The sequence below is a fragment of the Jaculus jaculus genome, chromosome 14 (genome assembly GCF_020740685.1).
Source record: "Jaculus jaculus isolate mJacJac1 chromosome 14, mJacJac1.mat.Y.cur, whole genome shotgun sequence".
NCBI classification, from domain to species: domain Eukaryota; kingdom Metazoa; phylum Chordata; class Mammalia; order Rodentia; family Dipodidae; genus Jaculus; species Jaculus jaculus.
The window spans coordinates 62,656,652-62,785,353 of NC_059115.1; the positions used below are offsets into that span (position 1 = coordinate 62,656,652).

Genomic DNA, 128,702 nt, shown 5'->3' on the forward strand with positions numbered 1-128,702 from the left:
GCTGCCTGCGACCGCCTCGCCGGCGACCGCAGACCGGCTGTGAGAATGGACATTTCTATGATTAAAAGATTACTGAGGAGCTAACAACTGCTCTTATCTTGAATTGTTTCCCTCTGAGATATTGTTTCTGTTTGGTTTGAAAAGAGTGCAGATTTTTTTTTAAATTTTTTATTTATTTATTTGAGAGTGAGTGCAGATTTTTTTTAAGAATAAAAAAAAAAAAACCGGATTCTCAACATTCATTGCATAAAGGAATGGACCAGATTGCCCTCGTGTCCGCTGCCTCTTCGAGTGTTGGACGCGATGCACCAGGCAGGCACCGAGAACTGCAGCGTGACTCGGCAGGTAGGCGAGACAGCCGGAGAAGGGCACGGAGGCCCCCCTGGTTTGTAGTCGTCCTGAAAGGGCTCGTGCAGAGGAGAATGCAACCGAACAGCGTGTGTGAAAGCACTCTGTGCTCCATACAACAGTGAACGACTGTCGTTGCTGCATGCTGTCTGTTGCAAGGAATTCCCAAAGACAGGAAGGGTTTTTTTAAAAAAATATATTTTATTTATTTATTTTTTGACAGAGAGAGTGAAAGAATGGGCGCACCAGGGCCTCCAGCCACTGTAAACGAACTCCAGATGCGTGCGCCCCCTTGTGCATCTGGCTAACGTGGGTCCTGGGGTATTGAACCTGAGTCCTTCGACTTTGCAGGCAAACGCCTTAACCGCTAAGCCATCCCTCCAGCCTGACAGTAAGGTTTTTCTTTTCTTTTCTTTTCTTTTTCTTTTTTTTTTTAAGTAGGAGGATCTCTTTTATTTTTAATTATTTTTATTTATTTGAGAGCAACAGAGAGAGAGAGGGAGAGAATGGGCACTCCAGGGCCTCCAGCCATTGCAAATGAACTCCAGATGCATGTGCCCCCTTGTGCTTCTGGCTTATGTGGATCCTGGGGAATTGAGCCTCGAACCTGAATCCTCAGGCTTCACAGGCAAGCACTTAACCTCTAAGCCATCTCTCCAGCTCCCCCGCCCCCCCCACACACACAGTAAGGTTTTAATAACATAGCTGTAGAGGCTAACCATCCAGCCTTTGGAGAACACCAGCTTCGATTTCATGGTTCACAATCACTGGGGCTTTGGGCAGTGTGGTGGTTTGAATAGATGGCCCCCAATATATTCAGTTCTTTTTTTTTTTTTGGAGGTAGGGTCTCACTCTTATATTCAGTTCTTTATTGTTTGTAGTTTTCATCTGCTGGCTACCTGGCTGGAGGTAATGTCACTAGGTGATCTGAAGGTGTGGTGGTGGGTTTCAGATTTCAATCTAAAGATATGCAAAGTGTGCCTAGCTGGAGTTCCTGAAGTGTGCTGTGTGGCTTTTTGCTTTTGGCCTTTAGGCTTGTACTTCTCTCTCTTTCTCTCTCTCTCTCTCTGCTTGGGCCTGTGAAGGCAGGCCAGCTTCTGCCATTATGGAACTTCCCCTGGATCTGTAAGCCTCAATAAATCCCTTCTTCCATAACTGTACCTGGTCTGGAAGTTTATCTCAGCAAACCTGAAGCTGTCTGCTATAGGCAGGTTCTTTAATCCCAAGCTGCATGTGTGTCAACTATAAAATAGAAGTAACATTTAGTTTGCATGTTTATAAAAATAAATAAGACTACTGAACCTACATAGTTCCTTTAGTATCATTGCTTTTTATTTTTTAGTTTTTTGGTTTTTCAATTTCTCGAGGTAGGGTCTTACTCTGGCTCAGGCTGACCTGGAATTCACTATGTAGTCTCGGGGTGGCCTTGAACTCATGGCGATCCTCCTACCTCTGCCTCCGGAGTTCTGGGATTAAAGGCATGTGCCACCATGCCTGGTTTTATAATTTTTTTTAATTTTATTTTTTTATTATTATTATTTTTTTTACTATCATGAATCCAGTAACTGTGGAGAGGGCATAGAACGTATTGGATCCATATATCCTTGCTCTTTGCTTTTCCTTTCTCTTGTAGAATATCAAGTAGCTGCCTGTTATAATTACCTTTGCTTTGCTGAGACAAAACATCCAAACAAAAGCCGCTTAAGGGAGGAAACAGTTTATTTTGAATTACAGTCTCAAAGGGAAGCTTCTCGATGGCAGGAAAAGATGGTCGAGCAGAGGCTGACCGGTTCCTCCCATCATAGCACATGGAAAACAGTAGCAGGAGCGTAAGCTGAACTCTGACAAGGGAGAACTGGCTTTACCACTCCAAAGCCCACCCATAGGAACACACCTCCTCCAGTAAGACACCCCCTCCCAAATTGCCACTAGCTGGGGACCAAGCATTCAAAACACATGAGTTCATGGAGGATATCAGATCCAAACTACCACACTGCCCATATTAGCAAAGTTAGCATAACTTCAAACCTGAAATTTGGGCTGAAGAGATAGCTTAGTGGTTAAGCTATTTGCCAGCAAAGCCAAAGGACCCAGATTTAATTCCCCAGTACCCACATAAAGCCAGGTGCACAAGGTGGCACATGTGTCTGGAATTTATCTGCAGTGGCTAGAAGCCCTGCTGTGCCCATTCTCTCTTTCAAATAACTCAATAAATGTTTTTTAAAACCTTAAATTTCCAGGGCTGGAGAGATGTCTTAGCAGTTAAGGTGTTTACCTGCAATGCCAAAGGACCCTGGTTCAATTCTCCAAGCCAGGTGCACAAGGGGGCACACGCACCTGGAGTTAGTTCCTTTGCAGTGGCTGGAGGCCCTGGCGTGCCCATTCTTTCTCTCTACCTCTTTCTCTCTCATAAATAAATAAATAATATGTATATATTTTTAAAAAACCTTAAATTTCCAGCTAATTATCCTTAATTAGGATTGCATTCATATGTCATTTGGGCTTTATTTGCACACATAAATCAACTGGCTGGTTGTTGTTTGGTTAAGTCATTAATATTCTTCCTGCTACTAATGATTAGATGGATTCTAGTAATTCATCAGAAATCATATAATAAATATAGACATAAAACAGGGTTGGGTAAATAGTACCAAAATAAACAGAGAGTGAGAGAGAGAGAAAAGAGAGATTCCTGTCATTCTTTTATTTTATTTTATTTTTTAAATTTTTATTAACATTTTCCATGATTATAAAAAAATCCCATGATTCCTGTCATTCTTAAAGGTATTCTTTCCCCACTCCTCAGATAAGGTCTTGCTATATCATCCCGGTTGACCTTGAACTGGCCACCCTCCCACTTCTACCCTCTGAGTACTGGGATCACAGACATGAGCCACCAAGCCCATAATGAAAGCACAAAGTACTGCATGTGTCTGGAGTTTGTTTGCAGTGGCTAGAGGTCCTGGCATGCCCACACTCACTCTCTCGAATAAATAAAACTTTAGCCAGGCATGGTGGCACACACCTTTAATCCCAGCACTTGGGAGGCAGAGGTAGGAGGATCACCTTGAGTCCGAGGCCACCCTGACACTACATTGTGAGTTACAGGTCAGCTTGGACCAGAATGAGACCCTACCTCAAAAAACAAAAATAAATAAATAAATAGAATTTTTAAAGAAGAACTTGGAGATTTAAAAAAATTGTGGGGGTCAAAATATAATTAGTCTAAATCATATTATCCTATAAATAGTCTCATTTTGTTGAAGTAATTGTATAAAAGTCAAAAATGCCAACAGAAATAAAATCTATGAGGGCTGGAGAAATGGCTTAGTGGTTAAGCACTTGCCTGTGAAGCCTAAGGACCCCGGTTCGAGGCTTGATTCCCCAGGACCCACATTAGCCAGATGCACAAGGGAGCGCACACATCTGGAGTTCGTTTGCAATGGATGGAGGCCCTGTAGCGCCCAATCTCTTTCTCTCTCTCTGCCTCTTTCTCTGTCTGTTGCTCTCAAATAAATAAATAAAAATGAACAAAAAAATTTAAACAATAAAAAGAAATAAAATCTATGAGGGCCGGGTATGGTGGCACATGCCTTTAATCCCAGCACTTGAGAGGCAGAGGTAGGAGGATTGCCATGAGTTTGAGAATACATAGTGAATTCCAGGTCAGCCTGGGCTAGAGTGAGACCCTACCTTGAAAAAACAAACAAAAAAAAGAAAGAAAGAAAGAAAGAAAGAAAGAAAGAAAGAAAGAAAGAAAGAAAGAAAGAAAGGACGGAGGGAGGGAGGGAGGGAGGGAGGGAGGGAGGGAAGGAAGGAAGGAAGGAAGGAAGGAAGGAAGGAAGGAAGGAAGGAAGGAAGGAAGGAAGGAAGGAGGGAAATCTATGAGTATTTCTACACATATAGTATTAATACTCTGTAAGTGAGCTGACACCTGTGGTCTTCTCAAGCTAACACAAGCGATGTGTGATAACACGCATCAATGTGTCCCATCTGAAAATTAGGACAATCCCAAATCTGTGTGTACATGCAAAGCTTTGTAGTCAAGAACACGAACCGAGCCAGGTGTGGTGGCACATGCCTTTAATCCCAGAAGAGATAGGAAGATAGCTGTGAGTCCAAGGCCAGCTTGAGTGTCAGGTCACCTTGGGCTAGCATGAGACTCTACCTGGAAATAAAAAGTACAAACTGGGTGGCTCTGAAGCTGGCAGGTGGCGATGCATGGGACGTGGAAAGGGTTACAGAGGGAAACCGGTAAACGTTAGAGAGGTTGGTGGGGAGGCGGGGAGCTAACCACCACCAGAAGGGGATCACTGGAAAGAGCCTTGACAGAAACCTCTGTGCAAAGTGGGATGCTGGGGAAAGCCTGGGCCAGCTAGATGCTAGCATCTGGGAACTTTAGAGCAGGTAAGCAGGCTTCATAGCTAGAATTCTAAAGAGCCATGCCATGGCTTGATGGTTACGGCATTTGCCTGCAAAGCCTAAGGACCCAGGTTCGATTCCCCCAGTACCCACGTAAGTCAGATGCACAAGGGGGAGCATGCATCTGAAGTTTGTTTGCAGTGGCTAGAGGCCTTGGTGCACCCATTCTCTCTCTCCAATAAATAAATAAAATGTTTATAAAAAAGAACCAAGACCAACAGCCACTCCTAGAAGGGCAAGGGCTCTGTCTCTCAAGGAGCTGAGCTCAGCTTCCTTCCCAGCCCAATTCAGAAACTATGGGTAAGTTCTTATGGTGCCCTAAGCATCAGAGAAGTAATGACTTTGCTGGCTAGTGAAATGCCAAGAGAGTGAGAGGCAGGCTGGACAAGCCCCAGAATAAAAGATGGGGAATAGAGGTACCTTTACTCTTTCCTGCCTTCACTAGTCCCGTGACTGATTGCATGTCTCTTGTGGAACTCTGGGTGTGTGAACCTCTTTATGATTCCTTGTTAACTTCAAGAAAGTGTACTAAGACACTTGTTTCCCCTGATCCTTCAAGTGGGTGTCCCAAGGCAAGCTACTTCATGTAACAATTGAAGTCTAAAGATCATAGGAAAAGCTAGCATGTCTTTATAAGTAAGGCTCCTCTTGCTGCTTTTTTTTTCAAAGACATGATCTATGTAGCCCAGGCTGGCCTCTAATTCATAGTAATCTTCCTGCCTCAGCCTCCTAAGTCCTAGGATGACAGGCTTGAGCCACTACACTCAATGTCCTTTTGCCTTTTAAAGTTTTGCCTTTCTACGGGATAAGGAAATTCTTTCATTCCCAAGAGTTCGGGGGATTTGAACTTTTCAAGAAGACAGCTGGGAAACGAGCAATCAAGGGTGTGGAGGAAACTGAGTTGGACTCCGGCCTGACCCCTCTCTGTGGCAGGACGAATGCTGGGCTGGCACATGGGGAGGTAAACCCCAATGCTCAGGGGTGGGTAGCGGGGCATCTGGCTGGCTCATGTCCTCTTGATAGTTCTGCTGCACGCGGCTCTACTCCGCACCCCTTCTTCAGCACTCCTGTGGTCTGGTCCCTGATCAATGGAACTTGTTGGTCCTCCATAACTTGTTTCTTGAGCTAAAGAACTACTTTGTGGGGCTGGGAGATGGTTCCGTGGTTAAAGGCACTTGCTTGCAAAGCTTGCCAGCCTGGGTTTGATTCCCCAGTACTCATGTGAAACCAGATGCATAACGTGATGCATGCAGCTGAAGTTCATTTGTAGTGAGGGGCAAGAGGTCCAGGCAATGTATGTCTTCCTAAATACAGTGAAAGGGACACCCTTTGAGACCCCTGACCAAGGAAAGGCTTGGCTTTAAAAAAAAAAAAAGTTATTTATTTGAGAAAGGGGCTGGGGGAGAGAGAGAGAGAATGGGCACACCAGGCCCTCCAGCCACTGCAAACGAACTCCAGACACATGTGCCACCTTGTGCATCTGGCTTACGTGGGTCCTGAGGAATTGAACCTGGGTCCTTTGGCTTTGCAGGCAAACACCTTAACCGCTAAGCCATCTTTCCAGCCCAATGCTCAGCTTTTGACACATTGGGAACAGATGGACTATAGGCTCCAGTTTACCAAGAGTTCCAGTTTACTTCCCACAAGGTCCTAGCATCTCTCCTATTGTCCTTTACCTCCTACCCAGCTTCTATACCAAGTACTGAGCTGTTCATCTCCTCAGCAACACTGCCTCACTGCTCAGGGTACTGCTACCTAAGTTACTCCAATTCCTTGGCATTCGTCTCTTTGGCATCAACAGATACTGAGGGGATGGACTGAGGAGACCTCCACAGGTACTGAGAGCAGGCTCTGGGACAAACAGCTATGACATTTCCCCTTTGCAACACTATCTTCTGTATCTTGGAAGCCTGAGAATTATACCATCTTTCCCCAAATCCAAAAATAGAAGAAAATGAACTCCTGGGCCAGCCCTTGTAGAGTCCAGTAAATGTCTTTTCTTTCCAACTCTGATGTCTTATTTTAAAATATATGTATTTTTTTTTAATTTATTTGCAAAGAGAGAGAGAATATGAGTGTATTAAGGCCTCTTACTACTGGAAACAAACTGCAGATGCATGCACCTTGTCTTTTTAATTTTTTTTTGTTTTTATTTTTATTTTTATTTATTTATTTGAGAGTGACAGAGAGAAAGAGGCAGAGAGAGAGATTGGGCGTGCCAGGGCCTCCAGCCACTGCAAATGAACTCCAGACTCATGCACCCCCTTGTGCATCTGGCTAATGTGGGTCCAGGGGAATCGAGCCTTGAACCGGGGTCCTGAGGCTTCACAGGCAAGCACTTAACCGCTAAGCCATCTCTCCAGCCCGCATGCACCCTTTTGTGTATCTGGCTGGTAATGGGGAATCAGACCCAGGCTGTCAGGTTTTGCAAGCACGTGCCTTACCTGCTGAGCCATCTCCCTGTCACGAGATTTAATCTTCATCAAACTATTTCAATAGCAGGGTAATTTTATCCTTCAAAGAAGTGCCTGTAGCCCAGAGGAAGGAAATGGATGTGGCCCTGCAAACTGTGAGGGATAGAAGTCTTTCTACTCCAGACATGCAAGAGAAAAGGGGACCCAAGGGTGGGTCTGCTCAAGACAGCGATGGCAGGCCTTAAGGCAGTGCAGCTGTGGAAAAGACAATCTTTTTTTTTTTTAAATTTATTTATTTATTTAATTGAGAGCGACAGACACAGAGAGAAAGACAGATAGAGGGAGAGAGAGAGAATGGGCGCGCCAGGGCTTCCAGCCTCTGCAAACGAACTCCAGACGCGTGCGCCCCCTTGTGCATCTGGCTAACGTGGGACCTGGGGAACCGAACCTCGAACCGGGGTCCTTAGGCTTCACAGGCAAGCGCTTAACCGCTAAGCCATCTCTCCAGCCCAGGAAAAGACAATCTTGTATACAGAGGAGAGGAACTGGGAACAGGAGAAATAGTAAATTTCAAATTACTAAGGAACAAAATGGAGGCATGGCCTACAAGGACTGAACTCATCCATGTTTGAGCTAAGATCGTGCTTTCTGTAGTGAAGGAATGCACTTACAGACACATAGACACACGTTTTTGCCTATGTTTGTAAGTCCTAGGGTCAGGATTGTTGGGGAACAAATTATTTTATGCCTCAAATCCACCATACAGCTGAGTGATGTATGCTGATCGAACGTTCTAGAGTCGCTCAGTGCAGAGCCAGTGAGTAGGCATGGGCGCCCCTTGGGCCTCATGAAAGGTTGAGCTGCTGAGCAGAATGAAAACTATTCTCCTCATGCCAAGACTGGGAAAATCAAGGGCTTTGTTCTGATTCTTTTAAAAATTGCAAACCAGAGAAAGGAGTTATGTAAGCTAAAATTAAAGTACCTTCGCTGTTCTTTTCACGAAGTTTGGGAATGTGAGTTACAGAGCTAACCAGCTTAGCCAGGTGTCAAGAACTGTTAGACTAAGTGATAGGACTCTTGTGTTTTCTCCAAGCTTTGAGTGCCTGACAATTTCAAAAGCCTGTTCGTCATAATATTAACTCACAGGAGCTCATGAACTTTTTGTCTGTCTTGGTCCAACTCATGTCCAGTGTCCAGAACTATCCTGTCCCATTAAGAGCTTGTTGAACTGCCTAGCTGGCATGCACAAACGCCTTTAAACACACAGACAATAGATTCCAACTGGTCGCTATGTAGGCAAATGTCGCTGCTGGCCATATTCTTGTTACCCTTCGGGGTGTAAAGCAGAGTGTGTCTACTGTGGTGACAGTTCTTACAGTGGTGTGCCAGAGGGACAGAGCAGTGAGAGAAGAGGACTGGGGTGGGGACAAGGCAGGGGAATGCCAGAGAATCGTGAGCCCCAAACAGTAAAGGTCTGTAACACTGGCTCTTCTCTTTCATTGTACTCATCTCCATCTTCATTTTATTTATTTATTTATTTGTTCGTTTGTTTATTTGAGAGAAGGAAAGAGACCGAGGGGGCAGAGAGAGAAGGGGTGCGCCAGAGCCTCCAGCCACTGCAAATGAACTCCAGACACATGTGCCACCATGTGCATCTGGCTTACGTGGGTCCTGGGGAATCAAACATGAGTCCTTTGGCTAAGCCGTCTCTCCAGCCCTCCATCTTCATTTTTATACAGTGCCACCAACAAACTTTGTACACATGCATCACCTTTATTTTCCACAAAAATCTTATGTCTTCTAAAAGGATGTTATTTCCTAGCCAGGGCTCACTAGAACATTGGTGGCTCTCATGGATTAGGACCAAGTATAGCATTAGATTACTCTGGAATTCTTAATTATTGTCATCACAAGGAAAAGGAAGTAACATTGAAATGTCCTCTATGAAGTCATCTTGTTAACAAAGCATTCTCCAACTTTAAATAGCATCCATAGTTCTCATTTGCTTGATAGTTACTAACATGAGAAGCACTTCACACAAGAACTTTACAGCAATTCTTTTTTTTTTTTTTTTTTTTAAGGTAGGGTCTCATTCAAGCTCAGGCTGACCTGGAATTCACTATGTAATCTCAGGATGGCCTTGAACTCATGGCGATCCTCGTACCTCTTTCCCAAGTGCTGGGATTAAAGGTGTGCACCACCACGGCCGGCCATAGCAATTCTTAACACCAGAACTTTACACCAATTCTCACAGTCCCATTAAAAACTGAGGAGCCACACTCCAAGCACGGGACTTCATACCTGGTACTGAAAACCCAATCAAAAGTCTATGATGGGGCAGACATAAGCCCTAAGGCCGAAACTAATACTGTTGTTTGGCTAACTGGATATATTATGCCCACCAAACTGGCCTCCAAATACTTATGTTTAGGCCCACATATTAATGCTACTCTCACTTTTGGTTACAGAAGCTTCTTTTTTCAGACGACGGTGACCCCCGGGGAGACCTAACATTTATCACAGTGCTGAGAAGCAGTGGAGTGCTCAGCACTAACTGAGACATCTCTTATCAATCATCCAAGGCTCAGGGACCATTGCAGAGAAGGTGGCAGAAGGAATGTAAGAACCAAAGGAGGGAGAGGAGTGCTTCAGAATACTGTCTTCCGGACACAAAGTGGCCGTGGCACTTGATGTTTTCACAGTGGCTGCTGCTACCTACGCAAGATCTGCATAACGGGAGGGGGAGAAGGATGATATCACAATATAAGAAAGACTGGCTGAAAAAGACGGGATTCCGTGGAGGGGGCAAAGGGAGGGAATTATGATCACGGCATGTTGTGTGTATGTATGAAGATCGTCAATAACAAGTTCAAGAAAAGTAAGGAGCCAGGGCTGGGGATATAGCTATGGGGATCATATATGTGCATTCAAACCACCACAAAAGGCATGACTGCAATGCCCAAGCTCAGTGGTCTTTAAGTTGTTTGGACCACCACCTTAGTCAGGACAACAGGTACTGAAGTCTACCTACCCAAGCAGCTCCCATCTTCTACAGAAGAGAGGAACCTGGTGATAAGAAACAGGAGGAAGCTGGGTGTGGTGGCGCATGCCTTTAATCCCAGCACTCGGGAGGCAGAGGTAGGAAGATCACCGTGAGTTTGAGGCCACCCTGAGACTCCATAGTTCATTCCAGGTCAGCCTGGACCAGAGTGAGACCCTACCTCAAAAAAACAAACAAACAAAAGAAACAGGAGAAGACCAAAGTAAAAACGGTAACACTGCAGCAATTACACATTCACAAAACATACTTACCCAAGACAAAATGATCTACGCAAGTAAGATACTGTTAAGGTTATAATTTCAAGAACAGATAGCTGCTCAAAGCATGACCCGTTCAGGTGAGCAGTGACGGTGCAGATAAAATGGTTCGATGAGTCTGAGAATTATGGAAATTCTAACCTTTCCGCATGTCAGGAACTATGGGAATTTTACAGCATCCAGTGGCTGCCACACGCCTCATCTGACACTCTTCGGTGAAACCCTGGCAACTGGCAAGTTCTAGATCATGACTGTTTAATTTAGAAACCAGTAAGTCTTTACTTCAGTAAGATATAGCAATTGCTTTGCTTGAAGGATACTCAAATAGCACATTGCTTGGCAAGTCGTACTTTGGGAAGTGGATTAGAGCCATCTGTGGATTGCCATCTGCCTTCCTGGGCATATATCACAGGAAGCCTCCTTTCTAAACTTTTAGTGAAAACAGTAACGTTAACCTGAACCTCATTCACATGTTTTCTGGAACCTCAAAGCTCGTTCCACAATTTCGATCAATTTCCGGGGCTGTGCTGCGGGTGGTCCACCCGAGAGTCAAGACCTCTCGCTCTGGCTCACTCATGTGAGGGTGCTTTGTGCCATACCACAGCAATGCAGAGGCAAAATGGCCCTTCTCTGTGAAAGACAGACTCAAGGAAGGGTGAGACAATAACGCAGACACTTCCCAATAAAGGAGTATTTCCTGTTTTGAAAATAACCTTCCTTCATCTCCCCCTAGCCCTGTTCTCTCCTCCTCTTCTCTTCCTTGGCCTTGGAATTTCTAGTCTCTGTTCCAGATAGGCTCCACCTCTTTCCCTCCTTGATTCTGGCTGTTGGTGTGCTGGGCTCTTCTCACACCTGTTTAAAGGAACAGTCCAACCATTTTCTCTCAGAGGAAGAGCTTTAGTCCCTCTGTTAAGACATGGCACCTGTGAATGATCTTGGGGCCCAACCCTCAAATCACTGCCAGTGTGATGAAGGGTTTTTTAAAATATATATATATATTTTTTATTTACTTATTTGAGAAAGAGGGAGAGAGAGAGAGAGAGAGAGAGAGAGAGAGAGAGAGAGGGAGGGAGGGAGGGAGGGAGGGAGGGAGGGAGGGAGGGAGGGAGGGAGGGAGGGAGGGGGGGAGGGAGGGGGGAGGGAGCGGGGGAGGGAGGGGGGGAGGGAGGGAGAGAGAGAGAGAGAATGGACGTGCCAGGGCCTCCAGCCACTGCAGACGAACTCCAGATGCATGCGCCCCCTGTGCATCTGGCTTATGTGGATCATGGAGACTAGAACTGGGATCCTTTGGCTTTGGCAGGTAAATGCCTTAACCGCTAAGCCATCTCTCCAGCCCCCAATGAAGGATTTTGACTTCAATTCTGTAAGGGCACAGCAGATGGTCTAGGCAACCCATCAGGTATGCAGGAAGAGCCACTTCCCAAGAAGGGCAGGATTTGTCCCTGAAAGAAGGTAGAAGGGGTGTGGCACCATATAAATGGTGAATGTTTACTAAATATTTGCTGGGGAGAACGAACTAGAAGAACAAGCAAATTATCATAAAGAGGGTGATGGATAATGACCTCTGAGGTATGGTGGTGAGACCAGATCAAAACCTGAATTAGAGAGAAATAGCCCCCTTTTCTTTTTTTAATTTTATTTATTTGAGGGAGGGGAAAAGGCAGACAGAGAGAAAGAGAATGAGCACGCCAGGGCCTCCAGACACTGCAAACAAACTCCAGATGCATGTTCCCCCCTTGAGCATCTGGCTTAAATAAATCCTGGAGAATAGAACTGAGGTCTTTTGGCTTTGCACACAAATGCCATGACTGTTAAGCCATCTCTCCAGCCCAGAAATAATCCCTTTCTGAGGAAGAAGGGCCTCTCTTTAACTGATACAGCATGGAAGGGTATGAAGAAGGCATGGTGCAAAGCTGGGTGGGTGGCTAGGGTGGGCAGGACAGGGCTTACTCATGCAGTGCTCGGGATTTGCTTGGTCAAGTTAGGAACAGTGACCGGGTGGGGCCAGGGTTATGAGAAGACTCAGCATTGTGGATGGAGAATTTCCCATCTATAAGGTTATCTTTTCTACCGTTTCACCCACTACTGGGTAATAGCAAATGAGAAATGATCCTGAGACATGGTTTATGAATACTGCAAAATAGAAAGATGTGCAGACAAAGAAATAAATGTAGTTGGTTAGGGACAGAGAAGATGGACCAGGAGGGACGTGTGCATTCCATATTATGGGACACTTGACTCTTTCCTCCCCTTTCTTGGAGGGCATGGCAGAAAGCCTCATTTAGCAGTGAACACTCAGTCACTTCTCAGCAATTTGAGTAGTCACGGTCTTCTGCAAAAAGCAGCATTTCTGACCAGAGGTCAGAGCACTAATTTATGGACATAAACACATATTTAGAGGGCAATTTGATGGGCACCATTTAGCCAATCAACAGCAGTAGCTTCCCTCCTAGGACCTATGATATCTCCAGCTACAGGATTTTGGCTAGGATTTCTGTACCAGGCATGAATTCCCTCCTGTGGAGTGGGTCTCAACTCCAATCCGACAGCAATGGTCACACCCATAAAAGGCACGTCACTATTATACCAGTGGGTACATGTTGCCCCTGGCTGGCATAGCATGAGGATCCACCAGCGGGTAAGATTGTTCATGACTTTTCTTCACCAACAGCCTGTGTAGCACCTTCAAACACTATGAAAGCTAGCCAGCAAGAAGGAAATTTCCAACGCAACTCCAGCTTGATTTCTCTGTGTCATGCAAACTGATGCACGTGGTGTTTTCAGCAATTGAGACTTACTATTTAGTTTTGGTGGGTGACCAAGAACAAGTGGCAATGACATGTCTTTATGTTTGTTTGGTTTTTCTTGGAGGGGGGGCATGCGTGAGTCTCAGGGCTTCCTTGATCAACTCTTCACTGGGACTATCTTTTCCCTTTATTGCTTGCAAGTATTGATAAGTTTTGTATCTATATTCATGAGGGACATTAGGACAGTAATTTTCTTTTTTATTTTTCACTTGTTTAATTTTTTTCAAAGTAGGGTCTCACTGTAGCCCAGACTGACCTGGAATTCACTATGTAGTCTCAGGGTGACCTTGAACTCACAGAGATCCTCCTACCTCTGCCTCCTGAGTGCTGGGATTAAAGACATGTGCCATCACGCCCGGCTAGTTTTGCTATTTTTTTGTTGGTCTTATCATTTCAAAGAACCAACTCTGTTTCATTGATGCTTTGCATTATTTTTTTTTCATCTCTATTGCATTAACTTCTGCCCTAATTCTTTCTTTCCATCTACTGATTTTTTGGTTTGGTATGACATTCTTTTACAAAGACTATCATGTATTTAGTTATTTGAGAGTTCTCTATTTAAAAAAAAATATTTTATTTATGATAGAAAGAGGCAGGTAGAGAGAAAAATGGGCACACCAGGGCCTCTAGCCACTACAAATGAATTCCAGACATAGTCACCACTTTGTGCATGTGGCTTTACATGGGTTCTGGGGTATCAAACCTGGGTCCTTAGGCTTTGTAGGCAAGTACTTTAGCCACTAAGCCATCTCTCCAGCCCTTCTCTATTTTTTTTTTTTTAAATCTAGGCATTTAAAGCTGTAAGTTTCCCTCTTACATTTTAAAATGTTGTATTTTCATTATCATTTCACTCCAGAAATTTTAAATTTTTCTTCTTTGTTTCTCCACGGGCCCAATAGTTAATTCAATAGCGTATTGTTTAATTTCCATGAATACATGTGTGTAGGTTCTATCGTCTTTCCTTGGTTTCATACCATTGTGATCAAATAGAATACAAGGCATGATTTCAATTTCCCTATGTAAGATTTTCTTTGTGCCCTAATATAGTTTATTTTACACAATTTTCTGCGGGCATCTGAGTAGTCGGCAGTGCATGGATGTAATGTTTTGTAGATGTCTGTGAGGGAGTCCATTTGATCTAAGATATCATTTAATCCAGATGCTTCTTTACTATTTACTTTTGACAGATGACCTGTTGGCGAGACTGGGCATGAAGTTAACTACTACTGTTGTGCTTGGGTTACTCGGTGACTTTGTACCAGTTGTTCTTTACTGAAGCTGTGTGCAGCCATGTTCAGTGGATAGATGTTTAGAATTGTAATGCCCTCTGGTTGGAGTTTCCTGATTAGTATCAAGTGACCTTTTTAAACTCTTTGACTAATGTTGGTTAGAAGTCTATCTTGTCATATATGCAAATAGCAAATGCTTGTACTAGTCCTACTTACTGGGACCACTTTTTACCTTTGTTCTAAGGTCATGTTTTGCTTTTATGATGAGGTGGGTTCGTCAGAGGCTACGACCAGAAGAACTCAATGAACTCCAAACACATGTGCCACTTCGTGCATCTGGCTTTATGCGGATACTGGGGCAATGAACCTAGGCCAGTATGCTTTGCAAGCAAGTGCTTTTAATTAGTGAGCTATTTCTGCAGCCCAAGAATCCTGTCTTTTAATCCATTCTGGCTAGCCATGTCTTTTTGATTAGGGAATTGAGACCATTCATATTCAGAATTATTATTGAAAGGTGTGTATTAATTCCTGTCATTCTCATTGATTTTGTACTACTTGGTGTTTTCCTATTCCTCTCTGGCATGAACTCTTAGTCAAGCATGGTCTATTCTCTCCTGTGGCCTCATGTATGTGCTTTTCCTTCTGTTCAGTCCAGAGGATACTATAAAGTTGGTTTTATGGTCATGAATTCCTTCACTCCTGTTGTAGCTAACTTCACAAATGCAGCTTGTAGCCAGGAGTGGTGGCACACACCTTTAATTGCAGCACTCAAGAGGCAGAGGTAGGAAGACTGGAGAAAGCTCAAGGCCACTCTGAGACTATGTAGTGAATTCCAGAAGCTCCAAGAAAAATGTGACATCACCTCCTGGCCAACACTAGGTAGACAACAGCAGCAGGAGAGTGTGCCAAACACTGAGAAGGGAAAGCTGGCTGTAACCACCATAAACATGCCCCCAATAATACACTCCTCCAACAAAGCTCCAATTCCCAAATTGCTATCAGCTAGGGACCTAGCATTTATAACACATGAGTTTATGGGGGATATGTGATTCAAACCACCTCATTATTATTATTTTTTAGGATCTTTTTTTATTTGTAAAGAGAGAGAGGAGTGTGCCAGAGCCTCCTGCCACTGCAAACAAACTCCAGATGTATATGCCACTCTGTGCTTTACATGGTGTAAAATACAACAACTTCCAAGGCACTGAGATGAACATCCAGACCAGGAACAGTTATGGAGGAAGGAATATTTATTGAAGCTTACAGATCCAGGTGAAATTCCATAATGGCAGAAGAAACTGGCTTGCTTTCACACATACCAACAGAGAAAAAAACGCCACAAGTCTGTATGTTTTTTAACTTTTTTTTTTTTTGAAGAAAGACCGAGAGAATGGGTACAGCAGGTCTATAGCCACTGCAAATGAACTCCAAACACATGCACCACCTTGTTCATCTGGCTTATGTAGGCACTAGGAAAATGAACCAGGGTCCTTAGGATTCATAGGCAAGGGCTTTGACCACTAAGCCATCTCTCTCTCCAGCCCCACCTCATTGTTTTTATCACAGGAAGTTCTTTTTCAATTATGAGAGATGCCTTTGCTGAATACAGTAGTCTGAGTTGGCAGTTGTCTTTTCAGAACTTGAACTACATCATTCCAAACTCATCTTTTAAGAAGTTTGTGTTGAGAAATGTGTTAATATTCTAGTGAGCCTGCCTTTATGAGTAACTTGGTGCTTCTTGCTGCTTTCAATATATTTTCTTTGGGGCTGGAGAAATGGCTTAGTGGTTAAGCGCTTGCCTGTGTAGCTTAAGGATCCCGGTTCGAGGCTTCATTCCCCAGGACCCATGTGAACCAGATGCACAAGGAGGCGCACACGTCTGGAGTTCCTTTGCAGTGGCTGGAGGCCCTGGCACACCCATTCTCTCTCTCTACCTCTTTCTGTCTGTCTGTTGCTTTCAAATAATAAACAAAAAAATTTTTCTTTGGTTTATATATTTATATTTAGCAGTTATAATATGATGATGGAAGATTTTTTGTTTTTAATACTAAAAATGAGTAAAGTTAACCTTAACATACAATTAAAAAATAGAAGTCCAGTGGTGCGATGCCTTCCAGCAAGTTGTTGGTCAGGGAGGCCTGATGACCCCAAGCATTACAAGCTATTGCCAATGCTCTAGGTTGACCACCAGAACTACATGGTAGGACCCTGTTGCTGAAGATTGCACATGCTTGGGCTTCAGGTCACTGAGAAATCAAGCTGGAGCTGAGCTGGAAGCCTCCCCCTTGCTGACTAGCTGTCAGGATGCCAGAAAGAGCTATGCAGCCTATTTGGAGGAATGTCATTAGTACAATGGTTATGTCTGCTCTGACTGGACTTAGGGCCTGCTTCATAGAATTCCCATCTGTTATTGAAAGCTTAATCAAGAAGCCTAAGAACCCAGGTTTGATTCCCCAATGCCCACATAAGCCAGATGTATGTATGCATATGGAGTTCATTTACAGTGGCTGGATGTCCTGTTGAGTTCATTCTCTATCTGCACCCTCTTTCTCAAATAAATAAAATGTTAAAAAAAAAAATAAAGCCTATGGCTAGGGTAGGGGTTCTTAAGCCCCAGGATAGAAACTAGTATTTTTTGCCTGGCTAAATGTACATATTATGCCCACCACACTGTCTTCTACTGATGTTTGTCTATATATTGCCACATTTACATTTGCATAAATAAGCTCCTCTTTTCAGACAATGAACACTGGGAAGACTCAAAACTCATCAAAGTGCTGAGAAGTGAGTGGAATGTTCAGCACTGAGATATCTTTGTCACACGTTCCAAGGCTCAGGGACCATTGCAGAAAAGGTGGTGGAAAGAATGTAAGAGCCAAAGAAAGGGTTAGAGTGCTTTAGAACAATCTTCCAGACACACATTGGCCATGGCACTCATGACTTCACAGCAGCTGACACTACCTACACAAGACCTGCTTGAGGGGAAAACGATGACACCAAAATAGAAGAGAGGCTAGTTATAAAGAAGGGATTCAGTCCACAGGCTCTGCAAGCAGGCACCTTTAACTACTGAGCCATCACCCAGCCCCAGTTTTTTAATTTTTTTAATGGAGGCTAAAAGACAGGAACCAGGTACCTGCTAGCAAATTTGGAGTGACTGGCAAATCTTGTACTGCTTGATGCTGGAAGCTAGTGAAATATGTAAAGCTCTTCAATCACATAAACAAAACGTAACATACACAGGTGTGCACCCATACAAACAGAGTGTATTCTAAAACTGTGATAAACACAGGTTTATATTCACTTCCCCAACAGCTAAGGTTAAACTTTAGACTCATTGGTACCAACATTGTTTAAATGCACAAATTAGTTAGGGTCATCTTAAATACCAGAAACTGATTTTTATTTTTATTTATTTTTTTTTCAGGATAAATTAAGGATTTAATATTATCAACATCTAAAAAAATAAACAAGCTATTTGGAACATACTGCTATAATTAAAATAACCATTTTAAGAAACAATTTTAACAATAAAAGTAGACCTTACTTAAAACAAAAGAAAAAAATTATACAGTAAATCAATGCAAAATTCTGCATGGGAGAAAAATGCTTTTGTGAATTTTAACACTCACATATAATCCTGCTACAGAAAGAGACCACCACTGGAACTGACTTGAATCGGGCTTTCAAGGTTGGGATTAAGTTGGGGGAAAGGAGCTTCTGGTGAGGGATAAAATGGGATGGGAATCAAAAGTTGAAACAAATTTTCAAACAGTAGGGGCAATGGGACCTTTTCTGGATCAGATCAGCTACATATTAGAACAGCAATTAAAAAAATTTTTTTGAAAGTTTTATGCACCAAAACATATGTATAACATCCTTATGGTGAGTTGAAACTCAAAAGTCTACAAAGATCAAGTTTGAAAAATACATATAAATGAGAATTTGGAGGTAGGACATTTTAATCTTGTGGAGTACATTTCTGAATGTACCTATGCATTGTGTTCAGGATCACTAGTAGACTGTAGGGACTTTAGAAATACTAGTCACTTTCCAGTAAGAGTAAGTGCTTCTTATTTATAATGGATAGCTTTCGTCAAAATATTTAACCAGATAAAGGCATCAGATTTTCAATTTTAAATACTCCTGAGAAAACAGTAAGCACAAAAGCAACTTTTATCACAAATTCTTTCTCAGATGTTGTTCAGACTATTCTAAATGAAACAATAGGCAATACTTCAGGCTTAAAGGGCGAACTGAGGGATTGTTTCTTACTTGTGCCCCGTGGGAATAAAACAAAATGATCTGCAAGGAAAATGTGACTGCAAAGTTAATGGAGCATAACACCTGCTAGATGAAGGATCAAGTGTGATTATGAAGTACCCACTGTGACACCAGGAGTGCAATTTAGTTTGGAGAAAACAGTTTATAGTGTTTTTTAGTCAGGAAAAAATAGTATTTTTTCCTCACAAACAAAACAGTGGATAAGAAGTCCGGCGCCACCAAGCCACCTTCATTCTGTCCCATACTGCTGAGAATGACTCGAAGGCAGGGTGCACATCCAGGACGGTGAACTGGTAGTCTGTGTTGACCTCGCCGCCATCGCAGTAATCAATCACATACCTAACTTCTGTGCCACAGCGGTTGATGATCCAGTCGCGCCTGTCAAAAGGCAACTTCATACCCCATCCACGAACGAATCCTTGCCCTTGGTGAATACTCTTTTGCTTTCCCTCCAAATCAGACCAGTGAGGGACCACAAGGACACTCACGAGCATGAAGCGCTTCCCACTTCAAAATCTCTTTCCAAGCCTGCTCATTGTTCTGATGAATTCTAATGATATTGTACATATCTTTCTGACTAATATCATCATCCTTCCACTTCCACCCTTTTCACAGCATAGCATCCCCAAAGATCTGTTCGGAAGGGTAAACCCACTTCTCAGAGTCTGCTCTAGGAATGGAAGACTCCTCTCTGACAGAAGACAATGCACATGGCTGACCTGTAAACAGTCTGATTAGGTGGTGGCATCTTGGCTTTTCTTTCATGCATGGGACATCCTGGAGGCCGTGACGCTGGCTGGTGGTCTGAAGCATTTGAGGTCTGAACTGAACCAGCAGGAGTGGATGCCGAGGAACCCATGGTTGGAATCAAACTGATGACCCCCAACTTTTAAGTTTGCAGCTGATTCTTCCTTCGCTTGCTTTCAAACGGCTGGGCCCGCCTCAGACCGCCAACGGGAACCCCTGCAGCAGCCCCTGCCACCGCCGCCCTTCCCTCAATGGGTCACCGCTGCCGCGGGCCACGGTCACCACCGGCGTTCTCACACCCACTTACTTCCTTTCACGTCCTCACAGCAGCTGTGGCTACCTACACAAGGCCTGTATAGTAAGAGGGGAAAAAATGACATCAAAACAGAACAGAGACTAGCTGGGAAGAAGGGATTCAGTATTGGGGTCACATGATGAAGGACAAAGAAGGGCAGTGGAAGGGGATTATGACCATGGCACACTGTGTTTATTTGTGTGTATGTGTGTGTAGTAAATAAAGTTTAAAAAAACAAAAAAAGAAGAAAACTCTCACAATGAACTAGAAACTATCCACCCATTTATTGAAGGAATAATTCTGTTACAACATAATGAGTATTATTAAAGATAAAGCAACACCTTATGCCAACATATTTTTTTGTTTATTTCTAGTCCTGTGAATCTTCCACTTAGAAAACAGAAGTCACCTTTTCTTTAACTTGTGGCTCCTTTCCCCTTAACCTAAGCTTCATTTAAGAAAGGCTTACAGAATTACAAAATTAACTTTTCATTTACACTTCGCATTTGAGTTATTTATAGAGTCCAAAACTGTGAATGAAAATAAAATTACACATTTTTTTACATACCTACTTTGCAAAGCAAAATATATTTTATGCACCATTAAAAACTTATCTTGTTTGAAAAATTTTCTATGTAAATATTACAACATATTTATTTCTCCTCCCATTTTCTATTTTTGGACATACCTTAAGAAAGCAAAAATTAAAAAAATTGTCAACATTATATTCATATTTCTAATGTCAAGATAATTGTTATTACCAAGTGTTCAATTTCTGCAATGACTAATTTTACAAACTCAAAACTGCTACTGTTAGGCATTGCACTTAGAAACTGCTTATTTTGGATGGTGGCAACGTGAAGGACAAAACGAATGGGAGTGTTAGCATGAAAATACGCATCACAACATAGGAAAATAGCCCCGTTTCTTTTCTGACTCCAGATGCAGATTTATGTTATTTTTAAATTGGAAGAAGACTCAAAAGAACATGCAGAAAATTAGAAGATAAAGAATCTAAACAACTATGGTATACTGCAAACCATGACAATAACAAGGCAATTAATGCATACATTCATTTGCTAGAAATGAAGTAGTCACAAACGAATGGCATTTTTTCTTTCTTTTAACAGTGGAATTAGTGTTTTTTTCTGCCAAGTTCCATAACATCTAAAGAACAGTGTTAACGTGTCATTTCAGATGTATCAGCATCTTCAGTTTTCAAAGAGACTTTAACAAATAATTTTTAGAAAACATATTAACCTGCTATAACAAGCCATTCCCATGCTAAATGGAGTTTTATTCTTAACAGTTGAAGGCCAAGATCCTAACTTCAGAAAACATGGACTACAGCACAGGCTAGATATCATCAATGTCTTCATCGTCATCTCCAATATCATCAAACTGGATTTCATCATCATCTCCGGGACCAAATGCATCCGTTTCATTGATCTTGGCATGCTCTGGAAGTTCTCCATATGCCTTCAGACTTCTAGCTTCATCTGCATTATACTTTAAAATTACATCAGCTTTGTTATCTTGATAGTCTCGTAGACCAATCAATATAATGTCTGAAGTGTTTATCCAAACTTTCTTCCTTAGTTTTCCTCTGATATGGCACAACCGCCTCACACCATCAAAGCACATGGCTTCTAAGCGTCCATTCCCCAGCATCTTGACTACCTGCGCATACTCCTGCCCATCCTCTTTAAACACGAGCTCTCTTTTCTCAGATTCGTTTTCATTTTTACCCCTACGCCTGTTTTTGCCTCCTTTACCTTTATTCTTTGGCATGGTGGCAACAGCAAACAGTGGGTTTAGAGCAGGAGGCTACTTTCTGATGGCAGCTGTGATTCTCTTCCAAGAGCTACCGCTTGAATGCGCAGGCTAACGTTATCTGCTGACGGGAGATCTGACGCGCTGTCCAGCTCCCGGAGCTTCCGGGTAGACCGCGAGTACACACGATCCACAGCAGGAAACCGTGCTCTAGCAGCTGTGGGTTCTGTTAGGGGTAAAAACAATTATTTTTTTAAGCAAAAGTTTCTTGTAAATATTAGGTCATTGAGGAGAAGAGAATAAGCTGGGCCTTCTCTAGGCTACTTTATACTACATGGAATTCAACTTTCAGCCTTTGTCCAGCCTCGGATTACGCCATTTCATGAAACAACAGTGTTGACTCTGTTTTGCCTGTAAGTACCAAAAAGAATAACTCTGTATCTTATTTACACGAGTAAACAGCCATGTGCCAGCACCAGGAGTCACAAACTGAAGTAATTTGGGCCTGTAAGAAATGACACCTGAATATACTAGCATACTAGAAACCTAAATCAAATGAGCTGATCACCTATGCAGATGCAACCTCCTCACCTATTCATTAAAAAGGTGCATCCCAAGACCAAACTGTAGTGACATGTTACTAGCTAGCCATGTCCACTTGTCACAAGCCACCTGCAGGAAAACTGCTCTGTCCCTGGGCTCCTACTCAAGTTCAGTTTGTCCTGCCCATGACAGCCCACTTCAATGTGACCGCTGAAATGGGCTGCCATCAAGACCTGTATTTGACATCACTGTTCCTGAATAGCTGGTTGGTGGTTTGTAACCCTTCTTCAGACCTTTCCTTGTTCCTGCATCCGCTGTGTGTCGTCAGACTTAAGGACAGCCTCTCTGAACTCTGCAGCTTCTTTAATCCCCCCCCCTTTTTTTAAAAAAAAAAGTACGTTAAAAAATTTATTTGTAAGTGGGGAGGGAGTTGGGGGAAGGAAGAGAAAAAGAGAGGGAATGGGTGTGCCAGAGCATCCTGCCACTATAAAGGTATGCGCTTTACATGGGTACTTGGGTACTGAACCTGAACCAGCAGGCTTTACAAGCTAGTGCCTTTAACCACTGAGCCACCTGGCTAGCCCTTTAACCCCTTCTTAACCATCCTATCTCTCACACACACATTATGTGATGTGCAACATGGAATCTTATAGTTAATGTTACTGATTGATATGGCAATAAAAGAACTTGTACTGTCAAGAGCCAGCTATCAAGCAAATCAGGATTGCTCAGCAAATTACATCCAATGAAATTGATGTCGTTTATAAATTTATTGTTAATACTTTTTTTTGTTTTTTGGTCTTTTGACATAGTGTCTCACTCTCGCCCAGGCTGACCTGGAACTCACTATGTAGTCTCAGGGTGGCCTCAAACTCATGGCGATCCTCCTACCTCTGCCTCCTGAGTGCTGGGATTAAAGGCGTCCGCCACCACGCCCGGCATTTGTTAATAAATTTTGACATTATAGAAAGACATAATAAATGTATCTATCTTTATTTCTGACATACATGTCCATGACTGATATTCCTGAGAGAGTATAGATAAAAGTTTTTCAGTTCTTTAAAAAGTACTTTTATTTATTTATTTATTTCCAAGTGTGTGTGTTGGGGGGGGGGGCATACCAGGGTCTCTTGCTGCTACTAACGAATGCTAGATGCCTGCACTTCTTTTTGTGTCTGGCTTTACATGGGTGCTAGGAAATCAAACGTGGGCCAGTATGCTTTGCAAATTGGTAAGCCATCTCCCTGGTCTTAATTTTTTAGTTCTTAAGGTGACTTTAGATGTAGTTTTTCATTTTCTGAGACAGGATCTCACTCTTTAGCTGAAACTTGCCTGGAACCTGTGACTTTCTTAATACTAGCATTGTAGGTATCAAACACACCATATGTGGGGTTTGAGAGATGGGTTAGTGGTTAAGGCACTTGCCTACAAAGCCAAAGGATACCGGTTCGACTCCCCAGGACCCATGTAAGCTAGATGCACAAGGCAGCACATGTGTCTGGAGGCCCTGGCGTACTCATTCTCTCTTATATCTGCCCCCTCTTTCTCTCAAATAAATAAATTCTATTTTTTTAAAAAGCCATGTGATTAGATGTAGTCTTATTTGAAATTGCAACACTATTTCAGTATCTATAAATCCACTTTGCTATCAGCATTGAGAATAAATGAACAAAGCAGCAAACCAAAGTCCTATCAGTTGTTTGCTGAAAAATGATTTTAGCATCTCTTAAGAAGGAAATACAACTTGCTTTGTCCAGTCCAAGAGGGGAATCAATAACCAGTCATCAAAACCACAGCAACAGCACTTGCTGCCTGAAGGCGGCAGGATTATTCTTTTCTTTTTTTTCTTTAGGTAAGGCTTCACATTAGCCCAGGCTGACCTAGAATTCACTATGTAGTCTCAAACTGGCCTTGCACTCACAGCAATCCTCCTACCTCTGCCTCCCGAGTGCTGGGATTAAAGCTATGCCCACCACAACTGGCTAGCACTATTCTTTTCATTGCCTCCTTCAGGAAAATGTACATTTCAGGGAGGGAGGGAGGAAGAGAGAGAGAGAGAGAGAATGGGCCCACTAGGGCCTCCATCCACTGAAAAAGAACTCCAGACAAGTGCACCCCCTTGTGTATCTGGCTAACACAGGTCTTAACTGCTTAGCTATCCCTCCAGCCCAAAAATGTACATTTCATTATATAGGACTCTGGAGGGAAAAATTAACTCAACCCAGTTATTTACATCTCTAAAGCTATGTCCTATTAACTACTGATAAGAATTAACTAGATTTGATGCCAAAATTCACTCTACTAAAACTGGAAGTGAAAACTGTTCACAATAAAACTTTAGGCTTTCTTAGCAGCATGCGAAGTCTGCCAAAAGCCTCACAGAATCCATTCAGCATCCATTGTGTAGGAATGCTGGGCTATTCTCTGGAGGCCACATTCATGAGTTGAGGGCACACATAATGGCTGTAAGCCAATGGGTCCGTCTGGGAACAGATCACAGGGTGAAATGGAATTAGCTCAGCATTTGTTCTGCTGGCTCTTGGCATTGCTGAGATTTTATGTCTTTTATTCATAGATTCTGTGCAGGAAGTTGGGATAACATTCAGAAGAACTGAATTCTAAGTATTTGAAAAAAAAAGCAGTTTCTAAGAACCCTAGTTTTTGTGTGTGTGCGCGCGCATCCTGATTATGCTCCTAAGTGTAAATGTCATCTTGGCAGCCTATAAGAGTGAGCAATTGTTCTAAAAAGCTCTATTTGCATTATAGACACTGAATGTACATGGGCTCTGTAAGATAATTTTATTCACCTCACATTTAAATTTAAATCACTAGCCACTGGGCAGCCCAATGTTCCAGGTAGAAATGCAAATACTATATAAAACTTTATATATGTGAAATAACAAGCATAGATCTTAAAAGGAAGAACCCCATGTGTACCGTCTTAGGGAAACCTATTCAGAGATCTTGTGAGCAGCTAAAGAAAAGTTACTTAAAAAGCAGTTGCTACAGATCCTCTGATGGGTTAACTGTCAGGACAATTTGAGTTGCAAGTACAGAAATCCAGAACAAATTTAGTTTATGCAAAAGAGTTCCTTGATTATGGGTCCAACCACTCTGTTAGATTCAGGGCCTCAACAATATTAAATTATAACAGCCTCTCTTACACGGTTCCACCTTCTCCATCTATGGTCATGCTTTCTTTCATGTTGACTTAGTTCTAGGAAACCTATTCCTCTTATGCTAGAAAGCTGGCCATCAGCAACTCCAGGCTTAAGCCAACCAAGCTAGAATTCTCAAGGAATGAGTGCCTTCTCAGTAGTTCAAAACAGGTCGTGTGAATGACACTGATGGTCTGCCTAGGCATATGCCCATCCTGTACCTCTCCTCTGTAAGGTTGTTTTATACCTGCTCTGTATCATAGGTCCAGCACAGAACAAAGGAGTTGGGTCAGGACAATCTCAGGAAGCATAACCCACATTTAATCAGCATATGCTAGAAGTGGTTCCCCCAAAGGCTAAGTGGCGTGTCATTAGCAAACCCACAGGGAAAGGATTACTGGTCAGATAAACGTAACAGGTTGTAAGAACTGGATTCAAGTTTAAGTCACTTTTAGTGACAAGATGTTAATGCAAGAGTTTGTGTATAGGGCTGGAGAGATGGCTTAGCGGTTAAACGCTTGCCTGTGAAGCCCGGTTCGAGGCTCGGTTCCCCAGGTCCCACGTTAGCCAGATGCACAAGGGGGCGCACGCGTCTGGAGTTCGTTTGCAGAGGCTGGAAGCCCTGGTGCGCCCATTCTCTCTCTCCCTCTATCTGTCTTTCTCTCTGTGTCTGTCGCTCTCAAATAAATAAATAAATAAATAAAGAGTTTGTGTATAAATAAGAAGACAAGCTAAAGAGTCTTCATGGAGAAATCAGCAAAGTTCTTAGTTATTCCTGTAGTCTAATGGTTACTATGGGACAAAACAGTCACTTCAGACACTGCCATGTCACAGCCAAGAGAGGACTCTGGCAGGCTTCCCTCTGTGGAACTTGGCCACTGTGGTGCTTGTTTCTGTAGCTACTAACTCATCTCTTGTTTTTTGCTCTTTCTACTGTCCAAAAGCTTCTGTTACTGATTGCTGCCTATGAATTTCTCCTGTGCTATTTATTTCATATTATATTAATTTCTGTTTTCAGTAATTTCTATTTTTCTCTTAGAATTCCTCTATGGTTCTTTTTCAAAACCATTTTTTTTAGTTTAATAACCTCATTATTTCCCCATCTTTCTTTTCTAATGTGTGCAATTTAAAGGTGTAAGTTATGCTCTCAGTACCACATTGCTGTGCACACACACTACTTTCTATGTCATTCAGTTCTAAGTATAATTCTCATTGGAATGTTTTTCTTTATCCCATGATTTAATTGCTATGAAGGTTTACTTTACACAAAACATCTGTGGTGGTTTGAATGAAATGTTCCCTATAGCTTCCTGTGTTTTGAATTCTTGGTCCCCAGCTGGTGGCAATTTGAGATGTGGAGCCTTTGCTAGAGGAGGTCTGTCCCTATGGGCCAGACCATGAGGTTTATGAGGCCAACTCCAAGCCCAGTACCGAGACTACTTCCACTTAGATGTGAGCTACCTTTCTGCACTACCATGTATGATGAAACTTCCCCTCAAGACTATAAGCTGAAGCCCTTTCCTCCGACCAGCATTTTTTATCCCAGCAGAGAGAAGGTAACGAGTACAAAATATTTTTTTTAAAAAGGTACAGTGGAGTGGGCTGTTGCTGCAACAGGCCTGCCTATGTGCTTTTTGGTCTTTGGAACTGCTTTAAAAGAGGAGTATGTAAAGATTCTGAACTCTGAATCAAGAGACTTTGCAATGCAACAAACAGTTTATTTGTGTGTGCACGCGCACGTATACACTAGGGCCTTTACCACTGTAAATAAATCCAGACACATGCATCACTTTGTTCATTCTGCTTTATGTGGGTTCTAAGGAATTGAACCTGGGATGACAGGCTTTGCAAGCAAGTGCCTTTAACTGCTGAGCCATGTCCCCAGCCTGATTTTTTTTTTAAAGTTACCAAAGATAGTACTTAAGTAGCCTAATGGCTCAGGTTTGATTCTCAGTACCCACATAAAGCCAGATGCACAAAGTGGTGCATATGTGTAGAGTAGGCCTTGAGACTCCCAGTCTCTCTCACGCTCTTTCACATAAATAAATAAACAAATAAAAAAATATAAAGAGAGGCTGGAGAGATGGCTAAGTGGCTAAGTCACTTGTCTACAAAGCCTAAGGACTCAGGTTTGACTCCCCAAAACCCATGTAAGCCAAATGCACAAGTGCATGTGCACAAGGTGGCACATGCATCTGGAGTTTGACAGCAGGGGCTTGGAGCGCCAATTTTCTTTCTCATGAAATATATACATATATATATAAAACTTAAATATTTTAATAGCTTGATATTCATTAAAAGAATACAGCTGATCTTTGCATGCTGACCTTACATCCAGTAATTCAACTAAGAGTAGAAATTGTTATTATTGTGTTTTTTTTGCTTTTTTGTTCTGTTTGTTTTGTTTTTCGCAGAAGGGTCTCGCTATAGCCTTAAACTCATGGCAATCCTCCTACCCAGGCCTCCTGAGTGTTCAGATTAAAGGCATGTGCCACCACACCAGGCAAAGTTTTATTATTCACATGGAGGGCGAATAGTTGGAATTTTATAAATGTGTATTTACAAACTGCTATTAATTTTGATGCCTAATATTTTATCAACTTGAAATCACATGAAACCATATAAAAACTTTTTTCCAGCCAGGCATGGTGGTGCACGCCTTTAATCCCAACACTCGGGAAGCAGAGATAGGAGGATTGCTGTGAGTTCAAGGCCACCCCAAGACTACTGAGTGAAGTCCAGGTCAGCCTGAGCTAGAGTAAGACCCTACTTCAAAAAACCAAACCAAACCAAACAAAAAAAAAAAAAAAATTTTTCCTTTCTGTCTTTATTAAGTTATCTCTCACAGAAGATAGAACATATTTTACATGATTTTTTATTTAGTTGTAAGAATTCCTGGAAGGGAAAGGTAGCTCAGCAGTTAGTACTTGATTTCAAAGCCTGATGGCCTCGATTCCATTCCCTAGCATCCACAAAAAGCCAGATGCAAAGTGGTGCACGCATCTGGAATTCATTTACATTGACAGGAGGCCCTGGTACGCCCACTCTCTGCCCTCCCTGTCTGCCTGCCTCTTTGTCGTTCTCTCTCAAATAAATAAATATTTTAAAAAGAATCCTTTATATGGTCTACATAGAATTCCATTGTCAGATATATGATTTCAAGTAATTATATCACTAAGTCTTTTCATCTTTCTCAATGGTGTCCTTTGAAGCCCAGAGGTTTTCACTTGTGAAAATCTATTATATTTCCTTTGGTTGCTTCTGCTGTTGAGTTTTCTATCTAAGAACCTCTTAGTACTAGGAGGCATGAGGAACTGTCTATGTTTCCCTATGGGTTTTGCTGCCTTAGGTTAACATAGGGAGGATGGAATTCAACTTCATCATTTACATCTGACTTCCCACTGGTCTGAGCAGTATTTATTGAAAAGACTTTTGTTTCTTCCACTGAATTGTCTTGGCACTCTTGTCGGCACTTCTGTTTTCTGGCACAATTCGCTGTAGTTGTTAAGAATTTTATTTCTGGCCTCTCAATTCTGCTCTCTGCTGATTTATATATATGTCTATCCTTATGCCAGCATCACATGCTGCCTTAATTTATGCAATAAACTTTGAAATTATGAGGTACGGGTCAGTCAACTTTGTTCTGTTTTTTCTTTGCCTGTTTGAGATCCTTCACACATGATTTTGATATCCTTATATTTTATCTGTCAATTTCTACATGACAACAACTAAAATTTTGGTAGGAACTTCATTTGATCTATAGGTAACTTGATTTAAAATTTCTTTTCTTTTTTGGTTTTTCCAGGGAGGTCTCTAGCCCAGGCTGATCTGAAATTCACTATGTAGACTCAGTATGGCCTTGAACTCATGATGATCTTCCGACCTCTGCCTCCCAAGTACGCTGCGAATAAAGGCATGCAGGGCTTTGATTTAAACTTTTAAATGTTTGTAACATGATAGGTTGATCTCTAGGCTCTACAAACAAGATGTTATTTACATTATTTTTGTGGTTCAGAATTAAGCAAATATTATTAACAAAAATTTTATTAAGCTGCTATACTATTTTGTTGTTGTTGTGACCAAATACCTGACAAAAAGTAATTTAAGGACGGGTTTATTTTAGCATATAGCTTGACGTTCTAAGGGATCACAGTGGGGAAGGCATGGCAGCAGGAGCTTAAGGCAGCTGCTCACCTTCAGTCCACAGTGAGAAAACCATACGAGCCTGTGGAGCTGGCAGGTTGGAGCTACATAACCCTTTGGAGCCCAGGAGAGCCCGTTCTGAGTACCAGATGCCAGACACAGAGATGCAAGATTGGGACTGTAACCTTGAACCAAAGTAAGTTACTTATTGTCAGATATTTGGCCACAGCTATGAGGAAGTAACCAATATATATGTTTTTGTCAAAGTAACAAGAAAAGTAATACAGGTACTGTTTTGCTACAGACCAGAGCAGGTTTATTTAGTGCTGTGATAAAAACAGTGAGAAGCTGGGCATGGTGGCACACACCTTTAATCCCAGCACTGAAGGGGCAGTGGTAGGAGGATCGCTGTGAGTTTGAGGCCACCCTGAGTCTACACAGTGAATTCCAGGCCAGCCTGGGCTAAGGTGAAACCCTACCTTGAAAACCCAAAAACAAAAACAGGATTTCCCAAACTAAGTTCTGTAGCTATGAAACAAACTGACTGTGCACAACATCCATCTAAGCCATACTGTGTCACTCCTGGGGCTCAGTGGCAAGAAAATGTAACAAAAACAATGACACTCATGCTGTCTTTTGTGGAATAAGTGATAAAGTCCTAAATCCTTGAACAAATTAACATCACAATTTTCTATAGAAAAGTAAACAGGTCTATTTAAGTTAGATAGCATGTCTATAACCTCAACACTTGAGAGGTTAAGGAAAGAGTTTATGGGCAGCCTAGGCCCAATAAGCCTGAGTTACATGGCAAGATCCTGCTGAGAGAGGGGAGAGGGAACAGAGCAAAGGAAGGAGAGGGACGGAGAGAGATTAAAAAGCCAGCACAGCTAAATGAGCAGCCACTGGATAAGCAATATGAACAACTGAGAGAGAAAAACCATGAAAACTCACAATAAGCTTCAAGAAAACCCACTTACTGGGTCGTTTATACTCTTCAACTGCTTTGAGAAACACCCAAATGGTTGCCTACAATCTGCTGACTACTCACTGCTACTGACAGTGGTTCTTTCTAAAAGTATGCCCCAAGACCACAGCACCAGCATCCCTAATAACACAGAAATGAAAGTTCCCAGGCTTTAACCCAGACCTGCAGGCTTAGTGCAAACAATGTTCCCATGGTTCACAGCCTCCAAAGGATTCTGACACGCCCTGAAGTCCAAAGAAGCTCTGATCACAAACGCAGTGCAACCTCATGCCTACCAGCTGGACTGTGTCCTTACCAAGAGGTTGCTGTTTGCTCTCACACCTGCTCATGCCAGTTGCCTTTGCCTCTCTACTTACAGAGTTTAATTATTATGCATACCAGCAACACATGGGGCCAATAGGAAGAGAAGAGAGTTGCTATTTCTACAAGAAAAATACTGAATCAGTGAAAAGCAATTTTTTTAAAAGACAGGCATTGAATAGACAGTTTTTGTATTCTGTTTACATAAGTGGCATCGAGAGATCATAGAAAATGGATGTGGTTTAAGCCAAAAGTACAGATTAAAGCATCCTATAGTCAAAGAAAAGGCTTTGTAGTCTATACAAAAAACTTGGCCACTCTACCACATTGGCCATTAAAGATGATGGCAGAGAAAAAAAAAAAAAAACTTGGCAAATAATTACATATCTATAAGTTTAAAAATTGTTTTAAGGTATATGTGTATTTATTCTTGTACTTTCCTGTAGTGGCTTGATTCAGGTGCTCCCCCATAAACTTAGGCATTCTAAATGCTAGATTCCCAGCTGATGCAGATATGGGGACTAATGCCTCCTGGAGGAGTGTATTGTTGGGGTGGGCTTATGGGTGTTATAGCCAGTTTCCCCATGGCAGCGTTTGGCACACTCTCCAGTTGCTATTGTCCACCTTATGTTGGCCAGGGGGTGATATCCACCCTTTCCTCATGCCATCATTTTCTCCTGCCATCATGGAGCATCCCCTCAAGTCTGTAAGCCAAAATAAACCCTTTTTTCCCAGAAGCTGCTCTTGGTTGGGTGATTTCTGCCAGCAATGCGAACCTGACTGCAATATTTTCCATTTTACTTTTTTTTTTTTGGTCTTTATTGGCTGACTTCTGAACTGCCCTGTGTGGGTAAGAGAGCTTCCTCACTTCAACAGTAAGCCAGCACTGAGAACACCACAAACTGCAGGAAGCCACAGGCTGCCACTCACTGCTCCCCACACAGGAGACCCATTGATCCAAACCTCTGCCTAACCTAGCCAGCTGAGACAAGCCAACAGGGCACCCAGGAGGTGGAGCCTGAACATTCCGACAAGGAGAAAAATAAATTAAGACGGTATGATCAGGACTTTTAAGACATTTGGGACACTATGAAGAAATCAAACCTAAAAATTTGGTGCACAGAAGAATTTAAAGGCACAGTAGGTATTTTCAACAAAATCATGAAAAAAAAGTTCCCAAAGTAAGGGAAAGAGATGCAGGACAATAAAGAATCAGAACATCAAGTAGACAGGACCAGAAAATAAACAGCCTCCCTTTGAAGGAGGATGGGGAAAGCTAGTCTTTTTTAGGTGGTTTCAGTTAGGGGTTGAGGCTCAAGGAGAATCATGAGGTGCCAGTTTGTCCTGGCCCTAGAAACTCTTGGCAAAAGTGTCTGTTGAGAGTGATCCATAGCTCCTCATGCTGCTCACAGCTGATTGCACTACCTGGGTGGGCTGACTCTCAGGTTGGGCCTCCAACTTTGTCAGCCAATCAGGTCTTCTCTTTACATACCCGAGCTTTCAGCTCCAGCCTTTCTTCCCTCAGGCCAGGCCCCTGAGGGTGTGCGGTTCTCCCTCTGTTCTTACCCTGGGCAGCTACAACACACAGGAGTCTGGCCTCTACTCCCACCCAGCCTGGGTGGGTGGAGTTGGGGACAACATAGCATTGTTTCTTGATCTACACTTTTCTGCTCCCCTCTGCTTTATAGTTTTGGTGTAACTTTTCACTTTAATTACATGTATGACTTTTCTATCATCTCTGAACCTACCATGTTGTGTACTTTCTCTAAACTTGGGTATCCATGGGTATAACTCTCATTACGTATTTCCTCTCTGAATCTCTTGGTCTCTGCTTTGAAATGTGCCCTCTCAATATTTTTCCTGAGCCTGTTTGTCCTCTTAACTGCCATGTGGGTTCCTCCCAGGTTTCCCTACAGAAGCTCCTAGATTCTGCTTTTCACATGCCTAATTTCTCTTCAAAAGCATCAGTCTCTCTCATGTCCACATGCTTGTAGCTTTACCCTATTTCTCTTTAAAAGCCTCAGTTTCTCAAGTCCACACGCTAATAGCTCTATTCCAGTTTCTCCCCCAAAGACCCTCAATTTCCTTGGTGTTGATAGTTTTCCTCCTCAGGAAAGCACATGGCAGGTACCACGTGTGTCTGCTGGCTGAGCTTCTCTACATATACATCTCAGTTCTGCTTTCCATGTGCTAACAACTGTTCCCATCCTTTTCTAAAGACCTCAATTTCTCTTAAATGAACCCTGTACACTATACAGTATTTCCATGATAGCACGTTTACTAAACCCCACAATTTGTGATTCCTTAATCAAATTAATAATTTACAATTTATCCTTTTTGAGTCCATCTTTATTAATTCTTTATTATAGCTATGACAGAACCCAAAACTTGGGGTTCATAAATTCTGGAGGACCCCTCCTGAACCCCAAACTCTGTGATAGTTTGGCAATTTGGGAAGTGGAGCTTTGCTAGGGGTGGACCATGGTGATTTATTAACCCTAGCTAGCCTGTGTTTAGCACACTTTCCTGCTGTTGCTGCCCCCATGATGTGGGCCAGGAGGTGATGTCCAGCCTGTGCTACACCATCTTTCCACTCTCATCTTGGTGCTTCCCCTTGAGTCTGTAAGCCAAAATAAACCCTTTCTTCCCACCCACTGCTTTTGGTCAGATGCTCTGCGCCAGCAATGTGAACATAACTGCAACAACTACAACTACAGACCAACAAAAGCATAGTGCAAGAAGCAAGAGAGGCACCGAGTCACTGAGAAAGTCTGTCCCATGAGAACAACAAAGTGCTCAACACCAACTTTAAAAGACAAGAGAACTTTAAATGATGTATTTTAATTTCTGGAAGACAACAACTAATTATTCTATCCAGTAAAGAGATCTGTCATAATTGAAGGAGAAAGAAGAAGTTTCCATGATAAAAACTGGCTAAAACCAGGCATGGTGGTGCACACCTTCAATCCCTGCACTTGGAAGGCAGCAGTAGAAGGGTCACTATGGGTGCTCCTCCTGATAACAGCACTCCAGGTGTCAAGCCAGGTCCCTGGGGGAACAGATCAGACCTAACTATAGTAGTACTAGATAATAAAGCAAAAGGCAGGCACATTCCCATCTTAAAAAACTATTTCCTCAAAGTACAGTATAGAACTCTAAACCTCTATTGTGACTACTAGTCACTTAAAAAAAATGCCAAATATAACAACTGTTAAATTGACCACCTCTGTATGTTTTTTATTAAATTAAGAAAATGAACAGGAAAAATTAGGATCCTGAAAATTACAAGAGCAACATAAGGCACGTTTTGTACTAGAGAATCCAGACCCTATCTTGTCCCACCCCCAAATCTCTAAAATCCAAGGAACTGCAAGAACTTATTAATTCACACCATAAAAATCTGGAGAATGCTAATACAAGCGGATTTCTGAAGGTTCCTGGAGGTGCATTCATTGACCTGGGCTCAGGCAATCAAATGTGTGAGCCTGTCACAAATGCCTGGCATGCTGAGGGACTGGAAGTAGGAGGGTCACTATGGGTGCTAAAAGGTAGCAATTCACTTTCTTGAGGTTGAGGAGGGAATGCGACATTACAAGATGTCTATGCCAAGTGGACTGTTATAAGCATTCTTCCTACCCACCTGTCCTGCATTGCAGCCCAGAAGACTCATTCACCCTACCATAGTTACATTAATGGGAAACACATTGGAACTATTTAAGCTTGCTTTAATCACGTCCTTAATAAGGTGGGAAATGCTGACTAAAAATGGATTCCTGGGGCTGGGGATGTAGCTCAATGCTACAGGGCATGGTTATCATGCAGAAGGTCCTGGGGTTGATTGATTAGCACTACCACTAGAAAAAGGGACAGGGAGAAAGAGAGGCAGGGAAGGAGGGAATTGGCTCTCTTTGGGAATAGGAAGAGGGTCCCCCAAAACACTGACCAACAAATAAGACTCTGATAATTATAATAGGCAGCAGAATGGGTTGGGTAATTAGTACTACAAAAAGGAATTTGAGAGCCGTGTGTGGAGGTACATACCTTTAATCCCAGCACCCAGGAGGCAGAGGTAGGAGGCTCACTGTGAGTTTGAGGCTAGCCTGAGAATACATAGTAAATTCCAGTTTAGCCTGGGATAAAGTGTGACCCTATTTTTGGGGGGGGGGGGAGAAAGGAAGGAAGGAAAAAGAAAAAAAGGAATTTGACTGTGCACTTAATGGAGCTGTGGAGAGTAAGTAGCCTTTACAAAGGACACTCAAACTAGGCATCGTCTGCTCCATTCAGTAAGACCATGGCTATTACCCTCCCCCTACATTAAGCTAAGAGACACTGTCTTCTCATTGTTCCCATACCAGTTACATAAATTGGACAGACAAGACACTACATGTTGCAAGCTCTCAGTCAGCTCAAGAGCTAGTCCTTTCCAGTTGCTTCCTACCTGCATCACATACCTAGAACTATTCCTCAACACTTGCCACTCATTTTCCCCAAGTAATACATCACTGAAAATAAAAAGATAATCACCTTTCATTCAAGGTACTCTACAGCAAATATTATTGTCTGAAGGTACTATACAATAAAAAATGAGTTTGGGTGCCTTGCATTTACATAATTATTCATATTCTGTATCATTCTACCCATCCCATCAATGAATATTAATTGAGCATTTATTATGTGCCAAATATAGGTGGCAAGAAGTTGTCTGCCCTGTAAGGTGGTAGAAAATGAAGAGTAAGAGTAAAAAATAACTGACTTGGTATTTCAAACACTTAACACAGTGCCTAGAAAACTCAGATGTTCATTTGTATAGTGACACTTTAATGTTCTCCAAGAACAACTGCTTCTACACCAACTTACTTTGTACCAACAGTATTTTTCTGCCTCAAGTGCCGTCTCACACTGTTCACTCTCCCTATACCCCAGTCACTCTTGGCCAGTATCTTTTTACCTCCTCTGTACTGACTCATCATCTCTCCCTACTCCAGCCAGTCAATTATCACAAGACACACTAGTCATCAGTCAACCATTACTAGACAAACTACTTTATTTCTGGTCATGGCCATCTTTGAATTGGTCTCCTCATTTCTGTATCTGTGTCATGAGTCAAATCTGTACCTACAAAACATTCATTTTACAATAGACTTTCAAATAGGTCTTTTTTCAAATGACTGTGTGTATGTGTATGGCCTCACACATGGAGGTTAGAGGACAACCCCACGATTGTCTGCCTCCTTGTCTGAGAGACGGTCTCTCCCTTGGTAGTGGACGCTCCTGGGAAGGCAATACTAGCTTGGGGATTCCTTCTCCTCCCACTGCTGTAGGTGCATGGGGATTGCAGATGCATGTGCAACTGTGCATCTGACTTTATTGGGTCTTAGAGATCCAGAGTGGTTAGTAGATGTGCAGAGCAAGTACCCCAATCGACACAGATCCCAAATCGACCTTTTGATGGTTAAAAATTTTCAATGTTTCTACATTGCCCTAGGAAAAAACCTAGGTCCTTTAATGTGACTTTCCGGAAGCAGTTGTTGATGTGGTTTTGTTATACATTCCCTAAAAATCCCTTCTCATTCTACATCTGATTTTTATGTCTTTAGCAAACTTAGCTCAAGTAGTTTAACTGTGCTACTGAAAACAGAATATAGCATTTGTGGCTGAACAGAATTAGAAAGAAAGTGAGCCAGTTGTGAAGAGCCATGCCTTTAATCCCAGCACTTGGGAGACAGAGATAGAAGGATGGTTGTGACCTCAAGGCCACCCTGGAACTAGAGAAGAAGTTCCTGGCCAGCTTGGGCTAGAGTGATACCTATCTCAGAGGAAAAAACAAAACAAAACAAAAAACACCAACCAAACAAACAAAAAAATTACAACAAAAAAAATTTATTGAAAAGTGAATAGCACCACCTGGTGGCTATAATGGTGTTGGAGTGATGAGGGAAAACAATCTTAAATCCAAGTGCCCAAACTTCTATTACTCTCAACATTTTGGAAAATGAAATTGTTTTTTCTGAATGGTAGTGTTTAGTACTGTCTTACACTTTCATTTTGTAACACAAAAAATGGTTTTCTGAATGATGGTGTATTTATTTCTGTCTTAAAGTTCCATTTCACAACACAAAAATTTTCAAACTTGGATTTAAAATACTGGCTCAATACCATGTTCATAACCTGGAATCTTCTGTGTGTGTTGGATACGTGTTTGTGAAGGAGAAAACTAACTCCTTTTAGACAGTCTCGGTTAGAAACTGAAGTCCAGAAAGAACCAGCAGATGCCAACCCTCCTTGGCAGGAATGGGACTCATGTCTCATCTACAACCGGCTAGTGTCCCTTGTTGCTCACAGTGCAGCATGCTACCTAGGTGGGCTGGCTCTGTGGTCTTCCCCTTACATACCTGAGCATGACTAAAAAACACATTTTCTGTACTATAAAGACTGTGACCTCCTTCCTGTCTCTGCCTGCTTCTCCTTGCTCTGGGCACAAGGATAAATGTGCATCTGGCCTCCCCTGCCCACCAGGCTAGCTGGGTGGAGGGGAGAGCATAATGCTGCTTCTGCCTGTCTCTGTTGTACAGTTTGAGGTAACTTCTCACTTTAATCACATGTATGACTCTCCTCTGGTCTACACTATAATCGACCCTTTGGAAATGAACGACCTCCCTTGCACTTGGGGTCTGCCATGCAGAGGCTTCACGAGGCCTAGGCCTGCTACCTGTGTAGCCTCTCTCAGCTCGGGGTGGCCGTGAGCACAGCCCTCTTCATTACTCATTTCTTATTGAAATTTCTTGGTCACCGCTTTGGTATTTTCCCTCTACTACTTTTCCTTAAGCTCCTACCATTTGCCCTCGTAACTTCCTTCCACAGGGAAATGAACCTGGGTCCTTTGGCTTTGCGGGCAAGTGCCTTCTCTGCTAAGCCATCCCTGCAGCCCTCGTTTGTTTATTTTGAGACATGGTCTTACACTGAGTCTGATTCAACTAAAGAAGCTGGCCACAAACCCCAGGGACTCTTTTCTCAACAAAACTACCTCTGTGATTATAAACATGCACCACCATTTCATGTGGGTGCTGAGGATCTGAATCAGGTCCAAGACCACAAAAGCTTAGATCTTAACTGCACAATGTTGAGGAATGTAGGGATGTCAAATTAATTTTTAAGTTTCAAGTTTATTGCATACCATGGAAAAATGGTATGCTGAAGAAGTGAGAAGGGAGGCGGAGACTGAATACCCTGGAAGCTCACAGGCCACCTAGCCTGGTGAACAAAGTGAACAAGACAATGCCTCAAACAAGGTGGAAGGTAAAGACCAACAAAGCCCTCTACCCACACACTGCAGCATGCAAGGACCTGCATACACACACACGGACACTGCTCACCTGACTGCATACATTTCCCCAAATTTACTCTTAAACAAGACCTGCTACAATGAACTCACAGGCACCCACCAGCTAACATAAGCACAGTGCCTTACACATTTGAAGGCAAGGATGCAGAATGCACTGCAGATCTATCTCCAACCATTTCTACATGAGTTTCTGTTCTCCTTGGAAAAAAGGTTGTACATTATAGTTAGACTCTATTCTACATTATTAAACTTATAAGGACTTACGTTCCACACTCCAGATCCCACATAGGCCAGACGCACAAAGGTGAGGCAAGTGCAAGGTCACACGTGCCCACTAGGTGGCTGGGAGGATGGCTCAGCAGTTAAAGGTTCTTGCTTGGAAAGCCTGTAGGCTTGGGTTGGATTCCCAGCACCAATGTAAGGTGGCACATAAATCTGGAATTCATCTGCAACAGCAAGAGACCCTGGCATGCCCATACATACACACATATGAGTAAATTAATTTAAAAATTGATGAATGCATCAAGTGTTATATTACTTGATCACTTGTGCTTCAAAGTTTTATTTTATTATGCAGATACACTTGGTGATTTTGATACAAATGGAAGAGTACTGCCAGGCATGGTGGCATACACCTTTTTAACCCCAGCACTCAGGAGGAAGGAGGAGGATGATTGCCGAGAGTTCAAGGCCACCCTGAGACTATATAGTTAAGATAGTGAATTCTAGGTCAGCCAGAGCTAGTGTGAGACCCTACCTCGAAAACACAAAACAAATTTATTTATACACACACACACACACACATATTTCTCAGATTCAGATGAGGAATTCAGGCTCTTTGTATTAAATATGATAACATTTCTAGTGCCCATCCTCTTACACTATGTGCTGCCAAAATAGGGGATTGCCATCAACAAATGGCAAATGATTCATCCAAGAATTTCCCTTATCTGTGTCTGATACTAACACAGGCCAGTTATACCCCTCACCTCATCCTAAGCTTTGTCCTTTGCAATTTCTCTGATCTCATATTAGTTCTACTCTGATTATATAATCTGTTCTAATATTCTAACGTGCACTAATAAGGGAAGTCAGCTAAAGGAAATTTTTTTTTCTCTTAAATTGTGGCCTTTTCAGAGAGAACTGTATAGCATCACTATTGCACTCCAAACACTGTTGTGTGTTGTACAAGCATTTCCTATTAAGTCCTCTTGGCCAATTATAATCATTCCAATTTCATGGATAAAGAAAATTGGGATCTAAAAGGTTGGGTAATTTGCCTAGGCCAATGTTACTAGAGAATATTAATCAACCTGAACTCAAAGACTATATTTAGGTCAAAATTTCCATTGCTGTGTTTTTCTTAGAAAATGAACAAGCCAAGGTTTAATTTTTCTGTTCCAATCTTTTGCAGTAAAAGTATATAGTTGACATAAAGAAGATATGAATTTGCATATTTTATGAGACTTTTACATGTGATAATCCTGGGAAATGAGGAAAAGATAATCTAGAAAAACTTTAAATACAAAATTTATAGATTATGAACCCTCCGAGGACAAAAATTTTTAATTAATGCTGTCTTTATCAAAGGGAGTGGGTTGAGTGAAAAAAAAAAACTGAACAAAAATGTTGCCTCATCCCATCCTACCTTTGGCCAAGTGTCTACAACCCATTTATATTATTTAAATCTGTTAAGGTGGCTGGAGAGATGGTTTAGTGGTTAAGGCACGTGCCTGTGAAGCCTAAGGACCCAGGTTCAATCCCCAGTACCCATGTAAGTCAGATGCACGAGGTGGTACATGCTTCTAGAGTTTGTTTGCAATGGCTGGAGGCCTTGCTGTGCTCATATTTTCTCTCTTTCTCTCTCTCATAAGTAAGTAAGTAAATAAATAAATCTGTTAAACTGTAAATACTGTTCCCTGCATAGAGAGATTAGCAAGCCACATTTTGAGAGCAAAAGGATGAAGCAGCAGCAGTATTCCCTTGTATCCAGGGTGCTCTGAGCCCTGGGCTTGTGAGGGGAAGCAGCGGCTCGCCAGTCATTCAAGCTGGGACCACTACGGATACGGCGCAAGTTCCTGGATGGCCTTTCCGTTTTCACTCAACACCCATTCCTTCCCGTTTGTGTTTGTTACCTAAAGACCTCAACTTCCAGCACCCACACAGCACCCACAGTCTCCTATGAGTTTCCTCAGTTACATATGTACATACAAATCTGTTCTATAACCTGCCTGTTTGTTCAGCTTTCTACCAATTCTGTCTCCCTAATGGAGCGCTGTCTGCATTTCAGGTCAGAAATTGTTGGGGTTTGCTTTCACTATGTGTGGTCTTTTGTGTTTCATGCAAAGTGTTCAATTGTTTTTCTAGTTCTGAGAAGACCTCACTGAAACTATGATGAGAATTACACTGAATCTGGGCATTGCTTCTGATATTACCAATTTTACACTGCCATTACCTTAGATATCATTATATGCATCCCAAAGATTTTTCTGTGTTTTGTCTTTGTTTTTGAGGGTATAACTCTAGGATGACCTGAAATTCACTTTGTAACCTGGTCTAGCCTTGAACTCATGGAGATTCTCTCACTTCAGTCTCCAAAATGCTGGGATAAGGTGTGTGCCACTATTCCTAGCTCCAAAGATTTAAAAATAAATTTGTAATTATTGTAATGTTTGACTTGTAAATTTATTTTATACACTTACACATCTTACAAGGTCACACAAAAATTTATCAGAGAAGGGGCTTCACAAGTAGAAAAAGTTTAGTCCCTGTTCTCTAGGGTTTGTTTGTTTTTCAAGGTAGGTTCTCACTCTAGCCCAGGCTGACCTGGAGTTCACTGAGTAATCATAGGGTGGCCTCAAACTCATGGCGTTATTGCTACCTCTGCCCCGAGTGCTGGAACTAAAGATATGCACCACTACACCTGGCTCTTGCAGGGTTTTTTGTTGTTTTGTTTTTGTCTAGCTTCTATTATTAAGGTTCTCCCATGTAGCCCTATACTGGACACTTGAGGTAATTCCAGTTGGGAATGCTTTTCCTGTCACCATAACAAATACCTGAGATAATCAACTTATAAAGAGGAAAGGAGTGTTTTGGCTTACACTTTTAGAGTCTCCAATTTATGATTGGCTGACTCAATTGCATTTGGGCCCGCGGTGAGGCAGCACGCCACGGAGGAAGCATATAGCCAATCACAACCACTCATGGCCAAGGAGAGAAGGAAAAGGAAGAAAAGGGAAGAAAGAGGAATGGCCGCAATGACTAAAAAGCTATGGCTAGGCCCCACTCCTTAAAGGTCCCACAGTCTCCCAACAGGAGGACACTTAACATCTGAACTATAGTGGGATTATTGAAAGCTCTGAGTTTAAATATTTTTGTCTATGTATCTTAACATACCTGTGCAGGGTTTCTATAAGCATTAGTTCTCACACTTCTTGGTCTCAGGATCTTAAAAATCCAAAGTTAAAAAGTAATTAAAACATTTAAAATAAAAAAAAATTGAGATCCGAGACATTTAAAATATTTATCAAGCCGGGCATGGTGGCGCACGCCTTTAATTCCAGCATTCGGGAGGCAGAGGTAGGAGGATCGCCATGAGTTCAAGGCCACCCTGAGATGACAGAGTTAATTACAGGTCAGCCTGGACCAGAGTGAGACCCTACCTTGAAAAACCAAAAAAAGAAAAAAAAAAAATTTACCAAATAATTTAAAATAACAAAGTCATTAGATGTTACTTCATGTCCTTAGGTTCCTGTAACAAATAACCACAAACCCAATGGCTTAAAACAAAAGAAATTTATTCTCTCCATTTGTGGAAGCCAGAAATCTGAAATGTTGGCAGTGTTAGTACCATCTGGAGGAAAAGCTGTTTCAACCCTGCCCTGGCGCCGCGTGGCTGTGGACCATCTTTTAAGTTCCTTCCCTTGTGACACGCACTGCTCCAATCTGTACTGGTGCCTTTATGTTCTGTTTGCGTTTCAAATGTTCTCTTTTCTCTTAACTAGTTATTGATTTTATGGTTCACACTAAATCTAGAATAATCTCATTTAGAGGTTTTTGTTTGTTTGTTTGTTTTGGTTTTCACTGTAGGGTCTTACTAGAGCCCATGCTGTCCTGGAATTCATTATGTCATCTCAGGCTGGCCTCAAACTCATGGTGATCCTCCCACCTCTGCCTCCAAAGTGCTGGGATTAAAGGCATGAGCCACCACACCCAGTTTGGAAATTCTTAATTTAACTACATCTACAAAAATCCTACTTCCAAATAAAGTCACAGGGATGGGAATAGGATTTACAGATTTTTTTTTAAAAGGGAATCCAATCCATTAAATGTGTTTACATAATACCTGTCATGATAAAGTATAACTACATTTTCCAAGTAAAAATTTAATGAGAATGACATACCATATGTTTTTTATTACTCTTTCTTGAGACCCACAAAGGTTTTCCCAAGTCTCCAGGGGTTTTAAGATAGTTTAAGAACTACTGGCCTTAGGCAAATTTTCTAAAATATACATCTAGTGTGGTATTAAATATACAAAAAGTGCCAGGCATGGTGGTCCATGCCTTTAATCCTAGCACTCAAGAGGCACAAGTAGAATTGCTGTGAGTTCAAAGTCAGTCTGGGACTACAGAATGAGTTCCAAGTCAGCCTGTGCTACAGTAACACACTATCTCAAAGAATTTAATTGGGCTGGAGAGATGGCTTAGCGGTTAAGCACTTGCCTATGAAGCCTAAGGACCCTGGTTCAAGGCTCGATTCCCCAGGACCCACGTTAGCCAGATGCACAAGGGCTCCACGCATCTGGAGTTCGTTTGCAGTGGCTGCAGGTCCTGGCACACCCATTCTCTCTATCTGCCTCTTTCTCTCTCTGTCGCTCTTAAATAAACCAAATTTTTTAAAAAATTTTAATTTAAAAAATATATATGAAAAGTGGAATTTCCAGGCCATGTATATTATACATATATCCGTATCTTCTACTTTATTACACAATGTTGTATCTTCCAAAGTGATGGTACCAATTTAGATTTCCACTAGCAGTATATAAGCAATTTCACTGCTATATATGCTCAACAATATCTATCACTATTATACTTTATGGGGAGAGATATTGAGTGTGGATGTGTCAGGACCTCCTGCCTCTACAAACAAACTGCCACTTTAAGGAGCAGCCTTACATGGGTACTGAGGAACTGAACCCGGGTTGTTAGGCTTTGCAGGCAAGCGCCTTGACCACTGAGCTCCTTGCACCGATTTTAATCTTACTCATTTTTTTTGTTTGTTTGTTTGAACAGACAAATTGAGAACTAGGGCATTGTATGATTAAACCCCGGGTTCTTGGGCATTCTAGGCAAGTGTTCTAACACTCTGAATCATGTGTCTCTGAAGCTCCAAGGTTTGCTTAAAAGAGCAATGTTACCTGCCCAAAATCAAAGCCAACATAACTCACACTTTCTGCTTTCAAGTTGCTTCTGCCCCAGTTCTCAGAAGGTGCACTCTATTCAATCTCCTCCAGGTTAATTAAGGACTCTGACGTTAGGCCCAATTCTTTTCCCCACTGCAGAAGTTTTGGGAGCCCAGGCCAAAGCATTCTTGCATCTCTCTCACACTCGCCACCTCCCCATCCTCTCACTCACTTCCCATTCCCTGCCTGACTTCTACATGCCTCTATTTCCTTCTCATAAGTCTCTCTCCTTATCCACTGCTCAAAGAAGCCCACCCTGGTAATTTATCTAAAACAAACAAACGGGCTGGAGTGACGGCTCAGCAGTTAAAGATGACTGTTGGGGACCACCCTTAAAGAAATCCTTCATCTTTCCCTTACCCCCTCCTCCAACCCTGCTGCATTCTGGCTAAAGAATAAACATTCTGCTCTGCGCCTGCAGTATCAAGGCCCCTGAGTTTTGACTTCTCAGAACAACCACAATGTCTCTGGCCTGAGGCCAAGAAGAGTTTGTAACCTTCCACCACCTAGGTCGCCCCCCTCCCATATGATCCATGCCTTGTGCAAGAAGATTCTGTACTGTCTCACCCTCTACTCCCCTTACCCCTCCCCTACCTAAAACTGACTTTAAAAGATGAGCCTTCTGGCTGAATAAACGACTCTCGACAAGCATTGGTTTGCCTGAGTCCATCCCCGTCTCTCGCCCATTTTCTTCGCAGGCTAAGGTCCTCCTGGTGCCCTCACGAATAACTAGGTCCCGCTGGTCGGGGCAAGTGGCGCCCAAACGTGGGGCTCAGGCACGGACCTAGTCGGACGGAGACCACTTAACTAGGTCCCGCTGGTCGGGGCAGATGACTACTTGCAAAGCCTGATAGCAGACGTTCTATTCCCCAGTGTCCAGACAGAGCCAGATGCACAAAGTGGCGCATCTGGAGTTCATGGACAGTGGCACGAGGTCCTGATCCATCCACATATACTCTTTTCCTCTCCTTTCCTCTCTTAAATGATTAAAAAAAAAAAAAAAAAAGGCTGAGCTTGGTGGTGCCCACTCCCATCCCCCACTTAATCCCAGCGTTTGGGAGGATCACTGTGAGTTTGAGGCTCACCTGGTGCTACAGAGTTCCTGATCAACCTGGGTTAAAACAAGACCCTGCCTCGGGGGAAAAAAATTCTTGAGGCCAGCCTAGGCTAGAATGAGACCCTACCTCAAACAAACAAAAAAAATTGATATGCATTCCATGTATCAAAAGTGTATAATGTCCTACAAGAAATATCACATGTTAAAGTATTTTTAAAATACTTTATTTATTTACTTACTTACTTATGAGAGAGAGAATGAGAAAATGGGAGCACCAGGAGTCTCTCCTACCACTAAAAATAAACTCCAGACCCATGTGCCATTTTGTGCATCTGGCTTCATGTGGATACTGGGTAATCAAATCCAGGCCACCAGGCTTTACAAGCAAGTGCCTTTAACCATAGAAACATCTCTCCAATTCTACTTGCTTATTTTTAAGCATTCCAAAACACACCAGTGGTGTGATCACTGGCAAGTCAGTCAGGTTTTATTTTGATCTTTAATTCCCTACTTATTTTGATCCTATTTTCCTAATCAGGAAAATAGGCACAACTAGGCTGGGAAGGTGGCCCTCTCTTGGGTTCCATTCCCCATTACTTACATAAAGCCAGATGCACAAAGTGCCAAAAGCATCTAGAGTTCGTCTGCAGTGGCAAGAGGCACCAGTGTGCCCATATTCTCAATCTCTCTTAAATAAGTAATAAAAAAAATGGATTTTAGCCGGGCGTGGTGGCGCACGCCTTTAATCCCAGCACTCAGGAGGCAGAGATAAGAGGATCATCATGAGTTTGAGGGACCCCTGAGACTAGACAGTGAATTCCAGGTCAGCCTGAGCTAGAGTGAGACCCTACCTCGAAATAACAAACAAAAACATACATATATAGCTGGGCAAGGTGACGCATGCCTTTAACCCCAGCACTCGGGAGGCAGAGGTAGGAGGATCACCGTGAGTTTAAGGCCACCCTGAGACTACAGTCAGCTAGAGTGAGACCCTACTTCAAAAATCAACACCACCAGTATATATACATATATACACACATATTTAATTTACTTTATACACACACACAAACACACACACACACATATACAAAGTAAATAAAAAAAATAGGCACAACTACTTTGAAAAAAGCTCCTGGGGAAAGGGCTCGGCGGGTAAAGGCGCTTGCTTTGCTTGCAAAGCCTGAAGTTCCGGATTCAATCCCCCAGTACAAACTGGCACATGCGTCTTGAGTTCGTTTGCAGTAGCAGAGACCCAGGCATGTTGGTGTTCAATCTCTCCAAATAAATAAAATTATTTTTAAAAAAATCGGGCGTGGTGACTCACGCCTTTAATCCCAGCACTCGAGAGGCAGAGGTAGAAGGATCGCCGTGAGTTCAAGGTCAGCCTGAGACTAGAGCGTGAATCCCAGGTCAGCCTGGACTATCAAAAAAAAAAAAAAAAAAAAAAAAAAAAAAAAAACAGGCCTCTTTAGGGCTGGAGAAATGGCTTAGCGGTTAAGGCGGTTGCCTGAGAAGCCCAAGGACCCAGGTCCGATTCCCCAGGACCCACGTTAGCCAGATGCACAAGGTAGCGCACGTGTCTGGAGTTCGTTTGCAGCGGCTGGAGGCCCTAGCGCCCATTCTCTCTCTTTCTCAAATAGATTTTAAGAAGCCTCTCTAGTAATTACCACGTGCCGACCACGCTTCCAAATGCTTTCCCCAGATAATGAAAACCCTGAAACCAGCCGTCTTTGCAGCAGCTGCAATCATTACAGTTTCTCAGAGGCGGAGACACGGGTGTCGCAAAGCGGGAGACCAGAACTCCCGCAAGTCGGCTCTCTGCCCGAGCCGCCTCCTCCGTACTATCGGTTACATGAAAACTCCCCTTGAGAAAGAGCCACGCACGCTGCCGTCAGTCCTGAGCGCCCTCGGGGGGCACGTGTGCTCCGGGATCCCTCAGAACTTGCCCAAGCCCAGCACTCACCCAGACAAAAGGCGACAGCACACGTTCACACTCGCTGGCCGCCGACGCAGCCGCCGCCGCCGCCGCCGCCGCACACGAGCGCGACGCTCCGCTACTAGGCAACGGCCGGCCACGCCCCTTCCGTCCGTCCCTGCGCTCGCTTCGCCCTCGGGCCACGCCCCTTCCGTCCGTCTCTGCGCTCGCTTCGCCCTCGGGCCACGCCCCTTCCGTCCGTCTCTGCGCTCGCTTCGCCCTCGGGCCACGCCCCTTCCGTCCGTCTCTGCGCACGCTTCACCCGCAGGTCCCCGACCCGTCGCCCCGTGCTGCCGCCGAGCCACTGGCGTGGCCTCGCGCGCTTCCACGTACACACTCCAAGGCCACGTTCCCCCCGACGGCATCACTTCCGGGTCGCTGCCTCTAGCCCCGCCCCGTCTCCCGTAAAGCGCTCCCGCGCACTTCCGGCCCGCTAGGCCTTTTCCGCTGCTTCTCTCCGTGCTTTATCTCTGTACCTGGCTGCAGTCCTCCCCCCGTCTCTCTCTCTCCCCGCGAGCATCGCACATCCGACCCCAAGGCCCCGGTGGCTCTACCGCGCTCTCCCGCCGGGCGGTAGGGGCCGAGGCCTGCCGCGCGCGTCGATCCCCGCAGCTCCATTGAGGCCGCCGCCGCCGTCTCCGGGATGCCGCGATGGGCGGCCGCCGCGGGCCGTTGGGGCTGGAGGCTCCTAGCGCTGCTGCTGCTGCTGCTGGTGCCGGGGCCGGGCGGGGCCTCGGAGATCACCTTCGAGCTGCCCGACAATGCCAAGCAGTGCTTCTACGAGGACATCGCGCAGGGCACCAAGTGCACCCTCGAGTTCCAGGTGCTGTGGGGGCCGCAGGCCCCGGGTCCCCCAGCTCGTTCTTGTCGGTCCAGGGCCCCGGGCTGGAAGCTGCTCTCCTCATCTTTGTTTTTGTGCGGTTTCCTTGTTGTTGTCGGGGGGCGGGGGCGGGGGCGGGCAACTCAAGAGTCACCTCTAGCTAGCAGCATTCTGCTATCATTCAGTGACATAGCCAGAGTATTCTTGGTAGTTGCAAGGATAATCACATATAGAAAAGCGTAGGTTAAGTGTTTTATGTTCGAAAACTGTTAATGATGGCTTAGACTGGGGTTGTATTAGTGAAGAAGGAGAAAGATGAAAAGGCCGGAGAAAATTTTGTGCGTGAAGTCAACAAAGCATGCGATTTTGTTCCGAAGTTTGTGAAAGACAATGAGTAACGATTGAGTTGTGCATTATGACTACTGGGGGCTGAAGATTTGGGGAAACTAGTTTGTCAAAACTTTTTTTTTTTTTTTTGAGCCAAGAATAGAGATTTGTACCTGGTAATAATTTGAGTACAGAGGATGTGGGGGGGGGTGATAGGCAAAGGATGACCCTCAGACTTATTTGAATTTATGAACAAGGACCAGGGGACAAAAAAAGATGTCAGGAATTGTAATGTAAACTGTAAGCCAAATTTTCCTTTGTTTAATTAGCATTTCTTATATGAGAGAGAATGGGCACGCTAGTGCCTCTAGCCACTGCAAAGGAACTCCAGACGCATGCGCCACCTTGTGCATCTGGCTGTACATGGATACTGGGGAATCGAAACTGGGTCCTTAGGCTTTGCAGGCAAGCACCCTAACCGATGAGCCATCTCAGCCCTACTAAGCATTTCTTGAATTGTTACATGTGTGGATGCTATGCTTGATACTGAAGGTACTATAATAGTTTTATATATATGTATGTGTGTGTATGTGTGTATATGTATGTATGTATGTGTGTGTGTGTGTATACATGCCAGGCCAAATGTTACAGATGTTAGGTAATTCTCAGGAAGACTTGGTATGAAATAGGTAAGAGTTTTTATTGGTGAAACTAAGACCAAGATATGTTTAGACCCAAGGTCACCAAACTCATAATAATCAGTATTGAGTCCCAAGACCTTTGACCTCAGATAGCTTAGACACATTAGGTTGAAAGCTGGCAGAGAAACAAGTAGCCATTGGGAAATGTAGTTAAGTAGCTGTTTGGGATGAGGAAGGATAACAGTTGCTCTACAATATGGCCAAGAAGGTAAGAAAGGAGAACACACACTCCTGCCCAGGGCTTCCTGTTGAGACTATTGCATATGGTTATATATTAGGAAAACATTAACCCAGCTCACACTGTGCTTTTGAGTTCCTGGTTCTGATCTGTTCTTTGCATGCTTGGATGGTTCCTGATCTGAGAGAAAGTATGTATCTTGCCATAGACTGCACAAGTCCCCGTAGCATGTGGGACAAAGCCTCGTACCTGATGTCCCTGGACCTTTGTTCTTTCCCTGTAACAAGCTGTAGATTTGTAAGCATTGCCATCTTAGGTCCTTTCAGTCAGCTTTAGCAAACAAACCCTACTTATTCTTACTGTTAGTGAAAATATAAAGCAAAGACCCTTTCAGAGAGCTTCTAAAGTCTGGTACCTTAGGACTATGAAATGGACGGGTTTAGAGAAGATACAGGGAATGGGATGCTGGGTGACAAATCTGGTTTTTGTTTGCTTTGGTAGGCCGTAGTGAGTTTTCAGAAGGTTTTAAATGAGTATTCATTGGTGGATGAAGAAAGATAGGAAAGTTGCTTCTCACAAGAAGACATTAGTGGTTAATTATGGTGTGTTGCTACTAGCATCTAATGCATGTGGGCCTGGCAGGCTTTGCCAGTGAATGTGGTACAGTTCCCAGCTTCAGTGAATTATTCAGCTCTTAGTGGGAGTGATACAAGGTTGGGAGACCTGGGTAGGGAGAGAAGATACGTTGTAAGAAAACCTTTTAGGTAATTGTAACCGTAGAATATGAAAGAAGTAGTATGAATTTGAGGGAGCGAGCAAGATAAGAGATTTCTCTGATCATTTGGACAGAGATGGCTACATTTGGGGTGATGTCCAGTCTGTATTCATAGGTGACCACACAGGTTTAAAATGGGGTTTCATTAACTAAAACACTGTTTTATAATTTGATTGAAGGATGGTCTGGGGAGATGGCTCAGTGTATAAAGCACTCTGATTACCTGAATTCAGAGTCCCAACTCCATCCCCCATCCCATGTAAAAGCCAGAAGCTGAGGCAGGCTTCTGTGAGAAGGGCTGTGAACATCAGTAGACCTTGCCTCAAAATAAGGTTTAAGGCCCAGACTAACCTGAAAGTTGTCCTCTGACCTACACACACATACCATGGCAGGTTTTTTTTCTAAATACAAAATTACAATTTATGGAATTAGCCAAATAATTCAGTTAGTCATCATTTCTCTTAAATGACAAAAGGTCATACAAGTAACATTTGAAATCTTAACTTTGACCTCTGTTCATCTGTTGTAGAATGTCAATATTTTGTTAACCAAAAAAGGCAAAAACTTGAAAATGATAAGCTTGTACCATCCACTTTAATAGTGGTTAGGAAGTCCAAAACTGTAACTAACCAGTATAGTTGTTTGGATTGTTTGAAGTGAATTTGAAGTGAGTTTCTGTTTTGTTAGGAAGAAAACTTGTTCAGTTTTTGTAAAGCTTCAGTTAAGCTGAAATCACCCGTCCATGTATGATCCATGGTAAAAATCAAAATCTATGCCATGACAAGAAAAGTCTTACACATAACTTTATTACAATTTTAAATAGAAACTTGGTTAATCTTGTACATGTGTTAGTTGTAGTGACATCTCTACTTTTTAAAAAAAATCTCTCATAGGTGATTACTGGTGGTCACTATGATGTAGATTGTCGATTGGAAGATCCTGATGGTAAAGTGTTATACAAAGAGATGAAGAAACAGTATGATAGTTTCACCTTCACGGCCTCCAAAAATGGGACATACAGATTTTGCTTCAGCAATGAGTTTTCTACTTTTACACATAAAACCGTGTATTTTGATTTTCAAGTTGGAGAAGATCCACCTTTGTTTCCCAGTGAAAACCGAGTCAGTGCCCTTACCCAGGTAAGTAAAAAGTTACCAGAATAACTTTTCACTTGGGTAAAATATTGAAAAACAATAAGTCATGTAACAAAAATAGTTAGGAATCAAAATTGGGTGTTATTCTAAAGAAAGGCTAATGTATGAAGTTGAGCAGATGCTGCTCAAGTAATAAGGCCTTGTTTCTCCCGGTTTATATTCAGTATGAGCTTAGAGGATTATGAAAGATGCTTAATAAAGCATTAAAAGAAATTACCATCTACTTGTTTTGATACCTTAAACTGGTATTTCAATGTTTGCAGGTTTCATTTAATCTCGTGGCTAACGGTTAGATGATACAGGCAGTTTTAGGATTGTTTTAACAGCCTTAATTCATAATTCTGTAAGTATTGGCAGCCTGCATTCAGTTGCTCTTATGTTTAGAAATTTTTTTGTTGTTGTTGTTTTTCAAGGTAGGGTCTCACTCTAGCCCAGGCCAACTTGGAATTCAGTATGGAGTCTCAGGGTGGCTTCAAACTCATGGCAATCCTCCTACCTCTGCCTTATGAGTGCTGGGATTAAAGGCGTGCACCCTCAGGAGGCAGAGGTAGGAGGATTGCCATGAGTTCAAGGCCACCCTGGGATGACAAAGTTAATTCCAGGTCAGCCTGGACCAGAGTGAGACCCTACCTCGAAAACCAAAAAAAAAAGGTGTGCACCACCGTGCCCAGCTAGAAATGTCTGCTTTAGGCGATTCTGTGTGGAAGACAGCGTGCTTCTCTTTTGGAATATTGTTTATAATTAGTGAAGTTAACATGGTTAGGGAGGTAACGTGCTCTAAAAGCCTGAGTGATAGTAACTGAGTGGCACTGGAGCAGGTGATCCCACTTAGCCTCCTTTATTCACACTGCCTATTTAACTGTTCTTAGTCTTTTTTTCTACTTTCAAAAAGTTAGTTTCTAATATAACATGAATAGCTAAAGCAATTGTTTTACTTTAGAATTAAAAACAGGGGCTGGAGAGATGACCTAGCGGTTAAGCACTTGCCTATGAAGCCTAAGGACCCCGGTTCGAGGCTCGATTCCCCAGGACCCATGTTAGCCAGATGCACAAGGGGGCGCACGCACCTGGAGTTGATTTGCAGTGGCTGGAGGCCCTGGTGCACCCATTCTCTCTCTCTCTCCCCCTCTTTCTCTGTTGCTCTCAAATAAATAAATAAAATATTTATAAAAAAACAATTACAAGATAATAAATGAATAAATGGACTTCGCTGTCACCAGAGTTAGATTTTTAGCAGAAGTAAAATACTAAACCCTGCTATACAAAAACATAAACAGCCTTTTCAAAAAAAAACATATAAGAAACATACAAAAAAAGTAAATATTATGTAAATAGAAGCTCACAAACAAATCAAACAGTGAAACTGAGTTACATCCCACTGCTGCCATATATATATTGGTTTAGTTAACAGGCATGAAGAAAGTTGATTAAGCATAGAGATTGCTCTTGAGGAAAAGGACATTCCTATTCTTAGCCCATTCACATTGAAAAGTTAGCCAAAGATTTTAAAATAATGTTTGGTTGTTTAAAACTACTTCAGATAAGTGCCAGGTTCTGTTTTTGTGCCATGTCTAGTTCATTTTTGCAGATGTGCTGGCTGTGCCCTGTGCTCTCATTGCTGGTGAACTTCCTGACCTGCCACGCTTTTCCTCCTCATTCTTGGAAGGACCTTGGCTGGATGTCCCCCAGCTCTAAACCTCAGCTGATAAAAACGTCTGCTGTTGGTTTAGGGTTCCATTGTCCACCTTACATACCTATGGCGTCCCACTGTAGGGAAAGCAGCTGCTTCGTGGGAACACTGACCTTACCGGTGATTATTGTAGTAGGAGGAATGAATAGAAGCCAATGAAATGACCAAAGGAGTGCCATTTTACTGCCATGTTAGTCCATTTAGAACTTGAGATCAAAATGTGTGTGTATGAAAGATGCTCAGCATACTAACTGAAAAATATTTCTATTTAGATGGAATCTGCCTGTGTTTCCATTCACGAAGCTCTGAAGTCTGTTATTGACTATCAGACTCATTTCCGGCTGAGGGAAGCTCAAGGCCGAAGCCGAGCAGAAGATCTAAATACAAGAGTAGCGTATTGGTCAGTGGGAGAAGCCCTCATTCTTCTGGTGGTTAGCATAGGGCAGGTATTCCTTCTGAAAAGCTTTTTCTCAGATAAAAGAACCACCACAACTCGTGTAGGATCCTAACCGTCCTGAGAAAGGATGCACCTTGGCCACTGTAATTTTGCTGTCCTCTAATTTTAGGTACTGAAGAACTTGATATTGCCACCTTTTAAAACCCTGCTCTTATACTTGTTGATGAGAGATGTATAATGTATATGCCCACACTGGAAAGGACACCTTTTTTTAATTTGTGAAGGTGGAGAAACTTTGGAACTTACTTTGGGCTATTCATGTGAAATCTTCAACACCAATGATCCACTTTTTTCTTGGTTGTTTCTATCTATTCTTCATACACTAAACTTTGGTATTATGATTCGTTTTAACCATTTAAAAGTACTTTTCTTATAGGTTGTTGATACTTCTAAAACCTTAAAGTCTGTGTGTGTTATGGAGGAAGAAAACTGCCTTTTAATTGTTTATAGTGAATAAAGTTGTGTTTTTAAGAAAACCAAATGTGATTAACTGTAGCCCAAGCCCTATTCTGCACTGCTTAATTTTGTGTGTGTGTGGGGGGGGTCTACCATAGAAATGTTAGTTATTATTGATGCAATTTTAATTGATATATCATGATATAATTTATTTCTCACTAATTTGGAAAATGTATAATTTTGTGTTTATTCTGATTTATAACTAGCTAGCCATGTTATTTTTATAGAAGGATTACTACAGAAAATAGCATAGTAGAGTTTATACAGACCTTGAAAATCAGGATGTTATAACTAATAGGATAATTAAAAAATAATCATAGACACTACAATAGGTTGAGTGAGATGGGAAAACACTTAGTGAGTCAGTCGCCTATACTCGTTGCATTTCCAGTGCTTTTACAGAGGGAAAAGATGGTCTGTTTCATTTTAACATTTGGTTGACTAGTTCCTGCTTATATGTGATTTTAATGTCTACAAGTCATTCCCATTTTAAATTGACAGTTATTCCTGTCACATCTGTGCCATACATTTTATCCTCATGGATATGATGCAATGCGAAGTTGGTTTTGTCTTTTATTAATTTTGTCTTGTTTGTATAGTCTCTGGTTAGCACTAAAATTACTTAAAAATTTAGAATGGTATGTGTTTCCTATAGGATAAAATCATTGATTTGTAGTTCCTCTGTTGAGTGCTAAATTGTTTATACTTTGTATACTGTAGAGTTGATACTATTTGTGTCTTATACCTTGTGTAGATTAAGCTCATTGAGGTGAGAGCTCGTTCCATATATCCCAGGAAAGAATACCAGATGATGGAAAATTGTATATAGACTTAAGGCTTTTGGGCTGTATGAACAGAGAAGGGGGAGGCATGGCCTTGCTTTTCTGCCATGCCTTCTTTCTTCACCCAAAAGTGATTGGGACTAAATGGAACACATTATAGAGCCATCAGTATGTGATACCGTGGGATACTGATTAAATAACAATCCTAGTCACTTAAATATTACCAACTACATGTTAGCTCTCAGTTCCAAGCTGTCCTAAAATATACATTTAGTATGTTAGTATGTAAGAGCAAAATATATTCCATTTGTCTTGCTTGCTAATTTCAGATGTCATGGTGTAGCAAGGGGTGAGTGTACTTTGAACACTTTAGGACTCTTTAAGGCCGAGTAGCTACTCCTTAAACAATGCTTACAGATGGATTACAAAGAGAAGATTAAGTCGGGCGTGGTGGTGCACGCCTTTAATCCCAGAACTCTGGAGGCAGAGGTAGGAGGATCTCCGAGAGTTCAAGGCCACCCTGAAAATACATAGTGAATTCCAGGTCAGCCTGAGCTAGAGTGAGTCCCTACCTTAGAAAACCAAAAAAAAAAAGAGAGAAGATTAAGATTTTTCAGGTTTATCTACTTAGGTTCTTGTACTAAAGTCCTGCAGCTTTCTAAGTGTCCCTTGAGTTTGGATGTGAATGTTTAAAGCACCAATACTAATGTGGCTGCTAGGCATAGGCATATGTAACATGTCTTTTTCTGGATGCCAGTGTATTCTGTTGTGTTCCAATACTTAACACCATAAATTTTGCCAAATTGGTATAACTAACACACTCATGTAATCTGTGTCTCTCAAAACTTCATGATACTAAAATATTACTATAAGTAATCTTAATGAAACCATTGAGATATAGTAAAACTTGAAATCACTACTGATCCATTGTCAGAAATAGTACATGCTTAATCTAGTCTCGGTGTAACTGGTTCCAGTTTTGACAGCTAGCCACTCAACTGGATATGAATGTGTAAGAATGCATATCCACACAAAAACTAAATAAGTTTTTCTTTATATTCCATCATTAGGAGCTCATCTTTTTTTTTTTTCTGTATTCCTTTTGTAACTTTTACAGCAATTTGAATATCCCACATACTTATGTTTGTTCACACAACTCAAAATACATATTTGAATACCATAGTTGTGTATATTTTTCTTAAGTAGAGTGAATAATAGAAAGCTCCTTGATATGCAAGTTTATACTAAAATTTCAACTGGGTCATGGTATGTTTTAAGATGTTACTTTGCTGATAATAGAAACATTTCTTTATTAAACATGGCTTATGGCTCACAACTCTTTCATCTGGGCTTAATGATAATCACCTTTGAAATGCAGGAGACTGAAAAGCAATTTTTTTAAGGTTTCATTTTTATTTCTACTATTCATTTTATGTTTCAGTTTCTGAATGTAACATTTAGAGCTAAATAGGGCAAAGCATATCCTATAACTTGTTTCAAAAATTAAATTAATATATAATTTAAAAGGTTTTTCATTTACTTTTGAAAAAGAAAAATTTCTCTAACAGATGGTTCCACAGGATTGCACTGATCAACTTCTTGTAAAATAAAAAGAAAATTTTTTTCAGCAAACTGGCTCCACTTGTTTCCATCAATATTTGATTCTTTCTAACACTCCTGATAAATACAAAGCTTGTAGTTCAGTTCTATAGCAACAGTGATGACTTTCATTAGCCTACTTGAGACAGCTGAGGGAATGACCTGAGAATGTCAGAGGAAAGATGCTCTGCTGCCTTCTAGTTCATTTCTTTGCAGTCTTTGTTGAGAATTTGTATGGAAAACAGTGAAATGGTCACTGTAGCAGACAGCTTCAGGTTCGCTGAGATGAACTTCCAGGCCAGGCACAGTTATGGAGAAAGGGATATTTATTGAAGCTTACAGATCCAGGGGAAGTTCCATAATGGCAGAAGAAGCTGACCTTCAAATGCTCAAACAGAGAAGCACAAGCCAAAAGCCACTGCACACTTCAGGAACTCCAGCAAGGCACACTTTGCATATCTTTGGATTGAAACTTGAAACCCACCACCACACCTTAAGATCCACCCAGTAACACTGCCTCCAGCCAGGTGGCTAAAGATGCAAACTACAAACAAATACCTGGATATGTTGGGGGCCATCTATTCAAACCACCACAGTCACTTTCTCTAAAATCTTCCTAATTTTTTTTAAGTAAATTAAATTGTATAAAATTCAGTTGAGGGCCAAAGAGATGTTTTAGTGGTTAAGGCACTGGCCTGCAAAACCAAAGGACCCAGGTTCAATTCCCCAGTACCCATGTAAAGCCAGATGCACAAAGTGGCATGTGCATTTGGAGTCTGCAGTGGTTGGAGGTGCTGCCACACCCATTTTCCTTCATTTTTTTAATTGACAACTTCTATGACTGTAAACAGTATCTCATGGTAATTCCCTCCCTTCCCCACTTTCCCCTTTGAAACTCCACTCTCTATCATATCTCCTCCCAATCAGTCTCTTTTATTTTGATGTCATGATCTTTTCCTCCTGTTATGATGGTCTTGTGTAGGTAGTGTCAGGCACTGTGAGTTCATGAATATCCAGGCCATTTTGTGTCTGGAAGGAGCACCTGGTAAGGAGCCCTACCCTTCCTTTGGCTCTTACATTCTTTCCACCACCTTTTCTGCATTAGACTCTGAGCCTTGGAAGGTGTGATCAAGATATTGCAGTACTGAGCACTCCTCTGTCACTTCTTAGCACCATGATACCTTTTGAGTCATCCCAAGGTCACTGCCATTTGAAAAGAGAAGGTTCTCTAACCAAAAGTGAGAGGAGCATTAATATATGGGTATGAACATTAAGAAAGGTGCGTACTGGGCAGTTTGATGAACATAGTATATATGTTACACCCCTAGGGCTCATGACTACCCCTGTTGTAGGTTTTTATTATCAGATGTATTCCCTCCCATGGAGTGGCCCTCCAGTAAAATTAAGAGGGCAGCTGGTTTCCCCCATAACAGATGTGCCACTATCGCACCGTTGGCTCATTTGGCCTGGCTGGCCAAATACAAGGTTTGCAGTGTCCACTGTTGGGTATCTTCATTGGTGATTTCTCTCTTTCCCATTGAATGTGGCTTTTTCCAGCTTTCTGTCAGCTGGTCTACATGGAGGAGGTTTTCAGCTTAGCTCCATCAGGATTTCTCAGTGGCCTTGCAGCCCAAGTATGTGGAATCTTCAGCAATAAGGTCTTATCATCTGTTCTTGGGAAAGCAAGGGCCTCAGCAATGGCCTGTATTGTTTTGGGGCATCAGGGATCTCCCTGGCCAACAACTGGAAGGTATCCCATCTCTGGCACTGAAAATTTTCTAGTAGCAATCTATGGCTCCTGAAAATCAGGAAAAAAAAAAAAAAAGTCTGGAGAGATGGCTTAGTGGTTAAGGCACTTCCTGTGAAACCTAAGGACCCATGTTTGATCTCTCTCCAGATCCAATGTAAGCCAGACACACAAAAGGTGAGGCAAGCTCAAGGTCACATGCTCACTAGGTGGCACAAGCGTCTGGAGTGTGATTGCAGTGCTACCACACCCAGTTCTTTACCTTTATAAAGCAGTCAGATGAAATTATCTGGTTCCTGGACAGAGCTCTGCACAAACAGCAAGCAAATGCTCAGATTAACTAAATGCTCATCTTGGGTTAAATTCTGGACTGCCGGGGTTACTTAAACATTTCTTTGCAGTCCCCCTATGATCTTATTGTTCCCATTTTACAGAACAGGCATAGAGAGGCTAGGAAATCTGCTCACATAATATATAGTAATCAGCACATTTGGAATATAAGCCTTGGCAGGCAGACTCCAGTGCCCTCTTTCTCAGTCATCCAGGACAGATTCACAGAGGACAAACTGTTTTGACAGCACTATAACTTGGGTAACTATGGCTCAGTGTTTTTGAGTCAATAAAATTAATCCATCATTGTGTTATCTTGCATAAGTCATTTTGTTGGTTTTGCAGGCAAGTGCCTTAACCACTAAGCCATCTCTCCAGCCCGCTTTAGCACCTTTTTAAAATGATGATTCTCAGCACTCAGGAGGCAGAGGTAGGAGGATCACCATGAATTCAAGGCTACCCTGAGACTACATAGTGAATTCCAGGTCAGTCTGCGCTAGCGTGAGACCTTACCTCAGAGGGTGGGGGGAGGATGATTCTGTCATATAAGGTATTCGGCACATATAATTTAAAGAGAAAATTATAAAGTACTTCTGTCCAGTGCTCAAGTGAAGAAACAGTTGTCACTACCTCAGAAACCTGTATGTTATGACCATATCCTTGAATTTCCCCTCTACTGGTAACCAATGTTCTTGTAATGAAATTAATCTTTTTCTTGTATTGTTCCCAGCTAGTTATATTAGTTCTTACGGCTTTTTAAAAAAAATTTCAAACCATCACAAACTGGTAATTTCATAGATAGAAAAGTCACACTGCCAGACATAGTGATGCACGCCTTTAATCCCAGCACTCGGGGGGCAAAAGTGGGAGGATCACCGTGAGTTCAAGGTCACCCTCTTACTACATAGTGGGTTCCAGGTCAGCCTGGGCTAGAGTGAGACCCTACCTCAAAAAAAAGAAAAGAAAAGGAAGGAAGGAAGAAAAAAGTGATGGGTTTATATGCTCTGGCAATGTGAGGTTGCCCATAGTTCTAAATGCTCACTCTTCGCTGTTGGGCATGGTGACTCTTCATGTGCCGTCTTTTCCATCACCAAACAGTGGTTGGCTGATGAATTGTAGACTAGACTGTACCATGCATGACAGTCACTGATGTCTGCATTTCTTAACAGTCTCAAGGAAGGCAAAAGTTCAGGTAAACATTAACATGTAATTAATATTACAGCATTCTATGTTCTAAGTAGGATAGGACATGCTTTCTTTGTGACTTTGGTCCAACACTTGAAGTTACCCATGGTATTAGTTTATTTTCTGTTGCTTTAACAAAGTACTGACACTGAGCGAGCCCCTGAAAGAGACTCAGTGTTGAAGTCAGCTCCACATTGCTGGGATGATTGTCCAACCAGACACAGTTTAGGGGAGAAATGGGTTTACTTTGGGCTTACAGACCTAGGGGAGCTACCATCAGTGGGATGATCATCCAACCAGACCTCTCTTTCTGGCTCTAATAAATAAATAAATAATTGTTTTAAAGTTTCAAAATTTGAATTTTAAACTACGGATACTTAAACAGTAAAGTGCAAAACTTCAAGACTAAGAGAACTCAAATTGTAAATATAGTCACAAGGGATGGTCAACATGAACCTTATTGCCTAATTTGCATTTCTGGGAAGTCAATGGGTTATTTCCACAGGACTCTTTGTCTTTTAGATTGGGTCTCCTCATCTGAAGAGCTCTTCAATCATATGTCCATTTTAAGAATCAGATTGTTTGGCCTTAAAAAAAAAAAGGGGGGTTCCTGGGGCTGGGGAGATGGCTCAGTGATTAAAGTGCTTGTGGCACAGGCCTGATGACCTGAGTGTGGATCCCCAGCACCCACATAAAGTGCTGGATGTTGGCAAGTACCTGTAATCCCCAGCACAAGGGAAGCAGAGGCAAATGAATTCCTGGGGCTTGCTGGCTAACTAGCCTTGCCAAACTGGTGAGCTCTAGATTGGTGAGAGAGCTTTTGTCAAGAATATGGTAGAAAGCCACTGAGGAAGATGCCCGACACTGACATCTGTCCTACACCAGCACACTCATCTGCACCTGCACACATGTGCACCCACACATAAGCACATATAGACACACATTCACACCACATGCATATAAATGCAAAAGAAGAGATTCTTTTATACTGGGGACACCAATCCTTGGTTATAATTTTTTTATCTTATTTTTTGTTTTTATTTATTTATTTATTTGAGAGTGACAGGCAGAAAGAGAGAGAGAGTGGGCGCACCAGGGCCTCCAGCCACCGCAACCGAAACTCCAGATGCATGCGCCGCCTTGTGCATCTGGCTTACGTGAGTCTAGGGAACCGAGCCTCGAATAGGGGTCCTTAGGCTTCACAGGCAAGCACTTAATCACTAAGCCATCTCTCCAGCCCATAAATTTGTTTTCTGTGGTGTGTGTGCAGGTGCCTGTTGCACCTGGCTTATATGTGGGCACTGGGCATCTGGCCTCAGGTCTTCATGCTTGTGCCGTGAGCACTTTACCCACTGAGCTTTCTCCCCAGCCCCTGATTACAAGTATATATATTAAATGCCTTGTAAACAGTTTTTGTTTATCTCTGTACTTCTAGTAAAATGTAAGGGTCTTTTTTATTCAATATTTTTCTGTCTTATGTAAAAAACATTTCACTTCCCTGAGGTCATGAATGTCTTCTGTACTATGTTCTAAAATATGCATACTTCTGGATTTTATAAGGTGAGGTAGGTAACTAAAGGTTGTTTTCCCCCAGCTTCAAGCTCTTACTTCATCCAGATGACTAACCGTGTATTCAGTCATCTATCAAATGGCCACATTTACTTAGAATCTATTTCTGTGGTTTATTTATTTTTTTTTTTAATCGGATTGCCTTAATCTTAATGTCACCTCTTTACTTCTGGCCACTGTGGGATCTGGTTTTACCCTTCCTGCAGTGACGAGTTGGCCTCCTCCGTGAGCGCTGGGAAAGCCCCAGGGACAAATGGCTTTATTGCTCGCTGCAATAAATAAATAAATAAATAAGCAGCATCCCTCACTACCAGCGGGCGTGTTTTCCGTTGCTTTCTCTTGCCTACAAGCCCCACACCGGTGACACGCAGGTCGGGTAGACACTGTGCCTGCACAGGCAGTGAGCCTGAGGAACCTGGCACAATTATACAAGCAACAAGCTAGGCTAGCATTTTGGTTTTATTTGTTTGTTTGTCTTGAAGGGAAGCATTACATCAGGGTTGTTCACAATGACTGCTACTCTGAGAAACAGTAGTCAAAGTCAGGCCCAAGACAACATGCAGAAACATTAAAGACTGGCAGAGGACAGCAAATCTCACTAAAACAATCTACTGGAATTGAAGTTGTTAATGCTGTCCTACATATTTTAGCCGTCTTATGATCTGCTTTTTATTTCCAGTATTGTTATTTACACCTTCTGCCTATTTTTTTTAATAAGCTTGTTTACTAGTAGCTTATTAATTTCTAACCTTATTTCTCTTTTTTTATTGTTCTTCATTTAAGTTCATAAATATCATTTACTGGGTATCAAGTTACTCTCGTTGCTGTGAACAGCCAGACCAGAAGTAGCTTATGGAAGGAAATGGGTTTAACTGGGTTTACAATTTTGAGAGGAAGTTTCCTCGTGGTGGGGACGTCATGGCTGGTTGAAGCCAAGTGCACACATACCACCTGAAAGGCTTCACTGACATAAAGAACCAGATCAGTAAAGCTAGTTCAGTTTGATTGGCACAGCTCTCCAGTGAGGTTCACTGGTCCCAAGATGTGAGGCCAGAGAAGTCGCATCCGGGACCTAAGATAAAGGTCTTTTAAAGGGGAGGGCCCGGGAAGATGATGTGTTGTGTTAGTTTAGGAACCAGGGGCAGGCTGAGGAATATAACTGTTTCAAGGATGAGAGGGAGCAGAGGTCTCCTTATAAGGTTCCCACTCGGGAGGGGGAGTCTTGAAACTGCTGGTCTGGCTCATGCCCAGTAATGTGGGTGGTGGGGTTGTGGGTGGTGGGGTTTTGGGAGGCATGGCCATCAGGCTAGGTCCTTTGTTCTGAGCACATGCCCACCTAACATCACCAGACTCAGGAAGCAGAGAAAAGAAGTAGACTTGGAGCTGGGTTTTAACACCTCAAGGCTGGACCCCAGTGACCCTCTTTCTCCAGCAAGGCTCCACCTCCTGAAGGTTGCACAACCTGCCCAGACAGAGCCACCAGTTGAGGATTAAGTATTTAAACCCAGGAGCCTATGGAAGCATTTTACATTCAAGCCATCAAACCCTGCTTTTATTATTGATGTGAATGTTTAAATAGTTCATTCTTGGGCTTTGTTTGCTAACATACACTTAAGATTCTCATAATTGTAGCTATGCCCCACAAGCTTAAATGAATAGTATTTTAATAATGCTCAGATCAAAACACTATAATTTCTATTATGGGCTACTGTGATAGTTAAGTTTTGTGTCAACTTGATCTGTTTAGGAATCCACAGATATTACTGGTGAGTCTCAGATTGTTTCCAGGGAGGATTGACTAAAGGAGGAATAATCTAAGGAAGCTCAGGGAAGGAAAGTATCCCTTCCTCCCACCTGGCTGCTTGCTGCTTTCCAGTAAGGACTGAAGACCTGTGTAAACTGTAGACTAGCAACTCCCCTGGAAGCCTCCTGGCCTTCAGTGCTAGACCGGGGCTGCCGGGGCATGCAGCCTGGTGGACTGAGCAGCTACCGGGTTCCTTGACTCTCAAGCCTGCAGACTCCTATTGTTGGACTGTCTTAAGATAATCCAGTAAATTCCCTTCTAATGCAATTCATTCTCTCTGTTCTGTTCCTCTAGAGAACCCTGACTAATACAGCTGTTGACACAGGAAACCTTTTCCCTGTGGTGATGTAAACACATACCTTCTCCCCAAATAGGGCACACGGGACAGACCAAAGGATGATTACACAAAAATCAGTTTTGGCGAGACCAATGAGAGTTTATTGGGGTTACTTACAGAGCAGGGTAAGGGGTTGCTCAGAGGAGCAATGGATGACTCAAAGGCAGCTGTAGCACCAAAAAGTCCATCCCAGTGATGACTCAAAGAAGCCATGGCTGTGGAGTACCCTGGACCACTTGTAGGCAGCTGAATCAGAGTCTCCTCTCTAAGCAGTAGTTTCGCTTTTATGGAGGCTTAGGGCCGAGTTGTGCAACCCTTTCCTAGACTTGTTTTTTTTTTTTTAACTGAAATCTCAAACCCATCACCACACCTTAAGATCCACCCAGAGACACTACCTCCAGCCAGGTGGCTGAAGAAGCAAACTACAAACAATTAAAAAACTGAATATATTGGGGGCCATCTATTCAAACCACCACACATACATTCAGTAGAATCTGGGTTTTTATGGAGGGTTGAGGTTTTTTTTCTCTCTCAATTTTTATTAACATTTTCCATGATTATAAAAAATATCCCATGACTTGTTAACTTCCTAAGTTTGGACCTTTCTTCCTCCAGCGCCCCCCACAGGAATGTTTCAGTTTCTAATTAACATAATCTTGGGGAGTGGTTGTGTGACTTTTAAATTTTTAGGTCTCCTAGACTTGACTTTGTTCAGGAGGGAGTATTTCAATTCAGAGGAACCAGGTACACAATGGTTACTTTTAACCTGTAGGCCACTGAAAAAAATGTGTCCTTAAATTATTAAGCAGGAAATTTTCTTATTTGGGGGTTTTGATTTTCATACTACTATCTAGGTTTTCAGAGAACTTATTTTGCATTATTTTAAACTTTCAAAATTTCTTGAGATTTTCTGTGTGAAAAAAAAAAATGTTACAGTCAGCTTTGTGTTGCGAAACAGCTAATCACGAGCATCTCCTGGGAGGAAAGGGTTCATTTTGGCTTACAGACGTGAGCTCCACGATGGCAGGAGAAAACGATGGCATGGGCACAGGGTGGCAATCACCTCCTGACCAGTATCAAATGGACTACAGCAGCAGGAGAGTGTGCTGAACACTGGGGAAACAGACAAGGGGAAGCTGGCTAAAACAACCATGAGCCCTGAAGGGTCAATGGAACTAAAGAGTTAACCACTATCCCTAAAGCTCAGGGCAATAAAAGAAACAACAGAGGTATAAGATCTCATTACGATTGGCACCCTTCCCTGATTGATGTACTCCCCTTAGCCTAGATGGCCTTGAAGAGCAGAGGCCATTGAGTGTCCTCCTTTAGACACGCCTGGCTGCAGAAACCTATTTGAACAAGGACACAAACAGCTATAATTTTCTTATCAATTGCACCTGGTAGAGCCTGCTTTTTCCTTAGGATTCTCCTTATAAACTTGCACCCTAGCCTGGTTCTGTCCTTCAGGCTTCATCCAGCAGAACGCTGGGGCCCCTCGCTGTTTCTCTCAGTAAAACAGTCTTGTCTGCAGAGATCAAGTCCTGTGCTCTCTTTTGATTTTCTCTTACACTTTCCTTACAAGCTTGCTCTCAACAATACACAGGAGGCTCCAATTCCCAAACTGCCACCAGCTGGGGACCTAGCATTCAGAACACATGTTTATGAGGGACACCAGAATCAAACCAGCACAAAAATATTTGATCTAATTTTGTTAATGTTCCATGCGTACTTGAAAATAATATGCATTCTGAAATGGTACTGGCTGTAATTATATATGCCAATCAGATTAAACTCATTCAAATCTTAATATCCTTATTTGTGGTTTCTTTGAAATATATGAGATAAACTGGAAAAGATAGGATCAAGCCCTTGAAATTATGAGCAGTTTTTGCAACAGGTTTCAAGGATGTGAAGCCATAGGAAGAATGTTTTACAGGTTAGAGAAGCTGTCTGTTCCTCCCTATTTAAAAAAAAAAAATTTGTTTATTTATTTTATTTGAGAGTGACAGGGAGATAGAGGCAGATAGCATGAGAGAGAGTGGGCACGCCAGGGCCTCTAGTCAGTACAGACAAACTCCAGACAAGTGCACCCCCTTGTGCATCTGGCTTAGGTGGGAATCGAACTGAGATCCTTTGGCTCTGCATACAAACTCCGTAACTGCTAAGCCATCTTTCCAGCCCCAGTAATGTGTTTTTGTTGTTGTTTTCAGTAGAAGCAATTTGAAAAGCAATGACTTGAAGAAATGTCAGAGGGAACTTAAGAAGAAAAGCTTCAGTAAGACAGGTGTGGTGGTTTGATTCAGGTGGCCCCCCCATAAACAGGTGTTCTGAATGCCGGATACCCAGCTGATGGCGATTTGGGAATTAACACCTCCTGGAGGCAATGTATGGTTGGGGGCGGGCTTATGAGTATTAAAGCCTGTTTCCCCTTGCCAGTGTTTGGCACTCTCCAGTTGCTGTTGGTCAGCAATGTGAACCTGACTACAACAACAGATAGAAAAGCAACACCAAGGAAATACTTAGAGGAGAGAAATTGCCAAAGAAAAACCTACTGGGGGAATGAGAGCAACAAAAGCACCAACTGTATTTCCTAACAGGAGGCATTATTAACGTGAAGAGAGTAGCTGAGAGGAGTAAGGAGAAACAGGTGGCCAAGGATAATGAACTGTGTTGAAATGCCAAAGCATACGCCAGTGGTCACCTCGAAGGCTGGGCGGAGACGGGGAGGATCACTCACAGCGCGAGCTGCGGAATGCCTGTGAGATGCACTTTCAAGACCAAGTTACTCCCCACGTGTTCCTCTGAGATTTGCTCACAATTTCTCTTCCTTATTAGGAAGAGTTGTCTGAGAATTGAAAGGGGAGGAGGAAGGATATCTGAACCGGGATGTTAGGGTATATTCAGGACTGGAGCCTGAGAAAAACAAGTTTTGGAGGCAGGAGTGATGGCTTAGCGGTTAAGGCACTTGCCTTCAAAGCCTAAGGGTTCCATCCCCCAATATCCACCTAAGCCCAAGGTCGCATCTGGAGTTTGTTTGCAGTGGCTGGGGCCCTCATGTACCTATCCTTTCTCCCTCACTCTCTCTCTCGCTGATAAATGATTTTCTTTAAAAAAAAAAATCAAATTTTTGGCTTTGTAAAGCTTTTACTTGCGGTTGTTTAGTTGGGTTGGTCATTTATTTCTTGGTCTAGAATTTATTGGGTATGTAAGGAACAGTCAGTGAAATTCCTTTCCAGATTTATCCTAGCTTTGAAGTTGGGACTGAAGACATTTTTAAAAGTGGGGCGGGGGGAAGCTAGGGTAAGGGCTGGGAAGATGGCTCAGCAGCTAACGGTGTTTGCTTGCAAAGCCTAATGACCCAGTGATACAGGAATTTTGGGGTCAAATGCAGCAATAATTTAGGGTGTTTCCAGATCCCTGTCCTGTGCATTTGAAGAACAAAATTCACCGACCAGAGGATAAGGTTCAGAAAGATTTTATTAGGATTTTATTTAGCATGACAAAGAGAATGGGGCTTAAGCCTAGAACACAGAGAAGGCAGCAAGGCAGAGCTCTTGCCCAGGGAGGCAAGAGGGGGTTTCAGAAGCCCACCTTGAGACTCAGGTCTGGGTTTTCTATGGGTTGTGGCTACCTGAGGAAGACCAGGTCGGCCCGTTGCTATGGACAAAGACCAGCTGTGACAACTTTCCAGTAATCTTAGGTAAGGATTATAGTTTCTGTCCTCTAGGAAGAGCACAAGTTTAGCCTAGAAATCTTTCCTGGAGGGCCTAACATCCAGGTTTCTGCAAGCTTAGTGACATTTCCTGCTTTAGTCAAGGAATTGAAAGAAAAACAAGAAAGAAACCACCCCCCAGGTTGAGAGATGTCTTAGCGGTTAAGGCACTTGCTTGCAAAGCCAAAGGACCCAAGTAAGCCAGATAGATGGCCAAGGTGGCCCATGTGCCTGGAGTCTGTTTGCGAGGCTAGAGGCCTTGGAGTACCTACCCCTTCTCTAATAAATAAATAAAATATTTTAAAAACTCACCTTTGGGGTTCTGTTGCCCTGACTTCCTAGTCAACAATTTCTGTCTCCTATCACCAGGTTCAATTCCTCAGTATCCACTTAAAGCCAGACACACGAAGTGTCGCACCTGTCTCGGGTTTGTTTGCAGTGGCAGGAGGCCCTAGCTTGCCCATTCTCTCTCTCTTCCCCTCCCTTTCCTTGCAAATAATTAAAAAAAAAAAAATTTTTTTTTCTTTCTTTTTTTTTTTTTTAAAGAGAAGCTGGGGAGTTCACATTTGGCTTGGTGGCAGTTCCCCACAGAGATTTCCCCTCCTCCGCCCTAGGCCAGCTTCCTTGTGCGCGCAGGATTGGTCACATTAACCCGACCTTCGGCGGCGGGGACCGCGCAGCTTCCGAGGCCCGGAGCGAGCGGGCGAGCGGCGACCTCCGGAGGTTCGGGGTTCGGGGGGGCCCGGGGGTGGGGGGCGCGGGCGGCGGGCAAGGGGGCCCCGGACGCCCAGGCGCGTTCGCTCTGCCGGAGCCCGGCTTCCCCGCAGGGGATCCCGCACCCTGCTCTTTTGTTTCACGTTGACGTGGGCGCTGGGGGTGGGAGTGGGGGCGTAAGACAGGGTCCCTGACCAGTGCAGCCTAGGCTGGTCTCGAACTCGGTGTAGAGAAGCCTGATTTTTGAAAAAGACACCTCCGAGTCTCAACAGGCACGTAGAGCCTCCCCAAGAGGCTCGGCTGCGGGAAGTCTCGGGGTTAGCTCTATTTGGCTTGTCCCCGAGCTCATTTGGATAAAGTAATTTGAGCTGACAGCTGTGAGCTGCTTTTCAACAATTTATTAACTTAGAACCGCTCCGGTTTCCTACAAGAGTAAACTGGTTTTAAAAAGTCTTTTTTTTTTTTTTTTTAAGTATGCTTCCTGCAGCCGGGCGTGGTGGCGCACGCCTTTTAATCCCAGCACTCGGGAGGCAGAGGTAGGAGGATCGCCGTGAGTTCGAGGCCACCCTGAGACTCTCCAGAGTGACTTCCAGGTCAGCCTGGGCTAGAGTGAGACCCTACCTCGAAAAACGAAAGAGAAAGAAAAAGGGAAAGAAAGAAAAGAAAAGAATGCCCCCTGGGGCTGGGGAGCAGCCCAAGGGACACTTGTTCAGCAATAAGGCCCAAGACCACCCACTTGGACACCCCAGAGTCCCCACGTGGCCACCCTGGCCAGAGACCCAGTCTGTAGCAAGGGGGTGGGTGTCTTGACCCACAGTCACTGGCATGGTCTCCAGGAAGTGTGTGGATGAGCAACAAAAGAAGCACCCGGCTTGTCCTCTGGCCTCACGCACACACTTAAGGGTCGCCCCCTGCACACACGTGTGCATACATCATACACCACACCCAGGGAAAAAAGAAGACACACGTTAACATTATTGTCGCGCGTTGGACGTAAACATCCCCATTTTACATCATTTAGACAAATGATGGGCCGGTCTACAGTAATGACTAACCTGTATTTAAAACAAGTTCAGTGTTGCTGATGTTTGAACTTAGGGGCTTGAAGAAGAAGTCATATTCATCTTAAATTGTTCACATCATTGTTGTCCTTGCTTCTCTTTGTGGCAGGTTTTTCTTTTATTTTTTTACTTACTTGACAAATGTCTGCCTCCACATTTAAATTATTGCCCCCCCCCACTTCCCCATTTCTCTTCTCCCTTTTATTTTATTGAAAAAATAGAAACCTCTGAAAAATTTCCCTCTGAGTTTCTATTTCCACTTTTACTAATTTCCCTCCCCACTCCCTCCTCATGATCCCCCCGCACCCCACCTTGTTCTGCTAGTCACCTGAGACTGTTGTGAGATCCAGTGTCTGGGAGCCATTCCCTCCACACACATTCTTTCTTCACTTGATTGGCAGGTATTCAGCTTTTCCGTCAGGCTGTCAAACACAGATTGTGAGTGTCACAGGGCTCTTGGTTTATGGCCATATTCTCTTTCTAGATCTGTTTTTTTGCAAGGTGAATTCTATTTTAAGCCATAGCAATTATAAGCTGATGACTTACTTACTTACTTACTTACTTTCTTTCTTTCTTTTTCTTTCTTGTTTTTTCCAGGTTTTTGAGGTAGGGTCACACTCCAGCCCAGGCTGACCAGGAATTCTGAGGCTGGCCTCAAACTCAGTGATCCTCCTTCCCGTGCTGGGATTAAAGGCGTGCGCCGCCATACACAGCACAACATTCCGGTTTTCTCTCTAGCTTTACTTCTCTGTGCTTACCTGCACATATCTGGCCCTTTACACCAATATGTTCATGTAGAAATCTCATTTAAATTTGGTAGTACAAACAGGTTTTTAAAATTTTTTAAAATTTATTTGAGAGAGAAAGAAGCAGAGAAAGAGAGAGAGGAAAGGAGAGAATGGGCACACCAGGGCCTTTGGCCACTGCAAACTAACTCTAGGCACATGTGCCCCCCCTTGTGTATCTGGCTCATGTGGGTCCTGGAGAATCGAACCGGGATCCTTTGGCTATGCAGGCAAACGCTTGAACCTCTAAGCCATCTCTCCAGCCCCAAACAGAAGTTTTGATACCACACGCACCTGGTCTTCTCTTCTGTTTCCCTTCACTTACCTTCCTTGTATCAGTAACCCTTTTGCCATTCAAGTCAAGTGAAGCTCTAGAAATCATTCTTTGCTTTCTCTTGCACTTGGATGAGCCCAGAGCCATGTGCATGGCAGACAAGCACTCCACTACAAAGCTACGGGCCCTGGGAATTATTCCTGACTCCCATTTTTGGGTCAGATCCCACACTTGGTCTTCCAGCAAACTGTGGGTTATACCTTGAAAAAGGTATCTCAAATCGGACCATTGCTCCCTCCCTCTGTAACCTAAACTGCAGAAGATTGTTAAATCTCTGCTTCTACCCTGGCTTCTCCACAGTCTTTTTCAAAACAGAAGTTATTTTCTTTATAGACATATTCAGATTTTTTTATTTTTAAATATTTTTATTTATTTATTTGAACGAGAGAGGGAGAAAGAATGGGCATTCCAGGGCCTCCAGCCACTGCAAACGAACTCCAGATACATGTGCCCCCTTGAGCATCTGGCTAACATGGGTCCTGGGGAATCGAACCTGGGTCCTTTGGCTTGGCAGGCAAACGCCTTAACTGCTAAGCCATCTCTCTGGCTCCATATCAGAATTTTTATTCCCTTCAAAATTTTCTGGTGGCTTTTCATCCAGATGATAAAAAACTAAACAGCTTTGAAGGCCCGTGTGATCTAGCCCCTGCCGACTTCTCTGATCTCATCTCCTGCCTTCTCTCTCCACTATGGTGGCCTGGTATAAACTGAGCTCCCTTACCCCCCTCTTCACATGATGCTGAAGGAGGTACTTGTTCCCTAGTAACAGGATCCTTTTTGCCCTGTGACGTGGGCTGCAGCTCGGTAATGGGTAGTAGTCTGTAGCGCAATAGTCCTTCTTGATCTGCGAAACACATTCCCAGACTCCAGCGAACTTCTGACAATCGGATCCTGGCAAGACTTGTATATTTGGAAGGGCTTTTTCTATAATTGCATACCTCTGATAAAATTTAATTTAAAGAATGGAAACATAGTAAGAAATCAACAACAGCTGATAGAAACGGGAAGTGTGATAATGCCACGCTGTAGTAAAATTGCCAGCATCACTATTGTTTGGGCCCGTGGGCAAGTCAAAGAAAGGTTGCCTGGTGTAATCCCAGCGCTGGGGAGGCAAAGGTAGGAGGATTGCTGAGAGTTTGAGGTCAGCCTGGGACTATGGAGTGAGTTCCAAGTCATTCTGGGCTAGAGTGAGGCCTTACCTTGGGGAAAATAAGACAAAAGTATTGCCTGAGCATAAGCACTGAGGCCCTCTGGTCGTTCCCCCATGCTCTCTCCACACAGTGACTGTCAGGCATGTAGCGTATACACCATGGAGACGCTGCCCTGGGATGGTTCACGTCCCAGTAAGAGGTAGTGGGACACAATTTGTTTGTTTCGTTTCTCTCGAGATACGGTTTCTCTAGCTCAGGCTGACCTGGAATTTACTATGTCGTCAGGGTAGCCTCGAACTCACGGTGATCCTCCTACCTCTGCCTCCCAAGTGCTGGGATTAAAGTCATGCGCTGTAAGGAAAGTGTAAGAGAAAAGCAAAAGAGAATACCGAACTTGATCTGTACAGACAAGACTGTTTTATTGAGAGAAAACAAAGAGGGGCTCAGCTTTCAGGCGGGATGAAGGCTGAAGCACTGAGCCAGGCTGGGTGTAAGTTTATAAGGAGGATCCTAAGAAAAGCAGACTGGACCAGGCACAGTTGATAAGAAAATTGTAGCTGTGTGTGTCCTTGTTCAGAACAGGCGTCTTTAGCCAGGAATGTCTAAGGGAGGACATTCAGTGGTCTGTGATCCTTCAAGGCCATCTAGACTAAGAGGAGTACATCACTCAGGAAAGGTGCCAAACTTCTTTATTGCCTGCAAGTTTTACGGATAGTTATTAACTCTTTAGCTCTCTATAGTTTTCAGGGAAGGCTATTAACCTTTCATGCGCCACCACACCCGGCCAGACACAGAAAAACTTAATCACGCAGCTCAGAACAGTGAGTAATTTAAAACTTGTGAATTAGTATAGTTCTAGAATTTTCCCTATACTATTGTTGGACTGTGGATGACTGTAACAAACTGCAGAAACCAAAACCATGGATAAGGGGAGACTCCTATATTCTTTGAAAGTATGATATCTTAGCTGGGTGTGGTGGTGCACGTCTTTAATCCCGGCACTGGGGAGGCAGAGGTAGGAAGATTGCCATGAGTTCGAGGTCAGCCAAAGCTAGAGTGAAACCCGACCTCCAAAAACCAAAAATAAATAAATAAATAAAGTATGCTTTAAAACATTGTTAGTTGCTAGTACTATCTAGTATTAAAATTGTACAATCATCTTTCTTTTGAATTTCATTTTGATAATGTAGATATTTTGCTTTTAAACTTTTTTTTTTTTAATTATTCATTTACAAGCCCAGAGAGACAGAGAAAATGGACATGCTAGGGCTTCCAGCTACTGCAAGTGAACTCCAGACACATACACCACTTTTTGCATCTGGCTTTACGTGGGTACTGGGGAATCAAACTCAGGGTCACTAAACTTTGCAGGCAAGTGCCTTAACTGCTGAGTCATCTTTCCAGCACTTAAATTCTTATTTTTTTTAAAAATAAAATATCTTCTTTATTTGGGGAAGACTTGCCCTTTATACCAGTTCTCATTTCTCATTTTTAAATATAGAAAATGAAAGAAAAGGGCTGGAGAGATGCTTTGGCTGTTAAGGCACTTTACTGCAAAGCCAAAGGGCCCACGTTTGATTCCCCAGGACCCACATAAGCCAGATGCACAAGGTGGCACAAGTGTCTGGAGTTCGTTTGCAGTGGCTGGAGGCCCTGGCATGCCCATTCTCTCTCCCCCACTCCCTCTCTGCTTCTGTCTTTCTCTCAAATAAATTTAAAAATATTTTTTAAATTATTTATTTATTTATTTGAGAGCGACAGACACAGAGAGAAAGACAGAGGGAGAGAGAGAGAGAGAATGGGCGCGCCAGGGCTTCCAGCCTCTGCAAACGAACTCCAGACGCGTGCGCCCCCTTGTGCATCTGGCTAACGTGGGACCTGGGGAACTGAGCCTCGAACCGGGGTCCTTAGGCTTCACAGGCAAGCGCTTAACCGCTAAGCCATCTCTCCAGCCCAAAAATATATATATATTTTTTTTTTTGGTTTTTCGAGGTAGGGTCTCACTGTAGCCCAGGCTGACCTGGAATTCACTTTGGAGTCTCAGGGTGGCCTCGAACTCACAATCCTCCCACCTCTGCCTCCCGAGTGCTGGGATTAAAGGCGTGCGCCACCACGCCCGGCTCCAAAAATATTTTTAAAAAAAGAAAATGAAAGAAAAGAGCTGGATGTGGTAGTGCATACCTATAATTCCAGCACTTAGGGTCAAATATCATCATATTTACCAAAAAGGACATGCAATAATCTTGTGTATGAAGGAATCATCTGAAGCTCCCTAGCAGCAGAGTAAAGAAAGAGACCAGGAGCCCAAGTGAAGGCCAATCGTACGTGTTTGATTTTCAATCTGACAAAAGCAATGAAAAAAAAATCATTAATAGGTTGGTAGGCAAGCAGAAGGACTGGAGTTTGATGCTGCATACCTACATAAAAATTTTTGGCATAGTGGTACATACCTATAACCCCAGTGCTGAGGTAAAAGATAAAAGAAGATCATGAGCTCACTGGCCAGTGAGCTTCAGGCCAATATGAGACCCTGCCTCAAAAAAAAAAAAAAAAGATGGCACCCGGTTGTCCTCTAGCACACATTTACACACACACACATTTACACACACACACACACACACACACACGTGTGCATGCATATCCATGCACATGTTGCTACACACATATGACTACATACACACAGGAAAATCAAAACAAAAGTAGTATTTACTTTCTCAAGGGTCTGCTTAGCTATTATGGAAATGTGCATTTTATTTAGTAGTGTTTATAATTATCTTGGATATGGAGGAGTTCTATTCATATTGGAAATTTTTCATTTATTTAAAAAGCAGATAAAATATAGTTAAGTCTGAAGGTGGCCTAAATTCATCTGAAATGTATAGGCATGGTGTATAACAAAAACACTATGTAGACATCAAGTTAACATCGGTTCTATTTAAAAATATGTTCTCCGGGCTGGAGAGATGGCTTAGCGGTTAAGCGCTTGCCTGAGAAGCCTAAGGACCCCGGTTCGAGGCTCGGTTCCCCAGGTCCCACGTTAGCCAGATGCACAAGGGGGCGCACGCGTCTGGAGTTCGTTTGCAGAGGCTGGAGGCCCTGGGTCCCACGTTAGCCAGATGCACAAGGGGGCGCACGCGTCTGGAGTTCGTTTGCAGAGGCTGGAGGCCCTGGCGCGCCCATTCTCTCTCTCCCTCTATCTGTCTTTCTCTCTGTGTCTGTCGCTCTCAAATAAATAAATAAAAAATTAAAAAAAATATATGTTCTCCTCTTTCCTTTTCTTTCTTTCTTTCTTCCTTCCTTCCTTCCTTTCTTTCTTTCTTTCTTCTTCTCTTTCTTTCTTTCTTTTTGAGGTAGGGTCTCACTGTAACTCAGGCTGACTTGGAATCCATCTATACTCTCAGGTGGCCTTGAACTCACAATGATCCTCCTACCTCTGTCTCTCGTGTGCTGGGATTAAAGGCATGTGCCACACACCTGGCGGCTTTTCATATATTGAAACTTCTTTTGCTTCATATGGCATGATCATTGTAAAATAGGCTATTTATATGGATGTATACATGAAGAATATATGCATATTCTTCACATATATATGAACAAAGAAAAAATCTTTGTCTTCATGTACATACCATCCACAGATAAACAATATTAACTTTTTGGTATAGTTTTTAACCAACCTGTTATCTATATTTTCTATGAGAAAGCTGAAATTATACTGTCCTATTATTATACTATACTATTCCCTGACTTTTTTCAGTTATCATGGAAGGATATCTTTATATTACTAAAAATATTCATAATATCCATAAATGTTTTGATGACTTAATAGAATTCAACCCCAGGAATATGTGGCATAGTTTGTGTTACCCATCCCAGAATCTGGGCTTCTGTTTTTCAGTATTGGAGATTGAACCCAGAGCCTTGCATGTGCTAGGCAAGCAACTGGACACTGAGCTACAGTATCTCACAGATATACCCAGCGCTTTGTCTCCTAGGTAAGTCTTGATCTTGTCAAGTTGACAATCCAGGTTAACCATCAAAAATCCATAACCTTCCACCCCTTGTCCCCATGGTTATGGGTTGTCACGTAATGTAAAATGATCAGACCAACTTCAAAATTCCTCATAGGGGTTATAGAAATGACTCAAGTGGTTAAAGTCACTTGCTAGCAAAACCTGGAGACTCAGGTTTGATTCCCCAGTGCCCACAAAAAGCCAGATACACAAAGTGGCACAAATGTCTGAAGCATAGTGGTAGACCCTGGTGTACCCATTCATATTCTCTCTCTGTCTCTCTGAAATAAAGAAAAAGATTAAAGTCCTCATAATCTTTAACAGTTCCAACTCTGTTCAAAAGTATTAAATGCAAAGTCTCGTCTGACTCAGGATAACTTAACTTTGAGCATCTATAACATCAAAAGACCAGTTACATAGTTTCAATGTACATCAATAGTACCTGCCACCATCTTCATAAATCCTTTCATAGGAGAAAACTGATCCAGCATGATGCAGTGAGAGAAGGTCCATGCCAGGCCATGTGCAGGGGGCTCGAGTATCAGAAAGCCTGAGATAAGGTCAGAGCAGGAGGCAGGTTCTCTAAGACATCGCTAGTCATATTAAGTTTGGATTCTAGGTACAATAGGAAACCATTTCATAGTTACAAATGGGAATAACCTGATGTGACGTATGTGTTTAGGAAGATCAGTTTGGCTGCTGGTTGGAAAATAGACTAGATATTAAGAGACAGTGAAATAGACCAGGGGAGAGATTTTGATCCAATGTGAAAATATGGTAGAGAGGGAAAGTAAAATAATTTGAAAGCTATTTTGAAGGTGGGAGAGTTAGGACTTGGTGGTAGAAAGGGAAAGTGGAATAATTTCAGAGGTGTCTTAGAGGTTGAATAGACAAGACCTGGTGATTGCTTAGAAGTAAAGGTGTAGAAAGGGAGGAGGGAATTGTCAAGAATACCTCCGGCTTTTGATCCGAAATGGAGGAGTGATGATCCTACTTGTCATGATGGAGAAGTCTAAGCAAATGAGGTAGAGGCTACTTCCTGGGTCAGCAAGGAAGACAAGGGTTACACAGGCATGATATGAATAGAATGTAATGGCAATGTGATGGAGAACTTCATTCAACTTGGAAGTAGTATGCTTTCTGACAAATATGGTCTTTGAACAGTTTTCTTGAAACATAAAAGGAACAGAGACAAAACATGATGGTTTGGAGGAGGGATTGGCACTAGATGGGTATTGTTGCTCTGAAGATTAATGTGGCAAGATCGGATGGTATAGATAAAAAGAAGAATAAGGTCATACAGGGCCCGGAATATTATTCTGATAATAAGGATTTTTTTTCATGAAAGTATGGGTTATTATCCAGGGAATCTCTAAGCAACAGAAAAATACCATCTGTTTTTTTTATTGCAGAAAGATCTTTCTAGAAATAATCTAAAGGTGAGAAAACATAGAGGCAGTAAAACCAGTGGGGTACTATACGAATTTTATAATAATCTGAGGAAGAATGTTATATCTTTCCCTAACACATTAAGAAAGAACAGAGAATAGGAAACTTGAAAAAGGTAAGACACACAATTATTAGCAAGAGTTATATTAATTGGGTAAGGTTCTAGTGAGAAAACGTGAAAGTGATTTTCAGGTTTCTGTCTTGGTAGGTAGATAGTATTTTGTTAACTTCAACGGAGAACTAGAATATCTGATGCAGAACAGATTGAAGAGGAGAAATTAATTAATCCATCTGTTAGCCTATTTAATCTATACTTACTAAGACTATATTATAGGTCAGATCTTGATGACTTGCAATAGTAAGAGAGTTGCCTGTGGGCCAGCCTCCACTGACATCCCACGCCGTATGGAAAGCCAGGAATGCTGCAAACCCAGCAGACAGGGCGGCTTAGAGATAAGACCACTAACTCTAAGCAGTCATCTCATATACAGATAGTCCTGTCTATCTTTGAAAATTCTGCTGAGCCGAGAATGCTAACACATTCCTATAATTCCAGCGCTCAAGACCAAAGCAAGAGGGTGTCAAGTTCAAGACCGTGTAATCTCCTAAAATACACGCAAAGTTCTTTCCATTCTCATAGTTGTCAGTCAGTCAGTCTTCCCAGGCTTTGGGGGGTAGGGCATGCTGCCCTCACGATGCCAAAGTACTTCCATCATTTCTTAACTGCCTGCTGATCTTTGTTCTGTTTCTTTTGATCATTTCCTGAAGGAACTTATAGTCAAAAACATCCATCAATCTTTTTCTCTGACAGGCTCTGCCTTGTGCTTAATCTTTCTGCATGAAAGCTGTTTGCTACAGAGCAAAACTCGGGTACACAGTGAAAACACCTTGTCAAGCTACCATTCAGACTGAGGGGCGGGCCCCGGCAAGCTGAGCAGTTTTGTGTTGTTGGGAGAGATCCAATGTTAGAACTTGGTGTCCTGAACTAATTACTAGACAAAATGATACGAGTCTGCTTTTGTTATCAGCCTGGATTTGAATAGATGTGCTTGTGTATACTTGAAATTGTAAAAGATGATATGTGTATGAATTGTTATTAAGTAGGAAAACACTGTTGTTTTCACACAATATGGGACTATACTCTAGCTCCTGCTACATATTTTAATTGGAGAGTATCTTTAAAACATGAATAAGCTGGGTGTGGCAGAGCACACCTTTCATCTCAGCACCTGGGAGGCAGAGGTAGGAGGATGGCCATGAGTTTGAGCCTGGAACTACAGAGTTAGTGCCAGGTTACCCTGGGGTAGAGTGAGACCTTACTTCAAAACTGTTATGACCACAACAACAACAAAGAGGAAGAGATGGGCTGGGGAGAGGACCCGAGTTTGATTCCCAATACCATGTAGAATAGCTGGACATAGTAGTGCATTTGTTATACCAGCACTAGGAGGCAGAGACAGGTAGCTCCCCGGGGTTCACTGGCCGCACAGCGTAACCTACTTGGTAGCTTCCAGGCCAGTAAAAGATCCTGTCTTGGAAATGGTGGGTTGGTGGGGCTGGGGATATTTGCTCAGTGATTAAAGGCACTTGCTTGCAAAGCCTGCAGATCCGGGTTGCATTTCCCACCACCCACATAAAGCTGGACACAAAAAGCGGCGTGTGCGTCTGTTATTCATTTGCAGTTTTAAGCAACCCCAGCATGCACACATACATGCGTACACACACTCACGCATGCATCATTCAAAAGATAATTTAAAACAATTTTAAATTTATTTGAGAGTGACAGAGAGAAAGAGGGGAAAAGAGAGACAGAGAAAGAATGGGCGTGCCACCTTATTTATTTAAATTTTTTTGTTTATTTTTATTTATGTAGTTGAAAGTGACAGCCAGAAAGAGGGAGAGAAAGAGAGAGAGAGAGAATGGGCACGCCAGGGCCACCAGCCACTGCAAATGAACTCCAGATGCATGTGCCACCTTGTGCATTTGGTTAAAGTGGGTCCTGGGGAATCAAGCCTCAAATGGGTGGTCTTTAGGCTTCACAGGAAAGCGCTTAACTGTTAAGCCACCTCTCCAGCCCTCTCCACCTTATTTGAGAAGGGTTTCTCACTGAACCTAGAGCTCACTGTGTCAGCTAGACTAACTAACCAGTGAATCCCAGGGGTTCACTCTCTCCTCTTCTCCAGCACTGGAATTGCAGGTATTTACCACTAGGCCTGGCATTTTATGTGGGAACTGAGGATCCAAACTCAGGTCCTCATGCTGGAGTGGCAAGCACTTTCTTTACCTGTAGAGCCATCTCACCAAACCACTACTATCCCCAGGGCAATCAATTCATGCAGAAATCCCTGAATATATTATGGGAAGCACTGTAGTAAAGTTTCCTGTCTGATTTCTTGGCAGTGGATAGTGTTCCCTTTCTCCACTATGTAATCTCTCTATTTGTTAAATTTTCTTAATATCCATATGATTAAAAAAAATAACAGAATTTCTTGTGAAAATATACTTGGAATGGCTCATCCTTATTCTGATTGAGCCTATACTTTCTATAAGGAGACTAATAAACAGCTATCTGACAATCTCTTTCTAAATGTAAGGAATTATTAGAATTGTCTAATTTAGTCATTTAGCCAAAAGGCATTGCACATTGGCTGCTTGCTGGGCTATGGGAATACAGCAATGAACAAGACAAATTTGGTTCTTGTCATAGTAGCGTCTAGGGGGCATGAGAAACACGACACAGATGATCATACACGTAATTAAATACAGATGTGGTTAGAGCCGTGAAGGAAAACCACAAGATGCGAGGGTTGGACAAGTCCCACCATTCTAGATTCTCCAGCGTAATCCTTGATGTTGAAGAATGAAAGCTATAGATTCTGGCATACTTTGGCTATCAATAAGCACTTATAGGTAATATTTGATCTTTAACACTTTAAAAAAAATTTTTATTTATTTATTTTTTATTTATTTGAGAGTGAAAGACAGAGAGGAGAGAGAAAAAGAGAGAATGGGCACACCAGGGCTTCCAGCCACTGGAGACAAAGTCCAGACGTGTGCGCCCCTTTGTGCATCTGACTAACGTGGGTCCTGGGGAATCGAGCCTCGAACCAAGGTCCTTAGGCTTCACAGGCAAGTGCTTAACCACTAAGCCATCTGTCCAGCCCATCTTTTTTTGTTCGTTAACACTTTTATTTAGACTTTTCCACTCTTATGGTTCTGGGAAGTATTAACATGTTAGGATTTTTTTTTTCTAAGAAAAAGATTTTAAAAACATTTAATTAATGTATTTGACAGAGAGCAAGAGGGACACAGAGAAAGAGAGAGAATGGGCATGCTAGGGCCTCCAGCCATGGCAAATCCAGGGTGGATTCCTAGGCACATCTCTTAAAGGCATATGACAAGTGATTTGCTGGTCTTATGGCTTTTGTCACAATCCAGGAGCCTGTCACAGCACGAAGATCCCAGCTGAGTCACATTGACTCTACAAGAATCACAACCAGCAATATATGTGCTGCATGTTTAGCTCAGACATGTCACCCCATCAGGCCTGCAACCTTAGCTCCGAAGATTTTGGAGAGTAAAACATTTAATATTGGTGGCGCAGGGAAGGTACTCTAAAGAGACAACTAGAATATGTTTGTGGTAAGCAGTCTGTAGCATCTATTGCAGAACACATCTTTGCCTACTTAACATCTGCACGCCTCCTTCCAATATCTAAACTTCCAGGCAACCGTAGCTACCGCCATACCCTCTCTCCCAGTACCGTACAGTGCTCTCTCACACAAACGAAAGGGCACTTAACTCCTCCCCAAAGGCAAGACCTCACATCTGGAATATCCCTCATAGACTTACCCTGTAACCTGGGACATTCAGTTAAGTGACTCCTTACTTGCCTGGGGAGAAACAGTGCTTGCCCAGTAGCAAAAGAGTTAAGAGTTTAACTCCTACAAAACATCCATCTACATTTTTCACACATTCTCTCTTTCATTTCATACAGTCCCCTCATCTCCGATTCTGAGACTGTTTTAATGAAACCCCTCCTGCCCTCGGTCACTGTGAATCTCTTCTTTAGTCACACTTCTCTGCCTGTCCTCACTTCCTGTGGACTCCTTGGGACCCTGTGGTTGGTTTTGGTGACACCCACCACTCCCTGTCACTGGTCCAGTGAGCTTGAAGGCACCGCACGCAGTGGACACTGACTCCTTGGCACCCTAGGTGCCGACCACTGCTGAAGCCTCTCCTCCCGCTCACCCTTAGGCTTTGCTTCCATCCTCTCAGCTCTCTCCCACGTTGTCTCTCTATTCTCAGTTATTTCCCCAACTACTTAATAACACCTCTTTGAGGACACAGGAACCCCAAATTTTATAGGGACTGTGGTGGTTTGATTCAGGTGTCCCCCATAAACTTAGGTGTTCTGAATGCTAGGTTCCCAGCTGATGGATATTTGGGAATTAATGCCTCCTGGAGGGAGTGTATTGTTGGGGACGGGCTTATGGGCTTTATAGCCAGTTTCCCCATGCCAGTGTTTGGCACACCCTCCTGTTGCTGTGGTCCATCTTCTGTTGGCCAGGGGGTGATGTCCACCCTCTGCTCATGCCATCGTTTTCCCCTGCCATCATGGAGCTTCCCCTCGAGCCTGTAAGCCAAATAAACCTCTTTTTCCCAGAAGCTGCTCTTGGTTGGGTGATTTCTACCAGCAATGCAAACTGGACTGCAACAGTAAAGTGGTACCGAGGAGTGGGATTGCTGCTAGACACCTGACTATGTGGCTTCAGCCTTTTGTAGCTGATTTTCAAGAGGAAAGTGGAAGGAGTTGAAACCTTGGCCTAAGAGATGCCTTGCAGTGCTGTAAGTACAGCTTAATGGACTATTCTGGTCTGAGCTCTAAGACCTGAATGCAGTAAGAACTATGGACTGTGAGGTTTGGCTTATGAGGGTGAGAAAGAGCTGTGCCTGGACTGGGCTAGCAGTTTGTGTAAGAAGCTTGCTCTTGTGCCCATGTCCTGAGAAGTTGTGCAGGGTTGCTTAGCGTAGAAATGAACTGGTGTGAGCAGAGGGATATGGCACAGAAAGGAAAATCTTTGGGTGAACTGCTGCCCGTTCAGCTGCAACTGAGAGATTACAACCTTTGAGACTGGGCTAGCTGACCTGCGCTGGGGCAACAAGAAAAATGTAGACTCTTTTGAAAGGGCCTGAGTGCTCAAGGAGTCCTGTTCTTCAAAGTCTGCTTTATTCCCCCCTGGATTAACAAATTGGCACCCTACCTGGTATCGTGGAGTATAAGAAATGCTGGAAAGAGGGTCATTGAGTTTGCAACATGGTCTTGTGTTTTGGAAATGGCCATGGGCAGTGTGAAGCGGGTTTGCTGGTTGCCTGCATAGAGACCCCATGGGGCCATGAGGATGAACCGTGGCTTGCAGTGGAGACCCAGTGGAGATGCCGGGACCATGAGATGGCTGCCAAGGAGCTGCCGGCCCCGATGAAGTTTCCCAGGACTGTGAGTAGCCTAGCTGGAGAGGTGGAATTGGAATTCCAGAGACTTGTTGCTGGTTAGAATTATCGGACTTGGAGATTTGTCAGTGGTTTGAGTTGCTGGACTTGAAGCTACAGAGTTTGATGTTTGCCCTGGTTGTTTTAAATCTTGTATTGGTTGAATGTTTCTTTGCTATGCCCAATGCCATCTTTTGCAGTGTGAATATTTGTTCTGTGCCATTGTGGGTTTTTTGAGGTTATATTTTGGTATTATGGCTCAGTTAAAAGATCTTGAACTATGGGGACTTTTAAAGTCAGACTAAATGCATTGTATTTTACATCATGTATGGATATCAGTTTATGGGGGCCAGGGGCGGAATGTGGTGGTTTGATTCAGATGTCCCCCATAAACTTAGGTGTTCTGAATGCTAGGTTCCCAGCTGATGGATATTTGGGAATTAATGCCTCCTGGAGGGAGTGTATTGTTGGGGGCGGGCTTATGGGCTTTATAGCCAGTTTCCCCATGCCAGTGTTTGGCACACCCTTCTGTTGCTGTGGTCCATCTTATGTTTGCCAGGGGGTGATGTCCACCCTCTGCTCATGCCATCGTTTTCCCCTGCCATCGTGAAGCTTCTCCTCAAGCCTGTGAGCCAAAATAAACCTCTTTTTCCCAGAAGCTACTCTTGGGTGGGTGATTTCTACCAGCAATGCAAACTGGACTGCAACAGGGACCAATGTGGAATAATTGGCCACACCCATGCACTCCATATACTGCCCAGCAGGTTACACAAAGCACAGGCTTGGGAACCATTCTGACCCTTCACTGGGTCACTTACCATTACCTACTACATTTATTTTTGTTGTTGTTTATTTATTTGAGAGCAATAGAGAGAGAAAGAGGCAGAGAGAGAGAGAGAGAGAATGGGCGCGTCAGGGCCTTCAGCCACTGCAAACAAACTCCAGATATGTGCGCCCCCTTGTGCATCTGGCTAACGTGGGTCCTGGGAATTGAGACTTGAACCAGGGTCCTTAGGCTTCACAGGCAAGCGCTCAACCGTTAAGCTATCTGTCCAGCGACCCCTTACTACATTTCTTTGACTCCACTATCATTTCTTTAGTTCAGGGCTCTGATTTCCTACCTAGATTACTGAAACAAGCTTGTTTTTCTAAGGTTTTTACTTTATTTATTTATTTGCAAGGAGAGAGAGAGAAAAAAAAAAAGACAGAGAATAGGTGCGCCAGGGCCTCCAGCAACTGCAAAGGAACTCCAGATGCAGACACCCCCTTGTGCATCTGGCTTACAGGGGTAGTGGGGAATAGAACCTGGGTCCTTTGGCTTAACAGGCAAACACATTAACCACTAAGCCATCTCTCCAGCCTCTGTGTTTTTTTTTTTAAATCTTGAGTTGTAAAGTCCTCTAGTCTAATCTCTTTAGTATGACTGCTTTATCCTATCTAAACCAAGATACACTCACCCTCTGAATGATCATCCATCACTCTCTATCTGCAGTATGATTAAATCCAAAGTCCTGAATAGAATACTTGAAGTCTTGAATGCTCTCCTAATTCTTCCTACGCTTGCCTCTTACCACTGTCCTCCCCTTCTTCCCACATGAATGGATTTGAATCATAAAAATGTCTAGTACAAAATGATTGTAATATACTTGGCCCCCTGACACTTTAGTGTCTTTGAAAATTATCTTGGTCTTGCTGCTATGAGGGACTTCCCTGAGGCAGGTGACTGTCCTGGGTGCTTTTGTATTATCTAGGGTCTCACTCTAGCTCAGGCTGACCTGGAATTCACTATGAAGTCTTAGGGTGGCCTTGAACTCACAGCAATCCTCTTACCTCTGCCTCCGGAGTGCTGGGATTAAAGGCATGCGCCACCACGCCCAGCCTTTTAAAGCATTTATTAATAGAAAAGCATTAATAGAACAAATGAAGAAACCATTGATGTTACATATATCTGCCACAAGATGGCACTGTTCAGATATGAAGGAAAACTGCTCTCCAGACCAAAGGAGTTATTGAAGTTTCTTCTTCTAGTGACAATCTATGGCTTCTGGGCACAACATTCCACCTCCACAAGATACTTCTGCCCAGTCTCTCTCTCTCTCTCTCACTCTCTTTTTTACCACATATATATTATTAGCTAGCAAAGAAGTATGTTTCCATATGGCCTATTCATAACATCTTAAGTTTTGAACCCTCTTTCCACACCTTCCTCTCCTCTATCCCCTCATATCTTCTTTAAAAAGAAACAGACTTAGCCTGTGTAGATACACTCTATGAACAGTGAACTCGTGAGATTTCAGGAACCAAAAGCAGCAGTAAGTCCTAACCAACGAGAGGGTACAAAGAACTCAGCTTTTCTTGTTTGGGATGTGTGTGTGTCCTCTTGAGAACAGCTCTCGGTAACGAGCGTTCAGCACCGTGGAGCCGGAACTTAAAGCTCAGTGCAGTGCGGCGTGCGCCACCATGCCAGGCTTGATTTCTTTTTTAAAAATGTTTTTTAAATTTATTTGTACGGAGAAAGAATGGGGACACCAGGGCCTCTAGCTGCTTCAAATGAACTCTCGCCAGTTTGTACATCTGGCTTTATGTGGGCACTGGTGACCCAAACGTGGGTTGTTAGGCTTTGCAGGCAAGAGCCTTAACCACTTACCCATCTCTCCAGTGCATTTCTTTTTGAACTCTTGTCTGCTCATAGACAATAACTAAAAATACTTTGGAATATAGCCTGTGGCTCATCCTTGAAAATATGAAACCTATACTTATTCTCAGTTTTCTGCTTTTTTGATTAAAAGGATCTCCCTTGAAACTGCCTATTAGGAGGTAATATTAATAACATTGCTAACATTTTCTGAAAGTTTTTGAAATTAGATTCACACGGTGTACTTTTATTTCACAGATTCTCTCATTTTTTACTCTGGTGTCAGAAGTTCACATGACAAAAAAAATGACTATCAACTGCATCATTCTTGGTTGATTTTGTTGTTGTTGTTTAATTTTATATATTTATTTGAGAGCGACAGACAGAGAAAGAGGTAGGTAGATATAGAGAGAGAATGGGCACACCAGGGCCTGCAGCCACTGCAAACAAACTCCAGATGCATGTGCCCCCTTGTGAATCTGGCTTATGTGGGTCCTGGGGAATTGAGCCTTGAACCAGGGTCCTTAGGCTTCATAGGCAAGCGCTTAACCGCTAAGCCATCTCTCCAGCCCTCTTGGTTGATTTTACTAGACAAAATTTCAAGTCTTCGTTTCTACATTTTGCTTCCAAACTGAGTTCGTAACTTTTCTTCTGGTAAACAAACTTTTAGCACTTCTACGATTACCTGGAAAAAGGTATCCCTTATTTCTCATACATCCTAATTGTCTCTGTACATTAAGTTCAAAACCACAGTAACACTAATTCCCAAACAACTAACTCAGAACCAGTGGATCTTGGGCGTTGTCTCATTTGAAATTTCAGATCTTCTCTTTATGCTATCTCAACAGAGTTACTACCAGTCAGTGTGAGGATATTTTTGTTTGATTAAAGAATACCAGCACTTGGGAGGCAGAGGTAGGAGAATCGCCGTGAGTTCAAGGCCACCCTGAGACTACATAGTGAATTCCAGGTCAGCCTTAGCTAGAGTGAGACCCTACCTCAAACAAACAAACAAAGTAAAAAGAATAAGTTTACTCAACTATCTTCATTTAATACTTGTTTATTTTGGGTTTTTATATTTTCTTGTTTCTAGTCTATATGGTTATTTTATGGAGGAAATGGACTTAAAGTCCATATGTATTGAATGGTATGGTGCTTTTCCACTACCAGGTTGGTGTATTTTGTTTTGACCTAAAGTGCTTGTATAATAATGTTTGCAAGTGCTTCCTGTTGGTGTTAGCCCTTAGAAAGTTCACAGAGGCCTGGTAGCTTTGTTTCTCATTGTCTGGCTCTGATTTCTTTCCTTTTTCTTTTCTCTCTTTTTTTTTTTTTTTTGAGAAGGATTTCTTTTTGATTTTTTTAAAAAGTATTTTAATTTTAATTTATATTTGAAAGAGACAAAGAGAGAAAGAGGCAGGTAGAGAGAGAGAATGGGCGCACCAGGGCCTCCAGCCACTGCAAACGAACTCCAGATGTGTGCGCCCCCTTGTGCATCTGGCTGACGTGGGTCCTGGGGAGTCGAGCCTCGAACCGGGGTCCTTAGGCTTCAAAGGCAAGCTCTTAACCGCTAAGCCGTCTCTCCAGCCCTGTGATTTCTTTCTTAGCACCTATATATTACTGTCTTTTTGAGCTTTTCGATTTGAGCAGAAGTTTCCATGTTGAAGGTTTGGGTTGAATTTATAGTACTCAACTTTGTTATTTCTCTTTTTAGGAAGAAATGTTGAGACACAAATAGAGCTCTCTCTTCTGCCTTGGATGGTTGCCATGGGTGTTGCAAAGTCTAAACTAGACGCCTGCCCTCTGTCTCTCTCTTGGCGGAAAAGCCACAGTGTGGACGCAAGTCGAGACCCCAGGGAATCAGAGTCCACGAAGTCAGGAGGAGTCTCCCTGTGTGGTTCTGCGATGCACAGCCGTGCACCTGAGGAGCCAGCCTGCAGCCAGGAGGGGGCTGAGGCACCGGGGGAGGTGTCCGAAGAGGCCACTGAAGAAGAGGTGTTCCTCAAATTTGTGATACTGCATGCAGAAGACGACACAGACGAAGCCCTCAGAGTCCAGAATCTACTGCAGAACGACTTTGGCATTAGGCCTGGCATAATCTTTGCCGAGATGCCATGTGGCAGACAGCACTTACAGAACCTGGATGATGCCGTGAACGGGTCTGCGTGGACGATCTTGTTATTGACCGAAAACTTCTTAAGAGATACGTGGTGCAATTTCCAGTTCTACACGTCCCTCATGAACTCTGTGAACAGGCAGCACAAGTACAACTCGGTCATACCCATGCGGCCCCTGAACAGGCCCCTGCCTCGGGAGAGGACTCCCTTGGCTCTGCAAACCATCAATGCCTTAGAGGAAGACAGTCGTGGCTTTTCGACACAAGTAGAGAGGATTTTCCAGAAGTCTGTGTATGAGACACAACAGACCATATGGAAAGGGACAAGGAATATGGAGCAAAAACAATTTGTTGCCTGAAATGAAGCATACATACACTCCTCTCTCTCTCTCTCTCTCTCTCTCTCTCTTTTCTCTCCCCCCATGCTGGTTCCTGGCAATTTCTAAGAACTATTGAAAGAAAAGAGGGCCTGCTCATAAAGAAAACTACAAACCACAAGCAAGATATATTTTTGTAGAATTAGCCGGGTGTGGTGGCGCACGCCTTTAATCCCAGCACTCAGGAGGCAGAGGTAGGAGGATCGCCGTGAGTTCGAGGCCACCCTGACTCTCCATAGTGAATTCCAAGTTAGTCTGAGCTAGCGTAAGACCCTACCTTGGAAAACCAAAAAAAAAAAAAGATATATTTTTGCAGAATTACAATTGTACTTTTTGTTGATAAAATAAATCAACATTGTCAGGGTTTCTACAAGTTACCCTTAGCGCCTCTAGTTTATGGGTATGATGAAGGATAGTCTTAAGCCATGTTCCTGTGTTGAACCCAGAACAAAAGTGTATAACGAGGGCTGGAAGGATGGCTTAGCAGTTAAGGCGCTTGTCTGCAAAGCCACAGGACCTAGGTTCAATTTCCCAGTGCCCACATAAGCCATAAGCACAAGGCGGCACATGTGTCTGGACTTCATTTGCAGTAGCTAGAGGCCCCAATGTGCCCATTCTCTCTCTATCTGCTTTTCTGTCCTTCAAATAAATGAGTTAAATGTTTTTTTAAAAACATATGATAGACATTTTCAAGATATGAAAACAAAATTCTTAAAAGACATGCAAAAGAAAATGGCTCAAAGAAGTCTGACCAACTTCCTTCCTGCACCTTGAATAATGTGGTAACGAAATATTCTTGGGAGATTTCACTTGGAAATATGGATTTTTTTTAGATTAGAACGTGTAAAATGTTGGAACTCAGACACAGATATCAGAACAGTTTGTCTTTTGAAAAGAATCCGGTCAAATGTGTTTTCTTTTCTGTTGGAATTTGGAGTCAGTGCCCACTGCTGATTAGCCCTCCTTTTGTAAGTATGGTAATTAGGGACTCTGAGTGGTGCCATAGTGAGGTAGTCAGGGACTCTGTGGAGATGGGCTCTGACCTGAAGTCTCCATATTTGTTGTCATCTGTGACCAGGTTCTTATTTGCAGAGCTTCTGAAGTGTGTAATTCCCCAGTTTGTTTCCTTTAAAATCAATAGCTCGCGTTTATTGACCTTGGAAAGCTCACACACAGTGTTCTGCTAAAGGAGATGTCGCTCGTTTAGAGTGGCCCCACAGTGTGTGTGAACATGTACCTGTGTGTTCTAGGTTAATTTTGAAGACTTGGAGTAGATGTGTCTTGCCATATCTTCTAGGGCCCGTGCTCCTGACAAACCAGGGAGGCCCACGCAGACTTGCTCCTCTCCCTCGCGGCACGTCTGCCCGTGTGAGACGGAGGCAGTGCCAACAGCCGCAGAGAATGAGTCATGGCATATAATGAGGAGAGCGCTCTTCAGGGCCGGGAGACCTAGTTCCAGTCCAATCTCTGCCACTGAGGATGAATGTGACCACCGTGGGCAGCTACTTTTCCTTTGTTTGTGAAATGAAAGGGTTGGATTGATGCATCTCTATAGGCTTTTGTCCTTTCCCAGAGTGGGAAAACTGGGAAGCAAAAAAGGGAACAAAGATATATAATTTTATGAGGTGATATTTAATGTAATAGTTACAGAAGGCTTACATTATATACATGCTTACAATGGAAGGATATTTTTGTATATATCATAATTGATTTATTTTCTTTTTCTCTGTTTTTTTTTTTTTTTTTTTTTTTTTTTTTTTTTTTTTTTTTTTTAGGTAGGGTTTCACTTTAGCCCAGGCTGACCTGGAATTCACCATGTAGTCTCAGGGTGACCTCAAACTCATCACGATCCTCCTACCTCTGCCTCCTGAGTGCTGGGATTAAAGGTGTGTGCTACCATGCCTGGCTCATAATTGGTTTTTAATGTGATCACAGCCAAGGATCATTATACATGCTTCTTTCTTTCTTTTTCTTTTCTTTTTTTCGTTATTTCAAGGTAGGATCTCACTCTAGCCCAGTCTGACCTGGAATTCACTAATTCACTATTGAGTCTCAGGGTGTACTTGAACTCACAGCAATCCTTTTACTTCTGCCTCCCAGGTGCTGGGATTAAAGGCATGCACCACCACACCTGGCTACTTGCTTCTTAAATACCTTTTCTAGGAACTATTGAACAAAGATGTTCCTCCTAGTTTTTCTTTCTCCCTGTCTCCACTTCACTGCATCCTTTATTAGAACTGGGGTCTGTCCTCTTCAGAGCCACCAGCCACAGTGACCCAGGAGGAGCATGTGAGTAAGTCAGTTCTCCTAGATCTATTAGCTTCTATTAGGGGAGACTGCCTTCACTTCACGCTGACATGTTCTCGATCCTAATATCCTTCTGAGTCAGAGCAGCTTACAACTCACTTTCCTTTTTCAGTTTTAATAACTATTCATTTTTTTTTACCATAATACTTCCTGTATCTCAGATTTCTTGTAATAATAAAACATTAACCACCCACCTTTCATGCCTGCCAAACTGGAATTGATGCTAGATGGTATTTTTTAAATAAATGGTTTTTTAAAAATATTCTTTACTCTTGACTAATCCTGATCATTCTCATATCAAATGAAGACTATGGAAAAGTGTTTTGAAATAAATAAAAATTAACAATAACAAAAAAACCCACATCAATCTGTACTCCCCAAAGTATAAGGGAAGATGTCTCAGCCAACTTGGAGTTCAGTATTATTATTATTTTTTAATGATAAAGAAAGAGGTTAAGTACTGAGTAACTGTACATGTCAAAGTTAATAAGAAGTGTAATCAAAATAACTAGGCTGAAGATAAACAGTGGTAAAGGCTTGTGTGAGTGTACATCTATGTGTGTACACATACATGCATATCTATGGATGTGCACATATGCAGATTTATATATATACACGATACAATTCTGAGGAACTATGCCACATGCTAGGAGTTTCTATTCAGAGTGGCCCATGTTGCCCATTCTGGTTCTTCCCCTGAAGAAATCGAGCTCTGCTCTATGTGCCAGATAGGAAACCCAGTTCCCCACGATCTAACTTAATAAGACATCCAAGAAGGGATGATAGCTTACACACGTAATTCAAAAATCTAGGTTTCTGGCCAGACGTGGTGACTCACATCCTACTACTCAGGAGATTGAGACAGAGGGATCCCACGGAGCTCAAAGCCCTATGAGGTTCACTGGTCTACCATAGTTCAGTACAGCCTGGGCTACAAAGTGAAATTCTGTCTCAAAATAAACTGAAGGAGAAAGGTCAGCTTTCTTTAGGCAGTCTCAGAAATTGAGGCCTAGAGAGAACCGGGAGATGCCACCTCGCATGCCAATCCTCCTTGGCACCAATGGAACTCCTGTCTGATGGAGAATTAGCCACAGCGCCCCCTGCCGTCCACAGTCTGGCATGCTACGGCTTTCACTGGCCTGGGAGCCTACCCCCTCAAAGCTACAAACCAACCAGGAGTCTTCCCTTTGACATATCTGTATCTGGGGGGAAAAAAACACATTTCAGTCAACTACAAAGACTATTCCAGCTCCTCCTCTTCTCCCCCTGGACTCCGCCTGCCTCTTCTCGCTCTGGCCTCAGCGATCCAGCCTGGCTGGGTGGAGGGGAAAGTCTAATACTGTTTCTTGGTCTGGGGAAACTATCCTGCTTGCCTCTGCTTGATAGTTTGAGGTAACTGCTCACTTCAATGACATGTATGATTTTTTTCCTCCAGCCTCTGAATCTGCCATTCTAGATCTATCATGTGGATGTTGTCACTAACTCTAGGCCTATTACCTGTGTAACTTCTCTCAGCTCCCTGTGGGCACAACTCCCTTTCCTTTTAAGATTCCTCATATGGCTTTCTTGGTCTTTGCTTGGATATTTTCCCTGCTACGCTCCTTAAGCCTCTCACCAATTGCCCTCTTGTGTGTGTTTCGTCTAAATCTCCCTTCATATATACGTAAGTTCTATCCCCCACGTGCTTGTGGTTCCAGTACAGTCCTTCTATAAAAGTCTGTTTCTCAGGTTGGAGAGATGGTTTAGCAGTTAAGCGCTTGCCTGTGAAGCCTAAGGACCCCGGTTCAAGGCTCGGTTCCCCAGGTCCCACGTTAGCCAGATGCACAAGGGGGCGCAGGCGTCTGGAGTTCCTTTGCAGTGGCTGGAGGCTGGAGGACATGGCATGCCCATTCTCTCTCTCTCTCTCTCTCTCTCTCTGCCTCTTTCTCTCTCTGTCTGTCGCTCTCAAATAAATAAAATGAACAACAATAACAAAAAAGTCTGTTTCTCCTAAATGAGCTTTATAAATTACCCTCCACATATTTGTGGCTCTACTCCGGACTTTCCCAAAAGACTTCATTTCTCTCATGAACTACCCTCTACATACTTGTGGCTCGATTCCAGTCTTTCCTTAAATACCTCAACTTCCCTTAAATGAACCTTATGAACCATGCAGTGTTTTCCACATGAGTGCGTGTTTCCCACTTCCCACGTGCTTGTGGCCGATTTCCCCTAAATGCCATAATTTGTGATTTTTCTCTAAATAAACTTAATAATTCATAGTTCATCCCTATTGGGTCCATTTTTATCAATTTTTTTGTTAAAAATAGAACAGGACCCAAAGTTGAGGTTCATAAATTTGGGTACTTCTCCTGAACCCCCAAATCCTACAACAAAACAAAACAGACAAAATAAAACAAAAACCCAGGATCTTACAGTCAATAGACTCCATACAGACTTACAAAAGATAAAATTCTGATGCATGCTACAACTTGAATAAACCTTGAAAACATTATACAAATGGCCCAGGCACAAAAGGGACAAATATTGCATAAGTCCACCTATTAACTCGTAGAAACAATAATATAGGTTACCAGTGGATAGGAAGAGGGAGTATTTTTTTTTTTTTTAACTATGCCTCAAAAGAACCTTACTTTTTCTTTTCAACATCCTGTTCTGCAGCTGGAAGCTATTTTGTTAATGGTGACAGAATTTTGATTTGGAATAATGCAAAGGTCCTGAAAATGTGAAGGTTGCATAACATTGGGAATGTGCTTAATGCCACTGAGTTATATACTTAAAATGATGGGGCTGGTGTGAGAGAGAGAGAGCTCAGCGATTTAGTGAGCTTCTTACTTAAACATGAAGGCCTGGAACTGTCTAGTTTGACTCTCAGGAACCACAGAAACAGCCAGGTATGGCCAGGTGCACCTGTAACCACAGTCCCGCAAAAGGGCGCAGAGAAACCGGCTTACAAAAGGCATTGAGCTCTGGCATCAGTAAGACATTTTGGCTCATAACAGGAGCAGGCAGAAAAGATGGAGCGGGACATCCCATCAACGTTCTGCTCCAGCCACTGCAGGCCAGTGCGCCACCCCCACCCCACCTCAAGCCAGTGCATGGAGCTCTGCAAGGGCACATACATGTGCCCTTACCCCCACCCCCCCACACACATGGAAAAAAAAATAGGGGCTGGAGGAATGGCTCAGTGGTTAAGGCACCTGCCTACAAAACCTAACAACCTGGGATCCATTCCCCAGTACCCATGTGTAGCCAGATGCACAAAGTGGCACATGTGTCTGGAGTTCATTTGCAGCAGCTGGAGGCCCTATTCTGTCTATCTGTCTTCCTCTGTTTGCAAATAACTTTTAAAAATAAGAATTAAAAATTAAAATGGGGGCTGGAGAGATGCCTCAATGGTTAAGGCACTTGCCTGCAAAGCCCAAGGAACTCAGGTTCAATTCCCCAGCACCCATGTAAAGCCAGATGCACAAAGTGGTGCATGCATCTGGAATTTGCTTGCAGTGGCTTGAGGTCCTGGTGTGCTCATTCTCTCCCAATCTCTCTTTATCTCTCAAAATAAAAAAAAATAGTTAAAAATATTAAAATGGTAAATTTTGTTGCATGCATTTTGCCACAATAACTTTAAAAGTTTTAAACAAACCCATAAGCCCAGTTCTTTCTGTCTTTGTGGTTGGTCATCCTCACTATTTCAGTTGAGTTTCTCTGTGAGGTATACCATGGGTGCTCCTGGTTGTACCCCACATACACATGACAGCGTCCACCCAAGGAGAAAAGACATTTCATCATGGCGTTATTGAAAAGAGATAATAAAGAGGCATTCTGACTTCTGCTGATGCTATCAGTATTGTTTAAATTCCCTCCACTTGTCCTTAGGGTGGACTTTTCCCATCGCCTGTCTGCACCACGCCCTGCTCCATCCCTGCTATGGCGTCAGACTGTCTGGGTTTGAGTCCCACCTCTGTCCTCTGGAAATTATGCTCTTAAGCAAGACGCGTAACCTTTTTGTCTTCCTCCAGAAATAAAGATTATAAGTGCAAGAGCGTTACTTTGAGGGATCAATGAGACAGTGTCCCACATGTAGTTACTCTACTGTTGTAACCTTCTTGTTGCTGAGATAACGCACGCGGCCAAAAGCAGCTGATGGGAGGGAAGTTTTTGGTTTTGGCTTATAGTCTCAAGAGGAAGCTCCGTGATGGCAGTGGAGTGCATGGCATGAGCAGAACTGGACATCAATTCTATGCCACAAAAGGTGGATAACAGCAGGAAGAGAATGAGCTGTGCTCTGCCAACGGAGAGCTGGCTATCACTCCCCAAAACTCACCCCCAATAACACACCTCCTCCAGCAAGGCTCCACCCCCCCCCAAAAAAAATACCTATCAGCCGAGCACCAAGCATTCGGAACATGAGTTTTGAGGGGCATCTGATTCAAAATGTCATTCATATCGATGCTACTTAGAACTATCGTTGTTGCCTAGACACACTTGGCCTTCAGTGTGGGATGGAGCAGAGGAAAACGACATTGATCCTGACGCACAACCCTACTCTTAGAACCCTTGCAACTTGTAGGCAACAGATTTGAAACAAAGAGGAAGTGCTTTACAGTTCCTGTCAGGCATTGAAGAAAGGGGAACCCTCTCTGATCAGCTGTGTGGTGGGGTGCCTGCGGAGGAAGTTTTAAAAAAGCCTTAACCCAGTGTGCCTTTAAAAGATCTGTGAAGTTGTGCCTGAAAAGCTGGAGAACGATGTCAACTTTGAAGACAGTTCAAGAACAGAATGGTTGGGCTGGAGAGACGGCTTAGCTGTTATGGCTCTCACCTGCGAAGCTTAAGGGCCCAGGTTCAATGCCCTAGTACCCACATAAAGCCAGATGCACAAGGTGGCGCATGTGTCTGGAGTTCATTTGCAGTGGCTAGAGGCCCTGGTTTGCCCTTATCTCTCTCTCTCTCTCTCTCTCTCTCTCTGTTTCTTGCTCTCTCTCAAATAAAATATTGGGGGGTGGGGGAAGAAGAGAATAGCTCAGGTAGGCATGCCTTCAGCTGTTTTGGATTCATTCTGTACACATTTGAGTTCAAGTAGAGGAGCCATGGCCCATTTAATTCAGCCCCTTCACGGCCCTGAGCACAGAGAGCACTGGTGTGTTTGGAAATAGGCTGACGTTAGACTGTCCCCCTTGCGTTGGGCAGCGGGCGGAAAAGAAGATCACAGATTTGTTTTGTCCTCCGCTCCCATCTAACTCGACTTCTCCCCAACTGCAGCAGGTTCTTGTTGGTTGGTCCTTTGCAGGACAAGATAGGACTGTAACTTGGTCCTTTGTCCTTCACCTTGCACATCCCAGTGCCTGGTGCAGCTCTCCTCACCGCATGGCAAACGATGTTACTATTTACGGAAACACTTCCCTTGGGTCCTCTCAGCTGCTCCCTGCAGCTCCTATCAAAATTCTCAACCTGGTTACGGTTGTAGCCATTGTTCCAAAGCCCAAACAAGCCAAATTCCTGCTAGCGAAAACAAGATTCACACATAGAAAAGCTCTAGCTAAGCCATTTCTCTGCTCAGCAGAGGAACCTGCAAGAAAGGGATCAAAGTTGGTTTTTGTGGACTCGTGGTAGGGAAGACTGGGTTAAGGCCCAAGAGCTAGAGAGTGCTGAATATCCCTGGTTCTTTCTTTTAAAAATTTATTTATTTATTTATTGGAGAGAGAGAGAGAAGCAGAGTGAATGGGCACACCAGGTCCTCTAGCCACTGAAAACGAACTCCAGACACATGTGCCACCTTGTGCATCTGGCTTACGTGGGTCCTGAGGAATTGAACCTGGGCTTCACAGGCAAACACTTTAACTACAAAAACATCTCTCCAGCTCTCCCTGGTTCTTTTTAAAATATATATTATTCTGGGCTAGAGAGATGGCTTAGCGGTAAAGCGCTTGCCTTTGGAGCCTAAGGACCCAGGATCGAGGCTTGATTCCCCAGGACCCACATTAGCCAGATGCACAAGGGGGCTCATGCGTCTGGAGTTTGTTTGCAGTGGCTGGAGGCCCTGGCATGCCCATTCTCTCTCTCTCTCTCTGCCTCTTACTCTCTCTCTCTGTAGCTCTCAAATAAATAAATAAAATAAACAAAAAATTAATATATATATTATTCTTTCCAGGGGGTGGTAGGGGAGAGAGAGAGAAAAAATGTGCATGCCAGGCATCTAGCCATTGCAAATGAACTTCAGTTGTGTGCCATCTTTGAGCATCTGACTTCACGTGGGTACTGGGGATTCGAACCCAGGCCATCAGGCATGGCAGGCAAGCACCTTTAATCACTGAGCCATGTCTCTAGCCCTAATCCTGGTTCTTTATCCGTGCAGTTTGAAGGTTTCAGAAAAACGTTGCTGTGAAGATAAAGGGGCCACCTGCCCCACTGAGTTAGGCCATGTCCAACTTTGAGGGAAGCAGGTGATCTGTGCCTGGGTGTGGCTTGCCAAGGGGGATGGAGAAGCCCGTGCCATGACACCAATGTCGAGCCTGGCTCTTAGAGCGGCTTCCCGTCATAGTCGTAGGCCACGCGTGACTGGACCTTCTTCCTTGTGGTGCTTTGAAGGACAAAGAGGATATTTCAGAACACTTCCCAGCAGCTAAAATGAAACCATGACCTCGGAAAGTTGATGTCCTTCAGCCAAGGATCAGGAGAAGAACTAATGTTGTCCAGGAATCTGGTGTGTCTGTGAAGGTCCAAGTGAAAAGTTTGCTAGCTTTTGAATATTTAGTGGCTGGAGAAGAATATATTTCCAGGAGTGAGCCTGTTTTCTCTCTCTCTCTCACACACACACACACACACACACAAACACACTGCGAAGTTAGATTTGCCAACCCTAATGTCAGTGAACACATTAAGTTTGAATTGGGGTAAGTAGCATTTGAGGATAACATTAATAACTCAGAACTTAGTAACTCAAATAAAATCTCAAAAGATTAACTTGTAAACACACACCCCCACACGCACATGCACACACATGCGTGCGAACACACACACAGATTGTTGGGCCAGGCACGGTGGCCTATGCCTTTAATCCCAGCACTTGGGAGGCAGAGGTAGGAGGATCACTGTGAGGTTCAAGGCCACTCTGAGAATACATAGTGAATTCCAGGTCAGCCTGGAGTAGAGTGAGACACTACTTGAAAGGAAAACAAAAGGCTGGAGAGAGATAGCTTAGTGGTTAAGTCGTTTGCCTGCAAAGCCAAAGGATCCCGGTTCGACTCTCCAGGACCCACATAAGCCAGATGCACAAGAGGGCGCATGCATCTGGAGTTCATTTTGCAGTGGCTGGACACTCTGGCATGCCCATTCTCTCTCTCCCCCCACCTCTTTCTCTCTCTCAAATAAATAAATAAATAAATAAAATACATTAAAACAACAACAACAAACAAAAAAACAACAACAAAACACCAGACTGCTGCTCTCTCCTCTCCTTTGCCATCCATGGCTTCACAGATGTTTCCTCCCATATCTAAGTTCCTTCATAGCTCCTGTCCTTTCTGGTATGAGATAGCATTGCCTAGAGACATCGCTCCTTTATCTGATATGGCACCTCTCTTGTTCACTTCAAATAAAGTGAATTCTGAGTCATTTTACTCTAAAGTATATAAAATACGAATGTTTTTAATCAGCAAATAACTTGTGGGCTGGGATGAAGCTTTGGGTTCGATGCCCAGCACTACATAAAAATGGGCATGGTGGCACATTCCCGTAATCCCAGCATTTGGGAGGTGAGGCAGAAAAATCAGAAATTACAGGGGCCTCAGCTATGTAGGGAGTAGTTTAAGGTCAGCCTGAGACACACAAGACGGTCTCAACAAGCAAAATGAAAACAAGAACTTGTGTTTAAGTTGTGTTATACTCTAATTAGAAATGTTCCTTCCAGCCGGGCGTGGTGGCACATGCCTTTAATCTCAGCACTCGGGAGGTTTGGGCTAAAGCAAGACCCTACCTCGAAAAACAAACAAACAAAAGTTCCTTCCAGCTAGTTATTCAAACTGCCGGTTCAAAACAAGGCAATGTCTACAAACTAGCTCCACCCAGGAAATATTTTATAAGGGCACAAACCTAGCTTTAGAGACTTCTAAGTCTTATTTATATTTATAAATTGTATTATGATGTAAATTTATCTAAAGTTAGACTATAATGTTTCACAACTCTGCAAATATACCAAACCCATCAAATTGTCCATTCTACATAATGAATACCTGTTGTATTATATAAGCTATATCTCAAAAATACCTCAAAGTCAAGGACATAGCTCAGAAGAAGAGTATTTACTTAGGATGTGTGAGGCTATGAGTTTGATTCTCACCACCACACAAATACGTAAAATTAGAGAGAGAGAGAACTCAATGTGGTAATTTACCTGTAATCCTGAGGTAGAGGCAGGAGAATCAAGAGGTTAAGGTCATCCTTGGCTAACTAGAGAGTTCAAATGAGACTTTGTCTCAAAGAACAAACAAACAAACAAAAACACCTTAAAATGCAAAAACAATGACAAGTCAGCTGGGGCGTGGTGGCACACGCATTTAATCCCAGCACTTGGGAGGCAGAGGTAGGAGGATCACCAAGAGTTCGAGGCCACCCTGAGACTACATAGTGAATTCCAGGTCAGCCTGGGCCAGAGTGAGACCCTACCTCAAAAAAACAAAACAAAACAAAATATTATAGTGATTTAGAGATAATGGCATCCAGGCGTGGCACTGGGAAGGTACAGGCAAGGAGAATCGGGCACTCTAAGCCAATCTCAGTTACATAGTGAGTTCAAGGCCAGAGCCTGCCTCAAAAAAAATTTGGTAATGGCTAGTGGCTAGTAATGCTGAAGATAATCTAGCATTTTGTGCCTTAGAGAAACTCTCCCATAGGGACCCCGAGAAGCACAAGTGAGAACAATGTCTATTGCAACATTTTTATAATAGTAAAAATCTGAAAATAATCACCAGTAGGAGAATACAGAAATGTTCTTGTAGTTTCAAAAAATCAAATACTATAGAACATTTCAAGTAACAAGCAAAGCCACACATATGAACATGGGTAAATCTCCTGGTGGGGGGAGAGTAATTTATAGAATCTTATAGACATTACTGTAGTGTATATAAGAAATTTAGCTGGGCATAGCGATGCACGCCTTTAATCCCAGCACTCGAGAGGCAGAGGTAGGAGGATCCCCACGAATTCAAGACCAGCCTGAGACTACACATGCAGTAATTTGAGTAGTGAAACAAAGATGGTCCTCGATAGATGAATTACATTTATACAGAGGATAATCGATCTCAACATTTTTCAGCCACCTACCGAGCCAGGCACTGAGCTTACATTATGTTTAGTATTACCCAAATTCCCACATGGATAATCTTATTAAACCCAATACTGGGCCCAGGAAAGTGAAGCTGGAGATGTTAGTCAACCGTCCAAGATCACAGGCTGATGAATGAGGGAGTTGTAGAACTAATGACCCAGTGGTCTGACCCCATAGCCTGGTGGGATTCAGGCTCTATAATTCTGTTTTTAAGTCGATCTGTTTCTTCTGTGGTGAAAAATCTCAGAAGAGGTCAGTAACAAATAGAACACGACAGAAGTTCCTAAGAGAGAACAAGAAATAGCATGATGAGGATGTCCTAATTTTAGTATTCTTTGCTTAGTAAGAATAACTCGTGACTGGAAGTGAGGAGCCACATGTCCTAATTCCACTGTGTTTCTGTCTAGCTAAGTCTTCCAGGCTTTCTAGAAGACGCACAATGCCACAGAAACTAATATCTTTCTAGCTGTCTGACTGCTTCTGAACTTCATTAACTAAGGTCTGCCAATTCTACTTGGCTTTTTCCTTATTTTGTTTTGGGTTCTTCACAACGGTGTTTGAACAAGCATCGCCCCTCACTTTTCCTTCACAAACTCCAAGGTTTTTGGAACTATCTGTATCATAAACTCGAAGCTCTCCCAGGAGGCTGCCCTTGGCTGGTAAGAAGAACATGGCGGTTATCGTCTAGCTCAGAACAAGAAGCCTGCTAGACCTGGCCCAGGCACTTAGAGGGCTGTTTAGCTCTCCTGCTTCATTTTGCCTTCCTAAGTCTGTTTAAAAGCCACACTTTTTCATATTGATGTATGTTTGCATGTTTGTATATATGTATTTTTGAACAGGGTCTCAAATATCCCAGGGTAGCCTTGAACTTTCTATGTAGCTGAGGATGACCTTGAATTTTTGATCCTCCAGCCTCTAATTCCGAAGTGCTGAGGTTATAAGCTTGTGCCACCACAGCCACTTCATGTGGACTGAGGGCTTAATATACACTCTACCTCTGAGCTCTATCTCCAGCCTAAAAGCCGCTTGTTTCCATTAATTTTTTTTTTTTCTTAGTCAGGCATGGTAGCACACACTTTTAATCCCAGCACTTGGCAAATTAATAAATAAATAGGGCTAGAGAGATGGTGTGGTGGTTTGATTCAGGTGTCCCCCATAAACTTAGGTGTTGTGAATGCTAGGTTCCCAGCTGATGGATATTTGGGAATTAATGCCTCCTGGAGGGAGTGTATTGTTGGGGACGGGCTTATGGGCTTTATAGCCAGTTTCCCCATGCCAGTGTTTGGCACACCCTCCTGTTGCTGTGGTCCATCTTATGTTGGCCAGGGGGTGATGTCCACCCTCTGCTCATGCCATCGTTTTCCCCTGCCATCGTGGAGCTTCCCCTCGAGCCTGTAAGCTAAAATAAACCTCTTTTTCCCAGAAGCTGCTCTTGGTTGGGTGATTTCTACCAGCAATGCGAACTGGACTGCAACAGTAAAGTGGTACCGAGGAGTGGGATTGCTGCTAGACACCTGACTATGTGGCTTCGGCCTTTTGGAGCTGATTTTCAAGAGGAATGTGGGAGGAGTTGAAACCTTGGCCTAAGAGATGCCTTGCAGTGCTGTAAGTACAGCTTGATGGTCTATCCTGGTCAGAGCTGAAAGACCTGAAGCCAGTAAGAACTATGGACTGTGAGATTTGGCTTATGAGGGTGAGAAAGAGCTTTTGCCTGGACTGGGCTAGCAGTCTATGTGAGAAGCTTGCTCTTATGCCCATGTCCTGAGAAGTTGTGCAGGGTTGCTTTGCGTAGAAATGAACTGGTGTGTGCAGAGGGATATGGCACAGAAAGAAAAATCTTTGGGTGAACAGTTGCCCGTTCAGCTGCAACTGAGAGATAACAACCTTTGAGACTGGGCTAGCTGACCTGCGCTGGGGCAACAAAAAGAATGTCGACTCTTTTGAAGGGGCCTGAGTGCTCAATGAGTGTCCTGTTCTTCAAAGACTGCTTTAATCCCCCCTGGATTAACAAATTGGCACCCTACCTGGTATCGTGGAGTATAAGAAATGCTGGAAAGAGGGTCATTGAGTTTGCAACACTGTCTTGTGTTTTGGAAATGGCCATGGGCAGTGTGAAGCGGGTTTGCGGGTTTGCTGGTTGCCTGCATAGAGACCCCATGGGGCCATGAGGATGAACCGTGGCTTGCAGTGAAGACCCAGTGGAGATGCCGGGACCATGAGATGGCTGCCGAGGAGCTGCTGGCCCCGGTGAAGTTTTCCAGGACTGTGAGTAGCCTAGCTGGAGGGGCGGAATTGGAATGCCAGAGACTTGTTGCTGGTTAGAATTATCAGACTTGAAGATTTGTCACTGGTTTGAGTTGCTGGACTTGAAGCTACAGAGTTTGATGTTTGCCCTGGTTGTTTTAAATCTTGTATTGGTTGAATGTTTCTTTGCTATGCCCAATGCCATCTATTGCAGTGTGAATATTTATTCTGTGCCATTATGGGTTTTTTGAGGTTATATTTTGGTATTATGGCTCAGTTAAAAGATTTTGAACTATGGGGATGTATGAACATCATTGAGATTGATAAAAACTATGGGGACTTTTAAAGTCAGACTAAAAGCATTGTATTTTACATCATGTATGGATATCAGTTTATGGGGGCCAGGGGCGGAATGTGGTGGTTTGATTCAGGTGTACCCCATAAACTTAGGTGTTGTGAATGCTAGGTTCCCAGCTGATGGATATTTGGGAATTAATGCCTCCTGGAGGGAGTGTATTGTTGGGGGTGGGCTTATGGGCTTTATAGCCAGTTTCCCCACGCCAGTGTTTGGCACACCCTCCTGTTGCTGTGGTCCATCTTATGTTGGCCAGGGGGTGATGTCCACCCTCTGCTCATGCCATCGTTTTCCCCTGCCATCGTGGAGCTTCTCCTCGAGCCTGTAAGCTAAAATAAACCTCTTTTTCCCAGAAGCTACTCTTGGTTGGGTGATTTCTAACAGCAATGCGAACCGGACTGCAACAGATTGCTTAGTGGTTAAGGCACATGCCTGTGAAGCCTAAAGGTCCAGGTTTGATTCTCCAGGTCCCACATAAGCCAGATAGACATGGTGACTCATATGCCTGGAGTTGATCTGCAGGCTAGAGGCCCTGGCATACCCATTCTCACTCCCTCTCTGTCTCCCACCCCTCCCTTTGTTTCTAATAAATAAATAAATAATCCCAACACTTGGGAGGCACTTGTTGGAGGATTGCCATGAGTTTGAGGCCACTCTGAAACGACATAGTGAATTCCAGGTCAGCCTTAGCTGCAGTGAAACCTTACCACGAAAAACAATTTTTTTTTTTTACTCTTTCCATTATACATTATTGTTATAATATTATTCTACAAATATTTAATTTTAAACTTTGATGTACTTTCACTGATTAAAATTCATACTAAGGCATCAAAAAATTGTCAGCCCAAAGTCATTTACCATCCAAATTACCAGAAAAAAAAAATCTATGTGTGAGCCAAGCGTGGTGGCGCATGCCTTTAATCCCAGCACTTGGGAGGCAGAGGTAGGAGATTCACTATGAGTTCAAGGCCACCTTGAGACTACAGTGTGAATTCCAGGTCACCCTGGAGTACAGCAAGACTCTACCTCAAAAAAACAAAAGAAAACGAAATCTATACACTGAAGTGCTTATGAGACTACAGGCATACCACCCTGAATGTACCTGTCTTGTCTGAAGCACCTGCGAAATTCAGGCTTCTTGGGCCTGAAGGAGATGGTCAGAGAAGACCACCTGAGTTCTTCCTCTGCCCAGGGCCCTGACCCAAGAGAACTAGAGCCTGGTCTCCCACACCTTGGGGGGCCGCACTTGCCAGGGAGAAGCTTGTGTGCCTACTTTCTTAGACAATCTTAGGCAAAAATCTGGAATTGAAGTTTTATCATTACAACCTTGAATGTAAAATCTGATAACTTTGAATTTAAATTCAAATCCTTGCAGGCTTTGATCACATTATGGATACATTATTTTTTTATAATTGATTTGGAAACTGACTATAACACCCATAAACCTGTCCCCAACAATACACTGCCTCCAGAAGGCTTTAATTTCCCATTGCCATCATCTGGGGAACCTAGCATCCAGAGCATGTAAGTTTATGGGGGACACCGGAATCAAACCACCACGGAGGTGTAGGTATAATAAAATTAGATTCTTGAATACAAGACAGAAAATAGCTACACAAAAAATGTTAAAGGAGAGTGATCTAATAAAAATTTTATTTTATGTTTTTGTTTTTTTTTTTATTTTTTAATTTTTATTAACATTTTCCATGATTATAAAAAAAAATCCCATGGCAATTCCCTCTCGACACTTGTTTTTGTTTTTTGAGGTAAGGTCTCACTCTGGCCCAGGCTGACCTGGAATTCACTATGTAGTCCCAGGGTGGCCTTGAACTCAAGGCGATCCTCCCACCTCTGCCTCCTGAGTGCTGGGATTAAAGGATGTGCCACCATGCCCAGCTTAATAAAAGTATTTTAATGAGCGCCTTTTCTGAAAAAAAAAAAAAAAGAAAAGATAGTACAATGTTTGTATGATCAAGTTAATACACTTTAAATTTTGACCAAAATAGACACAGAGTTCTATATATTTACCTCATAATACCTCTAGTATGTATGACTCCAATTTAGAATTTGATTTTTTATTTTTGTTGCAAAAGTAATGTTCTTCATTTATAAAAATCTGTGCAAACAGCAGAATTCGAGTTTTTCTTTCCTGTTGGAGGCATAGGTCAGGGTGACCTCAGGGTCACCTTAGATCCATCTCACAGCTTTGTTTTCCTGTAGTGCCTGGCTACCTACATTACTGATAATTAGTGTTTTCCTTCCCTTCTGGATCTTATTCCACTTGGACCTGTTTCTTCAGTAATGGTTTATAATCTATTTTAATTGATAATCTTGCATTTACATGTATATATGCAACTCAGGAGTAATCTGTTTTGGAATACTCCCGAAATGAAAACCAGGATATGCAGTACTTGGAGGCTGTTGGCAATGTTGGAAGAGCTCTTGTGTGGCCATAGTGGAGGCTGCTCATCCTTTCTTTTTCCTTCCTACTTTTTTTTCTAGTAACAACTTCCATAATATAAATATTCCATGATAACAATCTCCTCCCACCATCCACCTTTCCCCCTTCCAAATCCCATCTCCACCAAATCCCCTATTTTTCCATCTAGTTTCGTGTGTTCTATTTTGATGTCATCATTTTTCCCCTCCTGTTATTCAGGTCTTGTGTAGGTAGCACCTGCAGCTGTGAGGTCATGAATATCAAAGCCACGTCGTGTCTGGAAGACAGCCTTGCAAGCACTCCTCCCCGTCCTTTGGCTTATCCATTCTTTCTGCCACCTCCTCTGTAATGGTCACTGAACCTTGTAGGCGTGATAGAGAGAGATGTTTCACTTAGTGTTAAACACTCCACTGTTCCTTCCCAGCACTTTGGGGAGGTTTTGTTTTCTTAAATTTTTATCTATTTATTTTTTCAAGTGGGGTCTCACTCTAGCTTAGGCTGACCTAGAAATAACCCTGCAGCTCCAAGCTGGCCTCGAACTCATGGTGCTCCTCCTACCTCTGCCTCCCAAGTACTGGGATTAAAGGCATGCGGTAGCATGCCTGCCCTTTTGGTGAGTTTTGAATCCCTGCAGTGGTCACCACCATCTGAAAAGAGAAGTTTCTTTAACTAAAAATGAGAATAGCATTAGTATATGGGCCTATTGAGTATTTAGAGGGCAGTTTGGTGGGCACAATATATCCATTTAGCCAGACAACAGTAGTAGTTTCCCCGCTAAGATTTACGACCTTGCCAGCCATAGGCTTTGGATTAGGTTTTCAGTCCCAAGCAAGAATTCCCTCCTGGGGACCAGGCATCAAGAACAATCAGAGAACAGTTGGTTTTCCCCATAACAGACATGGCACCATTGCACCGGTTGGTACATTCTGTCTCCCTGGCTCGCTGTAAAGCTTACATGGTCCATTGCTGGTTAAGACCTTTGATGACACTCCCCCCCCCCACCACCAAATCAGGCTGCTCATCTCCTTCCCACACCCTGACAGCTAGTCAACAGGGAGGAAGCTTCCAGCTCAGGAGCTGCTGGTCTCCACTAACCACATGGCTCTAGGCTTCTTAAGATGTTCACTAGGGAAAGGAAAGTATGAGAACATTATTGCCGTGCTTCTCAAACTTTATCACATGTCAACCTCTTGAGGAAAATCTAAAGGCCTGAAGAATGTAGGACAACATGCTACAAATGTCAATGAGGGTCATGGCCGAGGTGGCCTCAGCTGGACATCGGGATGGACATGAGTCAGCAGAGTACACATAACGTTAGCTAACGACATAAGTTTTTTCTGGTGTCTGGTCATTTTTTGTTATAACTGGTATAATATGGTTAGATTATATGGAGATGTGGTTTAGAGAGCTGGGGGCAGAGAGCGGACTTCCCCTGTATTGAGGCCAGGTGTAACAGACCTCTTGCTTAATGAAGCTTGTTACATTTCCTGACGCTCTCTCCCTGGCTGGGGAGCCAGGTCGTGGTGAGCAGGGTCTGACCCTCAGAACTGGCACTGTCAACAGGACCAGGACCCCCACACTTGGAGTACCAAGCAGGGTCCAACCCCACAAAAATGACCAAGCAGGCACAGGAGAACAGCCTACTGAGGTACACCCCCATGAGCTTGTGACTCTTTAGGGTTCCCATGCGCTCAAGAACATGTTTCTAGCACTCGAGGTATTGCTGGAACAGCTAGGAAAACCATTGTTCTGCAGCAGAGGATTCTTCACCTAGCTACCAGCTTCACCCCAACCCGGGTGTGTGGTCCATTCAGGGCTAATCTTTGAACCTGCTGACATCAGTCCATGGGGGGGCCTGGCTTCGAGTCCTCTCTTGCAGTGCACAGCCTATTTCCTGCATCTCTTGCCCCATATCTCAGTATTCCCAGGCATGCTCCTGGCTTGCTCTGCAGGCCCTCTTTGTTTCTCTAACGTCTTAGTAGAGCTCACCGTCAGACTGCTCTGGGTCCCACCCAGAGCTGCAAGGGGAGCAAGCTGGGCTACCCACACATGGGACTGCGATCACCTCCAGCCAGCAGAACCTAGCGCAGGACAAGCCAGGTGGTAGTCTCAGTCCATCCTATGTGTTTCTATGGGTGCACCTGCTACACAGGGCAAGGACAGCCTGGCCCTGGAGCTGGCCCCTGGCCTTGGCAACCGCAGTGGCCACAGCCTACAGCATCCGGAGATGCAGCCCCAGAGAGCTGCTTCCCCTCCCCCATCCCAGGAGGAGATCAAGGAGGGGGGAGGGGATCAAGGAGGAGGCACTCCATCCCGCTGACCAGAGGACCAACGAGGAGATGAAGAACCGGATTCATCATTAGCATAAGGGGAAGGGGATGGCTGGGGATCCCCTCCCATCCCATTGGGAGCTTTGGTTCTTGATAAACCAGTTACCTTCGTTTTGTTGAGTCTCTCAAAGGCTTGGCTAGTGGGGCCCACAGCTCAGCCTTCCTCCTGCACCCCTGTGATTTGCCAGCGCCTGCCACCCAGCCATTCGTGGCCTGCCCTGTTCTGCTGTCAACGAACTCCCTCTTGAAACTAGTCACCCATGGGAGTTCCATTGCTTTGATTAACATAACAAGTTAAGGCTTCCCTTAGAAGTTAAAGGGAAATAAAAGTGCTTGATCTTCAGTGAGTGGCTGTTACGGGACCGGCTACAGCGGTCAGAACAGCATGGGCGGATATGATTAGTACTTCGCTTTTCTAAATTAACATTTTGGTAGTATACTTCGGGGTGATGTTACCTGAGTTAAAAGTAGCTTTTAAGTACATGAAGTGTGGATCCTTTCAGCACACCACAGTGAACACATTGGGGAGATGTACTTTGGAGAACTCAAAGGTGCTAGATCCCCGATTTAACAGCCGGGCATGGTGGCGCACGCCTTTAATCCCAGCACTCAGGAGGCAGAGATAGGAGGATTGCTCTGAGTTCGAGGCCACCCTGAGACTCCACAGTGAATTCCAGGTCAGCCTGGGATAGAGTGAGACCCTACCTCGAAAAACAAATAAATAAATAAAAAATAAAGAAACATTTCTCATGTTCATTCTAGTTTATATTTTCATTTAAATCTTTTAGGTTAAGTTTTAAGCTTTTTAAAAATAGTTTTGAGAATTGAGACACAATACTAATACTGTAGGAATTGGTGAGGCCTTGACTTAAAGCTTTCTTTGTACTGTGATTTCCTTTGGGTCTGTTTTCTCTTGCTGTAGAGATCAGACTTGGCAAGAATGCCACAGATCCATATTTGACCCAAATGATTTATCAGTTCGTCAGAATCTAACAGCAGAGCAGGGTCCCCGGCCCAGAGTTTCACAAAAGCTGGCTTCATTCTCTCAAGATGTCACTAAGGAAGATCTGCTTCCAACCTCATTCAGGCTGCTGGCAGAATTCAGCTCCTTTTGACTACAGCACTGAGACCCCATCTCCTGCTGTCAGTTGGGGACCACTGTCCACTCTTAGAGGCCACTTGTTCTTACAGGCCTTTCGTGCAACATGGTGGAAATATAGTCTTCTGAGGCCAGCAAGAGAACCTGGATCTAGGACAGCTGTCATGCTTCTGCTGACTTCTCCTGCTGCTAGGCAGAGAAAACTCTCTGCTCTTAAAGGCTCATTAAGCCGGGCGTGGTGGCGCACGCCTTTAATCCTAACACTGGGGAGACAGAGGTAGGAGGATCAGTGTGAGTTTGAGGCCACCCTGAGACTACATAGTGAATTCCAGGTCAGCATGGGCTAGAGTGAGACCCTGCCTAAAAAAAAAAAAAAGAAAGAAATTCGCATTGCTGGCAGAAAACACCCAACCAAGAGCAGCTTCTGGGAGGAAAGGGTTTATTTTGACCTACAGACTCCCGGAGAAGCTCCATGATGGCAAGGGGAAATGACGGCATGAGCGGAGGGTGGACATTACCTCCTGACCAACAGCAGATGGACAACAGCGATAGGAGAGTGTGCCAAACACTGGCAAGGCGAAGCTGGCTATAACACCCATAAGCCTGCCCCCACCAATACACTGCCTCCAGGAGGATTCAGCTCCCAAATAGCCATCAGCTGGGGACCTAAACATCCAGAACACTTAAGTTTATGAGGGATACATAAACCACCATAAGCACCATCAGTTCAAAAGTTCAAAATACCCGATGCATGGGCTGGAGAGATGGCTTGGCAGTTAAGGCATTTGCCCGCAAAGTCAAAGGATCCCAGTTCATTTCTTCAGGACCCACGTAAGCCAGATGCACAAGGTGGCGCATGTATATGAAGTTCGTTTGCAGTGGCTGGAGGTCCTGGTGTGCCCATTCTCTCTTCCTCTTCCCCTTTATCAAATAAATAAATAATATATATTTTAAAATTATTTTTAAAAAATACCAGAAGCAGATAAGGCTCCTGGGTGCACTAAATTCTAGGTATATTTCTTCTCTACTCACAGACTTGTGAAACTAAACAGACAAGCTATATGCCTTGCACTTTCAACATACAATGGTGGGACAGACATAAGAAAAGTGACAGGCATTTCAGTTCAAAAACAAGATATAAGCTGGGCGTGGTGGTGTATACATTTAATCTCAGCACTCAGAAGGCAGAGGTAGGAGGATCCCTGTGAGTTCAAGGCCACCCTGAGACTACATACTGAATTCCAGGTCAGCCTAGGCTAGAGTGAAACCCTACCTCAAAAACAAAACAAAACAAAACAAAAAACAATAAAAAAACAAGGTACAAACAAATTTTTGGTTCAAAGTAGTAAGAGTATCCAGCTGGGCCAACTCCTTAAGACTTCAAAATTTGGGAATATAGTAAGTATCCTCTACTCTGCATGAGTCCTTAAGCTATTTGCTTTTTCCAAAGATAATTTTTTTTTTTTTCTGGTTTCGTTTTTCGAGGTATGGGTCTCACTCTGGCCCAGGCTGACCTGGAATTCACTATGCAGTCTTAGGGTGGCCTCGAACTCACAGTGATTCTCCTATCTCTGCCTCTGAGTGATGGGATTAAAGGCATGTGCCACCACGCCCAGCTTCCAAAGAGAATCTTTTATTTATTTTCATTATTTTTATTTATTTATTTGAGAGTGGCAGAGAGAGAGAGAGAGAGAAAGAGAGAGAGAGAGAGAGAGAATGGGCGTGCCAGGGCTTCCAGCCACTGCAAACAAACTCCAGATGCGTGCGCCCCCTTGTGCATCTGGCTAACGTGGGTCCTGGGGAATTGAGCCTCGAACCAGGGTCCTTAGGCTTCACAGGCAAGTGCTTAACCGCTAAGCCATCTCTCTATCCCTATTTATTTTTTTCATTGGAGAGAGAGCCGGAAAAGAGTATGGGTGTGTCAGGGTCTCTTGCCACTGTGAAGGAACTCCAGACACACACACACACACACACACCTTTATACATCTGCCTTTACAGGGGTATTGAGGAATCAAACCTGGTTTGTTAGGCTTTGCAAACAAGCACCTTCAACCACTGAGCTATCTTCTCAGTCTTCAAAGATTCTTGACTCTGTCTCCTGGGTGAGGGTCACTGGAGTTCATCCTTAGAATTCTGCCTACCATAGCAATGATTTGACTTTTGTGTAGTTCGTATTTGAAAGACCTTGAGAGAGAGAGAGAGAGAGAGAGAGAGAGAGAGAGAGAGAGAGGTACTTGGTACGCACATAGGAGTGCAGGATATGGTGAGAGGCGTAGTGGAGCTCCAATGTTTATAAAGCTAATGAAACAACACTCTAATTTTTAAGCATGATGATATTAACCACCATATGCCAGATTATGAATAAGTCCCTTAGTCATTTCCCCAGAAGTGATTTCATACCCACAAGTAATGACTCACAGAGGTAAGGAGCATTCCCTGGTGATGGTGATCTGACAGATGATTAGGTCAATAAAGAAGTATGAGGAAATCAAAGAACAAAGGAAAAGGTTCAAAATAAATGCTTTAAGCAAAGTCCATTGGCATTTATTGAGGCCAAGATTTCTCTAGAATAGTCAAATCTTGTTAATAAGAAAAAGTCAGTGAAATCTCAGTGGCAGTCTGGCCATCATCTTTCTTTTAAATATTTTTTTTAATTTATTTGGGAGCAACAGACAGAAAGAGGCAGAGGGAGAGAAAGAATGGGTGCACCAGGGCTTCCAGCCACTGCAAACGAACTCCAGATACATGCGCCCCCTTGTGCATCTGGCTAACGTGGGTCCTGGGGAATCGAGCCTCAATCCTGGGTCCTTAGGCATCATAGGCAAGCACTTAAGTACTAAGCCATCTCTCCAGCCCTCTTTTTTTTTTAAAACAAGAGAAATAATGTAAGAGATTTCTCAAGACCTAATCTTGGAATAATCTCTAGCACATGAAGAGTTGTCTTGGGAAAATTCAAAAGCGTCATGCAGCCTTGGGGCTGCGGAGATGGCTCAGTTGGTAAAAGCGCTTGCTGAATGAGTCTTAGGACCTGAGCTTAGGTCCCCAGGGCCCACATATGGGCAGGGTGTGGTTGTGTGCACTTGTGATCTCAGCACTCATGAGACGGAGATAGGAGGGTCCCTGGGGAGAACTGGCATGCTTGACTGGGCAACTCAGTCATCTCTGGATTCAGGTGAAAGATTCTGCCTCAGAAAAGAAAGTCGGGGGAGGGCACTGAACACCAACATACACATGTGCCTGCACACTTAAGCACACCACACACACATGTACACACACACACATACACAAGCTAAATGAATTCTCCTGTGCAAGGCTATCCTGAGTGGGATGCATGGGCAGTCGTGAGAAGACTGACATGGGTGAAAAGGAAAGGCTTTCATCTAATGAACTGCAACCGCTGATTCTGGGCCAGAGGGAACCTGTCAGGTTTCTGATCAGAGGGAGCAAAGGGTTAATACTGCTGGACTAGCAAGCCAGAAATAACACTGGCAGTAGAGTTCTAAATGGACAAGCAGATAGTAACAACAAGAGGACAAAGGAAGAAATTACAATGATAATGTGGACATTTTGTTCTTCACACATTTAAACAATGGTTCTGGCCTGCTAGCAAGCACAGAATGTTCTCTGGGGCGTTTGTGAGTGGCAGTCATATGTCTGTGCTAACGTGGTCATCATTTCTTATACAGGCTCTCTTATAAATAAGGGAAACAATTACAGTGGCTCATCGTCATAATTGCTGCCGTGCATAGGGTTAGGTAAAGGCCCAGTGCGTGCTGAGTGATTCACACGAATTCAGCCCGCATATTGAATCAGAACTCTGGATTCAGGTCCTCTTAAATAACTCAATGGGCAGTGCATATTGAGCGCTTGCTGTGGGGACCATGTTTTGTGTTTAGAACATTCTCTTGGTTAGTTCTCAAGGCAATCCTTTGGCAGGCACCAGGAACTTTCGGTTCCATGGTAACATTGAAGAAACCGAGGATCCCAGAGAAGTTCTTTTCCTGTGAACAATGAATAGTGGTGGTGGTAGGACAACTCTTTGTGTTTCTTTCTTTCTTTTTTTTTTCATGATTTACCTAATAGAATGACTTTCCTGTAGATGTCTGTTGCCCACAGTAGACTGGGAGGTCATGGAGATATAGACTTAGCAATTTATGATACTCATAAGGGCAACAGACCCTATGTTGGACTGAGTTGATTGTCTCTACAGCCTGTGAGGTCTATCGCAAGGCCTGATGCACTAACCGTATAAACTCAATAGGCACGGCGTTATAAAAATGTAGCTGGAGCATAGTTAGGCCTGGAGAATACAGGGCTGTAGCATTAGGAGGCCTTTTGGAAATGGCCTGTGTCCTTCTCTTTAGAAGATTTGGTTCTCAAAGTTCTGTGATTGTGCCGGGCATGGTGGCGCACGCCTTTAATCCCAGCACTCGAGAGGCAGAGGTAGGAGGATTGCCGTGAGTTCGAGGCCACCCTGAGAACACATAGTGAATTCCAGGTCAGCCTGGACCAGAGTGAGACCCTACCCCCACCAAAAAAAAGTTCTGTGATTGTATAGATTCTTCTTAATGATGACAAGCTGGGTCTGTGAATAGCATGTAGAGACTGCTGTATATATTTTTTCCTCTAACTTTCTCTCTCCTGCTTCAAGAGCACATAGAAGATCAGCAAGTGGTCATTGCATGCTTCCTCCATCCCCGGAGCTGTTGCTTGGCCCCGGGTTGCAGAGAACCTCTGGAGCTCACCGATTCTCAGACGCTAAACAAAACATGAGGACAGTGAGGAGCGGGGGGGGGGGGGGGGAGGGGGGCGTGGGGGGGGCTGTCAGAATAAACTAGGGGCTTCTAGCAGGTCTTCAGGGATGGAGCGAATCCACTGCTACATTTCAGTGGAGGCTGAAGGAAGAGAGGTTAAGTAGGCATGAGCCAGGAAGTGAGCCAAGCACTCAAGATTAAGGTAGAACATATTCAAATATGGCAGATGGGGAGACATGCAGGGGGATGAAGGTAAGAATCAAAGATGTGGAGCAGACAGAGGCTGGGTCCTAGAGGGCTTCAGAACTCAACTTTGTTTGCAACTTTTACCCTGGTAGTAGTGAGAAGCTGCTGAATATAGAGATGCCATGTGACATGTGCCTTTCTTTGGGTCACTTGAGTAGAAATTGGTTAGAGGAGGCTGGCGAGGAACCCCGTGGCTCAATCTGGAAGGGTTTCTGTCACAGTCTTTAAAACAACCCGCCCTCAGGTATCATCAATTCAATACACCCCATCACTGTGTCTCTCTGTCGTCCATTTTTACCGCACATGCATCCTAACTAGTCTGGATGTTGCCGTCAGGTTCGCATTATTGGCAGAAATCGCCCGACCAAGAACAGCTTTTGGGAAAAAAAAGGGGGGGGGGTTTATTTTGGCTTATAGGCTCAAGGGGAAGCTCCATGATGGCAGGGGGAAACGATGGCATGAGCAGAGAGGGTGGACATCACCCTCTGGTGGACAATAGCGACAGGAGAGTGTGCCAAACACTGGCATGGGGAAACTGGCTATAACACCCATAAGCCCGTCCCCAACAATACACTGCCTCCAGGAGGCTTTAATTCCCAAATCTTCATCAGCTGGGAACCTAGCATTCAGAACACCTAAATTTATGGAGGACACCTGAATCAAGCTGCCACACTGGATGCACCCCAAGTACAAAGGGCTGTGGACCTTTGGTCTAGCCCTTGTTGGGTCCAGATTTCTCTCTCTCCTCTCTCTCTCGCTTCCAGTATGGCAAAACCCCAGGGGTTCGTCAGTACTATCACTCCAGCCTTCATTTCCTTTGCGTTCAGTCTCTAGTAGGCTTCCTTCATGTGCTAGAGCTGACCCATCAGCTTCCAGCTCACGGCCTCCAAGCTTCAACTGCAGCATGAAAAGAGTTTCTCTGTCATTAGATCTACAGAAACTCCCCAGGTTGTTGTTAAAAAATAAAAATTCTGCTGAATGTGGTGGCACTTGGGAAGCAGCTGCAGGAAGTACAGGTGTTAAAGGTCATTCTAGGCTACGTAGTGAGTTTGAGACTCACCAGGGCTACATAAGACTCCATCTAAAGGCTGGAGAGATGGCATTTGCCTGCAAAGCCAAAGGACCTAGGTTCGACTCCCCAGGGCCAATATAATCCAGATGCGCAAAGTGGTGCATGAGCCTGGAGTTCGTTTGCAGTGACTGGAGGCTCTGGCGTGCCCATATTCTGTCTCTCTCAAATAAATAAATAAAAGTGAAATATTAAAAAAAATTATTTTCTTTTTCGAGGTAGGATCTCACTCTAGCTCAGGCTGGAATTCACTCTGCATTCTCAGGATGGCCTCGAACTCAGGGCGATCCTCCTACCTCTGCCTCCCGAGTGCTGGGATTAAAGGTGTGTGCCACCACAGCCTGGCTTAAAAATGTTTTTAAGAGACTCCATCTAAAAATCATAATTTTAATTAAAATTAAGTAGAGTACAGAAAAACTGTATTGTCCCAGCGTTACGTAGTCCTCAGCTTGTACGTGCTTCTCAGTACCAGGGACATAAACTCCTCTTGTTTACCTGTTCGTGAACTTTATAGCCCAACCTAGCTGCACAATTCCAGCCATGACACTGCACATTGGGCAGGCATGGGGGAAAAAGCCTCACTGTCTCCCCTTGAGGATATTTTTCTGAAAATGATCACAAGACTCCTCGTAGGGCTTGGGGTGTAGCTCAGGAGTAGTGGGCTTGCCGAATACATCAGTTACTTTTCTCATCGCTGTGACAGAGTACCTGGGGGAAGCAGCTAAAGGGAGGAGGAATCTATTCTGGTTCACAGTTCAGGGAATACAGCCCATCAGAAGTGGTTGTAACTCACCGCCGCGGCAGTGGGAACATGGGGAGACCAGTTAGGTTGCATTGGCAGTCAGGGAGCAAAGACAGCTTGGACTAGAACTAGGATCAAGCTGAAACCACAAGGCCCGCCCCTATTAGTCCACACTCTCCAACCAGGCCTCACCATCCAAAGGCTCTACAATCTCCAACAGGGCCCCCTGTGACTTCCTGGGAAGCATTCCGCATGCAACCCATCACATTCTGCCCTGAACCCCTGTGATGGTAAAGTTTGTGTCAACTTGATCTGTTTAGGAATCCACAGACATTCCTCCTAAGTGGGTCTCTGAGTTTGCTTCTAGGAAGGATTAACTAAAGGAGGAATCCTTCCCCCAGGGTGAGCCCTTCCTCCTGAGTGGGTGGCCCCTCTGGGAGGAGAGGCTTTATCAAAAGAAGCTATGGGAAGAAAGGTCTTCTCCTCCCCTCCCACCTGGCTGCTGGAGCTGCTTGCTGCTGCTTTCCAGTGTGGACCCCAGTGTGGACTGAAGCGCAGCGTCTCTCCAGGACGCCTGCAGGCCTTCAGTGCTGAATCCAGACTGCTGAGGCATCCAGCCTCGTGGACTGAGCAGCTACCAGGTTCCTTGTCTCTCAGGCCTATAATCTGCTGTTGTTGGACTGTTGTAAACTAATCCAATAAATCCCCTTTTAATACAATTCATTCTATTGGTTCTGTTGCTCTAGGGAACCCTGACTAATACAACCCCCAAAAGTTCATGGCCATCTCATACTGCGAAATACACTTGGTTTATCCTCTTACGTAGTCTCACAATCTCAATAATGTCTGCATAGTCTTACAGTCTCCATAACGTTTAGATGTCCAAAGGCTCTTCTGAGACTCAAGTCCATCTCTCAACTGGGAGCCCCTATAAAATAGAATGTTAAAAAAAAAAAAAAAAAGCAAACAAGGGCTAGAGAGATAGTTCAGTGGTTAAGGCACTTGTCTGCAGGAGCCCAAGGATCTGGGTTCAATTCCCCAGTACCCATGTAAAGCCAGAGGCACAAGGTGGATCATGCTTCTGAAGTTCGTTGGCAGTGGCTAGAGGCCCTCACGTGCCCATATTCTCTCTCTCTCTTTCTCTCTTTCTTTCAAATAAATAAATGCAATATTAAAAAAAAAAAACAAGCTACATACTTGAAGTTTCTTCCATAAAAGATTAATTTCTGTTTCAATGTCTCACTTAAATTTTCAGGATATGAATAGAATGTTGCCACATGTATGAACATGGAAAGCCTGTAGCTCAGTTCCTGACAGAGGTCTGTGCTTCTCTGAAACCTCGTGAGTGCAGCCTTCACTCTTTGCCATCCTTGGCATTCTTTTTTTTTTTTTTTTTTTTGAGGTACGGTTTCACTCTAGCCCAGGCACCTGGCACTCACTCTGTAGTCCTGGGCTGGCCTTGAACTCACAGTGATCCATCTACCTCTGCCTCACAAACGCTGGGATTAAAGGTGTGCGCCACCACCATGCCCAGCTTGTCATTCTTGTGTTTTGAACTCTCTCCAGGATGCCATGAAGCCCCAGTCTTAGCTCTGTAGGGCTTTTCCTGGCTGTAGCTCCAAACTCTTCCGCATTCCTCCCCACAAAAGAGTTGCAAAGATTTATGTAGCACATGATCAGGCCTGTCATAGCTACAACCCCATATTCTGATATCAATTTTCTGCATCAATTACTTTTCTCATTGTCGTGTCAGAGTACTTGACAGAAACAATGTACAAGAAAAAGAACTTATTCTGACTCATGATTCAGCAAATATAACCAGGTGAGGCAGATGGCTCAGTGGTTAAAGGTGCTTGCTTGCAAAGCTTGCCAGCCTGAGTTTGATTTTTTGTTTATTTTTATTTATTTATTTTAGAGTGACAGACAGAGAGAGAAAGAGGAAGAGAGAGAGAGAGAGAGAGAGAATGGGTGCACCACTGCAAACAAACTCAAGACACGTGTGCCCCCTTGTGCATCTGGCTTACGTGAGTCCTGGAGCATCGAGCCTTAGGCTTCACAGCAAGTGCTTAACTGCTAAGCCATCTCTCCAGCCCCTGCCAGCCTGAGTTTGATTTCCCAGGACCCACATAAAGCCAGATACAAAAGTGGTGCATGTGTCTGGCATTTGTTCACAGTGGCAAGAGGACCTTGCACTCCCATACAAATGTACATAAACACACTGTCGCAGTCAGGTGCACATTCTGTATTCTCAGGATGGCCTTGAACTCATCACAATCTTCTAAACTCTGCCTCTCATATCAGTTAGGTTTCAAACAAAAGAAAATTCAACTCAGGTTCTTGAAACTTAAAGAGGGGGCTGGAGAAATGGTTTAGCGGTTAAGCGCCTGCCTGTGAAGCCTAAGGACTGGGAATTAAAGGTGTGCACTACCATGCCCAGCTGACATTTAAACTTTTTTTTCTTTTGGCTTGCATGAGTCCTGGAGAATTGAGTCAAAGGATCCTGGTTCAATTCTCCAGGACCCACATAAGCCAGATGCACAAGGGGCCACATGTGTCTGGGGTTCGTTTGCTGTGGCTGGAGGCCCTGGCATGCCTATTCTCCCTCTCTACCTCTTTCTGTCTTTCAAATAAATAAATAAATAAATAAAGTTTTTAAAGGAATATTGTCTACTGAAAACAAATAAGGGAACGTTTCTTTTCCAGACACTATTATTTCCTAAGTATAAGTACTCTAAGAAAAATGTCTATTTCTAGGATGTTTTGTGTATTGCCAGCAATGGAATGCACAGCCTCATACACTTTAAGCAAATGCTCTAATGTTGAGCTACATCTCCAAGTTCCTAAGTATAGATTAAAACTTTTTTTGTTGTTTTGTTTCTCGTTTTTGTTTTCTTCAATAGGGGCTAACGTAGCTGCGTTTCTCATTCAGGCTCTTAGCGGGTTCACCAGTTCCCAGGAAGAGTGGCTGGGGTCTTGCCCTTGTCATCTAGAGACTAGAGCGGGGGTTAGACTGACACAAACAGACCCCGGGCGTCACTGTTGATTCTGGAGCTGAGACGGGGCAGAAGGGGAGCAGGGTGGGTTCTCTCACTGATCAGAAGGTCATCCTTGAGATCTATAAAAGCCTGGTACTCCGGACCCTTTGGCTGTGGTGACCCTGGTAAGCAGGCAGGTCCCCACACTGTGTCTGCCTCTCTCGGTAAAGCCGGGCGTGGATCTTCTCTTGGTGTCGTCAAGGCTCGCAGAAGCTAGTCCCGGCCCTGATCCAGGGCTGGGGCTCGCGTTCTCCTTGAGGAAAGTCCACCTGCCTCAACATGACTTTCTGAGGTCTTCCCTGGCCTGACGCCTTCAAAGCTCCCTAACTCCTCGCCACTCCCCTAGCGCATGGCATTGTCCAGCCATGAGGAACTTCTTTCTGACCTGGGGGTTTTGTTGTTTGTTTGAAGCAGCATCTCATGTAGCCCAGGCTGGCTTTGAACTCACCATGTAGCCAAGGATAACCTATAGGTCTGATCCTCCGGACTCCACCTCCTGGGATAACAGCCATGCACCACCACTGCCTGCTGGAATGTTTTTGCATTCTTCAGCAACCAGCCCCTCTCTTGTCTCTGAGCATTTCTCCTTCTTTCTTTTTTAAAAACCTTTTATTTATTTATTTGAGAGAGAGAGAGGAAGAGGAAGAGGCAGAGAGAAAGATAGAATGGCCACGCCAGGGCCTCCAGCCACTGCAAATGAACTCTAGATGCATGTGCCCCTTTGTGCATCTGGTGTACGTGGGTCCTGGGGAATCGAACCTGGGTCCTTAGGCAAATGCCTTAACTGCTAAGCCATCTCTCCAGCCCTCCTTTCTTCAATCTCTTCTTTATCTGTAAAACATCTACTTGCCCCTTTATCTTCTGCTCAGTCATCAGCGCCTCTGGAAAGCATTACCTCCTACCTCTTGCCCTATCCATTAGCAGTGCTTCGTTCAACTGCTCCAAGAGAAGGTGTGCAATGTGACCATGCTCATTCATTTCCAGGCTGCATTTCTGAGCTCATCACTGGGCAATGCACTGTTAGCAAGAAATCTCTATTGAGAGAATGAAGTTAGGCACAGTGACACAGACCTGTGATCCCAGTTACTCAGCAGGGAGGCAGGGACATTATAAATTCAAGACCTGCCTGGGATATCAAATAGGTTCCAGACAAGCCTGGTAACTTAAAATAAAAAGTAAAATAGAGCTGGGCATGGTGGCACACGCCTTTAATCCCAGCACTCGGGAGGCAGAGGTAGGAGGATTGCTGTGAGTTCAAGGCCACTCTAAGAGCACATAGTAAATTCCCGCTTCCAGGTCAGCCTGGCCTAGAGAGAGACCTTACTGCAAAAATAAATAAATAAATAAAATAAAAGTAAGGATATATCTCAATTGCTTAGCTATTTGAGACATTAGGTTCACCTTTCAGCATCACAAAGATTGATAGATGATAGATAGATAGATAGATAGATAGATAGATAGATAGAGAATGAGTGAGAGAATGAGCCAGGTGTGGTGGTGCATGCCTTTATCCCAGCACTCGAGAGGCTGAGGTAGGAGGATTGCCTTGAGTTCAAGGCCACCCTGAGACTACAAAGTGAATTCCAGGTGAGCCTGAGCTACAGTGAGATCCTACCTTGAAAAACCAAACCAAACCAAACCAAACAAAACCAAACAAAACAAAACAAAAATCCAAACTGAGTGACAGAATGAATGAAAGACACTTGTCTCAATCAGGGGGCTATTTTAAAAAAAATATATTTTTTACTTATTAGAGAGAGACAGAGAATGGGTGTGTCAGGGCCTCCAGCCACTGCAAACAAACTCTAGATGCATGCTTCACCTTGTGCATCTGGCTTACATGGGTCCTGGGGAATCAAACCTAGGTCCATTGGCTTTGCAGGCAAGTGTCTTAACCAATAAGCCATCTCTACAGCCCAGTGGGATTTTTTTTTTTTTTTGGCGGGGGGAGGTGTTATTATTATTTTTTGTTTATTTATTTGAGAGCGACAGAGAAAGGGGGGGGGAGGGGAGGGAATGGGCGCACCAGGGCCTCCAGCCACTGCAAACGAACTCCAGATGTGTATGCCCCCTTGTGCATTTGGCTAACGTAGGTCCTGGGGAATCCAGCCTGGAACCGGGTTCCTTTTTTTTTTGGTTTTTCGAGGTAGGGTCTCACTCTGGTCCAGGCTGACCTGGAATGAACTCTGTCATCTCAGGGTGACCTTGAACTCATGGCGATCCTCCTACCTCTGCCTCCCGAATGCTGGGATTAAATGCGTGCGCCACCACGCCCGGCTCTTGAACCGGGTTCCTTAGGCTTCACAGGAAAGTGCTTAACCACTAAGCCATCTCTCCAGCCCCCCCCCTTTTTTTGTTCTTTTTCCAGGTAGAGTCTCACTCTAGCTCAGGCTGACCTGAAATTCACTATGTAGTCTCAGGGTAGCCTTGAACTCATGGTGATCCTACTACCTCTGCCTCCTGAGTGCTGGGATTAAAGGTGTGCACCACCACATCCAGCCTCCTGCAAGGCTATTTTTATTTTTCATTTTTTGGTTTTTCAAGGTAGGGTCTCACTCTGGCCAAGCTGACCTGGAATTCACTATGTAGTCTCAGGGTGGCCTTGAACTCATAGCGATCCTTCTACCTCTGCCTCCTGGGTGCGCCACCACACCCGGCTAGAGGGATATTTTTAAATAGGGATTTAAAATGCAAGAAGTAGGTTTGTTCTTTGGATGTTTAGGAGATATGGGAAAGAACTTATGACTTAAAACAGAATAACAATAACACACTGATCTAACCAAACTAAAGTAAATCATGGTGAACTGGTCGTACTGCACCTAAATAGGATGGACACACAGTAGCACACACAGTTTCAAGCACAAATCACGTAGCTTGCACCTGGGGGACTGATCTGTGCTTCTCAAAGGGAGTCCCTTGCAAGTATTGTGCAGATCTCATGAAAGTGTCTTCACATGACTCCTCGAGCTGCTGCAGGGGAGGACTGTACTCACAAAAGGATTATGCCCTTCTGAATAGGAGTCACAACCCTGGACTTGACTGTAAGTAGGAGAGGCTACTCTGGACATATGTAGCAGAAAGACAGTCCAAAGACTTGGCCTGAAGCCTACGGGCTAAATACAAGTGAGGGAGCCATGCTGGTGGGAGAGCTAGACAGAATCTGCCCCTATCAAGGGGTACTGAGCCCTCAGCCACAATTAAACAATGGGCAAGGTGGTTTCTAATCAGAATGACTGGAAATTCGAATGTGTGTCCATGCCTAACTCTAGCAAGAAAGTCAAGAGTTATCCTATCAGTGTTAAGTTCAAGGCCAGTATAAGAATAGGACATGTTGAAACTGTCAATTGGTGGCAGGAGAAAGATGCCAGAGCTGTCAGGATTGGGGTGAGAGAAAACCATGCTGCTGAGCTACTGGGCCTCATTAGAGTGGGGTCACAGCAGAGTCTGTGTAAAAAAAGCCTAAAGATGGACAGGGAGACACAGTCACTGGGTAGGAGCAGATGGGTGGCATGAGGCTCCTAGAGCTGTGTGTGAGCACCTGAGCATGCTCACAGGGCTCTGGAGTTCAGGGTAGTCACCTTGCAGAAGGCAAATCACCAGTGCCGATTCATCCCAGCCGCATGGTGGGAAGAGCGCTGTCACACAGAATGTCTGGGGAGGGGGATAGAAGCTCCTGGCTAGAGGTAGTATTGGTGGATGTGGCTACAGGTACTATTGGTGGATGTGGAGGAAGCAGCTCTTTTTTTTTAAATATTTTTTTTGTTCATTTTTTATTTATTTATTTGAGAGCGACAGACACAGGGAGAATGACAGATAGAGGGAGAGAGATAGAATGGGCGCGCCAGGGCTTCCAGCCACTGCAAACGAACTCCAGACACGTGTGCCCCCTTGTGCATCTGGCTAACGTGGGACCTGGGGAACTGAGCCTTGAACCGGGGTCCTTAGGCTTCACAGGCAAGCACTTAACCGCTAAGCCATCTCTCCAGCCCTTTTTTTTTTTTTTAATGTCTTCTATGTTCTCCTCCCCTTTTCTATTTCTTTCCTTCCTTTCCTTTCTTTTTCTTTTCGGTTTTTCCTGTTCTCTCATTTCTTTTCAGTGCTGGAGATGGGACCCAAGCTTTCATGCATGTGAGGCATGAATATACCTCCAGCCTGTGTAAGCAACTCTGAAAATAGAGTCTGCAATGGGTGAAAGGTGTGAAAACACCAAAGTGGGGATTTTGAAAAGAAAGCTCACTTTGATGGCTCTGAAAGTAGCAAAGCATGTATTTTAGGGGTCTGGAGTGGGGGCTGGAAGTGTTCTCGGCCCCGGGAGGGGAGGCAGCAGGAATTCATGTCTTTATGTGGGGACCTGGACAGACTGCTCCGTTATGAAAGATCTGCTTTTCCTTCTCCAACAGCGTGGCTCCTGTGATGTTGGACAGGGTCTCGTATGTTTGCAACTGATAAGAACCTGGTCCTATCTGACATCTGTGTGGGAGGTGACGGAAAACTGCAGACCAGAGTGTCTCATTCAGGGTGTGTCTTAGCAGATCATAACACAGGCTGATAAACTCACTCATAAGTAATTCTCACAGTATCAGCCCACCAGCCATAAAGCCATATGTCCTTGGGATGTACTAATGAGCTCTACAGAGGTCCTAGATTTTTCTGTTCAATGTGTCCCTCTGAACATGCTCTCACTGAATAATAGAAAACATGGCTGGTACCCACGGCAGCCAGACAAAAGACTTGGATTCACATAATCAATGTCTCTTCTTCAGGAAGTTGGGGGACAGGGACTTACATAGGCCATGGATATCAAACTAGCCAGGTAAGTACCATTTGGATTTGTTTAAAGTGCAGACTTTAATGATTTATATCAGAAGACTGTAGTGAACCCGAATTTCTAAGAAATAATAATTAAGAGGCTGATTCTGATGCAGCAAGCAGAGGCAGATCTTTCATTTTATGGGGACTTGGCAAATGCCTGGACGTAATTTATAAGGATTTTTTTTGGGAGAGTTGTGGCAAGTCAGACTAAAACAACAACTGGCAAAGTGAGACCTGGCGAGTAGACTTGAGACGGGACACTTTCTAGGCTCGCCAGGCAGATTGGGGCTGAGGGAAAGAGATCACTGGTCAGCTTAGAGATGGTTCATAAAGGCATGGAGGGCCACATGGGGTCATGGCCCGCAGGTCAGAGGAGGAGAAAAGACTTGTGCTGGAGCCACAGACCGTCATCAGCACTCAGAAATCATTCCCAGCTGGACTTGGTGCACTTGCAGAAGTCTACTGCTGACAGCAGCCTTTTATCTGGGGCTGACTCTGGCTTCCTCTCTCTCTCTCTCCCTCTCTCTTTCTCTCTCTCTCCTGGGAGATTCTTAAGCTATTAAGACTACTAAGAACAGATTCTTCCCTCCCAGCTCCCAAGTTACCAATGACTTCCTCATGGCTCCAAGAAACTAGGGCTTGTATGTCAGAATGGCTGGACAATCTTTGGGTAGGCTGCTTGTAGTGGGAAGGGGAAGCTATTGATGGGTGAAAACTGAGTTTTAAGAATCTCTAGATTCTGGGCTGGAGAGATGGCTTAGTGGTTAAGCGCTTGCCTGTGAAGCCTAAGGACCCCGGTTCGAGGCTTGGCTCCCCAGGATCCACGATAGCCAGATGCACAAGGGGGCACATGAGTCTGGAGTTCTTTTGCAGTGGCTGGAGGCCCTGGTGCGCCCATTCTCTCTCTCTCTCTGTCCCCCTCTTTCTCTCTTTCTGTCTGACACTCTCAAATAAATAAGTAAAATAAAATATTTTTTTAAAAAAAGAATCTCTAGATTCATTCTAATGCATTATTCCTGGTGAGTTAGAGTTCGCGTTCTGACAACTCCAGGAAAGATGATAACTGAGGAAAGAAGCAGATATTTTTGCAATAATCTAAGACTTTTAGCTTGCGAGGATGTGATGAGTAAAATGATGGCTTCGTTCCAAAGAGAAGGGCTGTACCTACAGAAGAGTATCACAATTTGGTGACCAAGTTGCTGCCTCTTTGTCTTAAATCATTTAGGGAGGTAGAGTCAAGGTCAAGACACTACTTGAGCAAGGGGAACTGGGAAAGTTGTGAGGAAGAAGCAGGTACTTAGAAACTGAGAGAGGGAGAGAAAGAATTATTATCATATACCTTAGAATAGAAACAGCTTGCATCTGAGTCTAAAAAAAACAAATCAGTGGTCCTCATCTATTTATATTCATATACATACAACTTAACTCCTTGCATATTTTTCAACTGATATCTAAATTTTTAATCATAAATTTAAATTACTAACCAGACATGGTTGTGTTTTATCCCAGCACTCAGGAGACTAAGGTCAGAGGATCCCCATGAGTTCCAGGCCAGCCTGGGGCCACAGGTTAGCCAGGGTGAGAATGAGATCCTGCTTCAAAACACAAGTTTAAATAATTGCAAAGGATACAATTCGCCCCACAGTGTAAAAATTAACATTGTGGGACTGGAGAGATGGCTTAGTGGTTAAGGTGCTTGCCAGCAAAGCCAAAGGACCCAGGTTTGATTCCCCAGTATCAATGTAAGCCAGATGCAGAAGGTGGTGCATGTGTCTGGAGTTCATTTGTGTCTGGAGGCCCTGGTATGCTCATTCTATCTCTGTGTCTGCCCCTCTCTCAATTAAATAAATAAACAAGTATTTAAAAAATTGTGAAATAGTTACACATAGTAAACCAAAATGAAATAAATATTGTATCAATTATGTCTACCATCAAGCCGTTTAAACTATGAGTAAATATTACTTACAGAATATTTCCCACAATTTATTTTTTTCACACTCATAATTTCATTCTATCTCTTAGGAGTATATCCTAATTAATATATCTTTATATTTTAATGGTTTTTAACATCAGTGACACTATTATGTTCTCTGTTGGAAGACTGTCAGTAATAGAACATTTTCTTTGATACTGAGGCATCATTACATTTGTTAGCAATAATAAAGTCTTCAAAATAATACAAAATTTCTTACAGGTTTTACAGTGATTAGATGTGACCTTTTACAATTAGTACATGCGTTTGATGTTAAATACTACTTACTAAATGAAACAATTCAGCATCCATGTTCTCTCAAGTTTTCATTTTTATAAATTCTGAGTAAACATTTCACATTAATTAGTAGACAGATCTGTAAGGATGTTTTTAAATCAATGCTACTTAATTCTATAAACTTCTTCCAATTTATAAGCCTACTTTAATAGGATTTAGCTCATGCCTTATTGAAATCAATTATTTGGAAGTCACCTACCTTGTCAGAGAATTTGTTACTCAGTTAACAGAAGTTATACACTTGTCAGTATAGCCCAATATTTTAAGTTGATAAAGAACTAACAAAGATACCCTGAGGTTTTTACACCCGAGTAAAGTATCCCTTTAAAATTGTTAATAAGGGGGCTGGAGAGATGGCTTAGCGGTTAAGCGCTTGCCTGTGAAGCCTAAGGACCCCAGTTCGAGGCTCGGTTCCCCAGGTCCCACGTTAGCCAGATGCACAAGGGGGCGCACGCATCTGGAGTTCGTTTGCAGAGGCTGCAAGCCCTGGCGCGCCCATTCTCTCTCTCCCTCTATCTGTCTTTCTCTCTGTGTCTGTCTCTCTCAAATAAATAAATAAATAAAATTAAAAAAAATTGTTAATAAGGGCTGGGGGGATGGCTTAGTGGTTAAGGCATTTGCGTGCAAAGCCAAAGGACCCTGGTTCAGTTTGCCAGGACTCATTATAGCTAGATGCACAAGGGGGCACATGCATCTGGAGTTTGTTTGCTATGGCTGGAGGCCCTGGCCCGCTCATTCTCTCTCTTCATCTCTCCCTCTCTCCCTCTTTCTCTGTCAAATAAATAAAAATAAAAAAATGTTTTGGAAAAAAAAGATTGTTAATGAGTGAATGGTATGCCTTTCTTTTCCAAACTGGGGAAGATATTGGGAAAGAGTTGGAAGATGAACGAGGAGGCACCTTGAGTGTATTCCTTCATAGGTTTTTAAAAAAAATATTTTATTTTTTTGAGAGAGAGAAGGTGGGGAGGGTAGGAGGGAGAAAGGAAGATGTAGAAAGAGATAATGGGTGCGCCAGGGCCTTTAGCCACTGCAAACGAACTCCAAACACATGTACCCCCTTGTACATGTGGCTTACGAGGGTCCTGGAGAATTGAACCAGGTTCCTTAGGCTTTGCAGGCAAATGCCTTAACTGCTAAGCCTCAGCCTCCTTCATAAGTTTTATGAAAGAAGAGAAATTGAAAAGTCAGAATTCTGAATTAATTGTCTTCCTACCCATTAAAAACCTATGGATGGATGGGGGTGGTGGTTGGAGAGATGGTTTAGCGGTTAAGACACTTGCCTGCAAAAAGGACCCAGGTTCGATCCTCCAGGTCCCACGTAAGCTAGATGCACATGGTGGCACATGCTTCTGGAGTTCGTTTGCAGTGACTAGAAGCCCTGGGGTGTCCATTCTCTCTCTCTCCTTCTCCCCCTCTCTCTGTCTCTACTAAATAAATAAATTAATTAAGATAAATAAATTAATTAATAATTATAAAAAGCTGGACATGGTGGTGCACGCCTTTAATCCTAGCACTCCGGAGGCAGAGATAGGAGGATCACTATGAGTTTGAGGCCACCCTAAGACTACATAGTTAAATCCAGGTCAGCCTGAACCAGAGTGAGACCTTACCTTGAAAAACCAAAAACAAACAAACAAAATCTATGGATGGAGCTGGGGAGATGAGTCAGCAAATAAAGGCACTTGCATGCAAAGTCAGCCTGCCCAGGCCTAATTCCCTCATATCCATATAAAGCCAGATGCATAAAGGTACAAATATCTGGAGTTTGTTTGCAATAGCAAGTAGCCCTGGACACCCATTCTCTCTGCTTGCATATAAATAAATAAAAAATATTTTAAAAAAATCTCTGGAGGGGGCGCTGGCAAGATGGTTCAGCAGTTGAGGCAGTTGACGTCAAAGCCTGATGACACAGGTTTAATTCCCCAGTACCCACATAAGGCCAGATGCAGGAAGTGGCACATGCATCTGGAGTTTGTTTGCAGCAGCTGGAGGCCCTGATTCACCCATTCTCTCTGTCTCTCTTTTTTTAAAAATTTTTTTAATTTACTTATTTGAGAGTGACAGAGAGAGAGGGAGAGAGAGACAGATAGAGAGAGAATGGGCGCGTCAGGGCTTCCAGCCACTGCAAACGAACTCCAGATGCATGCGCCCCCCTGGTGCATCTGGCTAATGTGGGTCCTAGGGAATCGAGCCTCAAACCGGGGTCCTTAGGCTTCACAGGCAAGCGCTTAACCACTAAGCCATCTCTCCAGCCCTCTGTCTCTCTTTTCTCTCTTGGCTTGCAAATAAATAAATTAAAAATTTTTTAAAGGAATAAAAATTTCTGGAGGATGCTTACTTCAGTTTGAAGAGCAATGACATTAATTTTTATAGTCAATAGGCTGAGATGACAGAGATAGGTTGTGGTAGAATAAATTTTTAAATTTTTGTTTACTTATTTGAGAGAGAGAGAGAGAGAGAGAGAGAGAGAGAGAGAGGGAGGCAGGCAGACAGGCAGAGAGAGGGGCAGAGAGAATGGGTGTGCCAGGGCCTCCAGCCACTACAAACGAACTCCAGATGCATGTACCCCCTTGTGCATCTGGCTTATGTGGGTCCTGGGGAAATCGAACTGGGGTCCTTTGGCTTTGCAGACAAAGGCCTTAACCGCTAAGCCATCTCTCCAGCCCATGGTAGAATAAATTTAATAAAGAAACCAGGCCCAGATGATACTCTAAAACATGTTTCTATTGTATAAGCCTTTACCAGGGGGACAGTATGACCCTGAATCTCCCTGCTTTCTGTGCAGCTGCACCCTGCTTGCATGCTATGTGGTTAGTGCAGCCATAGGCACAAACACTCCTGAACAAACAGCTCTCTGCTCTACATTTTTTTTGTATGTTCTATCACTGATTTATTGCTAAGGAATTTTATTTTTTAGAAAAATTTTATTTTTATTTATTTATTTGAGAGAGACAGACAAAAGAGGGGGAGGGGGGAGGGAGGGGAGAGGGGAGAGAGAGAGAAAGAGAAAATGGACACACCAGAGTCTCCAGCCACTACGAAAGAACTCCAGATGGATGCACCACCTTGTGCACCTGGCTTACATGGGTACTGAGGAGTCAAGCCTCAAACTGGGGTCCTTAAGCTTCACAGGCAAGCGCTTAACCTCTAAGCCATCTCTCCAACCCTGCTAAGGAATTTTTTGTTTGTGCCTCAAAATCATGTAACCTTAGAAACTTGTAACCCACCAATAGTGTAAAGAATTCAAGGTGATGTCAGACTCCCTGCCATAGTGTCTATAAAACCTCTGAGCTACCAGGGCTCAGTACTCAGGCATTGGAAGTTATTCCCCTGAGTGCATCCATATCCACAAGAATAAATTTTCTGATTTTTATTCTATCTCTGGTGCCATCTCTGTGTGACTCAGTTTCTGTTAACAGGGTTAGCTCAGGTTAGCCTTGACTAGACACTCTACACTGATTGTCACCCTACTGTGACTTATACACTGAGGATAAAACAGCCAGTCCTCTTAGCTTAATCTTTATAGTCTCTTACGTTTGCTCCTTGGTGGTAGTAATTTCAACTTTACCTTGGAGACTCTGATGATCTAAGAAGAAACAAGGTGAATGTAATGGCATACACCTGTAACCCCAGCACTTCGGGGATACAGGCAGCAGGACAGGAGTTCAAGGCCATCCTTTGAAGACCTTGGCTGCACAGCAAGTTTGAGACCAGCTTGGTCTACATGAAAACTTGTCTCAAAAAAGAAAGTGTCAAAATATGAGAAACGCTTAAATTGTCACAAAGGAAAAAAAATTAAAATATACACTTATATGAAAGTTTGTGATTTAATTATGTGAAAGTACATAACTTCCGGACAAAACAAATGAATATAAAGTCGACTGTGAGATATTAAAATGTGTTTTTTTTAGTATTGCATGATTTCTAACGATTATGATTACATTGTTGTTGAAGGTCAGTGTAATTTTTTTCCCTCAGTGGTACTGAGGAAATGTGTGGGTGTTAAGTTCTGCTAAATTAAAGTTCAAGTGATTGAAGGTCTGTTTTCAAAATCTTTATTTCCTCATGATTCATCATGAGTGCTAATTCTCAAACATGTTTAAACTCTTTTTCAACCTACTTTAATACCCTCAACCCATTAACTTCACAAATTCCATGAGTTTGATTCCTGTTTAAAGTAGGAATTACTACTTTACTCTATACAGTTTTTAGTTTTATTTCTTGACTTTGTTTTGAATGCAAAAACTCGATCTTGTTGATTTTTATGATGCTTTTAGGTTTTAAGCCCTTAAAGAAATCAATCGTGTTTAGTGGTTTCCAAAACTACGCCCGTGGTAGTGCACACCTTTAATCCCACCACTTGGAAGGCACAGGTAGGAGGATCGCCATGAGTTCAAGGCCACCCTGAGACTACATAGCGAATTCCAGGTCAACCTGGGCCAGAATGAGACCTTACCTTGAAAAAATGAAAAGGAAAAAAAAAGAAACACTCCTTATTTTCAGAAACTTTTGTCTTTTCTGTTTTTGATTGTGTGTGTTGGGGGTAAGGGTTGGAGGGGTGTTGTTCCTTAGGACAAAGAACTGGATATCCCAGGACAGACCTAAGGAATGAAACAAAAGAAGTTCCGGGATGCAGAGAAAACAAAGGTAACAGGTTTATGATGAAAAGCAGCCAGAGCTGGGAGTCTACCAGCGGAGGACAGGGGATATCAACGGGGTCACCCATTACCCTCTCTCCTCCCCTCAAGCAGATGTGGGGCCAGGGTCGTCCTCTTGTTGTTGGTCCCACTGGTCAAGGAGCGTCTTCCCTTCCCCCACTTCCCCACTTCCCAGGCGCCCCGCCACGCAGTGTGGAGGGCGGGCCCGGGCACCGCGGGTGTCCCTGCGCGGGGTGCCGCGGGCCGCAGCCCCGTCTTCCCAGCGGCCCTTGGACCCGGTTAGCAGGAGCCCGGGCTCCGGCCGCCTCGCGCGTGCGCCCTGCAGACTCGAGGCGCTCGCGGAGCCAGGCTCATTTCAACGAGCAATCGCGACCTGGGCATTTTGAGGGTCCGTCCTAGAAAGCCGTCACCCACCCGGGGACTGTGGAGAACGTGCGAGCAAGAGGAAAGACAGCGAGCACTGGAAATTTCTACAGCTTTTCTGTCAGCCAGCCCCGAGCCGCCACAGCACGCTCCGCCCCGGCCCCGCCCCCTCTGCCCCGCGCGGTCGCGTCTTCCGCGGAACCCTCGATGGCCCCGCCCCCTTGCTGCCGTGCGCAGGCGCATTTTTTTTAGCGGAGCTAGAGCTCCGCCCCTCCCTCGCCGTGCGCAGGCGTGTTTTCCGCGGAGCCCTC

At 43.5% G+C, this 128,702-nt stretch overlaps 3 protein-coding genes and 2 pseudogenes across 3 annotated transcripts; 3 read left to right on the forward strand and 2 right to left on the reverse strand.

Annotated features, from left to right (window-relative positions):
• Nucleotides 1-254: 254 nt before the first annotated feature.
• On the forward strand, nucleotides 255-6,578 carry LOC101604806 (annotated as a pseudogene).
• Nucleotides 6,579-18,208: 11,630 nt separating this feature from the next.
• LOC101605088 lies at nucleotides 18,209-20,000 on the reverse strand (annotated as a pseudogene).
• A 129-nt stretch (nucleotides 20,001-20,129) lies between these two features.
• On the reverse strand, nucleotides 20,130-46,681 carry LOC101607607 (eukaryotic translation initiation factor 1A). Its single transcript, XM_045134433.1, has 2 exons — nucleotides 46,593-46,681; nucleotides 20,130-21,863 (listed from the first exon to the last, which is right to left on the reverse strand). The coding sequence occupies exon 2, from the start codon at nucleotides 21,653-21,655 to the stop codon at nucleotides 21,221-21,223; it is 435 nt and encodes a 144-aa protein (XP_044990368.1). The 5' UTR covers nucleotides 21,656-21,863; nucleotides 46,593-46,681; the 3' UTR covers nucleotides 20,130-21,220.
• Nucleotides 46,682-46,918: 237 nt separating this feature from the next.
• On the forward strand, nucleotides 46,919-55,576 carry LOC101608175 (transmembrane emp24 domain-containing protein 7). Its single transcript, XM_004651566.3, has 3 exons — nucleotides 46,919-47,427; nucleotides 50,299-50,544; nucleotides 52,522-55,576. Exons 1-3 carry the CDS (start codon nucleotides 47,248-47,250, stop codon nucleotides 52,756-52,758), a joined length of 663 nt encoding a protein of 220 aa, XP_004651623.1. The 5' UTR covers nucleotides 46,919-47,247; the 3' UTR covers nucleotides 52,759-55,576.
• An 11,249-nt stretch (nucleotides 55,577-66,825) lies between these two features.
• Ticam2 (toll like receptor adaptor molecule 2) lies at nucleotides 66,826-86,382 on the forward strand. Its single transcript, XM_004651565.2, has 3 exons — nucleotides 66,826-66,950; nucleotides 74,168-74,264; nucleotides 85,568-86,382. The coding sequence occupies exon 3, from the start codon at nucleotides 85,612-85,614 to the stop codon at nucleotides 86,326-86,328; it is 717 nt and encodes a 238-aa protein (XP_004651622.2). The 5' UTR covers nucleotides 66,826-66,950; nucleotides 74,168-74,264; nucleotides 85,568-85,611; the 3' UTR covers nucleotides 86,329-86,382.
• The last annotated feature ends 42,320 nt before the right edge of the window (nucleotides 86,383-128,702 follow it).

Coding starts and splice junctions, on each gene's coding strand:
- Ticam2 (XM_004651565.2), top strand. CDS start 85,612: ATGGTTGCCATGGGTGTTGCAAAGTCTAAACTAGACGCCTGCCCTCTG.
- LOC101607607 (XM_045134433.1), bottom strand. CDS start 21,655: ATGCCAAAGAATAAAGGTAAAGGAGGCAAAAACAGGCGTAGGGGTAAA.
- LOC101608175 (XM_004651566.3), top strand. CDS start 47,248: ATGCCGCGATGGGCGGCCGCCGCGGGCCGTTGGGGCTGGAGGCTCCTA. Junction 47,428..50,298: donor AGTGCACCCTCGAGTTCCAG/GTGCTGTGGGGG, acceptor AATCTCTCATAG/GTGATTACTGGTGGTCACTA. Junction 50,545..52,521: donor GAGTCAGTGCCCTTACCCAG/GTAAGTAAAAAG, acceptor ATTTCTATTTAG/ATGGAATCTGCCTGTGTTTC.